Raw genomic sequence first — 144,179 nt, forward strand, 5'->3', positions numbered from 1 at the left:
GCTTCTCTTCTGGCAAGGCTGGCACACAACTTCAATCTAAGACATCTCCTGGATGGGTCAACAGGGAGCTGATGTTGATGACTTCTTCTGGCGGCGACTGAGATGGCAAGACGCGGTCGAACTCTTCTTCAAGCTGGACTGGCTCTTCTAGTTCCTCAGAGGGCGGCGGTGCTGGTGGGGTGCTTGCAGCTTCTTCCTTGACCTCAAGGGATGGTGCTAGAATCTTCTTCATGGTGAGGGGCTCATGCAACTCCGGCGGGGGATCTTGGGAGGACTCGGGGTGCTCTTGCTTATCCATAGCCTTAGGGGAGACTGGAATTCCTTCCAAGACTATGGCTCCTTCCGAGAGTTCCCAAGCCTTCTTTTCTCCTCTGGTAGAGACCGGGTGACCTTCAAGAATCTGGGGGTCTTCAGCTTTGATTGGTTGAACAGGGTTGGATGGAGCGGGCTCTTGGATCCGCAGGGCTCTACATTGGTTATGGGTTACCAAGTAGGCCTCCATCAACTTCTGGACGTGCTCATCCTTGGCTTGCTTCAGGGCTTCAACAACAATGACTTCACGACTCTCCAAGGCAGTTGCACGGGCTTGAGCTGTGGTGAGATCCACATGCAGCTGACGGTTGCGCTTCTCTGCATCTTCTGCTCGGGCAATCATCTGACGGTGGTGCCGAGCCAAGAAATCATACTGTGCATCAAGGGTGAGCAGGTATGCAGTGAGGTACACGACTGTGGGGTCATCCTCAAGCAGTTGCTGCCCTTCCAATGCACGCATCCTGGCCATCCAAGCGGGACGGTCTCTCTGAAAGGGCGGAAAGAATCTGAGCGGTGTGTCGGCCACTTCTTCTTCATAGATCTGACACAGGGTCCTCAATGCGTTGCGAGCGACGACTTGGCAGGTGTCTTTGAATCTGTGCCCACCAGCAGTGACACTCCATTCCACATGGTGTGGACTGGATCCAATGTATACAGTCACGACACACTTCTCTGTGTCATGCTCGACGAACTCACGACCATCATACTCTGGCTGGCTCCTGATTCCGAGGCGGACTGTGCATGCTCTCAGCAACTTGGGAAAACCATCTTCATTCTGGCAGAAGCTGGTTTGGCACTGAACCTCCATCTGACTTCTGAGAGAAGGAAAGGGGGAAAACATTTTTGAAATGAAGGGATGAGAGCAAGAATTTTCTTAAGAAAATAGTTTTGACTCAAAAACTTTTGATCAGGCTAAGGGTTACGTCCTGCGGCCAACCTAACAGCTCTGATACCACCTGAAGCGTCCCCAATCCTCTGGGACTCAAATGTGATACAATTACTAGTCCCAGGAGGCTAGTAAACACATTTATACATCAGATGATTCAGATCTGCTTAAACGAGACAAACCTATAAAGGTGGCGATCAACTTTAAGAGTTGGTCCACAACTCAGGACATATCATCAGAGTGGGGCTGAAGCAGCCCGATATACGCAGTGAAGCAATTCAGCGGTCCAACAGCCACAGGCAAGGTTGGGAACAGTCGTAACTCTTACCCGATCTCCTTTTTCTGAAAAACAACAAATAAGCAAGGGTGAGTACAAACGTACTCAGCAGCCCACCTTCACCCGCGGAATGGGGAAATCAGATATAATGCATGGAATATGTAGAGCTCAGGATATTTGCAGAAACAGCAATATTTTATGCAGGGTTGTTTTGAAAAACATTTTGTATTTTGCAAAGTGCATCCTCTCCAAAAGGAGCAGGAAGTTTTTCAGTATTATAACAAAATCCCCTGGACTAAACCATCCAGGTATCTCAGCAGTTTCCCACTGGTTTTCATTTTCAAAAACAGCTACTGGACTTCCCGTCCACCATAGCTCACGGCTCAACCGCCGGACCTTTTAAAAACCACTTTTCAAAAGCATCTCTTTTTTTGGAAAACAAAACATTAATTGCCATACCATACCAGACTCGTCCATTCCTGTGGACACAGACTATTCGAATAGGTTTTCAAACTCTGCGCAGAGGTGTACACTTTACCCACTAGTCCGGCTCTGCGATCCCATGATCAATGAGACCCGAATCCGACTCTCTTTCTTTCCCCGCACGTCCTAACCTTAACGGTTATCCGGAAGGAGTCAGGCCACCACCATGTTCAAACCGGACAAAACTTTCCCCCTCCTTATCCTCCCGGTGCTCCCCAGCCTTCATAACCCTGGGGTTGGACCGTACGAGTTCAGATTGAGTGACTGCCCACACAGTCTCGAGTGGTTGTACTATTAAAGAGTACAGGTAGTGAAGATGACAAACCGGTCCTTATATGAGGGGACAATCCTTCTGCTCACGCCTAAACCAGCTGAGCCAACACCTTAGGCCCTCCCCTAAACCAGGGAGTCCCTGATTATCCCTACTCAAAGGTGATAAGGGTGAAAACCCTTCATCATACACATTTTGAAAAACATTTTCTTTTGAAAACTCACACCTTTCCTCAAATCATTTGGAACACATATATCAGGGATTGATTGCGGCAAGCGGCTGGGTGGCCATAATAACTTGTCTAAAAATCATATCATGCATAAAATAACAGGCTGATGGTTGTGGTTGAAAAATCATAGGTAATTTATGCATCAAAGGGATCCAGTGAGCTTGCCGTGCTTATTCGGCGAAGGGGGAAGGGGAGCTCGCGGAACTGGCTTCTGGCTCCACCGCCTAGCGTAGACTTGCAGATCTGGCCTCCACGAGACGGCACGAACGCTCCGATAACTATGCAACATGAACAAGCAAACATACAAACCAGCAAGTATACCAACAAATATTTAGTATAGTGGTCAGAAAAGCGATATATGGATGGGTAGAGTCTTGAGTAGAATCTATGTCATGTGGTGTTGTGATATTACTGGTGGTGAAGCGGAGGTGCTTACCATGAGGGTGGACTGGAGGCAAAGCGACACTATGCGTGTAGCCGGCAGAGCGGAGTAACTGAGTGGGTGGGGTGTTTGCCTTGGCTGAGGGTGTTGAGTGTGTGTGGAGAGGGAGAGGGTAGCTGGGTGTATTTATAGCTGAGTGTAGGTGGTGTAGCACAGTGAAGTTCACTGTTGGTGAGAATAGTGACGAATGAATCGTCTGACTTGGTATGAACAGGAGAGTTATAGGCAGAATATGGGACGAGAGTATTTTGGGAGTCTTCTGAAACCTGAACCATGCTTAAGGGATGACATGGTTGGATAGGGAATAATTTGATAAGAATTTAGAAACAAGAATTATTGGAATCTGAGTTTGGAAGCCTGGTTCAAAGGAATCTCAAAGTTAAGCATGCTCAACTTGGAGAAACCTAGGATGGGTGACCAGATGGGAAGTTCCCTACTGGAAGGAAAATCACAGTCACCGGAGTCCGTATGACTGGAATATGGGTCTGGCTGGTATTAAGTGGACTGGACAGCATGATGGATGAGTAGTTGAAATTTGGGGCGATCAGATGATCGATGAATAGTAACGATGATTAGTAACGATGAATAGTGACGATGGAAAAGTAATTATAGATATCATCGATGAATAGTAACGATAATGAATAGTAATGATAAATAGTAACGATGATGAATAGTGTATGTGAATAGTAACGATGAATAGTAACGGTGAATAGTAATGGTGAATAGTGACAGTGAATAGTCGTATGAACGAACGATGAACGATGAATAGGAACTATGAACGAACGGACGAACGATCGAATGATCGGACGAACGAACGATCGGAATTTCGGCAGCATAACGGCAGGAAAAGATTATTTGGACGAACGAACGGACGAACGATCGAATGATCGGACGAACGAACGATCGGAATTTCGGCAGCATAACGGCAGGACAAAGATTATCTGGAAGAACGATGAATAGGGACTATGAACGAACGATGAACGATGAATAGGGAACTATGAACGAACGATGAACGATCGAATGATCGAACAATCGAACGATCGGAATTTCGGCAGCATAACGGTAGGAAAAAGATTATTTGGACGAACGAACGGACGAACGATCGAACGAACGGACGAACGAACCATGAACGATCGGACGAACGATCGAACGATCGGACGAACGAACGAACAAACTAAGAACAGGGGGACGAACGATCGAAGAACGATCGAACGATCCTTGTGCTAGTGTGTGCTTGTGTGGAACATGGAGTGGGTGTGTGGGGGGGGAGAGAGTTGCCATGAAATGGCTTGGGGTGGGATGAGAGGAGGCCCTTGCCCCTCTATTTATAGCCATGGTGGGGGGATTAGGGGGAGGGATGAGAGGATTAGTGGGAGGATGAGAGGATTAGTGGGAGATTAGCATGTATTTGTCTTGTATAAGTGAGATTTGCTTGTAGAGCTCACCGTATGACACTGGAGGCATACGTATACGTATGAGCATGAGGAAAGTTATGAAGAAAATATTTATAGGGACTTGAAAAATGATTCTGAAGGTATTTCTCAGGAGGAAAATATCTGGAGATATATCGGTGGAATATTTGGGCAGTATTTCTGGAAAGAACTTGAAGAGGATCACTAGGGAAATATCTGGGCAGTATTTCTGTAAACAATTTGAGGGGGATCACTGAGGAAATATTTGTAGGGTATTTTGAGGAGGATTTTAGAGAGAATATAGACCACTATACTTTATTTGTTGATATCAACTCGCAAACAAACATTTTGAAATGAAATTTGAAATTCATTTTGAATTTAGGGCGAGTTTGAGAAAATTTCAGAATTTGAATTTTTGGGATGCTACACAGCTGGTATCGGAGCAGGATTAAGTATATACGGTCACATACGTATTTTCAAAACAAAAGTTTTGTTTTTAGAAAACCTATTTTCAACTAAACACATTGTTTGGCTTTGAAAAACAGTTTTGAAAAAAAACTATAATGCTAGTGACATCCTCTGTTAAGCCCTAAACTAAGGACTATCAGGTGGCTTATTTGAAAACCACTAACCCACAACCGGGTGGGTATTGCATACATGTGTATTGTTATTTTTAAGGCCATTCAATTTTGAATGGATCGACGCTCAAGGTAAGGTGAGATGTGAGAGCATGACCGAACAAACGTCGGTCTAGGGAAGAGTGTAAAAAGCGCTTGATTATATACATGTTCCACATATGTATATATGAAGGCTGCGATGTGGAGTATTATTTTTCTGGGAATTCAGTACCCCATGGATGTGTATGGGTATACAAACATGGGAATATTGAGAAGTGTAATGTACTTGTAACGACGCACCTACGCTCAGGTAAGAAGGTGAGTTACCATAATGAGCTGCCCTATGGTTAAAGTGTGGCAGCAGCGCCTATGCGTGGCTCGGTGCTTAATGATGAGCTAGCCTCCATATAGAAATATATGGAGTATAAACTGTGATAAACTGTCATGTGTGAATTGCATCATGGGAAATTGGGCTGCGATGGATTTTTTTTTTTTGCAGGTACACTAACCTCGAAAATGTATGTGTAGTTGACGACTAGCAAAATACCGTGAGAGCTATACGCATGCCACCGATATAGAACGCTATTGCCACATTATGTTGGCAAAATCAGTGAGGACGCATAGGACGAGCATGCATCCTGATTGTTGCATCGTGTTTGTCACCTATACACCCAAGATGCTTCTCTTATCTTTATTCCAGTAACCATCGATTGTAGATAATGTGGGGTAATGCTGAATTATGAACTTCGATGAAATAGGTATCCTCCATTCTTTAGGTGACCTCTTAGGGTGCTTTATGTGATTGCTCTTGTGCTTGATGTGTCGATAGAAGGTTAGTGACTTGTTTGCCTAAATCTAGAATTAGGCCATGTTCTTAGTTGGTGAACCGAGACCCAAATTTGAATTTACCATTATCCCTCCATGACCAAACACATCAAAATAAATGCCTAGATAATTTACTTGTTGGACATAAATTGTACCTAGGCTTAAACCAAGAATCTCGAGTCATGTCCCCATCCTAAACCATATCCTTAATCAGTTGGCGCAAGCTGATGTCTCTATTCCAGTTTGCCTGTTCTTAGGGATCGACGTGTTGTTTTACCAACCTAATTTAGGAAAGAGATGTCCGACCATTTTCTTGAGTTTGATGCCTTTGGTTTCCTCATACCTATCGAAGGCATACCAACTTAATCCTTGACTCTTGTAATCTCTGCGATGGGCATAGAAATATGCTTGGGCTCAATTAACAGTCTCCCGTCGTACTCTTTTCATCAACAAGTTTAGGTTATGGCCATGCCTTGTTCATTTCCTTGGGCCATAATCTATTTGGCTCTCTACTTGTAACCATTCTTACAGGTGGAGTATCTCTTTGTATATTGTCACCCTTGCCTAATCCATTGGTGTCGCGCGAGATTTCTTATTGGTTACGTCTGGTAATGGCGTTGTGACTAAAACCGATGGTGCCACGACGAAACCGAGGGCCTCCTGTGGGTATACACACAAGGTTGTGCTGCTCGGCACGCGCTGGTATCACGGTTAGTAGTTGTAATCCATTATGAGACTATATCAATGTGTTATCTTGGCACAATCTAGTTTTACCACGTGAGATTCTCTATTGGTGCCAGTTCGGTAGTGGTGTCATGATTAATGACTTATGGTGCCGCAACGAAACTGAGAGCCTCCTATGAATGCGCACATAGGACTGTGCCACTCATCGGATGCTGGTATCAAGGTCTCTGGTCATGATCCATTGTGGAACTACACTGATGTGTGATCTTCCGTGGAGTCCTCCCTTGAAACAATTTCTATGTTGTTTGTCAAGTGATCAAGCAACATCTATCATCTCTGTTGGATCAAAAGGGCATACCACTTTCATGTGTGATCTCTTATCTCTTGACTTTGATGGTGACTTCACACATACAAGTTCCCTTTACATCCTTTGTGTAAAGGTGAAGCCTTGGAGCTTTTTAGTGTTGCAAGACAACCAATTAGTTCCCAAAATGGAGATTTGTTTCCCCTGCTGCTGAAATGCAAGAATTTGTTCATTCGCTCTCTTATTTAATCCATGTATTCCCTAACCAAGTCGATTCATCTTGTATAGAAGAAACGGATGAACAACGTGACCAAATGGATTTCTACCCAAGTGCATGATTTCCTGTTAGCAAATGTGAACTCTCAACCCTTGGATTACCAATGGTACTGAGAGGACTTGCTCAATGTCAAAAGTAGTTTAACAAGTTGGTTTTACTAACTTGTAACTGCTTTGTGAACGAAGGTCGAGTTTAGAGATCGTTTCATCGAGTTATCTAAACTCGCTATGGTCCAAACCATCCTAAGGAAGTACTTTCAAGAATCGAGATTAAGTCGGCCAGTAACCACCTAAACATCGCTCTAGTCATGCCTCGATCGTCTCACGTGTGCTTTTCCAGCATGTGTGATCAAGTAGATCCATGATTAGTGCTTGATAAAATGGATTGGTTGCGAAGGCAGCATTTACAGATCCCTCTGCTGGTAATTTTTTTCAAGTCTTTATCATTTTTCTTGGACTTGGATTCTCTGGCTAACACGAGTTAACTGTGATGTTATTCGACATCCACACTCGTCTCGTGTGCTATGAACTTACCGTGACCACTTGTTGGTAAATCTCTTTCTGTGTGTTTTACCCAAGAGGTTGCATCTGATTCTGTTTGTGTAAAGTTGCATATCTACCACTCGCTCAACAGACTCAGATATTACAGTGTCATCAGAAAAAGTAAACTGCACACATGGAACCTTATGTGTACTTCTGGCAGACATCGTCTCTATTGGTGGACATTTCTAAATTAGCCTAAGGCGACACATGTTATGTCCACTAGAGGAACGACATTTTGAGACACTCGACTTTGTTTGGAATTGTCTCATGATTATCGCTGATATGGACATGGGTTACATGCTTCTCTACTCTTAGAAGTCTTTCGTTTTGAATCTCGGGACGAGATTCTTTTAAGGGGGGAGGGCTGTAACACCCCAGGTGTTTATTTTCCGCTCAACAACGAGTTCGGATTTAAGCACGCAATATCAGTGGATAAAACGGATTTTAAATTTTAATCATCGTCGCTTATCGCGATTTTAATATCGCATCGGTGTCGTTTGTCGCGAGTGCGACATCGTTTTTATTTTTTTATCTGTCCGGGCTCTTCCTAAATTTTCGTAATGTTCGGAACCTAGCTGTTCCGAAAATCGGTGCGTCCGATGAGTATTTAAAATCCATCGCTCGCGCGAACACGAATTCGGAAGCCCGAACTCACTCGAATGATCTTATTCCGAGCAAAATAATTTGAACTTGACGACTAAAATGTTCAGGGTAAAATAATCCGAATCGCGCATTGTCTGAGAAAGATCGTGCGCGGGGATATGATCTAATTTGTTCTTTAGCCCGCAATGTAGGATAACCAAATCAACTGTGTTTTGGTGACGGATAAGTTTTTATCTGATTTCAATTAAATGTAACACCGATTAAAACATTGTAACTAAAATCATTTTTAATTTTAGTCCTCTTACATCTTTCCAAATTCTAGTCCCAATCTCCAGCTGATAATTGTATTTTTATTCAAATTTTCGAGTAAAAGAAAACGAAGGAAGAAAATATCTGCAACCGCTCTTCTCTCTAATTTTATCCATCGCTTTCCCCTTCCATATCTGAAGTCACTAGCCTGGATATTTTCTCCACGTAGTTCTCCTCTTCCTCACGTCTCCTTCTCTCTTATCCATTGGACGCTAGCTCGCTGGAAAATCTCACGCACGTCTCTCCTCCAGCCTTACCCAGCGACCAGCATTTCTTCCATCCATCAGCATCCAAAGGCAGCCGGCAGCCGGCTGTGCTCGTCGGACCCTCCGAGCACCTCTGTGCCCGACGACCTGACCAAGCTCGTCTCCAGCTTGCGTCCATCCTGTGCTCAGTTTCCATCCACTAGCACCGTGTCTCTGGTCCTGCTCGTCGTGGACATCGTCGGCTCTAGTTCCTTGCTCGAGCTCGCCCTTTGCGCAGACCGCGTCTCCCCTCACCTTGCCGCGGTCGGGCTGGCCGTCGTCGTCAGCTTGTGTCCATGCCGACGAATTTGTCGAACTGCTCACTGCATCTCTTTAATCTCGTCGCCTGATTTTTCTGTACCGCGCCGCGCAACCCCTAGAAATAAAAATCACGCCGCCGAGCGCTCCTATCCTTATCCCGCCACCGCCCTTGGTCTCCTACAAATCTCCAGCGCGCAGGTTTCTTCTCCACGCACGCCCGGCAGCAAGCCGCAGCCGAGCAGCTCCTTCCCATCTCCCCTCTGCTCGCTGGCTGAATCCCCAGCCGCTCGGCTCTGCTTTTCTCCCATGGCGCGGGGTTCCCTGCAGGCTGCTCGCGGTATCCATCTCCTCTGCTCCTGCTCGTCCGTCCCTGAGCTCCTGTGGCCATGGGCGCGGCAATAGAGCTGGGCGAGCTCGGAGGGGAAGCCACGGCACAAGAAATCCGATCAGGCGCGGCCGAACAGAGGTGCCGCGGCACCTCTGTTCGGCCGCGCCTGATCGGATTTCTTGTGCCGTGGCTTCCCCTCCGAGCTCGCCCAGCTCTATTGCCGCGCCCATGGCCGGCGCTCCCTGCTTGGTTCCGTCTGTCGCGCCGTCGTCTTACTGCTCGCCTTTGCGTCGCGCGCATAGCGTTCTGTTGTTCTTGCACGCGCGAAGCTCTTTGCTCGTCAACGCTTCAGCCTGGATTTCGCTTTGTCGCCCAGCTCGGCTCTACATGACTACATCTCCCATGACTGTCTACTCTAGCTCACCGTAGTTCCTGCGCGCGTCGAGTTTTCTCTACTCTAGCTCGCCGTAGTTCCTGCGCGCGTCGAGTTTTCGTGTGGAGCTCTCTGCTCACGCGCAACTCGCTCTTTCTTTGTTGCCGCGCACACGAATTTTATCTGCTCGTCACAGCGTGTCGAGTTCCCACGCCATCATCGCTTCTGTCGCAAGCTCGTTGGTCACAGTTGTCTTGACCGCGTTAACTCGCGACTGTGGTCGTGTTCATCGAATTCGCCAACGCTTTGTTGCCGATTTGACTGTCGTCGCTTCGCGTGTTGTCGAGTCGTCGTTTTTCCTGTCTTGTGCTCGCACGGTTTCCTGCTCGCCAGCGTGCCCTCTCGGCTCGCTCGGCTTTAATTTCCAATCACGTCGTCGATCTCGTCGTTTGCCGTCGAGTTGTCAAACACGTCATCTCCGGCTCGATCCCCACCTCACCAGCTTACCCCAGACTTCAATCGAAGGTCATCGTCGCTCGTGCGTCCCCAAGAAAACCCAAGAATCGGGTGAAGACGAAGTTAGCAGCGCAATATTCCCTAAGCGCTCGACAAATTGCGTGGATCGAAAAATCACTGCCGATCTCACGGATTCGTGTCAGCTGTTGAAACGGTAAGCTGATGAATTGTTTAGAATAGTTTAGTAAGCTGATGAATTGTTTAGAATAGTTCGATCGTTGAATAAGTTAATGTGTTAGTGCGAGGCTCATTAGGGTGCTCGATAAATTGCGTAAGTCACGAAACTCTCGTCGACTTCGCAGTTCTTGCGATTATCGAGCCAGGTTCAGTTATAGCGAGTTATTTCGCTATTCCGGTCACTTAGCTGAATTAGTGGACCGAGTAGAATTTTAGTAGGCATATGTGTTGATAAAATATTTTAATCACTTATAAAGATGTAGTATAATTTATAAGGCAAGGGATTAGTTCAGAATTTAATTAATTAACTGATAAGTTGTGATTAGGCTAATTATATTTCTTGTGTATAGTTTGTTGTTCGTGATGTTTGCGTTAGGTTCGAGAAGCGTAATCATAGCGCGTAGTCGCATATTAATAACTAGTGTTTCCGTACAAAATTGTACAACGCCTCGCCACTAGGTGTTTAATACGCTATCGTATAGCACTATTTAGATTTGTGCTATTCTTGTTTATATGCATTCATGTGCATCGTGCATCTCAATTAGGTACGATAATTGATCGCGTGATGCGGAAGACAAGCCAAGTCGACCCCAAGCGCGGGCTAATCCGCAGGATGATGCTGATGGACAAACCTGAAAATGGTCGCCAAGTGGACGTCGTCTAACAACACTAACCTAGTGTTACCCAGGCAAGCCCCGGTGCATTTGCCACCTCCCTTGATGTTTTTAAAATCTTTCTCACTTGATTGCTGCATTAGGTGACAGGAGTTGATTGATTAAACAATTCCTGCATTACCTTCCTTGATCTTGATTACCCTCCTTGAAAACCCGTTTTTACAAAAAGGTTTTACTATGCTTAGTATTGCTTAGAAAAACAAAAGGATTTGTTTTAGAAAAGATGTTTGGCAAAGTGGGAGGGTTGTTTTCAAAAATAAAACTTGATGGTGAATCCATCATGGATATGATGGATTCAACATCGGAAAAGATGTACCTCTGCCAGGTACCAAGTTTTTGGGTTAAAAGATTAAGCTAAGACCGGGCGGGTGACTTGCACGGGAAAGGAGTCTCAGTGTAGTGTCTCCGTCTGAGTCGATTAAGGACCTTGTCGATGTAGGCTTGATGATCGAGGACCCTTTAACTGGTCACATGCCTCGTCATGGGTAAGCCTTGCCTCGGGCAGACTAAGGCCAGAATAAGATAACACGAAATGGGCGTGGAGCGGTGGCGAGAGTAGCGTGTACCCTCCGTGGCAAGAGGCTGGACGGTGGTGTAACTGTGCTCTCGGTTTGCGTGAACCTGATCTGGTCTTAAGAACCCCGGTGGCGGGTTGACATATGCAAGGGTTAAGTGCTACATATGTCGTGTGATTGGAGATCCTCAGCTGAGTATAATCGATTCGGATCGCCGTACCTTCGCGGTTATGAAGACTTGGTCATTGCCCTACACGTAGCATTCCACTAAAGATGATGGGTTTTTGTTAAGAAATTGGCTAGTGCAGGACCAGTGATTGAACTAGGGTAGAAAGAACTCTAGTTACAGGTAATTCTACTTAACTTGACAAATAAAACTGGATTTTAAGGATCCACTTTAGTAAGCATTTCTGCAAAACAGAGTCTTTGATTATTGAAAAGCCTTACCTTGACTCCCATATAACCAGCATACCCTTGAGAGTCTTTTCTTTAGTCGGGTAAGACTTGCTGAGTAATTCCATACTCAGGGTTTTATTCCCTGTTGTTTTTCAGGTTCTAACTTTGTGCTGTTGTTGATGGTGTTAAGTGCCGGTGGGCTCGGCCTTCTTATAAGTCTAAGTAACCCTTCTATACTTCTTATTGAGGATGATCCCTTGAGCTAGCATATATATTTCAAACTTATACTTTTGTAATCACTCCGATAAACTAATGTAAAATTTTTGTAACCTGTAAAATTTGGTAGTAAGATTTCCGCTGCAACAATATTGGTGTGTGTGATTTGTGTTACTTAATCTCGCGGTTCTGGTTGTAAGTGGTTTATCCGATGTCCTTGGGGCAATCGGACAGATCCTGTTAAGTTATCTGGTGCACATGCACAGCCGTCTGAGGTCTTTGGGACAAGGATAGGTGCATGTGGGCCTAATAACTTGGGAGGTTCTGCCACAGGTCGGGGTTACTCCGGTGAGCAATCCCGACCGTGAGGAGGCGGAATCCGGTGCACCGAGGCCAGCACAAGCTTCGGTGAGGGGTGAGGGACGCCTAGGGCCAAGGCACGGGCACGGGGCGGGGCTGAATCGGTCGGACACCGAGCGGGCGCGGCAAACCAGCGCGATAGAGCTCCAGCGAACACAAATTCACCGTAGAGGGAAAAGAATCGGGGCAGGAAGGGCACGGGGATGGTTCCTTACCTTAGGAGTGTGCTCGGGGATGCTTGACACGATGCTAGGAGCTCCGGGCAGACGACGCGGTGGCGCGCTTCTCCGGCGAGCTTGAGCGGCGGCGGCTAAGCGCGAGAGAGGTTGAGAGTGGGTGAAATTAGGAAGGGGAGGGAGAGCGGGTGTAGGCGGGGCTCAAAAGGGAGCTGGGGGCGTGGGTAGGCAACGTGGTCGGCTTCCTCGGCGTGAGTGCGTGTGCGGGTCAGCAGCGGTTGCGGGGAAGATGAGACTGACAAGGCGGGCCCACAGAGTAGAGGCACGAGCACGTGTGAGGAGGAAATGATTCAGCGCTGATGGGCTGGGCCCACTGCACAGAGGGAGAGCGGGGGCGTGCGCGCGAGGGTGAGCGGCACCAATAGGTCGGGCCCACCTGGCAGATGGAGAGAGAGGGCAGGTGCGTAGGCTGGGCTGCTTTTCTATTTTCTTTTTATTCTGAATTTCTAGTTCCTTTTATTTTTATTTTCTCTATTGAATTCAAATCCAACGAAACCACAAATTCAAATTTGAATATTTCAAACATGTGCATCAACCAAAAACAAAGTTTAAGCTCAGCATGATGCAACAATTCATGTCTCCCCTAGGTTTGAATATAGTAAAGAAAAAAATACATCTCCCAAATATATAACCAAAACTCTATTAGAAAGGAAGAAATAGGAAATCTACGGAGATGAGAAAAGTGGTAACACCTGAATTTGGTAGATATTAGAGAAGAAATTTTATACCCCCAAATTCAGGGTGTTACATAGGCTCTATAATCATAGCGTGTATAGATGCATGAATAAATAAGGTGAGCCTATGAGCTATGCGTTTCTTCCACTCCTGATACATGCCAATCAAGTGTTTCTTTGAAACAACCTTCACTGGCATGCTTTGAGGAGCTTGCATAGCCCTTCTGAGGTTTTGCCTTTGCCTTTGCCTTTGCCATAGCCATTGCTACTCTACTGCCATTTTGTGGTGGCTTCGTAAAAATTCCCCCTCTCATCCCCTGATTATTACAGTGCCCATGACCCCTTTCTCTGGAGGGACCTTTCTTCCTTTAAGACTAGAAGTTGGCGTGTGCTTTATGCATGACCGCGTGCCGAATGGATGCTTCTAGTAGTTCTGCATCAGAAGCTCATTCTGAGCCTTAGCACCAAGCAACATGTTGACGAGGTCACATTATTTGTGTACTTGTTGCTACAGTACTGCTGTTGGAGCACCATATTGGAGGGGTAGAAGGTTTGGAGAGTTTTCTCGATCATCTCTAAGTCTATGGCTATCTGGCCACAGAAATGTAGCTGAGCGACAATGCGATGGATGACAGTGTTGTAAGCCTCAACTGCATTGAAGTCGAGAGTGGCCCATTCATGTTGCGCCCGCGGGAGCATCACATGCTTCTCCACACTGAAACACTCACATAGCTCTGTCCACAATATCATATGGTCTTTCACCTCTGGATACTCCATCTTCAGGCCTGGATGGATGTGGTGCCCGACGAAGATCGTAATTTTTGCTTTCTCATGAAGTTTCAGGCAAGTGTCATTCGGGCCCTACCAGAAGATCTCCTTTCCTAGCTATATCGCCTCTAGGTGAAACTTGCAGTCGTTAGTCTAGGTCGGTTAGTTCTTGCCATTGAGGACAAGCTCCACGAATCAATTCTGTTGTCTTCAACCATAGTCCGTCACACAAAATTAACTTTAGGTTAATTAGGCGTGCTAATTATCAATAATAGAAATTTAAATAGATAAATTGCATGACCCACGGGAGCCGGTCCAGGGCGTGCTGACGAGGCGTGGCTGAAGCATATGCCGACGAGCTGCGCCCCAGCTGGCCGAGCAAGCGCGACCCAGTGCGGGGTGGCGCCGTGGGCTGACGCAGCGTGAACCATCTCAGCTCGAGATGGCGTGACCAGCAGCAGGGCATGGGTGCGTGGGTCAGTGTGACATCAAGGCGCAGAGTTGGGGGCGCCGACATAGTGTACGACTAGAAGCCGGCATGACCGATCTATTCATGAACGCAACGTGTGGGCCACCGGTGGGGTGGGTGTGTAGTGCACGCGACTGGCGCACGAGCCTCGCCATCGGGGTGATTCGTACGACCCGCGGTTAGTAGGACATCGATGGCTTTTTAAGTAAAAGTAATAGATTGGATATATTAAGCAGGTCAAATCATCAGGATTTAACATGCTAGTGTATACATAAATCAATCTACAATATGTATCTGACAGTAAGAAATCACTCTACAATATGTATCTGACCGCGAGAAAACAATCTAGTTTGAACAAAATCTACTAAACAATTGTCTAGAGCGGTCAAAAACGACATACCGTGCTTCTTTATTCAGCGAACGGAAACGAAGCCTATCATGTAAGACAATTAGGCAAGGCGGGAGGACTTGCTGTGGTGCAATTTCCAAATTCAGACCTTGAACCCTCTCCTCAGCAATGGAGGGCTTATTCTCTTTTTGTCGAGGCAGAAGCACAAAAAACTATTTCCTTGTTATATAGAAGACTAGAGCTTCTCGTTTGATATTAGCCCACATAAGATTTTTTGATAGTATAAGGCCATCTCCAACTGATCCCCTATTGTATCCTCTATTTTATTCCTATATTAAACGCAACTCTGTAAATAATATCATCTAAAATTCTGTGTTACCTATTTTATTGGATAAGTGAGTCTAATATTTTGATCCAAACAGCGCTTAATCTCTTCCCTTGCTGTAAGTTCTCGACAGATTTAGCTGGGTTAAAATTCAGACTCAAAGACATATAAATTGATGGGCTGGTGTTATTTCCACGTGGGGGTGGACCCCTCACGGGCCGGGCCGCATTCTTGGCCAACCATGGGCTATCCGCAACATTGCAGACTCCGGAATCCGGATTGGCCGAATGGGCCCGGCAGCCGAAAATGAAAAAGGAAAGGATCGACCCTCTAGCGCGATCGATCCCCGTGCGCTGGGGCCCAAATTAGGAGAACCTCAGTACCCCACGTGATCCACGGTCCGCCCGCCGCGCAAGCTGGGCCACGGGCTCGCGGGCGGGCATGCGCCGGTTCCGCGAGCGACCACCCCGCCATCCGCGGAGCCTGCCCTGCGCTGCCCACCGCTCCTCCGCCTACTCCGGCCTCAGCTAATAACGATGGGTGGTGGGAGCCGAGCCCTTTCCCTCTCCTCCCTCTGCGCCACCACCCTCGCCGCCGCCAAGCCCCCACAGCACCCCGTCCCCTTCGCCCCGGCTCACCGCGCGCTCCCCCACCGCCTCGCCGCCGCCATGTCCTCCTCTTCCTCCCCGACCCCCGCCGCATCGGTGGACGCCGGTGCCCCGGCCCCTTCGGCGTCCAACGCCATCGACTTCCTCACGCTCTGCTACCGCCTCAAGGTGAGCGACTGAGCGCCCCTGTTTAGTCGCTTCGCATTTCCACGGGCCGGCTTGGTTGAGATGGATGGAAATGTGACGCGATGGATGAGATTGTGGATGTAATTGCAGACGACCAAGAGGGCGGGGTGGGTGAAGCGCGGGGTGCAGGCGCCCGAGTCGGTGGCCGACCACATGTACCGGATGGGCGTCATGGCGCTCGTCGCGGCCGATCTACCCGGCGTCAACCGCGACAGGTGATCCTGACAGTTTCGCTCTCAAGTCTAGCTCGGCAGTATTTAGCCTTCTTACGGTTCCGTTTTCATACACTGTTTATTTATCCCTTCAATTACAGGTGTGTCAAGATGGCGATTGTGCACGACATTGCAGAAGGTATGGTCTCAAAAGACTTCCGTCTAGACGGCTTCACTGAAGTTTTGGGGCTTTGTGTGAGATGAGGGATGCAATTTTGTGAATATGCGAGCCTATTACTACCTGAGATGTTGGTAGATGGTAACTAGACCACTGGACTGGAGACCTGTAGTAGGAATGTAGGATGTGTGTTCAAGTACTTGTGCCAATTAGTTGGTTCTTTGACCTCTGCTAGCCAAAGTGTAAAACTTTAAACTATGTGCACATTTTCCTATTTTCATTCAGAAGCATGCTCAGCTTAGAAATGAACACATGATTTTGCCCTCCGCTCATATGGACTCTTGCTGCTGTTCCTAAGCCAGCTTGCCTGTTTCTGGAACTAACTGCCTATGAGGATGTGGGTTCAGTTGACTCATTTCAATTGTTTTTTCTTTTGGTACTCCAGCAATTGTTGGTGACATCACCCCTTCTGATAATGTACCCAAGGAAGAGAAGAACCGCAGGGAGAAAGAAGCATTGGACCATATGTGCGAGCTGCTTGGTGGTGGTTCAAGAGGTGAATACTGAAACTTGCAATTGTGATACATTAGCATTTTATGCTGTAGTTAATTAGGCATCTTATGCCTCAAATTGTCTTTTCATGATTTAGTTATATATGAAATGAATGTGGTGCTATTGCACACTGGCATCATCTTTCTAGATTACTCAATAGTCTAGACTTAATGATCCCATTATGTGTGCATAGTACCATAGTTTCAAGGAAAAAAGAACAATATGTGGATGCCAATGAATTTTGTGAATACAATACTATAGTACTTGCAGGTCATATACATATTTTATTTTACCCTTGAAAAGCTATTCATCTGTTATTATTATTTCTTAGATGGTCATTTTTCCATCCGATACTTTTCACTTCCATCAGGGAAGCAGATCATAACCTGGCAATTATTTTGTAGAAATCCAGCGGGCAGCTTTTGTTCTTATTTTTTGATACATAGTTTAAATAAGTATTGGATAATTCTTAGAGTATTCACATCCCTTAGTTAGGTGTCAAGGAAACTCTTGGTAACTTAAAATCACTCAGATTATTTCCAGAGAAACTGTTATTTATACTTCTCTTTTTCTTTTTATAAGGTGTATTAGTGTTTGAGAATTTCATTCAAAGATATGCTTTATCCAATAATTTCCCTTGCAATATATGAACTCAATATATTATCAATTACTACAAAAGCAATGTCTCACTAAAATGCATGTGAAATATGAATCTATAGATTTATCTTTGTGCAATAAATATACAAATATTTTGACTAGTTTCATTGACTTTTTTGAATCCTTACGCCCTACATTTTGAAATGGAGGTTGAAAAGATAAGGGATGTTTTTGTAGAAGCCAAAACCGAAGAGTTTATATTCAGCAAATGTTGATGACTATGAGTTTTGGAATTTGAACATGATATTGTAATTGATGGTGATAATATTATTCCATCTCTAATGATTTTCTACCTTGAAGCATTATGGATCGTAAATTATTTATGCTCAAATGGCTATCATAGCATCCAACATTTTTTCCCTAAGAGTTTCACAACATAGAATTCTAGTATTCTGGTTGTGTTCTCATTATTCATATCATTAATCGTTAAAAAATATTGGAGAGATCCAGCATCCCTTACATGTGAAGTGAACCTTTTAGAACTAAATAAAGTATCTTAGCAGCCTTTTGGAAACAGTTTTTCATGCAGGATAAAAGGATGTTCTCTGTACAGGCGAGACTAAAGAGTTCATGTGATCTTTGACATGGTATATATAATAAATACTTGCCTTTATCTGCATGCTGTTGTCTTGCAGCACAAGAAATTCGTGAACTTTGGATGGAGTATGAGGAGAATGCGTCTTTGGAAGCGAAGGTTGTCAAAGATTTTGACAAGGTACAGTTTCATATTTCAATCCATCAAGTTGGTGGCATGATTGCAACGTCTGTCTGAAGCTATCAGATGGTAGTTCTTGTGATCATTCAATAGGCAATGCATATAACTGGCAGGATATTTAACTAATGTAGGCAATCATTATGATTTATGGCCCTAACCCATATGGCTCCACTTCTTCCTTTTCCTTTGCATGCTGTAATCCTTTGTTGCACTGTTATATTTCCAGGTTGAGATGATACTTCAAGCTCTGGAGTATGAAAAGGGTGAGTTCATACTGGTGCTTGAATATTTGAACTAACATTTCCCATGCACAGTAGCTATAAAGTACAAACCACAACTATTTAAATGCATTCATCAAATATTCTTGTTGTAATAACCAAATAAATGTATATAGTAAAATCAGCTCACATTTCACATTTCAAATACAGCACATCTTTTTCTTTGCATCATTTGTGCTTATATTGGGTAGGCCTGGTGTAGTGGTGAGGGCAGTCTCACTAAGTCACTATGTTGCCAGTTCGAAACAGCCTCTCTGCATTTGCAGGGGAGGCTTGTCTCGATTTATCCCATCTCAAGACCCCACTCATGTGGCAGCCTCCGCCCTAGATCTGCCCATCTGTGCTTACACCATTATTTAATTTGCTCCACGGCCTTCTGGGTGTGAGAAGTGATACATATGATCAATGTACTATCACTTAACACCTGGTGAACTCCTTGTTGATAGATGGGGTTAACAGTATCACACTTACGCCTATGTATTTTAAAATTTTCAGAGCAAGGACGGGACCTTGAAGAATTCTTCCAATCAACAGCAGGTGTGATTTTTCTCTTTCTGTTATGCTCTTCTCAATTTTCATGAGTATCCAGTACATAAATCTTGCTCTTCTCAATTTTCATGACAATCCAGTACATAAATCTTGCTCTTCTCAATTTTCATGAGCATCCTGTACATAAATTTGAACAGTTCATTTAAGCTGAGAAGGATGTTGCCATTTTTTTGGTCTTACACTTAAAAATGTTTTCCTGAGATAATATAAACATTCATCAGCAATTCAGAACATATTAGTGCCTGAATGATTATTGCTAATTGAAAACTGGACACTACCACCTATAATGGTTTTCTTTACCATGAACTGATACATGCCTATGCCTTTTATGGTTTTCTTTTATCACGTGCTTATGTTTGATCTCATTTTTACATTGTATTAGACCGTGTCCAGCAGTTCACCCACCCAAAACACTGTTTTGCACTTAGATTGCACTATTCGCAGAGTGGAATTTGAATATGGGGATGGTAAACTTAGCCTAGGCTATTAGCATTAGAGTCATTGTGTAACAAAACCATATCCCCGCACCTAATTCCCATGCAGGCAAATTTCAGACAGACTTGGGAAAAGCATGGGCAGCGGAGATTGCATCGAGAAGAAAAACAAAGTGATCAAACGATGCTCATTTTACCACGTCGGTTCCAAGACAACTTGCTGGCACAGCATTTCTGTTGAACTTTGCTTTTACTAGATGATACTTCGAGGTGGCATTGAGACGTAGGGTTGCCTTGGGAATGTGAACTTCACCACATTTCTTGGTCCTGCCCTGACCCTGAGGCATATTGGGCTTGCGATACCAGGGCTCTAGATAAGTAAGATAACCCACTTTGGGTATTGGTTGTAGATGCTCCTGCCAAGGGCAGTTAGCTGGATCCAACGGGAAGGTTCAGCACCAGCTGGTGGTGATGTAAAATCCTTCACTTCATGAATTACTGTACCATTACCGTTTCTCTTGTTAATCCAGCCTCACGGTTTCGGCCTTTTTTAATGTAATTCTATTGTTTTCAAGTATAATGAGCCTGAATATTTGCTATATCCATTTTGGTTGTTGATGATGACCTGAAGTGCATTCATATTTTCATAGTACGTATAATGCTGAAGCCTAGAAGCTGACCACTGATAGTTCCGGTGTAGCGTCGGATCGCATGTATTAGGGTCTGTTCGTTTTATTTTGAATCCACGTGGATTAGACGGAATTGAGTGAGTTTTGAAAGGATCACGATGCCCAAGAGGAGGGTGAATTGGACTTTTCTAAAAATCAACACTAATTAAAATCTAAGCAAGAGTCCAACTTCACCCCGATAACTATCACTAAGAGAATAATAATAGAAATACAACAATGTTAAGACAATATTTCAAATACTTGCTAAACAAATACACAATGTAAAATGTTTTAATTAAGTGCGGAATGTAAAGCAAGGTTTAGAAGACTCCAATTTTTCTCGAGGTATCGAAGAGTCGGCACTCTCCTCTAGTCCTCGTTGGAGCACCCTCGCAAGGGTATCACTCCCCCTTGGTCCTCGCAAGAACCAAGTGCTCACAACGAGATGATCCTTTGCCACTCCAGCGCAGTGGATCCCTCACGACCGCTTACAAACTTGAGTCGGGTCACCAACAAGATCTCCACGGTGATCACCGAGCTCCCAACGCCACCAAGCCGTCTAGGTGATGACGATCACCAAGAGTAACAAGCCATAGACTTTCACTTGACCAAGAGAAGCCTAATGCATGCGGTGTATGCTCTAGGTGGCTCTCGCTAGCGCTAATAAGGTCCAAATGCGGGATTAAGATTCTCAAATAACCTCACTAGGCTTTGTGGTGCTTGCAATGCTCTACCAATGTGTAGGAGTAAATGTGGGTAGCAAGACCATCAATATAGTGGGTGGAGGGGGTATAAATAGCCCTCACCCACCAACTAGCCATTACCAGGAATCTGCTGCACATGGGCGCACCGGACAGTCCGGTGCGCCAACGGTGCGCCAACGGTCGACTCCAATGGCTAGTTCTGACAGCTAGCCGTTGGGCAGATGGCACACCGGACAGTCCACTAAAATTCAACTCGCGAACAACGCGCTCTCAGGTTTCTGTGCGCAGGGAACCCTCTTCCTTGGGCCAGGCTGGCCCCACTGGCAGAGGGTGCACCGGACAGTCCGGTGCACACCGGACAGTCCGGTGCCCCAAAGCCAGAAACCCTAGTTTCTGTTTTGTGCTGTTTTTTCAATTCGGTTTTCGTTCTAACTTGTGAGTATGTTCTAGAGTGGCACCTAGCACTATATGTGAGTGTGAATATGCACCAACACTACACTAGAACTCTCTTGGTCAAACTACTCATCGACAACCCCTCTTTATAGTACGACTAAAACAAAATAAAAGACCTAACTATATCACGAGTGTCCGCAACTCCTTGACACTCGGAATACGAAGACCTTCACTTTTTGTTTTGTCGCTTTAGCCGTCGCTTCAAGTTCTTATCTCCGAGATTGTTTTCACCGTTGTAGTACATCTACATGTAATGCGACCTAACTTACCATTTGCCTCTGCAAAACACATGTTAGTCACATATAAAATTACATTGTCATTAATCACTAAAACCAACCAGGGGCCTAGATGCTTTCAATCTCCCCCTTTTTGGTGATTGATGACAACCTACAAGATTGTGAGAGTAGTTTGTTTTGAAATTTCTGTCAATAGAGAAGATGGTTAGTTATACTCAAAAATTTTTGACAGAAAGAGTGTGTAACATAATAATAAGAGTGAGTGCATACACATTGTAAGTTTCTTGTTCATATAAAAGTGAAATCAAATCGATGAACAAGAACTAGAGACTGGTGATAACATATAAGGTGAAAACACAATACACACACAGTCAACATAAGCATCGAGAGCATATAATAGAGTTTGTGAGCCAAAATCGTCATACAAAAGTGGATCTAGTACAGAGAGTATCAAGCACATATATTACATCAAAATGACTCTATACTAACTCCCTAACTCCCCCTAGCTCTCACAACTCTCATATCTCTCCCCCTTTGGCGTCAAACACCAAAAGGAAACCTGAACCTACAGACCAGAAGAGGAAGGAGGTGGCTGGGGCGCATCCGATCACGATCGTGGCAGAAGAGCAAACGCCAGCTGAGGGTCAGAGTCAGCCTCGGATCCAGGATCTACCGTAGAAGCTGGAGCTAGTACTGACTCGGATGGAGGCTGTGCTGCAGGAGCTACCGAAGCTGAAGAGGTCACAGACACCGCCACAACAGCAGTGGTAACAGCAGGAGCTGGTGGCACTGGCGGCTGAGCGCTGATGGAGCTGATGACCGGCGACGAGAAAACCAGGGTGACCGGCAGGAGCGGAGAGGAAGAAGGACCAAATGAAGGTAGAGGGGGTCCTGCCTGAAGGGCTAGCACAACAGCGGCCTGAAGATCTAGAGGGGGTGCAGACTGAACAGGAGGAATCTGAGCACCGGTATGCTGAAGTATGTGAGTCATGAAGGCCCGGTTCTCAGCCTTGTCTGCCAAAAGCTGCTGCTGCAGAGTGTCCTGTCTGTCCTGAATAGTCTAAAACATCGATAGCATTCTCTCGGACATCTGCTGTTGCACCGCTGCCAGATGAGCCTGCTGCTGAGTAAGAGTCTGGAGGATCGCAGCCAGAGCAGGGTCAATGGCAGGAGGAACAGCAGGGGCAGCACGAGAACTCCGGGCCTCATGGTCATGTGAGCGTGGAGGCACAGGAGGCAGAGGCGGAATCCCAAAATCATCATCATCATCATCATCATCATCGTCAGGAACTGCTGCGCCCTAAGTCTCAAACTGATGGAAACTTGTATCCTCTGCCTGAATGTCTGTCACTGGATCAGGTACTGGTACTGGATCCTCAGGGGCTGGATGGTAGGAGCCAAATAGGAGGCGTGAGGCCTCAAGGGTGCCCTGGAACTATGGTGGTCGGATCAGCTGTGCGAAGATGTGGCAGAGATAATGAGCATTTGGCAGCTGTCGCCGAGCACGAAGACCATCCAATACCGTGTCCTCGATCTCACAAATAAGGAAGTCAACAACATCAAACTCTGAATGAAAGATCAGGGCACCGAGGAGCCAAAGCTGAATATGAGTGGTAGCCTCTCTATAACCCATCCACGACAGAAGCGTCCGTCTCATGAGCTGATATAAGTACTTGGCTACTGTAGTGAAATCTGCCGGAGAACGTCGCGACCCATCTGAGAAGGGCGGTCGGAACAAAGCCGCGATGTGAGCTGTAGCTGGAGCAACTCCGTCGTGAGGGCGACGAGGAGGATCAGAGGTACCATAGCACAAGCTATGAAGACAAGTCGATGACTCATTGAATCCAAACAGCTGGCGAATCTAGCTAGCATGAAGTGTAACATCCTCTCGCTCAAAGCGGAACCTCATCCACTGGTGATCGGGGTCGATCCATACTGACGCATTGAACACACGGACCCACTCCTCAACATATCTGCCGCTGGTAGTCAGAAGAGTGAGAAGTCCCAGCAAATATGTGAGATGCACCTCAGAGTCTGCACCAGCGGCTAGCAGAAACACAGGAAGACCCAATAGCCGGTGCGCTCGCAGAGCAATCTGGGCTGACATATGTGCTCTGAAGAAATACTCCTAGATCCTGGTGCTGAAAAGATCTGCCGCTGCAGGGTCTCTCTGAGCTGGTAGCCAAGTCTCCACGGGTACGTGTCTGAACCAACGTACCCGGGCCGCTATAGCACGCTGAAGATCAATCAATCGAGGACCGGCAGCCAGTGGTCGCACCTCGGTCTCATCTCGCTCCCGGAAGCGGGCAAGTGGGATAGGTGGGCGGAAAAGGAAGCGGGAGGAGGAGTAGTGGAAGCTGGAGTGGTGTAGATGATATGTATGGCTGAGGTGGTGGATGGCGCAGGAGTGACTGGAGCGGGCGAAGTGGGTGGTGGAGTGGTAGCAGTGGCGGGAGTAGAAGGTGCGGAGGAGCGAGGCCAAGAGGCGAGTCAACGAACTCGGTAAGCAATCTGATCTAATGATATCTGCAGCTGACCACCTCTCTCTGCCTGCTCAGCGGCTGCTGCTGCTGCTAGAGCTGCTCGGGCTGCTCTATCCAAACGCTGCTTCTTGCGACCTTCTTGCTGCTCCAAGTAGACAGTCTTCCCCTTGACCTACCGGAAGGGGCGAGGAGGGTTTTCATCGTCTCCTCCCCCTAGCGTGGACACATTCTTCGTGCGCACCATCCTGACCTGAAGACAGAGAGAAACTGAGCACGAGAAGAGAGCATAGGAAATGATAATGACTGCGGTGACAAATACCTAGAAACCTCACGAGAGAGGAAGAATCTAGGTAGGACAGGAGATGAACTCACGAGCAGGCGAGGTCACTGAAATACATACACAGAGTGTTATGACACAGAAATCGAGTGATTTGGCGATTGAGAGGTCAAACGGCGTGAAAACAGAGTTTGAATGACGAATAGTGCCATAGGAGGTTTGAAATTGGAAATGAGGCATGAAATGACTTTGAATTGAGCCGATACTTCACGAATAGGTTTATATGGGTAAATATGAGTGAAGTGTGCGCTTGGTTTGATTTTTGGCGAAGAAAATGGAATTTGGGCACTCGGCTCGGAATCAATCGCTATAAAGGGGAATTTGTGTAAAATTGAAGCCTGGGATATCAGATTGGCGTGAGATTTTGCGAATATGTTACTGGAGGTATCGTGAAGGTGCCTGAAAAATTTGGGATTGATTGGAGCATTTTTGGCTGGTTTGGGCATTTCACCGAGCACGCGGCGTGCGAGATTCTAGGTTTTCGGTGAAACACCATTTTAGGTGGAGAAACCCTCCCTAAGGAGCTAGGAACCTGCATGGGGAAGCATAAAGGAACAATGGTACACATACATGCACAGGGATTCACAAATTGGCTCAGTTTTGGTTGGAGGATCAAAAGGGGTGGAAAACAAGCTCACTGACCACAGAGAAGGGAAGAGGGAGGAAAGGAGAGCCAAGGGAGGAAAGGAGAGCCAGGCTACTCACTAGAGAAGGGAAGAGGAGCAGAGCCTGAGCACGGGCAGGAGCACCACGTCGGAGATCGCCGGCGATGAGCAGAGTGGCGCTTGAACGCCAGGGACTGAGAAGAGCCAGAGAGCAGAGAGGGGAATGGGGACCTCTGGCTCGGTCTCAGACTGGAGGTCCTTTTTTAAAACGTGTTATGGCCGCATCAGACAGTCTATAGTGCCTGTCCAGTGCACACCGGACAACACATAGTAGCCGTCCGGTGAACCACCGGACAACACACAGGGGAAAGTGGATCTGCGCGCGCGGCCAGTGCATCGGACAGTGCACAGTGCACCGGACTGTCCGGTGAGCCTAGGCAGAGGTGATTTTGAAAATTTTCAAATTTTTCGATCTAAATTTTAACCAAACCAAATCCCAACTTATAATCATACAAAAGAACACCTATTGGGATAGGTATTGGCCCCCTCATATATTTTCCCATAATTTTCAAAAATATTTTGCCATAGGCTAGTCAATTTTTAGAGAAAATAGTCAAATGGTGAGATTTGCATTTTAGCTTTGAACTAGGGGTTTTCATGAATAATTTGAGTTTTGAATACTCCCCCCCTAAGTGTAGTACTACATGCATATCTCAAGAACCAACAATGGCATAGTAAATAAGAATTTAAGTACTAAAAGCTTAAAGCTAAGACTTGTCAAGTTTGAGCCCGAGTTAAGCTTTTTTCACTCGCTTTGTTGGCGGTTATCTTAACTAGGTTAGACAAGCCCTAGATGCAATACAAGAAATTTAAATATGCAATGCAGGCTTGACAACACTATTTTGAGATCTTTAAATAAAATTTCTGAGATCAAGTATGTTTAATTCATTTCTCAACATGCAAAAGCGGGTTTTATCAAGAGGCTTAGTGAAAATATCCTCTAATTGATCTTCCGACCTCACTTCTTCTAAAATAATGTCTCCTTTAGCAATATGATCTCTAAGGAAGTGATGACGAATATCAATGTGCTTGGTGCGAGAGTGTTGTACAAGATTATTAGCAATTTTAACAGCACTCTCATTGTCACACAACAAAGGTACCTTTTCTAGAACTACACCATAGTCTAGAAGAGTTTGTTTCATATATAAAATCTGTGTGCAACAAGCACCAGCGGCAATGTATTCCGCTTCGGCGGTTGACAAGGCAACACTATTTTTCTTTTTGGATGTCCATAATAGTAGTGATCTCCCAAGCAAATTACACCCCTAGAAGTACTTTTTCTATCAATTTTGCAACCGGCATAATCCGAATCGGAATAGCCAATTAAATCAAAAGTAGCTCCTTTGGGATACCAAAGGCCAACACTTGGGGTGTGCTTGAGATACCTAAGAATTCTTTTAAGAGCGCAAATATGAGCTTTCTTAGGATTTGATTGAAATCTAGCACACATGCATACACTAAACATGATATCGGGCCTAGATGCAATAAGATACAATAAACTACCAATCATAGAACGGTAGAGAGTTACCATCTTTTCAACAAGTGATCTCCATGTTGAACCTTTTCAACAAGTCTTTGGTATACTTCTCTTGTGAGAGGAAGTTACCATCTTTCATTTGCTTCACTTGAAAGCCGAGGAAATACATCAGCTCACCAATCATTGACATCTCGAACTCCTTCGACATCAACTCACCAAATTCCTTGCAATGATAGCGATTTATCGAGCCAAAGATTATGTCATCAACATATACTTGACAAATGAAAATATCACCGTTATGTTTCTTTGTGAATAGAGTTGTGTCGACGGTCTTGATCTTGAAGCCCTTTTTGATGAGGAAGTCGCGAAGACGCTCATACCAAGCCCTTGGAGCTTGCTTTAACCCATATAGCGCCTTGGACAACCTATAAGCATGGTTAGGATATCTAGGGTCTTCAAACCCGGGTGGTTGCTCAACATATACAAGTTCATTTATGAAGCCATTTAAAAATGCACTTTTTACATCCATTTGATAAAGCTTTTTATCATAGCATGATGCATATGCGAGTAGGATACAGATGGCTTCAAGTCGAGCAACCGGTGCAAAGGTCTCTCCAAAATCTAAACCTTCAACTTGAGAGAAGCCCTTTGCAACAAGTCTTGCCTTGTTCCTCACAATCACGCCTTGATCATCTTGTTTGTTTCTGAATAACCACTTTGTTCCAATGATCCTTGCATCTTGTGGAGGCTTCTCCAGGGTCCAAACTTGGTTACGGGTGAAGTTGTTTAGTTGTTCATGCATGGCATTCACCCAGTCCGGATCCTGTAGCGCCTCATCTATACAGTAGGCTCAACACAAGAAACAAAGGAGTGATGTTCAATAAAAGAAGCATGTTTATGTGATCGAGTAATAACCCCTTGTGAAGGACTTCCAATGATTTGATCTTGTGGGTGTGCTTGAAGCAGTGATGAGTTTCTCCTATCAACCACTTAGGAAGAAGATCCTGGAGCATCAACATCTTCGGCTTGTATCCTTGCTTGTTCATGAGAGACAAATGTATCTTCATTTGCATGCCTCTCATCTTTTTCATCATCTTGTGGTACACTTGATGAAGAAGGCCTATTAATGTTTTGCACCTCTTCTTCATCTTCTTTTGGTTTGATAGCTCCAATTGGCATGTTCTTCATGGCTTCCTTAAGTGGCTCATCACCTACATCATCAAGATTTTCAAGTGCTCCTTGGGAGCCATTAGTCTCATCAAACTCCACATCATATGTTTATTCTACCACGCCAGTGGCATGATTGAATACTCGATATGCTTTGGACTTTAATGAATAACCCAGAAGAAAACCAATATCACAACGTCTTTGAAACTTCCCTAGGTGATGGCGTTTCTTGTAAATGTAGCATTTGCATCCAAACACCCAAAAGAATGAGACGTCTGGCTTTTTCCCATTTAGCAGTTCATAGAGAGTCTTCGCAAGTAGCCAGTGAGGAAATAGCCTGTTTGATGCATAACATGCAGTGTTGATAGCTTCGGCCCAAAACCTCTCCGGTGTGTTATACTCATCAATCATTGTCCTTGCAAGTGTGATCAAGGTCCTATTTTTCCTTTCAACAACTCCATTTTGTTGAGGTGTATATGTTGCTGATACTTCATGCTTGATCCCAATCTCATCACAGTATTCATGAATGTTGGTGTTGTCAAATTCTTTTCCATTATCACTTCTAATCTTCTTGATCTTGTAATCAAATTCATTTTGAGCTTTCTTGGCAAACTTCTTGAATATAGATGCAACTTCAGATTTATCATGGAGAAAAACACCCAAGTGTATCTTGAGAAATCATCAACTATCACCAGACAGTAGAGGTTGCCACCAGCACTTGCATAAGTTGTTGGTCCAAATAGATCCATGTGAAGTAGTTCCAGTGGCCTTGATGTTGACATGAAAGCTTTTGTAGGATGTGTGTTAGCAACTTGCTTTCCAGCTTGATAAGCACTACAAGGCTTGTCCTTTTCAAATATAACATCCTTTAGTCCTCTAACCATGTCCTTCTTTAATACTTTCTTCAGTGTGCTCATTCCAACATGTGCAAGCCTTCTATGCCATAGTCATCCAAGAGATGCTTTGGTAAAGAGGCAAGTTCTTAAGTCTGCATCTTCAGAGGTGAAATCCACTAAGTAGAGATTGTTGTATCTAAATCCTTTGAGCACCATTTATTCATCATCCATTTTTGATACAATAACCTCTGTTGGAGTGAATAAGCATTGAAGTCCAAGAACACAGAGTTGACCCACTGATAATAAGTTGAATCTTAAAGGTGCAACCAAGAGAACATTTGAAATTGATAGATCATTTGAAATTGCCACCTTGCCAAGTCCTTGAACTTTTCCCTTTGAATTGTCCCCAAATGTGATTTTGTCTTGTCCATCAACATTATCATCAAGTGAGGTGAACATCCGTGGGTTGCCTATCATATGTTATGTGCATCCACTATCAATAACCCAATGGCTCCCACCGGTCTTGTAGTTCACCTACATCCACAGACAAATCAAGCCTAAGTTTTGAGGGCCCTATATTGCATAGGACCAGTGACTTTCTCAATCAAGGACTTTGCAACCCAAATTTGTCTAGGTCTACTCTTGCTTGGTGGACCTAGGAATGTAACTTCGACTTTTCCATTTGCTACTTCTTAAAACATAATGAGCATTGAAGGCAAATGGTCTTGAGTGCTTTGGCAGGGGAGTTGGTGGTTTGGCTTTGCAGTTGTGGGAAAAATGACCTTCTTTTCCACACTCAAAGCATTTGATATGCTTATGAGTCTGATTTGGCTTGTATTGAGTTGTAGCTTTCTTTTGCACAAAGGAGTTATATCCAATACCACTCTTGTTGTTTTTCATGACAGTGTTCATGAGCAATTCATTTTAGAGGTATTGGCCCTTGTTGAACTTTTGCACACTTGTTGCAAGATGTTCATTTTCACGCTTAAGTTTCTTGACCTCATTTTAAGCCTTTCTTTATCCACTGCCAACTCATTGTTGAAGTCATTGTTCTCAATGGCAACCTTTCCTCTAGTAGTTGCATCAGTCAAGTATCTCTTCAATTTTTGGTTGTCTAATGTCAAGACTTCAACTTTTTCAGTCAATTCATCATGTAGACTAGTTTGATCACCTTGACTCAAATCATCACATGAGGTTGCTACATCAATATTAACAACAGGGTTAATAGCCTCATGTGTATTGCAAGATAAAAGTTCATTTTCAACAAGAAGATTATCATGATCAAATTTAATCTTAGTATAGTCTTCCTTATTTTTTACTAGTCTATCTTTCAACTCCCTATTAGCTTCATTTAACTTGTCACATTTATCCTTAGCATCTTTTAGGGAGGATGTAAGCTCATTTACAGTGGATGACATAGTTTTGTTTTCTTCTTTCATTTCATTACTAGCTTTCATAACTATGTCATATTTAGCATTTAAAAATTCATTTTCATCTTTCAACTTATCACATTTAGCTTTTGACTTCCTAATGAGTTGAGTGTATTCATTAAGCAAGTCAACTAGTTCATCATAGGAAGGTGAAGCAAATTCTTCATCACTATCACTATCACTATCATCAATAATATCATTATCATTTTGTACTTTTCGTTCACCTCTAGCCATGAGGCATAGGTGAGAAGTCGATGATGGAGATGGTGGTGGTGAAGAGAAGTCCCCAGCGATGGCGGTAACTTTTTCATCATTTTCTTCTTCACTTGAAGAAGATCCACTTGACGACTCAATGTCAGTGAGCCAATCACCAACAATGTATGCCTTTACATTTTTCTTTTTGTGGAACCTCTTATGCTTTCCATCCTTCCTCTTGAAGAATCTCTTTTCATTTTTCTCATCATCACTGTCATCTTCTTTCTTGCCCTTGAACTTGTTCTTCTTGGACTTGTTACATTGATGAGCAAGATGACCAAGCTCTCCACAGTTGTAGCAATCCATTTAAGAAATGGGCTTTCTTTTGCTGGAAAAGAATTTCTTCTTTCTTGAGTCAAATTTGATGCCTTCTCTGTTGAGCTTCTTTAATATCTTGGTGGTCTTCCTCACCATCAAGGCAATGTTAGCATTAAGATCATCGTCACTTGAGGATTCCTCCTCAACTTGTACTTTAGCTTTTCCTTCTCTTTCTTGATTTTCTTTGAGAGCCAAATCCTTTCTCTTGTAAGATGACTCATCCTTGTCATTGATGTGCATGTACATCTCATGTGCATTGATCTTTCCCAAAATTTGTGTAGGAGTGACAACTGAAAGATCCATCTGATGCAGCACAGTGACAATGTGTCCATATTTATCAATTGGGAGGACACTGAGAATCTTCCTCACAACATCCGGTTGTGAAATTTGTGTAAGCCCCAAGCCATTTACTTCCTCTACAAGAATATTGAGACGTGAGTACATAGCATTGGCATTTTCATTAGCAAGCATTTCAAAAGAATTTAATTTTCTCATAGCAATGTGATATCTCTCCTCACGCTCAATTCTAGTTCCTTCATGTAGAGCACATATGTCCATCCACAAATCATGACAATTTTTATGGTTTCTAACTCTATTAAACACATCTTTGCAAAGGCCTCTAAAAAGGGTGTTTTTGGCCTTAGCATTCCATTTCTCATAGTTCAACTCTTCACCTACAAGATTTGTGGGATCTCTAGGTTCGGGGAATCTTTGTGTGGCGGCTTTGTAGACACCAATGTCTATAGCCTCTAAATATGCTTCCATACGAATTTTCCAATATGGAAAATCGTCACCATAAAAAACGGGAGAAGGTCCATCCCCACCGGACATCGTTACTCTAGCGGTTAAGCTAATCTAAGAGCAACAAGGCTCTTATACCAATTGAAAGGATCACGATGCCCAAGAGGGGGGGTTGAATTGGGCTTTTCTAAAAATCAACACTAACTAAAATCTAAGCAAGAGCCCAACTTCACCCCGACAACTAGCACTAAGAGAATAATACTAGAAATACAACAATGCTAAGATAATACTTCAAATACTTGCTAAACAAATACACAATGTAAAATACTTGAATTAAGTGCGGAATGTAAAGCAAGGTTTAGAAGACTCCTCCAATTTTTCTAGAGGTATCAAAGAGTCGGCACTCTCCCCTAGTCCTCGTTGGAGCACCTGCGTAAGGGTATCGCTCTCCCTTGGTCATCGCAAGAACCAAGTGCTCACAACGAGATGATCCTTTGCCACTCCGGCGCGGTGGATCCCTCACGACCGCTTACAAACTTGAGTCGGGTCACCAACAAGATCTCCACGGTGATCACCGAGCTCCCAACGCCACCAAGCCGTCTAGGTGATGCCGATCACCAAGAGTAATAAGCCATAGACTTTCACTTGACCAAGAGAAGCCTAATGCATGCGGTGTGTGCTCTAGGTGGCTCTCGCTAGCGTTAATGAGGTCCAAATGCGGGATTAAGATTCTCAAGTCACCTCACTAGGCTTTGTGGTGCTTGCAATGCTCTACCAATGTGTAGGAGTAAATGTGGGCAGCAAGACCATCAATATGGTAGGTGGATGGGGTATAAATAGCCCTCACCCACCAACTAGCCATTACCAGGAATCTGCTGCGCATGGGCGCACCGGACAGTCCGGTGTGCCACCGGTGCGCCAACGGTCGACTCAAACGGCTAGTTCTGACAGCTAGCCGTTGGACAGATGGCATACCGGACAGTCCGATACGCTGTCCGGTGTGCCTCTAAAATTCAACTCACGAACAGCGCGCTCTCGGGTTTCTGCGCGCAGGGAACCCTCTTCCCTGGGCCAGGCTGGGCCCACTGGCAAAGGGTGCACCGGACAGTCCGGTGCCCCAAAGCCAGAAACCCTAGCTTCTGTTTTGTGCTGTTTTTTCAATTTGGTTTTTGTTCTAACTTGTGAGTATGTTCTAGAGTTACACCTAGCACTATATGTGAGTGTGAATATGCACCAACACTACACTAGAACTCTTTTGGTCAAACTACTTATCGACAACCCCTCTTTATAGTACGGCTAAAACAAAATAAAAGACCTAACTATATCACGAGTGTCCGCAACTCCTTGACACTCGGAATACGAAGACCTTCACTTTTTGTTTCGTCGCTTTAGCCGTTGCTTCAAGTTTTTATCTCCGGGATTGTTTTCACCATTGTAGTACATCTACCTGTAATGCGACCTAACTTACCATTTGCCTCTGCAAAACACATGTTAGTCACATATAAAATTACGTTGTCATTAATCACTAAAACCAACCAGGGGCCTAGATGCTTTCTAGTTTAAATCCCCAACAAGTCAAAATTCTTTCTATTTTTTTTTGCAAGTTCCAATTGACATCTGAAAGGTTGTAAGGTACACGTTTGGCTCTCATTGATAACGGGGGAAAGATACAGTGCAAACCACCATATAATGACCCACTTCTAATCGAATGGACCTGTAACGACGAAATACCCTGTGAGAACTATGGTTCACTCATGTTAATTCATTGAAATTGTTGTAGTGAATTGACATGGTTGGGAGCCTGCTTAGAGAGTATAGATTGTCACTTTTTTTTGGACCGCAACTTATTTTTAAAAGATATTGCGATCGCTTGTTTAGTAGCTGTTTCAGGCCCCAATGCAGTTTCTATCGTGATCCATTTAAGTCACTCAACATTCTCATACTTCTCATTTTGCATTAATTCATTCCAATCTCCACTACTATAAAATACTAGCTTCGATGGTCGTCATACGCCATGCACGAAGCATGTAGATCAATCCGCATACCAGTGGGCATCTATAGATAGGCTGTGAAAACCACCCAAATCCCTACTAGTGGACATTTTATCTATAGATGGACCGTGAGAAACCACACAAGTCTAACACGACAGGGAAGCCAAACGCAGCGCAGCGCTCCCACATAGAACCACCTCACTACCTAAAGGAGGACAAGCCATCGAGCAAGCTTTAAAAAAGTAGTCAGGCTTCTTTCAACTCATACCTTTCCTGATATTTTAGCTAAGATAAAAGCGTAATATTTGTTTTTATCAGTTTAGTATCTGATATATGGACCATATGTTCACTTTGATATTTGATATTATTTTTTTATTGGTATCAAATATGATTGTATGTCGTCGCAGCGCACATGTGTTGTACTAGTTATTTTATAAGATAATCAAGTATTTCTTAATCATTTAAGACATTTTGATGATTATTTAAAACATTCTATTTTTTTCTCAGTCATTCACTCGTTAGGTCATTCAGTACATATTATGTTAAATTAAGTCATTCTGTTACAATTCTAGTCATCACATGTCATTTAGTCATTTTATGACTTATTTAAAATATTTCATATTGTCAACAGTTGTTACAAGACTTTCTTACAAATATTTTAAGTCATCCAATAGTTTATTCATCCAGAGACTCATAATATGTTTTTAAGTCATTCCTTTCTATTAAATTGATGTAATTATTTTTATCACGATTGGACTTCTTTCTTTTATCACTTAGAAGCCGTGCGAGATGAAAGTCTCATGCACGGTTTTGCATGAGAGAAAGAAGCGAGGAATTCTCTTTTTGACTCTGACTCCCCCACTCCAATCGTTGCTTTTCTTTCTGTTACTTCGAAAGTAGTTGCTTCAGCTTTAGCCACGCGAATTCTCGATATTCCTTTTTATTTCTCATCAAACGAATGACATCTTCTTCTGGAAATCCTAGCTATTCTTAGCATGATATTGGAGAATCTCCTTGCTATTAGTCAAACAAGCATCTGATTGGAGCACAGGCGTGTGGGGGGAGGGATGCTCAATGGGTTATTGAGGTGTGATGGATAGAGCATCCGGTTAGAGCGCAGGGCACGCAGTGGATACTATTTGGCACCACGCTCAGCGAGTATGCGTGTATGCAGTCATGCAACCCGCATATATAGGCATAAAAAACCAAAATCCCTTTTTTTGTTATATTCGTGTTTATGAGATTTTCGAACAAAACTAGACACTCATGCTATATCTTTTTCAATTTTTTATTTAATCGCAATGTCCGACCCTAATAAATACAATGATTGGTCCTAATAAATACGATGACTGGCTCTAATAAAAAATACAATGACTTATCTTGATAGCTATAATGAGTGACCCTGATAAAATACAATGATTGAACCTAATAATACAATAACTAACCCTGATAAAAATATCCTGCTAAATACAATGACTGACCCTAATAAAAAAATACAATGACCGACCTTGATAACTATAATGAGTGACTCTGATATAAATACAATGACTGATCCTAATAATACAATGATTGACCTTAATAAATACATTGACTGACACTGATTAAAATATAATGATTGATCCTGATAACTACAATAACTGACCTTGATAAAATGTAGACCCTAATAGAAGAAGTACAATGACTGATCCTGATAAAATACAATGACTGGCCCTGGTAAAAAATAAAATGACCCTAATAATTACAATGAATGACCCTGATAAATACACGACTGATCCTAGTAACTATAATGATTGACCTTGATAAAAGTACAAGTGATTCACCTTGATAACTACAAATGATTGATCCTAATAACATAAAGATAAAGGAGAACAAATGAGAGGTTGGTTATGAAATAATTGGGGAAATTTGGGCTAGCCAGTTGCATGGGTCCGACCTAGTCACGAACCAGCCAGCCAGGCGCGTGGAATAACCACACAAAAAATAGGACGTGGGGATTCAAACCATGCTCTTTCGATACAAGCGAGCGTCTTCTACCACTATAACTTATGTCTGTTTATGTTATATAAAGGAGAGATATTGTATGTGTGCACACATATATACACACATACACTATAAAACTGATGTCAGCCATTCACATTTTGTTCAACCATCCATTATCTTTTGTTGAGCCATTTCTAATCAATACCACTTGTCGGGTATCATAATTAGGGGTACCCAGATTATGCCCCTAAAACACACTTAACCCTTAGACCACCTTCAAGACACATTCCCCGAGATCAAAGGATCATAAACCGCGCTTCGCCCGAGGCCCCGCTCAGGGGTCACCATAGGTCCGCTTCGCTCAAGCCTGCCCTCGGACATGGTGTGCTCTAGGGAGAATTCTCGTCCCGGCCGAGGCTCCATCTCCCAGAACAAAAGTCTTTGCCTCGCCCGAGCACATCTCGGGTAAGGAAGACAACCCCAATGCAAGACTCAACCAAAGTCTGCAGGGGGCAGGAGCATTCAATATGCATACCTACCCCACGTAGAGTTGCAGGTGAACAGGAGCAACAAGACCGCGGTCCTGTCAAGCTTCACCAACTACGATGACGCATGCGACCACTATTCCCACATGCCATCTGTCAACCCCTGATGGGACGTACAATACGACAAGAGTGCAGGATGGCTCTCGGACGTGAACTCTGCCTCGCTGAAGGCGACCTCGGCCTCGGGACAAACTTCGCCTCGCCTGAGCCCGGCCTCGTTTACCTGCTCCCCGCGAATACTGGAGCGGGCTCGGTCGTGACCTCGGGCGGACTTCTGCCTCGCCCGAGCCCGACTCTAGCCTCAATATCCACAACGGAAAGGCGCCCAACGTCACCATATACTGCAGAGCTGACATATTACTTAGGGACTTTTTGCCATACTCAGTACTGTGTCAACCACTACGGCATGGGCAACCCCCTTGTCAGGGGGGCTCGGGTACGTGACCAAGCGCTCAGCCCTTGCCTCGGCTCTCAGCAGAAATCAAGCGGGCACAAGTCACCAAACAAGTACAAGACCATGCTTCTTGAAGATCTTTGAGTGATTTCTGCAGATTTGAACTTTTTTCAACTTCAGCTTCGAGTTTTGTTTCGAAATCTTTCTTCTCTTGCTCAATGCTTTTTGACTTCATGGAAAGTTCACTATTCAGTCTGGCGATCTCGGCTTGAGCTTCTGCCAGTGAACCTTCCATTGTTTGAATTATGAAGTCTTTCTTTTCTAGGGCAGCTTCATGATCTTTAATCTTGTTCTCTAAGCCCTCAATTATAACTTCGTTTTTCTTGTCCTCGAGGTCTTGTTGCATCCTCAAGGTTTTGCTTAGTAGTAGGCTCTGACAAAATAACCTTCATCAGAAAACATCTTCATATCAAAACAATAAAAAGTTAAGGGAAGAATTTTACCTTAAAGTTAGAATAAAATAGGCTACCGACGATATGCTGTCGTCGGTATCTGCTGAGATCGGCTTCGAGTTTCGGAAAACCAACACTTTTCGATAAAGTCCTGACAACTTTCTCCCCAGTCCGGTCTCAAAGGCAACCTAAGCTCTCTTCGTCTATACCACCGAAGAGCAGTGCCCCTGGCTGGTACCCGCAAGATATAGCAAAGTCCCTCAGCTCTTCTTTTTTAGCCTTAGACAACTCTTGTCCAATTATGTTTTGAAAGTTGATATTTCTTTCTTCCGAAGCATCTTCGGCAAGCTCCTTCTCCTTTTCAGGCACTGTAGCCGGGGTTTCCTCAGCAGCTGCAGCAGTTTCTTCCTCAGCCATATTCAAAATTATTTCATCAATGTCAGTAAGCGTGTTTTCCAAATTTGTGGCTTCGGCTGCTGCAACTTCGGAAGTAGAAGCTTCGGCTGGAGCAGCTTTGGCTGCTGCTGTTTTTAGCACTGAGGCCGACGATGGTGTTTCTTCAATAGCCTCAATGATAGTAATAATCCTTCGCTTTTTTGGTTCAGCGGGCTTCTCGGCAACCGAAGGTTCCTTCTTCTTCTTCTGTAAAAGCTTCATCAGTTCCGGTCCCAGCGGGCTTAGCTTATTAGGTAGAGATTCGGTCATTACCTTTAAAATTTCTTCTGCGTCAGTGGCAGAAGGTGTTGAGGGAACTTCTTCTAAATCAGCTTTTGGCTTCGGAGCTGTAGCTTTTCTTTTCTTCGAAACGGCCACCTTCGGCTCAGGGCTGGATTTTTTTTCTTTTTTGCTAAATTTTCATCTTCTTTTATCATTCTGGCAGCTTGTCTTTGCATAACACTGACAGCTCTTTTTTGTTTTGGCCCTTCGGCACCTTTACTTAACCGTTCATAGTCTGGGTATTCAAATTTCAGAGTGTTCATTACTCGGTTTAGCCTTCGTTTCGGTCGGGTGCCGAAGGCTGCCGTCATCAATTGATCTTCTTTCTTCGTATAATTGCCCAATATTTCATTGCACATAACTTCGATCGTATCCAACCATTCTTGGCAGGGTTCTTTGAAGTGTTTCTTGAACTTAAAATGATAGGGCAGTCGAACAAGTTCATTCTTTTTCTTCTCTCCTTTAAGCTTCGGCATACTCCATTCCTTTAACGTTGGGAATACTCTATTGGCTAAGTATTCCTGAACCAAATCCCTAGTTCCGATATGCTCGGACACAACTCTAAATTCACCCACAACATCTGGGCATGATGATCCCAGCGTCATGCGACACTGGGGCCTAGTTAACCCGAAGGTTAGGCCCAGTGGGCTCTAAACTAGCTTCTCCTTCTTCTCATCAACCTTAACATAAAACCATTCAGTTTTCCAACCGGTTGTCCATTTGGTGCGGTAGCTAACCAACGGTGTCTTCATGTCTTTGCGGTAGGCAAAATTATAGCAGCCGAAGTTCTCGTGCAGTCCATCTTCTCTAGCCTTCGTCTGATAGTGAAGTTCGTGCACCCGGTAGAAGGCTTCGGCAAGCGGCTCCACTCCTTGGCTTCGAAGAGCCCAGATAAAGACGCTAAGCCTAACGATAGCGTTAGGAGTCAGCTGATGAAAATAAATTTCGAAATTTTCCAAAACATCCACAATCATCCCATGCAGAGGAAACCTCAGTCCTGCTTTAAAGAAACTTCTGAAAACTACCACCTCATCATTTTCTAGCTTCGGAGTGATTTATTCTCCGCCAAAACGAATTAGCTTCTTCTCGGCTTCCCCGAAGTAGCCTAGCTTCGTCATCATGGGCATATCGGCCTCAGAGACGGTAGACTTTCCAAATTCCAAGTGGCTGGGTTTAGATGGCATGACGAAATAATCTATCTCCTCTTCATCAGCCTCACCTTCTTCAATGTCAGCCTGCTCGGTTTCGGCAGCACGTGCACCTTCGTCAGAAACACCCTCTAGCACAACCAAGCCTGATTGTCTCATTACTTCGGAGATTGGGGCGGTCTCGGCAGCTTCGGCCTCCTCCCCGTCGCGTGTGACTCTAGCAGTTGAACGCACCCTGGCCATTTGATGCTGAATTTCTCGCGGTTTTGACAAAGTTGATTACTTTTTGATTTTGCCGAAGCTCCCTCTTTTGACGAAGCTAAAGAACAAGACGATGCTCTAATTGAGAATACGAAGAATAAGCTTCGGCTATGGTCAAATTTTTCAGCAGCACAACAATACGATAGTAATGAATGCTGTGGTAACTTCACACCTACCCGTCTGTTTATATAGTGCTACAGGTGGGAAGGTGAATCATCAAGCCACCTGCACCCGCCGAACAGTCGCTCGCATTCACTGAACGGTGGACCGCATGGCGCGAGAAGGAGAATCACCAGATCGTGCGTACCCGTCCTATGGTGGGACCACCTCGCACTAGGAATACTTAAATCGTTTCTCGACAACGAGCTCAGGGAAGGTGTTTTTCGGACCTTCGGCATTCCGAAGCCTAAAAGAATTTTTCACGGGTCGAGCTCGTTACAAAAAATGATCTGGCACCGTGAAGGGGCTACTGTTGGGGGTCTGTTTCGTCGCCGAAGGTCCTGTGAGAAAAAACACCTTCGGAAGGCCAGAACAGGAATGATGCCGAAGCTACCAATCAGAGAGCTTCGTAGCGTATTTCCAGATGCACCGACTTAAAGATGAAATGACGAATTGGCCCATGATAATCTATGTTATGATTGTAATCATTTGTAGAGGACATGAATGTAAATTTACACAGGCTGCGCCCTGTGCCTATAAATAGGTGAACAGTACCCTCGTACTGTTCACGCTTTCGCATCTTACTTTTATCTTTGCCTTCTATCAAGCTCAAGGTATAAATGTAATTTGATATTATTCTTATGTTCTTATGATTATTTAATAATAAATATTTATGTTAAGATGTTATATAATTGTTTATGTTGTCTTCCTATGTTTCATAAGCTTCATCCTTTGTTTATACATGTCATACTTATGAAGGTATGTCCTTCATAACCTTCGTCCGAAGATCGTTATCTCCTAAGGGAAATAATGCTTCGAAGGACGAAGGACATTAACATTTAACATTTTGTGTTGCCTTGTTCTTAACTCATAGCATTTGAGAACAAGTCCCCAACAATTATTATGATATCCTCGCCACTAACAAGTGAATTTTTGGGAGAAGGACTAAAATGCAGTCAACGATAATGTATAAGACTTTGGAGCAAAAACAAAGACAAGAGACATAAATATCCAATACAAAAGGAAACCAGAGAGGTAGTGGTATTTTTTTCTTTCTTGGTGGCTAAGCATCGCTCACCCTGTGATGCAAAAATCTACCAGAGACAAGTATAGCCAAGACCATCAAATAAAGAGACAATTTAGCAAACAATCCAAATCAAGATCAGTGTTTTTATGTAAAATAGAGCATTTTTATCATCTCCAATTGCATTGACAATTATAAATATGATGAAATTGAGAAATAGATAGGCTGAGTACCCTAGCTCAGCCTCATCTTTGGCAGAGGCATCACCATCAACATCTTCAAAGTCACAATCTTGGAAGAGTTTCTTTGCCCTTTTTTGGCAGGGGAAGGGTGGGTAAGTCCTATCAGTAGATTGCAATCAACAATAGGATAAGATCTCATATGTATTATGGAAACAAATAAGTAGATTTTTGCGTTACAAAGGTTACCTTTTTTATACCACTCTTCTGTGTCCCGGTTATAGAACCACCCCAGGTTCACACTAGCATCAAAGATCTGTAGCAACCCGCGATCAAGCACATAGATTACCATTATATTTTAGACATGGTGTCTCATGTTATTTTATTTTCAAGTACTATGTAAATTCAATGAAATGCTAAGATTAATATGGCAAGAACATTTGACAGAAATTAGCATCATACTGCTGGTGACATTGGAATGAGAGAATTTCCATCATCTCTTAGTATTAGCTAAAGGAATGAGTTCCAAGGCGAAAAGAGGCTTCAGTTAGAAGAAAAATTTACCTTAGGTATAAGGGCATCACCATCAGTTTTCTGTGTTTCTGTTGACCTCGCAAAGCAACTTGCAGAAACTGCACTCATGATGTGCAGATTCATATCATCTTCCACAGATTTAAGAATAAAATATGAGTGTACAAAAAATCAAATTGGTAGTCAAACATGCGAACTGTATTCTGTTGTTTGAGTGATTTCACAAATTACTGTCAAATGTGAGTTAGAATATACCTTAGAAGTGGTCCTGGCATTCCTGCTTTGTGGTGTCACTGTTGGTTCAGTGATTTTCATCAACATTTTGTTGTTGGTATTCTCGAAGCATGGCTAGCCTCTGAAGCTGGTAGTTAAGGCATCACTTTTTTGAAGAGTCCCTTGCATATTGCTTGTTGTAACTTGAGAGACCATGATCAGTGTTGATTGTGATCCTGCTGGTGACATTTCCATAATCTAGCTCAACCCCCTAGCTGATATAAAACAGATCAACCATAAATCAAATATAACATATTGCAACAAACAATTACACAATCATGATTTCTATAGCAGAATATTATATTGTGTTCATGAGTTGTAACTGTTAGATGAAGTTACGATATTCTAGAAGTTTCTTGTGCATGTAATCTTTAGCCAACCGAATCAATCTCCTATAGATAGAAAGGATATATTCTAGGCTGTGCATAGATAGAAACTCCAACAATAGATTGATTCGGTTACCTTATTGTATAAGTTGTTGCACCCAGCCTTGTGCCTATATAAACATGCAATCCTTGGCCACCTAGTGTGGTAGAACGCTTCAACTGTGACACCCCAGTGTCACGTAGGGTTTTTCCTAGAGTTGACTCCAACCATTATCACATGTGAACCAAAAAGAGGAATGAACATAAAAAAATTAAGAACAAGGTTTAAGTGAGTCTTTTTCATCTTAAGAAATTCTCCTTAATCATGCCATGCACCTCAAGGTAAGAAGAACTCTCAAACCCTAATTAATCCTAAGTGGACCATTTAAGCACATAAAGGGAATTTGGGAAAAGACTTGGGAAAATACAAAATTTTGGTAAGAACCAAATAACAAAGTTTTAGTGCACTAAATAACCAACAAAATATAGTAAGAAAGTTTTGCCATTTGAATTTTCCAAAATCCCAAATCAGCCCATGAACCAATGCCCTATGGGGAAATTCAGAAATTCAGAAAACTGAATTTCAAACCCTTTCCCAAAGTTCAGATGTGTTCCCTGTTTTCCAAAACTCGAATCCACAAAGTCCAAATATCAAAGTGGCGCCAAAATACCCTAGGAACACTTTGGAGAAGTTTGAGATCAAACCCGAATCGTTTGACACGACTTGACATAAGTTTTGTCTCGGTTTGGACAGTGCTAACAGAGCTATCTTCAGGCCATCATATCTTCTCACCTAGGCCATATCTTCACTCGGGACTCACACACGACAGGAAGACCTTGGCACGGTGAAGAGACGCTACACAGGATCCTTGGCAAGATATGCACGTTTTGGTCGGCCAACAGGCGTTTGAACTCGGGCAGAATCACACTTCCACGTGTTCGATCGCGTGCTCAAGCGCTTGGCCGCGCACTGGCTGCCCTCTGATCGCGCGCCATGCACGGTCGGCTTCTGTCCCCCGCGCCTGCACTCAGCCATGCCTGAGGGCGCCTATAAGTACCCTGGATGCACAATGGTCTGCCCTTCACTCCGCCTCACGCCTCGAGCAAGAACTCCAACTCCGCGAGCTCTCCCCCGCCCGCCATCACCGCCCGAGCCTCGGCCACCGCGGCCAGCTCCCTCCAGCCACTTCCAAGCTGCACCAGTCACTCGGTTAGCTTCGCCAGTGGCCCGTGAAGCTTTCCAAGTCCTCGGACCCAACAGAGTTTCACCAGAGACCCAGGATCGACCTCGCTGGACTTCGGTCACCCGCAGCCGCGCGTAGACCGAGCAATCCGGTGATTCATTCTCAAATTCCTCGCGCGCATGTCTTCCTTGACCTCTGGTGAAGCTCCCTAACCTGTTCAATTGGACTATCGCGCCGTGAGCAGGCCGGATCCCTCGCCGCCGACGAGCTCCCCGCCTGTGCACGTGGACCAACCTACTCCGACCACCACCGCCGACGATCCGCACCTCGACGTGATCGCCAGAGACCCCGGACCTCACCCGACCCCTCACCGGAGCAACCTCGCCGCCGGTAAGCCCCTCCGCCCTTTTCTTCCACTGCGGTCACTATTCCATTAGGGGAAGGATCGCGGGTTCGATTTCGCAAAACCCTAGGGGTTTTCTGCAGAGTCATAGACTCAGATAAATAGTGAACCAAGGACCTGTCTGTAATACACTTAAAACCTTTCGCCAGGGACCCCAGTGCAAAACCCTTTTTCCTTTATCCATTTCTGTTTATTCTTTTTAAATTCAGTAAAGGACTTAGGAAATTTGTATCTTGAGAAATATTCAACCAAATTTAGTCAAACCAATTTTACTAGATTCAAAATATTATGAACTATCACATAAAAATATTGAACCCTGTGCTTTCTGTTTTAAATTTTGGAGTTTAGAATTAATTAAAGAAACTGACCAAACCTTATTAAAATGAAGAAAATTAGTTATGCTTCTGTGCTGAACTTAAGAAAATTTGTAGAAGTTCAAACCCCACTTAGACACTGTTTAAAAATATTGAGCACCCTAGTATTGAAGATTTAAACAGGGTTATCTATTAAAAGCCATAATTGTCCAAAACTTAGGAAAATAAGAAAGGTACTAGAAAATAATGAACAGTGGATGCAAATATTTTTCCTAGCCCACTTAAGTAATGAAGAACCTAGAAAAAATAAAAGGAACACTAGTCCAGAGCAAATTCAAGGTGAAATGTTTTATTAGGCACTAATAAAGCTAGAAGGGCAATTATTAGAAATATGAGAACAATTTCAAAATTGGTAAGAAAAATTCAGTAGACTTGTAACCACTAGGACACCACTACAAAAATGATAAATACCTAGCCCATCATTTTAAGTGGGTTGAACAAATAAAACTTGATATTGAGCCATATTCCAATTAAATCATAAGCAAGCCAAAAAGTGTGCAACAATGGGCGAATAAATTTTTACTAGATTATTAATGGAATAGATCACCAGAGCAAAATGCAAAACCTATTCAAACTACAAAGTAATACCCATTGCCCCTACTTCATGAAAAAGGCCATTTAATTCAAGAAATTCCTACCACCCTTCCCTTAAGAAAAAGGTTACCAAATTTTAGAATGATTGCTCTTGCGCAAAGAAGAAGATAGGAAAAATTGGAAATCTGTTGTTTGATATTTTTCAAGTATAGTGGTAGTAGAAAGCACCCCTTTGGCTAGAAACTTTAGAAAATCATAATAAAATAACTAATAAATATTAGTGGCTGAAAATTTGTACAAAATCATGTTATAACATCTAAATGCCAGCAAAAATAAGTCTTAAAGAATAACCCACTGTTAAAAGAGAGTTGTAGTTCAAAACATCCCCTTTGCCCTAACACTTGCTAATTTTGTACAGAGAGAACCCCTCACTTTTTAAGCCCCAAATTTTGAGACAGAAAATTATACACCAGTAAGAAGCTACTGTAATGTTTGCAGAATTTCTGGAAATTTATTAAGCTATCTTGTAGTTCAAACCCACCTTAAAAGCATAAAAGGAATAAAGAAGGGAGGAATTAGAAAGATTAATAAGTATTACCCCAACATGGCAGCTAAGAATCTTGTTAAAATATCCATAAGATATAAAGAAGAAAATCAGTAGAACACTAAAAATGGGTTAACCATTCAGTAATCAACTTGACCCTAAGTTGGTGAGTGTACCACCAAAAATCTCCAGTAGTGAGAATGAGGTCTACCCTATTAAATTGATCATCCTCCATCAAATTTTAATTGCTAAATTAAATATCATGCCATGCATATATCTTACTCATTGCATTCATTAGATTGCAACCTCGCTGATGGAGAGTACGTGCTCATCCCTGAGCAAGGAGCTGTCCACGAGGAAGACCAGGAGCAAGCTCCCGAGACTGCCATCGAGGATCTCCCCGCAGCCCCATCATTTGGAGGCAAGCCCCGGTTTTATGCATAACCAATTTATATATGCTACTTTACTACACTTAGTGTTTGTAGGCTTGTAATGTGCACTTAAGTGTAGGAGTTGCTTGAAACCCTTAGTTGCATGAACTCAGGATTCCTTTTTGAGATGGATACTAGTATGCTAGGTCGAGTAGCTGCTTTACTAATTAGGATCTCGGTAGAAGTCGAGTGATTTTTCTAGCAATCGCGCGAGGTCAGGAATTGATTGTATTCATCTTGATAATGGGATCTATGATGGTCTATGGTCTTGGATCCAGGGTGGATGCCTTGTCCATGAGACAGGAAAATGAATTAAGGATTAATGTGTGGATACCTGAGTCAAGCGTTTGAACGTACTAAACACATGTCGGGAAATATGGTAACCGGTAAACCTAGTACCTGATTGAAGCTGGGCGCGGACTTTTCTCCTCACTCGTCCTGAGACTGGGTCTCCTATGCTAGCTTTGGTGGGTACAAGTGCGGTCACTGCACGGCGGCAGCCCGGGTCAGTGGAGCATTGTATGCCAAGGCGGTGAGCCCTGGCCGCGAAAGGGGAATCGATGGGGACGGAGTGCCCTGACATGTCGTGTGTTTAGGTTTACCTTGCAAGGTTAATACTCGATTTGAATCGTCTGCTTCTCGCAGCTAATGAGACTGCTTGACCCCTTGTACTACATTGAGTAAGAAGTGAAATGAGGATTACATGAGATAACTTGTTGATTGTATTAAATGATTGTTACCATGTATGCTTAGAAAGAGCAAACTTAGCTACAATAATGATACTAGAAATGGAAAAGATAAAGTTGACCTTAGATACAACTAGTGCTTTTGGCAAACCAAACCCCTCAACCAAACAGCTACATGGTCTAGAGGTAGAAGAGTAGATTCCTCACACCGGGTAAGTCTAGCTGAGTATTAGTATACTTAGCCTTGCTTGTGGCATAATTTTTGCAGGTACGCTCTAGGATATGGTTGACGGTGTAACTTGGCCTACAACCCTGTCACCGGGTTGGACGGTCGAGTGGGATGCTGCTCCGGCAGGAGAGGAGCAGGAGAAGTAGTGGGCCAGGCCTTGCCCTATTCCTCGCTTTTGACGACATCGATTATCCGCTGCAGTTTATTTTGTGAACTTTTCTCAGCTACTTGAAAAACTCTGATTTATGTAATAACTCCAGTACTTTAATTTGAGGTTTTCCTGTTTTATTGTATTTCTTCTGTGACTCACCTTCGAGTGAGCTTGTGGTATTTGATCCTGGATAAGTGGCTTTATTAGACTAGATCTGAGGGACTGATGGCTTATTCCGATTTAAGTGCATTGCGGCCTTTAAGGCGTGACTTGGGCACTTAAACTGGAATAATCCGGGCGGTTCTGCCACATCAACCATTCCAATCTACATGGTACCATAGCCAGGTCCTCTACAACACATCCATCATGGCGAGTAGATTCTCAAATTCCACCACCATCCCCTCCTCCTTCTCGATCCCGGTCACCGAAAAACTCACCAAAACCAACTACCGCCTATGGAGTGCCCAAATCCTACCGCCCATCCAATCTGCACAGCTCTACGGTCTGCTCATCGGCAAAGAAAAGATGCTGGTTAAGACTGTCTCTGTGATGACTAACGACGCCTATATGGAGACGCCCAATCCCGAGTACATCAACTGGGTGACTCACGATCAAGCGCTGCTGGGATATATCCTCTCCTCTCTGATGCGTGAGGTCTTGATGGGTGTCACGACAGCCACGACCTCGGCCGACGTCTGGAGCTCCCTCGCGGCTATGTACGGATCTTGCACACGTGCGCGTTCTGTCAACACGCGCATTGCGCTCGCCACCACGAAGAAAGGCACGACCACAATGGCCGGATTCTAATCCAAGATGAAGAGTTATGCCGATGAGATGTCGGCGTCCGGCCAACCTCTGGGCGATGAGGAGTTCGTCGCCTATGTCCTCACCGACCTTGATGAAGAAATCTACAACCCGCTTGTGTCGTCCATCGTCACTTGCGTCGAGCCAATCTCCTCTGCCAAGTTATACTCGCAGATGCTCAGCTATGAGCTTCGGCTTGCGAAGCAGTCCGGCGGCAGGTACGCTGCTCATGGATCAGCCAATACGGCTACTCGTGGCCGTGGTGGCTCCTGGCATGATGGTTCTCCAAAATCACGGTCGCGGACGCTCGCGCGGAAATGGCCATGGCTATCCTTCGTCGTCTTCGCGCGGCAACTACAGCAACAACAACTACTTCAGGCGCAGTTCCGGTCCACCGACAGATCAATCCGGTGGCCAGTCTTGTCCACGCTGCTAGGTCTACCTTAAAGTCGGTCACAGAGCTAATATCTGTTGGTACCGCTTTTATGAAGAATTCACTCCTGATGATCGGGTTGCGGCCATGGCATCATCCTCCACTGCTGCTGATCCAAACTGGTACCTTGACTTCGGTGTGACTGATCACATCACCGACGAGCTGGAAAAGCTAACAGCATGATCGTTACAATGGCAATGATCAGATTCGGGCGGCTAATGGTGCAGGTATGGAGATTACTCACATTGGTTATTCTGTTTTGCCCACTTCCTTCCGCCCTCTGCACCTAAATCATGTCCTTCGTGTCCCTCATACCCATAAAAATCTTGTTTCCATTCATCGTTTCAATCTTGATAATAACACCTTTATTGAGTTCCATCCGTTCTTTTTCTTGATTAAGGATCAGGCCACGAGGCAAGTGCTGGTGCGCGGACCATGTAGGGGTGGCCTCTACCCATTGACATCTCTTGCACACCTACCCAGAAGCACGACCTTGCCGCAATAAAGCCATCCTATGAGCGTTGGCATTGCAGATTAGGTCATCCATCGCGTGATATTGTCGCTCGTGTCATTAGAAATAATAATTTAGTGTGTTCAGGCTTAGATTCCTCGGAGTATGTTTGTGATGCCTGCCTTCGTGCTAAGGCCCATCAGTTGCCTTATCCTAAGTCGACCAGTCAGTCTGCTGCTCCTTTAGATCTGGTGTTTTTCGATGTCTGGGGACCCGCCATTGATTCTTTTTGTAATAAAAGGTATTATGTCAGCTTCATTGATGATTATAGTAAATTTACTTGGATCTATCTTCTTCGCCATAAGTCTGAGGTGTTTCAGTTCTTCAAAGAATTTCAAAGCCTTGTTGAGCGCTTGCTCAATAGAAAAATCATTGCTATGCAAACCGATTGGGGTGGCGAATATGAGCGGCTTAATTCCTTTTTTCGTATCGTTGGCATCACTCATCTTGTGTCCTGCCCCTATGCTCATCAGCAGAATGGGGTCGTCGAGCGTAAGCACATGCACATTGTTGAGATGGGCCTCTCTTTACTCGCTAATGCGTCTATACCGCTCAAGTTTTGGGACCAAGCGTTCCTCACCTCAACACATCTTATCAATAGAACTCCTACTAAGCTTCTTGATTATGACACATCGCTCCACCGTCTCTTAGGTGCTACCCCAGATTACTCTAATCTACGCGTCTTTGGCTATGCATGTTAGCCAAATTTGCGGCCATACAACACCCATAAACTCTAGTTTCGGTCCATTTGGTGTGCTTTTCTAGTCTATAGCAACCTTCACAAGGGTTACAAGTGTCTTGACATCTCAACGGGCCGTGTTTATATTTCACATGATGTTGTTTTTGATGAGACGCTTTTCCCTTTGCTGCTCTCCATCCCACAGTCGGTGCTCGATATACCTCTGACGTGCTTCTTCTACCCGATCCTAATAATTCTCGGGCCAACTCAGATGATCTTGTGACTAATTCTCCTGCTGAATCCAGCATGCTTGCTCCGATTTTGTGGCCTAACCAGCTTTTGCAGCCACCAATGATCCCTGCTGCAAATTCTGTCCCGGCTGGTGGCCTCAATCCCGGTGCTGATCTGTTGCTAGGCTCCACGCCACACCCCTCCGACGCGGCTACAGGTGCGCCCAGCAACGCGGTGCTTCCCACCACCACGGCCGCATCAATAGCAGCAGCCACTTCGGGATTGCCTCGTGCCGACTCTGGCGCGGCTGGTCCCTCTCTCACTGACAGCCATCTGCCCTCGCCATCAGCCTCGTGTCCTATTCCGCTTCCTGCTAGGCGCACTCGGCTACAGAGTGGTATTGTGAAGCCCAGAAAGTTTACAGATGGCACGATCAGGTATGGAAATTTGGCAATTTGTGAAGAACCCTCCAGCTTGTCTGTTGCATTGTTTGACCCAAACTGGAAAAGCTGCCATGGACCTAGAATTTTCTGCCCTTATGCGGAATAAAACATGGCACTTGGTTCCTCCCGCACCTGACAGAAATTTGATTGATTGCAAGTGGGTTTATAAACTCAAGAGAAAAGCTGATGAGTCTATTGACCATCATAAAGCTCGATTGGTGGCTAAAGGTTTTAAACAGCGCTACGACATTGACTATGATGACACTTTTAGCCTAGTAGTTAAATTTGCTACTGTCCGCCTTATTTTGTCTCTTGCTGTCTCTCAGGGTTGGAGCCTCTGCCAACTGGATGTGCAGAACGCGTTTCTTCATGGTGTTCTAGAGGAAGATGTGTGTCGGCACCCTAAAACTAGGGTACCCCTTACTACTGTATAAAGACGCAGTACCCACACGACTATCTTTAGTCGCGTGGTAAATAAGCTGTATGTGGGACCAGACCATGACTCGCCCTAGCCTCGGGCGACTACTCTGGGCCAGCAACAGCACCTGACCCCACCACATGGGCGGGTTCGGGGCCGCCATGTGTCCAGAGAAAGTGATGTACTCCAAGGCATCAACAGTGAGTCCGGACCCCATGGGAGAGTGCCGGACCAGTGCCAGACCCCTGTATATACGGTCCAGGCCTCCAAGTTTGGTCCAGGACCTCCACGTGTACAAACCGGACCCCTAGGATGGGATCCGAACCCCCCGTATGGGTCTGGGCCACCCATAGTGGGGTCCCAGGGTTCTAGGACAGAACATACCCGGGCCTTGATTAGGACCCAGGTGGGGGTCCGGAGCCGACACGTGTCTAGACCTGGTCTGGTGGGATCCGGACCTATCCGCATACACTCCTTCTCCCTGCTCAGGCGGAGACCCGATGCTGCCACGTGGCATACTGCGCGCGGCATAAACCAACGGGTGGAACCTGGCATGATGCCTCTGGGCTACGCGTGCCTTCGCATTCATTACGGAGAAGATGTGCGCCTGTCCATTCCACTGACAGGCGGCATGCTCAGTCCACGATACGTGGGCCATGCAGTTACTCACACGTTACCATATCGAGGGCAATGACTCACCATTACTCGTATGTTTCCAAGAAAAGGGTTACTGTCTATCAATGCTGCATGGACTGCAGCCATCATGACTCCCGCTGATTACTCATGTGTTACTCTGTCAGCATTAGTTATTCACATAATGTATTTCTTCCATTATGCTCCTGGGCCCACATGTCGGGGCTCAGCATCCTTGTATGTGCCTCCCTTAAACTATAAAAGGGAAGGCACACAACGTTACAAGGGACACGCTGTACACACTCAATACAACATACACACAGTGGAGGTAGTGTATTACGCTCCGGCGGCCTGAACCACTATAATCCCTCGTGTCCTCTTGTGTTCATCCCGAATTCACCAAACAGGCAACCGCTTAGGCCCCCTCCTCATCTTAGGATTAGGGCGGGTGCATTCCGCCACCCGGCCGGAGGATTTTCCCTTCGACATTTGGTGCTCCAGGTAGGGGGCTTTGGCTTTAGGTTTTTGCCTGTTTTCTTGCTCGACACGATGGTTCAGATCGTCGAGCACCGTGGCTTGTCTCCCGAGGACTTCTTGATGGAGGAAGGGGCATTATCTTCCATGCCACGAGGCTCCAACCGCGCTGTGCCTGGTGCTGCTGCTATGCACGCTGCGCAGCAACACACGCCCGCACAGACCTCTAGGACTCCGTCGAGGGCTACCTATGGTGGGCCATTGTCTGCAGCCAGGGAGTTGCTGCGTAACCCACCAAGTTCCACGGCCTCCCCGGGGGCCATGAGGCAGTGGCGTGAAGATGTCGACCGTCTCCTCGGCATGGCCCATCCTAGCTCGGCCAGGTCCAGGCCTCGATCATTCCGGCATCAGCGCGAGGCGTCAACGTCTGTGCATTCACCCTCAGTGAGGGGGCACAGACTAACGACCTGCGAGCAGAACTCAACCACAGGCGTGCAGGCGAGGATGCTCGAATCTCTCTGGAGAGGGCGCGTGAGCGCCGGCAAAACTTCGAGGGTCGCAACCTCGACCAAGACTTCACTGCAAGGGACGCCCGAATCCAGATGGGTGTCCCATTGGTCGGCGTGGGCTGCGCCGCACTAGCAGATCATCTCCGCGCGGCGACTTGGCCACCCATGTTCCGGCCACACCTGCCGGAGAAGTACGATGGGACATCGAACCTGTCGAAATTCCTGTAGGTCTATGTCACCGCCATTACGGCAGCTGGTGGGAACACTGCTGTAATGGTAAGCTATTTCCATGTAGCCTTGAATGTGCCGGCACAGACCTGGCTCATGAACCTCACCCCGGGGTCGATCTACTCCTGGGAAGAGCTCTGTGCACGGTTCACAATGAACTTCGCCAGTGCTTATCAGTAGCATGGCGTGGAGGCTCATCTCCATGCAGTGAGGCAGGAACCCGAGGAGACTCTCCGGGCTTTCATCTCCCGCTTCACCAAGGTACAGGGGACTATACCTCGCATCTCCGATGCCTCCATTATCACTGCTTTCCAACAGGGGGTGCGTGATAAGAAGATGTTGGAGAAATTGGCGACGCATGACGTGGAAACCGTCACTACGCTCTTCACTCTGGCCGACAAATGTGCCAGAGCTACTGAGGGCCGTGCATGGCACTCGACGCTGCAAACCAGAGTCACCCAAATGGGTGGCTCAGGTGCTGCCACCCAGGGTGGTGGCAAGAAAAAGAAGAAGCACCGTGTCACGATAGGCCGTAGTCTGGTGCTCCAGTTGCTGTAGCTACGGCTGGGGACCGGGACGAGCGCGGCAAGCATCCACGGCAACAGGGAAGTGACATTGGGTCATGCCCTGTCCACCCCAACAGTCGCCACAGTGCCTCAGAATGACGAGAGATCCTGAAGCTCGTGAAGCGCATCAGTGAGCGGCGCGAGCATGCCTCCAGGGATGGCTCGCCGCCTCGGCGCCGGCCTGGCAAGGAGAAGGTCGACGAAGGTGACCTGGCCACGGGAGAATGGGACCTCGAGAATTAGGCCCCCGAGCAAGTCCTCAAGGATATCCTCACTGGAGACTCCGACTCCGGTGATGACAACGACCGCCGCAAGAAGCTGTACGTAATGTATGGTGGAAGCTGGGAGCTCACCTCCCGTAGGAACGTGAAGTCCCTGCGCCGCGAGGTCCTTTTGGCGACCCCAGGGGTCCCGAAGGCAGCCCCACATCAGCGGTGGCGGAGCACCACTATCTCCTTCGGGGCACCCGACTGCCCCGAAAACATGGCAGGGGCTGGTATACTACCACTCATCACTGCCCCTGTCATCGCCAACATGAAGTTGCATCATGTGCTGATTGATGGTGGGGTTGGGCTCAACGTCATCAGCCACGCTGCGTTCAAGCAGCTGCAGATCCCAGGATCCCGACTAGGACCCTCTCGCACGTTCTCTGGAGTGGGCCCTAAACCGGTGTATCCCCTTGGGAGCATCACACTCCTGGTTACATTCGGGACTGAGGATAACTTCCACACTAAGAATGTCTAGTTCGATGTTGCGGAGGTTAACCTCCCTTTCAATGCCATCATTGGCAGGCCGGCCCTGTACCGGTTCATGTCCATTGCCCATTACAGGTACTTGGTCCTCAAGATGCCATCCCCTGCTGGGGTCCTCACCATGCGGGGCGACCGTCCCGCTGCGCTTGCAGCTATCGAGAAGTTGCATGCCCTAGCGGCAGAAGCTGCTCGCCCGGATGACGAGGGGAGGGACCCCTCGACTTCCTGTACCAAGATGCCTGCTAAGGTGCCTAAGGTGCAACCATCTGGGGCAGACGGCGTCCCTGTCAAGACCATCCGGCTCAACGGGGATTCCTCCCAGACCACTCGCATCACGGGCGATCTGGAGGAGAAATAGGAAATCGCGCTCATCGCCTTCCTCCAGGCAAATGCCAATGTATTCGCATGGGAACTATCGCAGATGCCTGGGATCCCTAGGGAGGTGATCGAGCAACATCTGAAGATCCACCCTGACGCCAAACCGGTGAGTCAGAAGCCTCAAAGACAGTCCATCGAGCGGCAGGATTTCATCCGTAAGGAGGTCCGGAAGCTGCTGGACGCTGGTTTCATCGAAGAGGTCCATCACCCAGTATGGCTGGCCAATCTAGTCATCGTCCCCAAGGCTAACGGGAAGCTTTGGATGTGCATCGACTACACCAGCCTCAATAAGGCCTGTCCCAAGGACCCATATCCACTTCCACGAATAGATCAAATCGTGGATTCTACCTCTGGGTGCAACCTCCTATCCTTCCTGGATGCTTACTCTAGTTTCCATCAGATCGAGATGTCTAGGCAAGATAGGAAGCATACCGCTTTTGTAACTGTGGATGGACTTTACTGTTATGTTGTAATGCCTTACAGTCTGAAAAACGCCTTGCCAACATTTGTACGGGCGATGAGTAATACTTTTGGTGACTTGATTAGGGACAGGGTAGAGGTATACGTCGATGACATCGTAGTCAAGACTAAGGGAGGGTCGACCCTAGTGGAAGACTTAACCCTAGTCTTTGACAAGCTGCAGGCAACACGCATGAAGCTGAACCCGGACAAGTGCGTCTTTGGTGTCTCTGCAGGGAAGTTGCTAGGATTCCTGGTTTCACACCGGGGCATTGAAGCAAACCCAGAGAAGATCAAAGCAATAGAGACAATGAGGCCTCCGGCCTGAATCAAAGACGTCCAGAAGCTTACGGGGTCACTGGCCGCCCTTAGTCGCTTCATCTCAAGACTGGTTGAGAGGGCACTACCCTTCTTCAAGCTATTGCGGAAGTCCGACCCATTCTCTTGGACCAAAGAGACAGAACAAGCCTTTCAAGAGTTGAAGCAGCACCATGTGTCCCTATCAATACTGGTAGCTCCAGAGCCAGGAGAGCCATTATACTAGTACATTGCAGCGGCTACAGAGGCGGTGAGCATGGTGCTGGTCGTCGAAAGTACGACACAACATCCCTAGGGGAGTCATAAAGTTCCCCTAGGAGAAGGTGGTGGTCTGACCACCACGATGTTGACAGAAGGCCAGGAGTTTGAGGACTCGGGACTGAATGCAGGGGTCCGAACCATCCAGAAGCCGGTCTACTACGTCAGCGAGGTCCTCCATGAGGCAAAAGCCAGGTACCTTGAGACGCACAAGCTTATCTATGCTATACTTGTTGTGTCCAGGAAATTGCGCCACTATTTTTAGGCACACAGAGTTGTGGTGGTGACCTCCTTCCCGTTAAGGGCCATTCTCCACAACTCAAACGCCACAGGCAACATCGCCAAGTGGGCCACGGAGCTTGCTGAGTTCCAACTGGAGTTCCAGCCCCGCCACGCTGTCAAGAGCCAGGTCCTGGCTGACTTCATCGTGGAGTGGACCCCTTCCCCGAGCGCTCCTGGGGGTCCAGATCCCGATTCGGACACCACACCTGCGGAGCCAAGGGCTTCGGTCTTCACTGAGCCCCACTGGATGCTTTTCTTCGACGGATCCGCCTGCCAGCAGGGTGGCAGTGCTGGAGTTGTGACACCCCAGGTGTCAGTTTCGTGTTACGTCGCGAGATTTATCCTAATCTCGGATGCTCAGTAAAAATTTCTATTTCTCGCTCGCGTATGTCCCTGATTATCCAGATTATTCATTCATGTTTCACCGAATTCGGAGTTACTCAGTCTCATAGAAGGCCAATTTTGGAGCCTGTTAAAACTTTTATCCTTGGCACAAATGCGAACTCAAAAATCATTCTCGAATTATAAACCTCATCTGAAGCTCAATAAATCAAACTCTCGACGGCTGTTATTTGATCTGTGTCCGAATCCAATTTCTCGATGTTCGATCGATGTCCAACTATTTTAATCCGAGTCCATACTCACAAACGAAATAATCAATATGTCGTCCTCTGATCAAATCTTACTCGACTCAGCTTAGCATCTCTGTATCCAATCCGATTTCAAAATCAACATCGGCAACGATTTTTATATATCACGATTCGCTTTCTCCGACTAAAAATCCAAAACCGATCAAATCTCAGGACGGTTTATTTTCGATTTACGCGTAGGGAATTATTTTCAAGCAAAATCTAAACAGACTCTCGGCTGAGTTAATCGCGCAACCTTCCGTTCGTCCGAACTCTTTTCGCTCTGTTTCTCAGTAGCGACGAATTCCGCAGGAACATTTTTAGTCCGGAAATTATTTAGCGCGACCCAATTTAGTGTTTTGGGCCAAATCCAGTCCAGCCCGTTTGGCCCATAAGAAACCCTACCCTAATTTCTCCTCTATAAATATGGGCTTCCCTACCTTGCATTCTGAAAATTTTCCATTTCCACCCCAGCCGCCAACACCCTTCTCTTCCTCCTCTACCATTTTCCAGCCATGGGCTCCTTCAAGCACGTAGAGCTGGAGCTCCTTCCCCAGCGCGCAGGGGCTTCCATGGCCGGGCGTTCCTTCCCTCCAGCGCGTCGAAGCTCTTCTCGTAGCGTCCTCTGCCTTTCTTCTTCCCCGCTTCACGGCAGCAAGGCCACCAGCAGGCTCCCTGCTCCCCGCGCCCCCAGCCATGGCATCCTTCACTCCCCTACTGTTTTTCTCCCAGGGCGCAGCAGCAAATCCATGCAGCGGCTCCATGGCCGAGCACCCTGCCCGGTGCTCCAGCCGGCCTCCTCTGCCCCTGCCATTTTCCATAGGAGTCGAGCTCCTACCTGCAGCAGGCGCCCCCTGCTCTTTCCTGTCCGCGACCAGGGAGCTTCAGCTGGCGTGAAACTTCACTTGCGCACGGCGGCCAGCACCCTCTCCTTGGGCTCCAACAGCTTGGATGCCGAACCCCTTTCTTCCTTCCCCTGGCCGAGCTCGAGCTTCCCATGGAGCCATTCCTCCCTCTCTCTGTTGTACATAGTGCCAAGCAGCAACTCCATTTTCCCTGGCCGCGCCCAAGGTCGGTGACCAGCCTCCCCTTCCCTGTTCTTGCCGTGGCCGAGCCACCACTTCCCCAGCCGTAGCCCTCTCCCCCTCCATTGTTTCAGCGCCTGAAACAAACACCTGGCCGCCATCCACACTTGTGCTCGATGAAATGTGCAGCAGCCCCGACGGCTCCGCGTGCTGCCGGCTTGCTGTTTTGTTGCGTAGTGAGCAGCACGCCGTGATGCCGCCGTGTGTTCGCTGTTTTTGCGCAGCCCCAAACGTCGTCGTCGTTCACCCCGGTGAGACCGCGACGCTCCTTGTTTGATTCCGCATCGATGTTATTTTCCTATGATTAATTATGTATGTGTGTTGCTTTGTTTTATTTTTGTGGAGGAGAGAACCCCGTGTTTTGCGAGGAGAAAGCAAGTCGCTTAACGCTCGTTGGATGTTTGGAGCGATGCACGAATCGGAATCACCGTCATTCTTGCAAACATCATTTGGGTTTGTTTATGGTGAGCCGATGCATGTCGCTCTCGATCGACTCGATTAATCATTTTGTATGGATGTGTGTAAAATGTTCGATTATGCGCATTGGTAGGATCACGTTTGCGATTGGAGAACAAGAGGTTAATTGATGTGCACGATTTGTAGTTGTCTAATTATGTTTTGGTCGATGATGTGCATGTGGTTATATGTGTGTAACTGTATAATTTTATAAATGGACGCGTGTAGGGAAGAAATTGAAATAGAAAAGAACTCGAGTATTTTTATTTTGATAGGAAAATATGCGATGCGTTGTTTGATGCGAAAACTAAGTTACAAAATGTGGATTTTGTTTTGGGAAATGCATCGATGTGTTTATGTGAAAAGTGTATTTGTTTTAAGCAATGTGATGGGATTCATAATTTTAGAGGGGATATATTTATTGATGTGACGAGTAGTTTAGAGAATGCTAGTTTGCGTAGAGGATGTATCGTTAAGACATGAGTGTCAGAGTCCATTTATACTAGTGGTCGCGCCACATGGATTGAAGTGTCTCGAGTGCACGCCATAATATGGTTGTATGCGAGACAGGGTTATGCGTACGATGAGTTTAGTAAAAATTCCATCGGTGTCAGTTGTGTTAAGTTGAAGTTTATTTGTGCGTATAAAGTAGTAAGGTATTTAATGCTTACGACTCTTAATCGATGGTAGAAATTGTCTTGACTTAAATAGAGAGGTGGTGACATGCCAGAGTAGTCATCGCTTTCTCTATATTTATAGGTCAAGTCATGACGATGCGTATTATGCGTTCGTTAAAATTATGTTTCGTATATAGTGTATGATTGTGCTCACGATTTCGAGTAGACACTTCAAATAAGTCAAGTAGCTTTGTAATGCAAGATGTGTGATGAAGTTAGTTTGTTTTAGGATATGTGTTGAAATGCTCCATTCCTGTGATAGACATGTAGGGTTATTTCAAAACGGGTCGATGTGTGTGATGATGATATTCATGATTTAAGTAGATGTCCTGAAATTATGTGGCGAAGCTTAGGTTAAGTTGCAAGCGATGTGGAAATGTTTTCGTAAAGATATATGTGGAATGTGAACGAGTCATTCAATGTATTCGGTATGTCGTGTAGTGGTGGTATGAAAAATGAGTTAGGAATCGATCGGCTAAATGCCAAGTTCGGTTAGAGTTATTTTGATAGTTGGGATTGTGGGGTGAAGTGATGGCATGACTACGTAGCTGTTGGACACCAAAATGAGCGGACGGTCCGGCCCATGGGCCCGGACGGTCCGCGTGTCCCGAGATTAGATTAACTCGGATGTTTATCCTTATCTCGTGCGTGGTTATCCATCTAATCACGTGGGAGTTTGTTGGCTATCTCTTAGGAAAAGGTCCAGACCTCCTCCCCTATAAATATAAAGGGGTACGGCCGATTGAGAACCCCCGAACACATTCCAATCGAACCAATTACCTTATTTACTTTTCCTGCCCTAGGAGTAGATGTAGCATAGTTCTAGTTGTAGTCTTCCACATATCCACCTCCACCCCTATTCGACTCTACGTCGTCTAGATCCGTCTTGGGTGGCCTGCCGATCCCAAGACGACCCTAGGATCTCACCCCTCCCGGGGGGCAAGATCTAGTTGTCCATCCAAGACTTCTTCCTCGATTTGATCTCTTAATTCCTAGGCGACTCCACGTCGTCTGGGGACGCCCCGGGTGACCTGTCGACCCGGAGCACCTTAAGATCTTTCCCCCCAGGGGACGAGATCTAGATTCCAGCAAGGAGTAGGAAGACGACCCTGTCGCCAGGTCGCGGACCGTCCGGCCCAGAGCTGCGGACCGTCCGGTGTGACGCAGGGAAGACACCACTCCTGCGCCCAGGTCGCGGACCGTCCGGCCCAAGGCTGCGGATCGTCCGGCCCAAGGCTGCAGACCGTCCGCGCCTGACCAGAGGGCACCGCCACGGTTCTTGTTGAGTGTTTGGCGCTCCAAAAAGGCGTCAACATACTTTTTGGCGACTCCGCTGGGGAAGAAGTTGCAGATCTACAAAATCAGGCTTACATGGCCGATTCTAAAGATCTCAACAGTGCTTCTCCAAACAGCAACACAAGGCTGACTAATTTATCGGCCGCTGAGCATAAAAAATTAGAAGATGACATGAAGAAAATAGACGAGGAGGCCCACCGACAAAAGGATCAGGTGCTCAAGGTGGCGGACAAGTGGTACCTCTCGCACTTCAAGGTAGACTGCCACCAGAAGACCGTCCAAGAGAGGGAGATAAACGCCGAGTATATGTTAGCCGTGCTGCAACAGCTCCCCACAATAGGTGATGCCAGGTCAGCCGATGATATTCCATCTATTAAAATTTCTTTTGATAATCGGATTAAAAGTATCACGGAGGATATAGAGAGGATGACACATGCATTAGGAAAAACTCACATGCCTAATTTTTTATCACATAAATTAGGCGATGAAACAATTGCGCCAAACACATCGGCGGCAAATGGGTTTCCCCAGCCATATTCTGGTATGCCGATGGACTCATATCTAGGACGACCGTCATCACCATCTTTGCTAAATGGTGAGTCAACCCTGGGCACAGCCGGACCGTCCGCACACAATTGCGGACCGTCCGGCCCTCTGTCGGACCGTCCGGCACCCTACGCCGGACAGTCTGGAGTTACACAGAGCCCACCACAAGGGTCACAGGTGTTGCCTGACGTGACCGGACTGTCCGAGGATAGTACCGGACCGTCCGATCCACCCGCAGACCGTCCGACTGTGCAAGTCGGACCGTCCGGGGCACCAGAAGTCACCTGTGATCCACCTAGTGCGGAAGGCCGACATAAATATAATCGGCCACCCAAGCCCCAAGAACTAAAAAAGTCACATGTCCCTGAGCTTGTTTGGCCCACTAAGGCCAAACCTTCTGTTCGCTCTTACCCGCACTCGAAACAAAAGGAAAAGGTTAAGTTCACATTTAATATTACTAAATGTGATAAAATATTTGATGAGTTGCTTAAACATGGTAATATTAAATTGTCACATGTAATTCCTCCGGTTGAACAATTAAAAGGGCGTGTTTATTGCAAATGGCATGGCTCCTTTCTCCATAACACCAATGATTGTGCCGTCTTCCGTCGGCAAATACAATCGGCTATAAACGAAGGCCGGTTGAGGTTTCAAAAAGAGGTGAAAATTGACAGGCCACCTGTTCCTGTCACCACATTAGAGCCCATGAGCAAAAAGGCCATAATTCGGCCTTGTGCGGCCGATAAAAGTAAAAATAAAAATATCGTCATTGGTGATCCTCGCACACCAAATATGTCACGCAGAATGGTTACTCTGAAGGCTCCGGACAAAAGAAAGACCGGAGGCACCGGGGGCAAGCACGATCGGACACCCGATCACGGTCGCCTGTCATGCGTACGCCGGACGATCCGGGTACTAAGGCCGAACAGTCCGAGACAGGCGCGGACAGTCCGGCTATGATGGCCGGACGGTCCGCAGATGGTCAGAAGCAGCAACCTCAGACCATCGGACCACAACGTTCCAACACAAGTGTTAGGAAACAAAACACTACTAAGACGTCTGGACGACTCAGTAGAGTCGGCCCTACTTTTGGTCAGTTGCTTGCCAAATATATGAAGAAGGCCGTTCCACACAACCGGCCAATAAAACAAACAAAGTCAATAGGGCGATCTGTGCGAAAGCAAAAGCCGACTAAACGGACCCAAAGGGTAGCACAACCAATATCGCCTTATCATCCTCCTCCAGGGATAGCATGGTGCGTCCCATTCTATCCATCGCCGATGTGTTGTCCTACTCATGTGTGGGGTGGTACGGCGATGAATTTGTATTACTGGCCCAATCCGTTTGCTTATTTGGGCTGGGGGGCACCACAAGTTTTTGCCTATTGACAGGTTGATCAGATAGACATGGCTGAAGAGGATGCGATCCGAAACGGCCTCTGTGCATTAAAGTCCCATCAAGTATTTATATTATCTGATCGCAAGAGCCGATGACTTGCATCGAGCTGAGTCCTTACTTCGGAAAAAAAAAACCTCATGAGGTCAATTGTTTCCGAAGTTTTCGCTAATGCTTTTGGTTCGCCATGCTCCACCAAAAGGCAGGGGGGCATATGTTGGACACCAAAATGAGCGGACGGTCCGGCCCATGGGCCCGGACGGTCCGCGTGTCCCGAGATTAGATTAACTCGGATGTTTATCCTTATCTCGTGCGTGGTTATCCATCTAATCACGTGGGAGTTTGTTGGCTATCTCTTAGGAAAAGGTCCAGACCTCCTCCCCTATAAATATAAAGGGGTACGGCCGATTGAGAACCCCCGAACACATTCCAATCGAACCAATTACCTTATTTACTTTTCCTGCCCTAGGAGTAGATGTAGCATAGTTCTAGTTGTAGTCTTCCACATATCCACCTCCACCCCTATTCAACTCTACGTCGTCTAGATCCGTCTTGGGTGGCCTGCCGATCCCAAGACGACCCTAGGATCTCACCCCTCCCGGGGGGCAAGATCTAGTTGTCCATCCAAGACTTCTTCCTCGATTTGATCTCTTAATTCCTAGGCGACTCCACGTCGTCTGGGGACGCCCCGGGTGACCTGTCGACCCGGAGCACCTTAAGATCTTTCCCCCCAGGGGACGAGATCTAGATTCCAGCAAGGAGTAGGAAGACGACCCTGTCGCCAGGTCGCGGACCGTCCGGCCCAGAGCTGCGGACCGTCCGGTGTGACGCAGGGAAGACACCGCTCCTGCGCCCAGGTCGCGGACCGTCCGGCCCAAGGCTGCGGACCGTCCGGCCCAAGGCTGCGGACCGTCCGCGCCTGACCAGAGGGCACCGCCACGGTTCTTGTTGAGTGTTTGGCGCTCCAAAAAGGCGTCAACATACTTTTTGGCGACTCCGCTGGGGAAGAAGTTGCAGATCTACAAAATCAGGCTTACATGGCCGATTCTAAAGATCTCAACAGTGCTTCTCCAAACAGCAACACAAGGCTGACTAATTTATCGGCCGCTGAGCATAAAAAATTAGAAGATGACATGAAGAAAATAGACGAGGAGGCCCACCGACAAAAGGATCAGGTGCTCAAGGTGGCGGACAAGTGGTACCTCTCGCACTTCAAGGTAGACTGCCACCAGAAGACCGTCCAAGAGAGGGAGATAAACGCCGAGTATATGTTAGCCGTGCTGCAACAGCTCCCCACAATAGGTGATGCCAGGTCAGCCGATGATATTCCATCTATTAAAATTTCTTTTGATAATCGGATTAAAAGTATCACGGAGGATATAGAGAGGATGACACATGCATTAGGAAAAACTCACATGCCTAATTTTTTATCACATAAATTAGGCGATGAAACAATTGCGCCAAACACATCGGCGGCAAATGGGTTTCCCCAGCCATATTCTGGTATGCCGATGGACTCATATCTAGGACGACCGTCATCACCATCTTTGCTAAATGGTGAGTCAACCCTGGGCACAGCCGGACCGTCCGCACACAATTGCGGACCGTCCGGCCCTCTGTCGGACCGTCCGGCACCCTACGCCGGACAGTCTGGAGTTACACAGAGCCCACCACAAGGGTCACAGGTGTTGCTTGACGTGACCGGACTGTCCGAGGATAGTACCGGACCGTCCGATCCACCCGCAGACCGTCCGACTGTGCAAGTCGGACCGTCCGGGGCACCAGAAGTCACCTGTGATCCACCTAGTGCGGAAGGCCGACATAAATATAATCGGCCACCCAAGCCCCAAGAACTAAAAAAGTCACATGTCCCTGAGCTTGTTTGGCCCACTAAGGCCAAACCTTCTGTTCGCTCTTACCCGCACTCGAAACAAAAGGAAAAGGTTAAGTTCACATTTAATATTACTAAATGTGATAAAATATTTGATGAGTTGCTTAAACATGGTAATATTAAATTGTCACATGTAATTCCTCCGGTTGAACAATTAAAAGGGCGTGTTTATTGCAAATGGCATGGCTCCTTTCTCCATAACACCAATGATTGTGCCGTCTTCCGTCGGCAAATACAATCGGCTATAAACGAAGGCCGGTTGAGGTTTCAAAAAGAGGTGAAAATTGACAGGCCACCTGTTCCTGTCACCACATTAGAGCCCATGAGCAAAAAGGCCATAATTCGGCCTTGTGCGGCCGATAAAAGTAAAAATAAAAATATCGTCATTGGTGATCCTCGCACACCAAATATGTCACGCAGAATGGTTACTCTGAAGGCTCCGGACAAAAGAAAGACCGGAGGCACCGGGGGGCAAGCACGATCGGACACCCGATCACGGTCGCCTGTCATGCGTACGCCGGACGATCCGGGTACTAAGGCCGAACAGTCCGAGACAGGCGCGGACAGTCCGGCTATGATGGCCGGACGGTCCGCAGATGGTCAGAAGCAGCAACCTCAGACCATCGGACCACAACGTTCCAACACAAGTGTTAGGAAACAAAACACTACTAAGACGTCTGGACGACTCAGTAGAGTCGGCCCTACTTTTGGTCAGTTGCTTGCCAAATATATGAAGAAGGCCGTTCCACACAACCGGCCAATAAAACAAACAAAGTCAATAGGGCGATCTGTGCGAAAGCAAAAGCCGACTAAACGGACCCAAAGGGTAGCACAACCAATATCGCCTTATCATCCTCCTCCAGGGATAGCATGGTGCGTCCCATTCTATCCATCGCCGATGTGTTGTCCTACTCATGTGTGGGGTGGTACGGCGATGAATTTGTATTACTGGCCCAATCCGTTTGCTTATTTGGGCTGGGGGGCACCACAAGTTTTTGCCTATTGACAGGTTGATCAGATAGACATGGCTGAAGAGGATGCGATCCGAAACGGCCTCTGTGCATTAAAGTCCCATCAAGTATTTATATTATCTGATCGCAAGAGCCGATGACTTGCATCGAGCTGAGTCCTTACTTCGGAAAAAAAAACCTCATGAGGTCAATTGTTTCCGAAGTTTTCGCTAATGCTTTTGGTTCGCCATGCTCCACCAAAAGGCAGGGGGGCATATGTTGGACACCAAAATGAGCGGACGGTCCGGCCCATGGGCCCGGACGGTCCGCGTGTCCCGAGATTAGATTAACTCGGATGTTTATCCTTATCTCGTGCGTGGTTATCCATCTAATCACGTGGGAGTTTGTTGGCTATCTCTTAGGAAAAGGTCCAGACCTCCTCCCCTATAAATATAAAGGGGTACGGCCGATTGAGAACCCCCGAACACATTCCAATCGAACCAATTACCTTATTTACTTTTCCTGCCCTAGGAGTAGATGTAGCATAGTTCTAGTTGTAGTCTTCCACATATCCACCTCCACCCCTATTCGACTCTACGTCGTCTAGATCCGTCTTGGGTGGCCTGCCGATCCCAAGACGACCCTAGGATCTCACCCCTCCCGGGGGGCAAGATCTAGTTGTCCATCCAAGACTTCTTCCTCGATTTGATCTCTTAATTCCTAGGCGACTCCACGTCGTCTGGGGACGCCCCGGGTGACCTGTCGACCCGGAGCACCTTAAGATCTTTCCCCCCAGGGGACGAGATCTAGATTCCAGCAAGGAGTAGGAAGACGACCCTGTCGCCAGGTCGCGGACCGTCCGGCCCAGAGCTGCGGACCGTCCGGTGTGACGCAGGGAAGACACCGCTCCTGCGCCCAGGTCGCGGACCGTCCGACCCAAGGCTGCGGACCGTCCGGCCCAAGGCTGCGGACCGTCCGCGCCTGACCAGAGGGCACCGCCACGGTTCTTGTTGAGTGTTTGGCGCTCCAAAAAGGCGTCAACAGTAGCCGTCACATCATCTATTGTGTGGCTATGCTTAAGTGTGCCTTGATATAATTTAGAATAAGTCGAGTCTCTAGAACGCGGCAATTTTTAAAAGTAAACAGAAGCTGAATTTATTGATTGCTGTTTTGGGCTGCACGCACTGTTTTAGTTGTGCTGTTTGTTTGATAAACCAAATCATGTTTTCTGTAGAAAAGTCATATAGAAGAGTTGTAGATGACATGATTATCTTGCTTGTACTAAAATTTGACAGCCATAAACCTGATTGTTTAGGAGTTGTGCTTTTCACAAGCCCAGCACCTGAATCTGTCAAATTTCTGAACATATTTCAGAAATTGCAATGGTTGCTTAAGTTAATGTTGAAATTAGTTATTGGTGGTCACAAGAAAGTTGTAGATAACTTTATTATCGTACTTGTGTTAAAATTTGACAGGCATAAGTCTAATTGTTTAGGAGTTATGTTTTTTACAAATTCAGTAACTGAATCTGTCCACTTTCTGTACAGATTTCAGAAGCTGCATTGTTTGCTTAAGTTAATGTTAGAATCAGCCCTTGTAGATTATAAGAAAGTTGTAGAGGCTTTTCTTATCTTGCTTGTGTTAAAATTTCATAACTATAGGCCTGACGGTTTAAGAGTTATGAATTTTACAAACTGGTTGCTGTGTTCTGTCCACCGTCAGAACAGATTTCGAAAACTGTAATATTTGATTTAGTTAAACCTGGAATCACTTCTTGGTGATTATGAAAGTTGTGTAGTACTTTTGCTAAGATTTTCAAAAAGTCTTAGATCACTCTTTTTGGTGGTCTGAAGATTAAGTTACATGTGTTTGAAGTGTGAAGACTGAATCTGTCCAGTTTTGGACAGCACAGCCTTCATAGTATATTTTAACCTTGATACATGCTAAACCAGCCTGGGATGTTTATAAATAATTTGTAGAACATTTAATTAGCTTTCCAGAAAGTCTAGGATCAATTTGTTTGGATGTCTGAATCTTCAGTTATGAATTTTTAAAATCACAAGTCTGAATCTGTCCAAATCTGGACAGAGCTGTTGTGATTGCACTTTTTGACCTTGCTAAGTGTTTAATCATGCTGTGATGAAAATACCAAAATTGTAGAGCACTTTCTAAACTTTCCAGAAAGTTTTAGTTTGCTATTTTTGGATTAATATTTGAAAAGTTATTATTAAAACAAGTAACTGCTGTGCTGCTGTCCAAAAAATCTGCACGTGCTCAAATGAATATTTAGTTCACCATTTTGGCTAAAAACGCTTAGTTAGCACTTAACGGACATAGACTTGTGATGGCTAAACTTAGGTTAACATGTGTTCCATGATTAATGTGCTTGCTTGCTATAGTTGATTGTGATAGAGGAGTCCATCGACATTGATGCATCGGTCCTTTATTAAACTTGTGTTTGTGATGCTTTTGTGTGATCAATAGAAGAACTAATGAAAAGCCGTAGCAACTAAATAAATGCTTGTACATATGATATCGTGTTGCGTTGGTTAATTGTAGGTAGTGATCATTGTCTTTCCAGTGGTAGTGTTTACGTGTGCCCAATGACACATAAATAACTAGTGTTTGCGTATAGTTGTTGCAGTGTCTTACTAATTAATGTTTAGTTCGCCACTGTGTCTTGGTATATCTTATGTTACTTTTATTATATTCATACATATGCATCTTGCACCTCATATAGGACCGAGAGATGATGATCGAGCCAGTGATGTGGTGCCAACCACAAGATGCCGTTGATGGACGACCTAAAGAATGGACTTAACCAGTGGATGCTCGCCAAGCGAGTACCTCCCCCAGCAAACACTACCTAAGTGTTAAATTAAAGGCAAGCCCCGGTTTTATGCATAACTGTTATATATATGCTATTTTACTGCACTTAATGTTTGTAGGCTTGTACCATGCACTTAAGTGTAGGAGTTGAATGAAACCCTAGTTGCATGAACTCAGGATTCCCTTTGAGATGGATACTAGTATGCTAGGTTGAGTAGCTGCTTTGCTAATTAGGGATCTCGGTAGAAGTCGAGTGATTTTTCTAGCACTCGCGCGAGGTCAGGAATTGGTTGTATCCACTTTGATAACATAATGGTGATGGTCTGTGGACACGGGTCCATGGGGACGCGTGGTCTACGAGATGAAATTGGAATAAGGATTAACGTGCGGATACCTGTGTCAAGCGTTTGAACGTACTAAACACATGCCGAGAAATATGGTAAATCGGTAAGCCTAGTACCTGAGTGAACCTGCCCGCAGATTGCCCTCCTCAGGCGACCTGAGACGTGGTCTCCCATTCCGGTTATGGTGGGTACAAGTGCGGTCACTGCACGACGGCAGTCGGGGTCAGTGAGGCATTGTACGCCAAGGCGGTGAGCCCCTTTCTGTTGCCAGGGAATCGATGGGGACGGTTGATGTGTGTGGGGACGGAGTGCCCCTACATGTCGTGTGTTTAGGTTTACCTTGCAAGGTTTAAAAACTTGATTCGAATCGTCTGCTTCTCGCAGCTAATGAGACTTCTTGATCCATTGTACTGCATTGAGTAATAAGTGGAAATGAGGTGATTGGCAAAAGATGTTGTTTGATAAAAATTCTTGATATCATGTATGATTAGCTAGGTACACATCTAGTCAAAAAGGATCATACTAAAACTTGAAAAGCTAAAACTTGATTTTAGACTCAGCTAGTGCTTTTGGCAAACCAAACCCCTCAGCCAAACAGCTGCATGTCTAGAGGTAGAGAAGTAGACTCCTCACACCGGGTAAGTCTAGTTGAGTAATGTATACTCAGCCTTGCTTGTGGCATAATTTTTGCAGATATTCATTAGGATGATTGGTTGATGGTGTGACTTGGCCTCCATCCCTACCACCGGGATAGATGGTCGAGTGGGTTACTGCTTCCGCAAGAGAGGACCAGGAGGAGTAGAGTGGCCAGGCTTCGCCATGTTACTCGGTTCTTCTCCGTTAGTTATTTCTGCTGCATTAAAATTTATGGTTATTATTTCTGAAACTCCGATAATGTAATCACTAATGATACTTATTAAATTTGTGGTATTATGTTTTATTGTATTTCTCTGTGTCTCACCTTCGAGTGAGCTAGTGGTATTCGATCCTGGATAAGTGGCTTTATCGGACTAGATCCGAGGGACTGACGGTTTATTCCTATTTAAGTGTGGTCTAGCCTCTAAGGCGGGACTTGGGCACTTAAGTTTGAATAATTCGGGCGGTTCCGCCACAGCTGGTATCGGAGCGAATACCATCACAGAGAAGTCAATAAGTCATGATTACCAACCTTTTCTAAAAGTAAAACTTGCTAGAAACCAATGTTGGATAGATGTCAGGACGATAAGGATAGACTTAGGACGTGAAGCCTTAGGAAATAGATGGGTAGCTAGGTGGCTATTTATATAGGCCATAAAGGCTACTACTACTATTAATAAGGATGCTGTAGAAGCAACCGAAAAAGTAGTTAGGTCTGAGAAGACGACTAGAATGAGCATGCATCATGATTGTCGCATTATAATTGTCTTTTGTGCACCAACATGCTTCTCTCACCTTTATTCAAATAATAAAAAAAATTGTGAATAATGTGCTGTATTGCTAGGAACTGCAAAAAAAATGTCTTATCTTGTGTGTCATGATAGTCTTTACTAGGTTATGTTATGTGCTTCTCTTGTCTTGCTATCTAGGTAGTATTGTAATTGTTCAACCCTTTTTGCAAAACATTTTGTTGCTTGTTCTGTTCATAAAAAGACTCCTCCAAACAACCTTGAGTTTAGCAAGTGAACCCGCTTTTAAAAAAATGCTTGTGTTGGCGTTTTCTAGCCCTTGTGGGTTTTACCCTTGAAGTTACACCTGCACAGCTTGTAGATTCCCATAGCTTGACTCCTAGATCGACCAAAGCTTCCTTGTGCACTGGTTACGTCAAAAAAAATTTGTTGTTTGGTGTCTAGTTGCGCAAACCCTATCAAGGCCATGTTTCTTTCCATAAATTCCTTGCCCCTAAAACTTCATAGCATTCCTGTTGATCATCCAGCTGATCTTGTTGCCTACCTCTCCTTTCGCATGGATCTAGTGATCTTTTTCCTTGTGAATCATGTTGTGACCTTATCATCCGAATCTCTGATCTTTCATGATTCTGCCCTATTATCTTGTTATCTACTATAACCCGTTCTCAAGTATCGAATGTTGATCTACCTAAGTCTCTCAATTCTGGTCATTCTCATACTCGTTCTCTGAGGATCATGACGATGTTTATCAACTTTATCTCTAAACAGTGTATCCATTTGGTTCAAGGGATGTTGTTGTCATCTTGTGGTTCTCTCATGTCTCTACAAGTTCATCAACATGATCTCTGGAGTGCTTCCTTCTCATATCAAATCTCGTACTAATCGCTGGCCTGCTAATCCCCGTGATGATCATAAAATAACTCTATGAGTTGAAGAAAATTCTCATGTGATGATCTTTTGCCAATAATCTCTGCTTCAACTCTGATCACATTCTTATTTTCTGAGCCATACTCTCATGGGCTCCAACTATCAGTGCTATGTGAATTTCTTATTGGTTGCGTTTGGTAATGATGTCATGACTAACGACTGATGGTGCCGCGACGAAACCGAGAGCCTACTATGGTGCACACATGGTTGAGCTGCTCGGCACGCGCTAGTATCGCGGTTAATAGTCGTGATCCATTACGAGACTATACTGATGTGCTATTTTTTTGTGGACACTCTCAGAATGATCGCTGCATTTTGTCTCGATATGTCGCGATATTCTAACCAAATCTGTCTCCAGTATCTTGTCAGATACCCTCTCATGAATTTGCATCTATCTTCAGTCTGGGAGTTACATGCTTCTCCACCCATAAATATCCTCATTCGAATCTCGGGACGAGATTCTTTTTAAGGGGGGAAGGCTGTGACACCCCAGGTGTCAGTTTCGTGTTACGTCGCGAGATTTATCCTAATCTCGGATGCTCAGTAAAAATTTCTATTTCTCGCTCGCGTATGTCCCTGATTATCCAGATTATTCATTCACGTTTCACCGAATTCGGAGTTACTCAGTCTCACAGAAGGCCAATTTTGGAGCCTGTTAAAACTTTTATCGTCGGCACAAATGCGAACTCAAAAATCATTCTCGAATTATAAACCTCATCTGAAGCTCATTAAATCAAACTCTCGACGACTGTTATTTGATCTGTGTCCGAATCCAATTTCTCGATGTTCGATCGATGTCCAACTATTTTAATCCGAGTCCATACTCACAAACGAAATAATCAATATGTCGTCCTCTAATCAAATCTTACTCGACTCAGCTTAGCATCTCTGTATCCAATCCGATTTCAAAATCAACATCGGCAACGATTTTTATATATCACGATTCGCTTTCTCCGACTAAAAATCCAAAACCGATCAAATCTCAGGACGATTTATTTTCGATTTACGCGTAGGGAATTATTTTCAAGCGAAATCTAAACAGACTCTCGGCCGAGTTAATCGCGCAACCTTCCGTTCGTCCGAACTCTTTTCGCTCTGTTTCTCAGTAGCGACGAATTCCGCAGGAACATTTTTAGTCCGGAAAATATTTAGCGCGACCCAATTTAGTGTTTTGGGCCAAATCCAGTCCAGCCCATTCGGCCCATAAGAAACCCTACCCTAATTTCTCCTCTATAAATATGGGCTTCCCTCCCTTGCATTCTGAAAATTTTCCATTTCCACCCCAGCCGCCAACACCCTTCTCTTCCTCCTCTACCATTTTCCAGCCGTGGGCTCCTTCAAGCACGTAGAGCTGGAGCTCCTTCCCCAGCGCGCAGGGGCTTCCATGGCCGGGCGTTCCTTCCCTCCAGCGCGCCGAAGCTCTTCCCGTGGCGTCCTCTGCCTTTCTTCTTCCCTGCTTCACAGCAGCAAGGCCACCAGCAGGCTCCCTGCTCCCCGCGCCCCCAGCCATGGCATCCTTCACTCCCCTACTGTTTTTCTCCCAGGGCGCAGCAGCAAATCCCATGCAGCGGCTCCATGGCCGAGCGCCCTGCCCGGTGCTCCAGCCGGCCTCCTCTGCCCCTGCCATTTTCCACAGGAGCCGAGCTCCTACCTGCAGCAGGCGCCCCCTGCTCTTTCCTATCCGCGACCAGGGAGCTTCAGCTGGCGTGAAACTTCACTTGCGCACGGCGGCCAGCACCCTCTCCTTGGGCTCCAACAGCTTGGATGCCGAACCCCTTTCTTCCTTCCCCTGGCCGAGCTCGAGCTTCCCATGGCGCCATTCCTCCCTCTCTCTGTTGTACATAGCGCCAAGCAGCAACTCCATTTTCCCTGCCCGCGCCCAAGGTCGGCGACCAGCCTCCCCTTCCCTGTTCTTGCTGTGGCCGAGCCACCACTTCCCCAGCCGTAGCCCTCTCCCCCTCCATTGTTTCAGCGCCTGAAACAAACACCTGGCCGCCATCCACACTTGTGCTCGATGAAATGTGCAGCAGCCCCGACGGCTCCGCGCGCTGACGGCTTGCTGTTTTGTTGCGCAGTGAGCAGCACGCCGTGATGCCGCCGTGTGTTCGCTGTTTTTGCGCAGCCCCAAACGTCGTCGTCGTTCACCCCGGTGAGACCGCGACGCTCCTTGTTCGATTCCGCATCGATGTTATTTTCCTATGATTAATTATGTATGTGTGTTGCTTTGTTTTATTTTTGTGGAGGAGAGAACCCCGTGTTTTGCGAGGAGAAAGCAAGTCGCTTAACGCTCGTCGGATGTTTGGAGCGATGCACGAATCGGAATCACCGTCATTCTTGCAAACATCGTTTGGGTTTGTTTATGGTGAGCCGATGCATGTCGCTCTCGATCGACTCGATTAATCATTTTGTATGGATGTGTGTAAAATGTTCGATTATGCGCATTGGTAGGATCATGTTTGCGATTGGAGAACAAGAGGTTAATTGATGTGCGCGATTTGTAGTTGTCTAATTATGTTTTGGTCGATGATGTGCATGTGGTTATATGTGTGTAAAAGTATAATTTTATAAATGGACGCGTGTAGGGAAGAAAATGAAATACAAAAGAACTCGAGTATTTTTATTTTGATAGGAAAATATGCGATGCGTTGTTTGATGCGAAAACTAAGTTACAAAATGTGGATTTTGTTTTGGAAAATGCATCGATGTGTTTATGTGAAAAGTGTATTTGTTTTAAGCAATGTGATGGGATTCGTAATTTTAGAGGGGATATATTTATTGATGTGACGAGTAGTTTAGAGAATGCTAGTTTGCGTAGAGGATGTATCGTTAAGACATGAGTGTCGGAGTCCATTTATACTAGTGGTCGCGCCACATGGATTGAAGTGTCTCGAGTGCACGCCATAATATGGTTGTATGCGAGACAGGGTTATGCGTACGATGAGTTTAGTAAAAATTCCATCGGTGTCAGTTGTGTTAAGTTGAAGTTTATTTGTGCGTATAAAGTAGTAAGGTATTTAATGCTTACGACTCTTAATCGATGGTAGAAATTGTCTTGACTTAAATAGAGAGGTGGTGACATGCCAGAGTAGTCATCGCTTTCTCTATATTTATAGGTCAAGTCATGACGATGCGTATTATGCGTTCGTTAAAATTATGTTTCGTATATAGTGTATGATTGTGCTCACGATTTCGAGTAGACACTTCAAATAAGTCAAGTAGCTTTGTAATGCAAGATGTGTGATGAAGTTAGTTTGTTTTAGGATATGTGTTGAAATGCTCCATTCCTGTGATAGACATGTAGGGTTATTTCAAAACGGGTCGATGTGTGTGATGATGATATTCATGATTTAAGTAGATGTCCTGAAATTATGTGGCGAAGCTTAGGTTAAGTTGCAAGCGATGTGGAAATGTTTTCGTAAAGATATATGTGGAATGTGAACGAGTCATTCAATGTATTCGGTATGTCATGTAGTGGTGGTATGAAAAATGGGTTAGGAATCGATCGGCTAAATGCCAAGTTCGGTTAGAGTTATTGTCGGCGTTTCGAGACCGGGGGGTCCCTCAGGTCGACGAGTGAGTGCCGCGTGCGCCAGCCCAGATGGGTCGAGCGCGTGGGCGAGCGCGAAGGGGGGAAAGGAGCGAGGCGGCCGGAGACCGGCGTGAGAGAGGTGGGAATCCCGCGGCCTTCGTGTTCGTCCCGCGCCCAGGTCGGGTGCGCTTGCAGTAGGGGGTTACAAGCGTCCACACGGGTGAGGGAAGCGAGCGGCCCCAAGAGAGCGCCTGTCCCGTCCTCGTCCCGCGCGGCCAACCCTCTCTAAGAGGACCCTGGTCCTTCCTTTTATAGACGCAAGGAGAGGATCCAGGTGTACAATGGGGGTGTAGCAGAGTGCTACGTGTCTAGCGAGGGAGAGCTAGTGCCCTGAGTACATGCCAATGTGGCAGCCGAAGAGATCTTGGAACCCAGCTAGTGTGATGTCGTGGCCGTCGGAGGAGCGGCGGAGCCTGGCGGAGGGACAGCTGTCGGAGCGGTTGTGTCCTTGCTGACGTCCTCCTGCTTCCGTAAGAGAGCTGAGAGCTGCCGTCGTCACAGGGCATGCGGGGCGCCATCATTGCCTATCTGGTGGAGACAGCCAGATGGGACACCGGTCTTGTTCTCTACGGCCCGAGTCAGCTCGGGGTAGGGTGATGATGGCGCTTCCTGTTGACGTGGCTGGCCTGCGCCCTAGGTTGGGCGACGTGGAGGCTCCTCCGAAGCCGAGGTCGAGTCTGTCTTCCATGGCCGAGGACGAGTCCGAGCCCCTGGGTCGGGCGAGGCGGAGGTCGTCGGCAGAGGCCAGGGCGGTGTCCGAGCCCTGGGGTCGGGCGAAGCGGAGTTCGTCGTCTTCTGGGGCTGAGCCCGAGCCCGAGCCCTGGGGTCGGGCGAAGCGGAGTTCGTCGTCTTCCGGGTCTTAGCCCGAGTCCGAGCCCTGGGTCGGTTGGAGCGGAGTTCGCCGTCTTCCGGGTCTTAGCCCGAGTCCGAGCCCTGGGTCGGACGGAGCGGAGTTCGCCGTCTTCCGGGTCTTAGCCCGAGTCCGAGCCCTGGGTCGGGCGGAGCGGAGTTCGCCGTCTTCCGGGGCTGAGCCCGAGTCCGAGCCCTGGGTCGGGCGGAGCGGAGTTCGCCGTCTTCCGGGGCTGAGCCCGAGTCCGAGCCCTGGGTCGGGCGGAGCTTCCTATGGCGCCTTTGGCAGGGCCTGGCTTCCTGTCAGTATCTCTCTGTCAAGTGGCACTGCAGTCGAAGTGGCGCAGGCGGCGCTGTCCTTCTGTCAGACCGGTCAGTGGAGCGGCGAAGTGACGGCGGTCACTTCGGCTCTGCCGGAGGGCGCGCGTCAGGATAAAGGTGTCAGGTCACGTTTGCGTTAAATGCTCCTGCGACTTGGTCGGTCGGTGCGGCGATTTAGTCAGGGTTGCTTCTTAGCGAAGGCAGGGCCTCGGGCGAGCCGAAGATGTGTCCGCCGTTAGAGGGGGGCCTCAGGCGAGACGGAAATCCTCCGGGGTCGGCTGCCCTTGTCCGAGGCTAGGCTCGGGCGAGGCGTGATCGAGTCGCTCGAATGGACTGATCCCTGACTTAATCGCACCCATCAGGCCTTTGCAGCTTTATGCTGATGGGGGTTACCAGCTGAGAATTAGGAGTCTTGAGGGTACCCCTAATTATGGTCCCCGACAGTAGCCCCCGAGCCTCGAAGGGAGTGTTAGCACTCGCTTGGAGGCTTTCGTCGCACTTTTTTGCAAGGGGACCAGCCTTTCTCGGTTGCATTTTGTTCCGGTGGGTGCGCGCGAGCGCACCCGCCGGGTGTAGCCCCCGAGGCCTCGGAGGAGTGGTTTCACTCCTTCGAGGTCTTAATGCCTTGCGTAATGCTTCGGCTGGTCTGGTTGTTCCCTCATGCGAGCTGGCCGTAGCCCGGGTGTACGGTCGGGGCCCAAGTTCTCGGGCTGGTATGTTGACGCTGTCAACGGTTTGGCCGGAGCCGGGTTTGCGAGAGCAGCCCCTGAGCCTCTGCACAGGGCAAGAGGGCGATCAGGGACAGACTCGGCTTTTTTACATATGCCCCTGCGTCGCCTTTCCGCAAGGAGGACTAGGGGGAGGGCGCCATGTTACCCTCGATGGGCGCCGAACATGGTGTCTCCGGTGAGCTGCAAGCAGGTAATCCGAGTGGACGTCCGTGCCCCGTTCGTTAGGGGTCGGCTAGGGGCCCAGAGGCACGCCCAAAAGTACCTGCGGGTGATCTGCCGGACCCGGTCCCCTGGCGACGGGGTCCGAGGGCTCGATGCCTCCCTCCGATGGGATTCCATTACAAGATCGCTCCCGCTGGTCTCGGAAATGTCCTAGGGTACCTCAGGAGCGCAGCCCGAGCCTTGGTTATGTATCGAACGTACCCCTGGTCATCCCTCGCTCGGCGTCTGAGGCGGCTGTGAACCCTTCGGGGGCCAGCCTTCGAACCCCTGATCAGTAATGGGCACGGAGCCCGAGTAGCCTGAGGCGACCGTGGAACCCTTCGGGGGGCCGGCCTTCGAACCTCTGACCAGTAGTGGGTGTAGGGCCCACGCGATCTGAGGCGGCTGTTGAACCCTTCGGGGGGCCAGCCTTCGAACCTCTGATCAGTAAGGAGGCTCGGAGCCTGGTTCCTTCACGGGGAAGGATCCCTTTCGGGGTATCCCCCTTTCCCGGTCCCTGTCGCAAGAGATAGAGAAAGAGGAAAAAGGGAAAAGGATACGAAACCGAACGACGCGGCGTACCTTTTTTGGCGCGGTTATTTCGGCGAAGGCGAAGTGTCGCCCGCTGCTCCTGCCAGAAGCGCCGCCTGTCCAGCCGCGGAGTTAATGCGACGAGGCGAGTAGTTGGCGGGGCAGCCGTTGCGCGTGCGCGAGCCGTTCGAGGAACGGATCACGGGCGCGTTGTCTTCACGCCGTGAGAGGGGGTTCTCTTGCTGCCCCCGGATGGGACGTGAGCTTGGCTGACGACGTGACCGCTGCTCCCACGCGCCTGCCACCGTCATTACTGCCGGCCCACTTTTGGCCGTGTTGACCGCCGCGTCAGGCTGGCGCTGCTGGGTCGCACGCTGGGTCGCCTCGAGTCGCGGTATTGGTTCCGCAATCGAGGAGGCGCGGTGGTGGCGCAAGTGGCGGTGCAGTTGCTTGCATGTCGTCGTAGTCAGAGCGGGCGGCGGCGAGCCGCTCGTCAGTCTTCTGTTGCTCCGTAGGCCCACCCCTATCGAGTGGGGCTGTTCGTACCTGCGGAGGGGGGAACCGGAGTTCCGTTTGTAATGGCACTTCGAATGCCGGTGTTTTTGTTCATTGCGGCTTTCGGGGCCTGAACATGTATGTAATTCCGGCACGGAGCCGTGTTTTTCCTCATTTTTGAGCGCTAAGACTCGTCTGTTGATTATCTGAACCGCTTCACCAAGCATGAGTCGCCCCGTGTCAAGGTGACGAGTGAGGTATCCGTATCCCGGAGGCGTAGGAGTCCCTCGGCTCGGTCGGCCTTGCTGTCCGAGGCTCCTCTAGCTTAGTTAAAGGGACCCCTCGGCCGCTCTTCGACGAGCCGAGGCCAGGGGTAGCGATATCAGTGTGAACAGAGGCGGAGTTGGCTCGAAAATGAAACCTGGTTGGTCGGAGCCTAGCCGGGTTGTCCGTTGGCGGGACCGACGTCGGGGCTGATCAGCCGAGGCCTCAGGTCGGGCTGGCGCCCTTGGGAGATGGTCGGCCGAGGCCCCAGGGGTAACCGGCCGAGCCGCCTGCTCGGGCCGGATTCCCGGAGAAGTCCCTGGCAGCGATTGCCCGGGCGTGGTGATGACATCGTCCTTCGGAGCGGAGATCCTCGGACCGCGTCGCCGTCCGAGGCTAGGTCGGGCCTCGCTGAAGGTGTCATCGATGCCGAGGGTGTTGCTGCCCCCTTCCAGCGTCAAGACCCGAGCCTGTAGGGTCAGATTGTCTTGTAGCGTGTGCCTTCTGCAGCCGCCGAGGCCAGAATACACGCCCTCGCTGTGTTGTAAAGCTGCGTCTCCTTTCCTCTTGTTTCGAGTATCTTGACTTTTTTGTCGGTAACAGGGATGTTTGTGTGAGTGGGAGTTGCTTCTCGCGGAAGGTGATGAGTGAGGTATCCGTATCCCGGAGGCGTGGAAGTCCCTCGGCTCGGTCGGCCTTGCCGCTTACACGTACTTTCACTCGTCCATGAGGCCCTGCCACCGACTCAGTCGAGAAGGCTCGAAGGATTGCTTCGGCAGAAGAACTTCCGAACATGAAGACTTGTTCGGTCCGCGGAATCACTTTATCCGAACGCGAGTTACTTATCGCAGAAGGTGATGAGTGAGGTATCCGTATCCCGGAGGCGTAGGAGTCCCTCGGCTCGGTCCGCCTTGACTGCTTACGTGTACTCCGTCGTTTTCAGGATCCACTTTTCGAAGTAGTCAAAAAGCACGAAAGATATTCTGGCAGAAGAGACCTTTTTTCGAGGAAAATTTCGACGCAGAGGGGGTTCCCCCCCTTTTAGCCCCCGAGGGAGGGTCGGGCTTTGCCGAGGCGAGGCCGACCCTTCCTTGATGACTAAACTTTGCGTGGGTGCGAGGTATATGAACGACCTGAAAACATCTTAAGGGTAGAAGCGACGTAGCTGTTGGATGTTCCAAGCGTTGCCGTAGACCTCGCCTTGACTGTTGGCCAGCTTGTACGTTCCGGGCTTCAGAACTTTGGCGATGACGAATGGCCCCTCCCAGGGGGGCGTGAGCTTGTGCCTCCCTCGGGCGTCTTGCCGCAGCCGAAGCACCAGGTCGCCCACCTGGAGGTCTCGGGGTCGGACCCCTCGGGCGTGGTAGCGCCGCAGGGACTGCTGATACCGCGCCGAGTGTAGTAAGGCCTTGTCCCGAGCCTCTTCCAGCTGGTCCAGCGAGTCTTCTCGGCTAGCTTGGTTGCTTTGATCGTCGTAGGCCCTCGTCCTCGGGGAGCCGTATTCTAGGTCAGTGGGCAAGACGGCCTCAGCCCCGTAGACCAGGAAGAACGGCGTGAAACCCGTGGCCCGGCTCGGCGTCGTCCTCAGGCTCCAGACCACCGAGGGGAGTTCCTTCATCCATCGCTTGCCGAACTTGTTGAGGTCGTTGTAAATCCGAGGCTTGAGCCCTTGTAGAATCATGCCGCTGGCACACTCTACTTGCCCATTCGACATGGGATGAGCTACGGCGGCCCAGTCCACCCGGATGTGGTGATCCTCGCAGAAGTCCAAGAATTTTCTGCCGGTGAACTGGGTGCCGTTGTCGGTGATGATGGAGTTCAGGACCCCGAAGCGATGGATGATGTTGGTGAAGAACGTCACCGCCTGCTCGGACCTGATGCTGTTCAGAGGTCGGACCTCGACCCACTTGGAGAATTTGTCGATGGCGACCAGCAGGTGCGTGTAGCCCCCGGGCGCCTTCTGCAAAGGGCCGACGAGGTCCAGACCCCACACAGCGAAGGGCCAGGTGATGGGTATTGTCTGCAGAGCCTGAGCGGGCAGGTGGGTCTACTTTGCATAGAATTGACACCCTTCGCAGGTGCGGACAATTCTAGTGGCGTCAGCCACCGCCGTTGGCCAGTAGAAGCCTTGCCGGAAAGCATTCCCAACGAGGGCTCGAGGCGCTGCGTGATGGCCGCAAGCCCCCGAGTGTATCTCTTGCAGGAGTTCCTGACCTTCGGCGATGGAGATGCATCGCTGGAGGATGCCCGAGGGATTGCGGTGGTAGAGCTCCTGCTCATCGCCCAGCAAGACGAACGACTTGGCGCGTCGCGCTATCCGTCGAGCCTCGGCTCGGTCGAGGGGTAGCTCTCCTTGGCGGAGATATTGCAGGTACGGGGTCTGCCAATTTCGATCAGGCATGGCCCCACTTCGCTCCTCCTCGATGCGCGATGCCTCGCCCTCGGAGACCGAGGGTACCTCGGGTTGAGCTGAGGGTGCCTCGGGCCGTGCCGAGCGTACCTCGGGCTGGTCCGAGGGCGCCTCGGGCTCGGGAGGGTCATCGATCTTGACGGAGGGCTAATGCAGATCCCGGGAGAAGACGTCCGGGGAACCGTTGTTCGCCCCGAGGCTATTTTTGCCAGCTCGTCTGCAGTCTCGTTGTAGCGCCGAGCGATGTGATTAAGCTCGAGCCCGTAGAACTTGTCTTCCAGGCGCCGAACCTCATCGCAATAGGCCTCCATCTTCGAGTCGCGATAGTGGGAGTTCTTCATGACTTGGTCGATGACGAGCTGCGAGTCGCCGCGAGCGTCGAGGCGTCGGACCCCTAGCTCGATGGCGATTCGCAATCCGTTGGTCAGAGCTTCGTACTCAGCCACATTGTTCGACGCCGGGAAATGGAGGCGTAGCACATAGCGTAGGTGTTTCCCGAGGGGTGAGACGAAGAGTAGGCCCGCGCCGGCTCCTGTCTTCATCAATGACCCGTCGAAAAACATGGTCCAGAGCTCCGGTTGGATCGGAGCCGTCGGTAGCTGGGTGTCGACCCATTCGGCTACGAAGTCCGCCAAGACCTGGGACTTGATGGCCTTCCGAGGCGCGAACGAGATGGTCTCGCCCATGATTTCCACCGCCCACTTCGCAATCCTGCCCGAGGCCTCTCGGCACTGGATGATCTCCCCCAGGGGGAAGGATGACACCACAGTTACCGGGTGAGACTCAAAGTAGTGTCGCAACTTCCGCCTCGTCAGGATCACTGCATACAGCAGCTTCTGAACTTGTGGGTAGCGGATCTTGGTTTCGGACAGTACCTCACTGACGAAGTAAACTAGCCTCTGAATGGGCAATGCATGCCCCTCTTCTTGCCTCTCGACCACAATCGCGGCGCTAACCACCTGAGTGGTCGCGGCGACGTAGACCAAGAGGGCTTTTTCTCCATCAGCTGGGGGCACCAAGATAGGCACCTTGGTGAGGAGCGCCTTCAGGTCTACGAGAGCTTCCTCGGCCTCAGGGGTCCAAGTGAAGCACTCGGCCTTCCTTAAGAGGCGGTACAGAGGCAGGCCTCTTTCGCCGAGGCGTGAGATGAAGCGGCTCAGGGCCGCGAGACATCCCATGACCCTCTGTACACCTTTTAAGTCCTTGATGGGCCCCATGCTGGTGATGGCTGCGATCTTCTCCAGGTTGGCTTCGATGCCCCGCTCGGAGACGATGAACCCCAAGAGCATGCCCCGGGGCACCCCGAAGACACACTTCTCGGGATTGAGCTTGACGCCTTTTGCCTTGAGACACCGGAATGTCACTTCAAGGTCGGAGAGGAGGTCGGAAGCTTTCCTTGTCTTGACTATGATGTCATCGACGTAGGCCTCGACCGTGCGACCGATGTGTTCGCCGAACACATGGTTCATGCACCGCTGGTACGTCGCACCCGCATTCCTCAAACCGAACGGCATGGTGACATAGCAGTACATGCCGAAGGGCGTGATGAAAGAAGTCGCGAGCTGGTCGGACTCTTTCATCCTGATTTGATGATACCCTGAGTAGGCATCGAGGAAAGACAGGGTTTCGCACCCAGCAGTGGAATCCACGATTTGATCGATGCGAGGCAGAGGGTAAGGAACCTTCGGACATGCTTTGTTGAGACCAGTGTAGTCTACACACATCCGCCATTTCCCCCCTTTCTTTCTCACAAGCACAGGGTTGGCGAGCCATTCGGGATGGAATACCTCTTTGATGAACCCGGCTGCCATTAGCTTGTGGATCTCCTCGCCTATCGCTCTGCGCTTCTCCTCGTCGAATCGGCGCAGAGGCTGCTTGACCGGTCGGGCTCCGGCCCGAATATCCAGCGAGTGCTCGGCGACATCCCTCGGTATGCTAGGCATGTCTGAGGGACTCCACGCGAAGACGTCGGCGTTCGCGCGGAGAAAGTCGACGAGCACTGCTTCCTATTTGGGCTCGAGCCCGGAACCGATCCGGATCTGCTTGGAGGCGTCGCCACTGGGGTCGAGGGGGACGGCCTTAGCCGTCTCCACTGGCTCGAAGTTGCCGGCATGACGCTTCACGTCTGGCACCTCTTTGGAGAGGCTCTCCAGGTCGGCGATGAGGGCCTCGGACTCGGCGAGGGCCTCGGCGTACTCCACGCACTCCACGTCGCATTCGAACGCGTGTTTGTACGTGGGGCCGACGGTGATGACCCCGTTGGGGCCCGGCATCTTGAGCTTCAGGTAGGTGTAGTTGGGGACGGCCATGAACTTCGCGTAGCATGGCCTCCCCAGCACCGCGTGGTAGGTTCCTCGGAACCCGACCACCTCGAACGTCAGAGTCTCCCTTCCGAAGTTGGAGGGTGTTCCGAAACAGACAGGGAGGTCGAGTCGTCCGAGGGGCTGGACGCGCTTCCCGGGAATGATCCCGTGGAAGGGCGCAGCGCCTGCTCGGACGGAGGACAGATCGACGCGCAGGAGCCCGAGGGTCTCGGCGTTGATGATGTTGAGGCTGCTGCCCCCGTCCATAAGGACCTTGGTGAGCCTGACGTCACCGATGACAGGGTCGACGACGAGTGGGTATTTCCCCGGGCTCGGCACGTGGTCGGGGTGATCAGCTTGGTCGAAGGTGATGGGCTTGTCGGACCAGTCTAGGTAGGCTGGCGCCGCCACCTTCACCGAGCAGACCTCCCGGCGCTCTTGCTTGCGATGCTGAGCCGAGGCATTCGCCACATGCCCGCCGTAGATCATGAAGCAGTCGCGGACCTCGTGGAACTCTCCTACTTGGTGATCTTCCTTCTTGTCGTCGTCGCGGGCCCTGCCACCCTCCGCGGGTGGCCCGGCCCTGTGGAAGTGGCGCCGAAGCATGACGCACTCCTCAAGGGTGTGCTTGACGGGCCCCTGATGATAGGGGCACGGCTCCTTGAGCATCTTGTCAAAGAGGTTGGCACCTCCGGGGGGCTTTCGAGGGTTCTTGTACTCGGCGGCGGCGACAAGGTCCGCGTCGGCGGCGTCGCGTTTCGCTTACGACTTCTTCTTGCCTTTCTTCTTGGCGCCGCACGGAGTAGACGCCTCGGGAGCATCTTCCGACGGGCGGCCCTGGGGCTGCTTGTCCTTTCGGAAGATAGCCTCGACCGCCTCCTGGCCAGAGGCGAACTTGGTGGCGATGTCCATCAGCTCGCTCGCCCTGGTGGGGGTCTTGCGACCCAACTTGCTCACCAGGTCGCGGCAGGTGGTGCCGGCAAGGAACGCGCCGATGACATCTGAGTCGGTGATGTTGGGCAGCTCGGTGCGCTGCTTCGAGAATCGCCGGATGTAGTCCCGAAGAGACTCTCCCGGCTGCTGTCAGCAGCTTCGGAGGTCCCAGGAATTCCCAGGGCGCACATACGTGCCCTGGAAATTTCCGGCGAAGGCTTGGACCAGGTCATCCCAGTTGGAGATCTGCCCCGGAGGCAGGTGCTCCAACCAGGCGCGAGCGGTGTCGGAGAGGAACAGGGGGAGGTTGCGGATGATGAGGTTGTCGTCGTCTGTTCCACCCAGTTGGCAGGCCAGGCGGTAGTCCGCGAGCCACAAATCCGGCCTCGTTTCCCCCGAGTACTTTGTGATAGTAGTCGGGGGTCGGAACCGGGTCGGGAACGGTGCCCGCCGGATGGCCCGGCTGAAGGCCTGCGGACCGGGTGGTTCGGGCGAGGGACTCCGATCCTCCCCGCTGTCGTAGCGTCCCCCACGCCTGGGGTGATAGCCTCAGCGCACCCTCTCGTCGAGGTGGGCTCGACGGTCGCAGTGATGGCGCTCGTTGCCGAGGTGGCCCGGGGCCGCAGGCGCGGTGTTGCGCGTGCGCCCGGTGTAGACCGAGGCTTCCCGCATGAATCGGGAAGTCGCGGCATGAGGTTCCGAGGGGTATCCTTGCCTTCGGGAGGCAGTGCTCTCGGCCCGTCGGACCGTGGCGCCTTCCAGGAGATTTTTGAGCTCTCCCTAGATTCGCCGACCCTCGGTGGTGGATGGCTCCGGCATCGCGCGGAGGAGCATCGCTGCTGCGACCAGGTTCTGACCGACCCCACTGGATGCAGGTGGTGGCCTGACCCTGACGACATCGGCGACGCGGTGCTGGAGACCCTGGGGCAGGTGACGTATTTCTCCGGCCGGGGGTTGGCCCGCCCATGCCTGCCCGACGTCCCGGCGGATCGGCTCAAGCGCTCCTGCTCCCTCGTCGATCCTGGCCTGCGCCCCGCGGACTTGCTCGAGCTGTGGGTCGTAACCCCCCGCCGGAACAGGGACCACAACTAGCTCCCGCGGGATGTCAGCGCGAGGCACCGGCCCAGGGGGAGCACCGTCCTCCGGCATGCCGAGATGATTGCCTTCGGAGGGACCCCCTAGATCGACGTGGAAACATTCGCGGCTTGGGCCGCAGTCCTCGTCGTCGAGGCTGCGGCTACCGTCGGAACAGTCGGAGAGGCAGTAGTCACATGCGGTCATGAAGTTCCGCATGGCACTAGGGTTGCCAAATCCAGAGAAATCCCAACAGATGTTGGGGTCGTCATCTTCCTCGGACCCAGAGGGCCCGTAGGTCGAGACGTCCGTCAGCCGGTCCCAAGGCGACCGCAAGCGAAACCCCAGAGGGTTTGTACTCGCCTCTACAAGGGCGCCCGCCAAAGCAAGATTGCTAGACGGGTTGAGGCTGAGTACAAATGACGTAGGATGGGAATCGGTTGGTACCTTTTGGTCGTCGAGCGGCGATGAAGTCACGTCGAGGACTGACCGCATCGTCGCCTCAGGTACGAGGGCGATGTCCTGCAAGCTTTTCGCAAGCGCGCTGGCGTCGTCCACTTGCTCGGGATTGGCGTGTCGCGGGGAGACGGCGCTCGCCTTTGTCTCAAACGCGAGGTCGACGCCCAACGCGCCCCCCGTTGGGGTGCTAGGGACGTCGACTCGCTCGACAGCCGACGAGGCGCGGCCTCCTGCTTGGCCTTTGTTGCCCCGCCTCCTCCTCCGTTGGCGGGGGAGAGGACGGGGCGAGCTCGAATGTTGTTCTTCCGCCACGCGGGGAAGACGTCGTCGATTCCGCCGCCGGCGGGCGGGCTGTCGGCCGCCATCGTCGTTGTCGCGCGGCGGTGGAAGGAGTATCATGTCGTAGCTGCCGTCGAGGGACATGAACTCAAGACTCCCGAAACGGAGCACCGTCCCGGGTTGGAGAGGTTGTTGGAGACTGCCCATCTGGAGCTCGACGGGAAGCTGTTCGTCAACACGCAGCAGGCCCCTACCTGGCGCGCCAACTGTAGGCGTTTCGAGACCGGGGGGTCCCTCAGGCCGACGAGTGAGTGCCGCGTGCCCCAGCCCAGATGGGTCGAGCGCGTGGGCAAGCGTGAAGGGGGGAAAGGAGCGAGGCGGCCGGAGACCGGCGTGAGAGAGGTGGGAATCACGCGGCCTTCGTGTTCGTCCCGCGCCCAGGTCGGGTGCGCTTGCAGTAGGGGGTTACAAGTGTCCACGCGGGTGAGGGAAGCGAGCGGCCCCAAGAGAGCGCCTGTCCCGTCCTCGTCCCGCGCGGCCAACCCTCTCTAAGAGGGCCCTGGTCCTTCCTTTTATAGACGCAAGGAGAGGATCCATGTGTACAATGGGGGTGTAGCAGAGTGCTACGTGTCTAGCGAGGGAGAGCTAGTGCCCTGAGTACATGCCAATGTGGCAGCCGGAGAGATCTTGGAACCCAGCTAGTGTGATGTCGTGGCCGTCGGAGGAGCGGCGGAGCCTGGCGGAGGGACAGCTGTCGGAGCGGTTGTGTCCTTGCCGACGTCCTCCTGCTTCCGTAAGAGAGCTGAGAGCTGCCGTCGTCACAGGGCATGCGGGGCGCCATCATTGCCTATCTGGTGGAGACAGCCAGATGGGACACCGGTCTTGTTCTCTGCGGCCCGAGTCAGCTCGGGGTAGGGTGATGATGGCGCTTCCTGTTGACGTGGCTGGCCTGCGCCCTAGGTTGGGCGACGTGGAGGCTCCTCCGAAGCCGAGGTCGAGTCTGTCTTCCATGGCCGAGGCCGAGTCCGAGCCCCTGGGTCGGGCAAGGCGGAGGTCGTCGGCAAAGGCCAGGGCGGTGTCCGAGCCCTGGGGTCGGGCGAAGCGGAGTTCGTCGTCTTCTGGGGCTGAGCTCGAGCCCGAGCCCTGGGGTCGGGCGAAGCGGAGTTCGTCGTCTTCCGGGTCTTAGCCCGAGTCCGAGCCCTGGGTCGGGCGGAGCGGAGTTCGCCGTCTTCCGGGTCTTAGCCCGAGTCCGAGCCCTGGGTCGGGCAGAGCGGAGTTCGCCGTCTTCCGGGTCTTAGCCCGAGTCCGAGCCCTGGGTCGGGCGGAGCGGAGTTCGCCGTCTTCCGGGGCTGAGCCCGAGTCCGAGCCCTGGGTCGGGCGGAGCGGAGTTCGCCGTCTTCCGGGGCTGAGCCCGAGTCCGAGCCCTGGGTCGGGCGGAGCTTCCTATGGCGCCTTTGGCAGGGCCTGGCTTCCTGTCAATATCACTCTGTCAAGTGGCACTGCAGTCGAAGTGGCGCAGGCGGCGCTGTCCTTCTGTCAGACCGGTCAGTGGAGCGGCGAAGTGACGGCGGTCACTTCGGCTCTGCCGGAGGGCGCGCGTCAGGATAAAGGTGTCAGGCCACCTTTGCGTTAAATGCTCCTGCGACTTGGTCGGTCGGTGCGGCGATTTAGTCAGGGTTGCTTCTTAGCGAAGGCAGGGCCTCGGGCGAGCCGAAGATGTGTCCGCCGTTAGAGGGGGGCCTCGGGCGAGACGGAAATCCTCTGGGGTCGGCTGCCCTTGTCCGAGGCTAGGCTCGGGCGAGGCGTGATCGAGTCGCTCGAATGGACTGATCCCTGACTTAATCGCACCTATCAGGCCTTTGCAGCTTTATGCTGGTGGGGGTTACCAGCTGAGAATTAGGAGTCTTGAGGGTACCCCTAATTATGGTCTCCGACAGTTATTTTGATAGTTGGGATTGTGGGGTGAAGTGATGGCATGACTACGTAGCCGTCACGTCATCTATTGCGTGGCTATGCTTAAGCGTGCCTTGATATAATTTAGAATAAGTCGAGTCTCTAGAACGCGGCAATTTTTAAAAGTAAATAGAAGCTGAATTTATTGATTGCTGTTTTGGGCTGCACGCACTGTTTTAGTTGTGCTGTTTGTTTGATAAACCAAATCATGTTTTCTATAGAAAAGTCATATAGAAGAGTTGTAGATGACATGATTATCTTGCTTGTACTAAAATTTGACAGCCATAAACCTGATTGTTTAGGAGTTGTGCTTTTCACAAGCCCAGCACCTGAATCTGTCAAATTTCTGAACATATTTCAGAAATTGCAATGATTGCTTAAGTTAATGTTGAAATTAGTTATTGGTGGTCACAAAAAAGTTGTAGATAACTTTATTATCGTACTTGTGTTAAAATTTGACAGGCATAAGTCTGATTGTTTAGGAGTTATGTTTTTTACAAATTCAGTAACTGAATCTGTCCACTTTCTGTACAGATTTCAAAAGCTGCATTGTTTGCTTAAGTTAATGTTAGAATCAGCCCTTGTCAATTATAAGAAAGTTGTAGAGGCTTTTCTTGTCTTGCTTGTGTTAAAATTTCATAACTATAGGCCTGACGGTTTAAGAGTTATGAATTTTACAAACTGGTTGCTGTGTTCTGTCCACCGTCAGAACAGATTTCGAAAACTGTAATATTTGATTTAGTTAAACCTGGAATCACTTCTTGGTGATTATAAAAGTTGTGTAGTACTTTTGCTAAGCTTTTCAAAAAGTCTTAGATCACTCTTTTTGGTGGTCTGAAGATTAAGTTACATGTGTTTGAAGTGTGAAGACTGAATCTGTCCAGTTTTGGACAGCACAGCCTTCATAGTATATTTTAACCTTGATACATGCTAAACCAGCCTGGGATGTTTATAAATAATTTGTAGAACATTTAATTAGCTTTCCAGAAAGTCTAGGATCAATTTGTTTGGATGTCTGAATCTTCAGTTATGAATTTTTAAAATCACAAGTCTGAATCTGTCCAAATCTGGACAGAGCTGCTGTGATTGCACTTTTTGACCTTGCTAAGTGTTTAATCATGCTGTGATGAAAATACCAAAATTGTAGAGCACTTTCTAAACTTTCCAGAAAGTTTTAGTTTGCTATTTTTGGATTAATATTTTAAAAGTTATGATTAAAACAAGTAGCTGCTGTGCTGCTGTCCTAAAAATCTGCACGTGCTCAAATGAATATTTAGTTCACCATTTTGGCTAAAAACGCTTAGTTAGCACTTAACGGACATAGACTTGTGATGGCTAAACTTAGGTTAACATGTGTTCCATAATTAATGTGTTTGCTTGCTGTAGTTGATTGTGATAGAGGAGTCCATCGACATTGATGCATCGGTCCTTTATTAAACTTGTGTTTGTGATGCTTTTGTGTGATCAATATAAGAACTAATGAAAAGCCGTAGCAACTAAATAAATGCTTGTACATATGATATCGTGTTGCGTTGGTTAATTGTAGGTAGTGATCATTGTCTTTCCAGTGGTAGTGTTTACGTGTGCCCAATGACACATAAATAACTAGTGTTTGCGTATAGTTGTTGCAGTGTCTTACTAATTAATGTTTAGTTCGCCACTGTGTCTTGGTATATCTTATGTTACTTTTATTATATTCATACATATGCATCTTGCACCTCATATAGGACCGAGAGATGATGATCGAGCCAGTGATGTGGTGCCAACCACAAGATGCCGTTGATGGACGACCTGAAGAATGGACTTAACCAGTGGATGCTCACCAAGCGAGTACCTCCCCCAGCAAACACTACCTAAGTGTTAAATTAAAGGCAAGCCCCGGTTTTATGCATAACCATTATATATATGCTATTTTACTGCACTTAATGTTTGTAGGCTTGTACCGTGCACTTAAGTGTAGGAGTTGAATGAAACCCTAGTTGCATGAACTCAGGATTCCCTTTGAGATGGATACTAGTATGCTAGGTCGAGTAGCTGCTTTGCTAATTAGGGATCTCGGTAGAAGTCGAGTGATTTTTCTAGCACTCGCGCGAGGTCAGGAATTGGTTGTATCCACTTTGATAACATAATGGTGATGGTCTGTGGACACGGGTCCATGGGGACGCGTGGTCTACGAGATGAAATTGGAATAAGGATTAACGTGCGGATACCTGTGTCAAGCGTTTGAACGTACTAAACACATGTCGAGAAATATGGTAAATCGGTAAGCCTAGTACCTGAGTGAACCTTCCCGCAGATTGCCCTCCTCACGCGACCTGAGACGTGGTCTCCCATTCCGGTTATGGTGGGTACAAGTGCGGTCACTGCACGACGGCAGTCGGGGTCAATGAGGCATTGTACGCCAAGGCGGTGAGCCCCTTTCTGTTGCCAGGGAATCGATGGGGACGGTTGATGTGTGTGGGGACGGAGTGCCCCTACATGTCGTGTGTTTAGGTTTACCTTGCAAGGTTTAAAAACTCGATTCGAATCGTCTGCTTCTCGCAGCTAATGAGACTGCTTGATCCATTGTACTGCATTGAGTAATAAGTGGAAATGAGGTGATTGGCAAAAGATGTTGTTTGATAAAATGCTTGATATCATTTATGATTAGCTAGGTACACATCTAGTCAAAAAGGATCATACTAAAACTTGAAAAGCTAAAACTTGATTTTAGACTCAGCTAGTGCTTTTGGCAAACCAAACCCCTCAGCCAAACAACTGCATGTCTAGAGGTAGAGGAGTAGACTCCTCACACCGGGTAAGTCTAGCTGAGTATTAGTATACTCAGCCTTGCTTGTGGCATAATTTTTGCAGGTATTCATTAGGATGATTGGTTGATGGTGTGACTTGGCCTCCATCCCTGCCACCGGGATAGATGGTCGAGTGGGTTACTGCTTCCGCAAGAGAGGACCGGAGGAGTAGCGTGGCCAGGCTTCGCCATGTTACTCGGTTCTTCTCCGTTAGTTATTTCCGCTGCATTAAAATTTTTGGTTATTATTTCTGAAACTCCGATAATGTAATCACTAATGATACTTATTAAATTTGTGGTATTATGTTTTATTGTATTTCTCTGTGTCTCGCCTTCGAGTGAGCTAGTGGTATTCGATCCTGGATAAGTGGCTTTATCGGACTAGATCCGAGGGACTGACGGTTTATTCCTATTTAAGTGTGGTCTAGCCTCTAAGGCGGGACTTGGGCACTTAAGTTTGAATAATTCGGGCGGTTCCGCCACAGGAGTGGTCCTCATCGACCCAAGCGGAGATCAAGTGAAGTACATGGTGCACCTTGAGTTCAAGGCCACCAACAACATGGCAGAGTATGAAGCACTGATCTTCGGCTTGTCTGCAGCCCTATCCTTAGGGATCCGCCAGCTCCTCGTGAAGGGGGACTCCCAGCTGATTATCAAGCAGGTTCGCGGAGAATGTAGCTGCAACGAGCCCAGGCTCGCAACTTATCTCCTCCACGTAAGGAAGCTAGAAAAGGACTTCATTGCCCTGGAACTGCAACATGTTCCTCGGGCTAACCACTCAGCGGCACATGAACTCTCCACGAGGGCATAAACTTGGGAACCCATGCCCGAGGGCGTCTTCGAAAGATGGCTGCTGTGACCTATCGCCCAGCCCGCCGAACCGGGTGAAGGGGGCGAGACTAGCACCTCGAAGCTAGCGGTCCCGGTGGTGATCCATCTGCACAACCCACCAAGGATTGTGTGTGCTACAGAGGGTCCTGCCAACCTCTTAGCGCCACAGCCAGTAGCTCAGAGTGGTCCCGATGCATGGATCTCTGAGATCCGAGACTACCTGAAAGAAAATATCCTTCATGAAGATCATGTGTCCGCAGAGCGCATAGTGCGGTTGGCTAAACGATACACGGTGGTAGAAGGGGATCTATACCGCTGTGGCGCCAACGACATTCTCATGCGGTGCATCACCCAGGAGGAGGGCCATGAGCTACTCTCGGAGATCCATGGAGGAGAGTGCGGAAGTCATTCAACATCCCACACACTGGTTGGTAAGGCCTTCTGGCATGGCTTCTACTGGCCAACTGCTCTCTAGGATGCAGCCGAGTTGGTGAAGTCCTGCGAAGCATGTCAGTTTCATGCAAAGCAGACACACACACACACCAGCTCAGGCTCTGCAAATGATTCCACCCTCTTGGCCATTCGCCGTATGGGGGGTGGATATCCTGGGACCATTTCCTAGGGCTGTCGGCGGGTACCGTTTTCTCTTTGTCGCCATCTACAAATTCATAAAGTGGTCGGAGGCCACCCCTATGGTCAGTATCACCCAAGGTGCTGCTGTTGCCTTCCTCAATTCGATTGTATGCAGATTTGGGGTCCCAAGCCATATCATTACGGACAATGGGACCCAGTTCAAAAGTCGACTCTTCCAAGAGTATTGCGAGGGCATTGGCACCCAGCTCTGCTTTACATCTGTGTCTCATCCCAGGAGCAACGACCAGGCTGAGAGGGCAAACACAGAAATCCTTAGGGGACTCAAGGCACACACCTACGACTGCTTAAAAAAGCATGGTGCCAATTGGGCCAATGAGCTTCCGTCCGTACTATGGGGGAACCGGACCACACCCAGCCGAGCTACCGGGGAGACCCCGTTCTTCTTGGTCTACGGGGCCGAAGCCTGCCTTCTCCCGGAAATCATTATGGGCTCCCCATGAGTCCAGTCTTTCGATGAGTCTATGCAGGAATAGCTACGACGTGAGGACATGGACTTCATCGACGAACGCAGATGGCAAGCGGTGATCCGAAATGCACGGTACAACCAAGCGCTCAGGCGCTACCACCAACGGTTTGTGCATAGTAGGGAGCTCAGGGTCGGGGACCTAGTCCTAAGGCGAGTACTGAACCGAGAAGGGCTCCACAAACTCTCCCCCAGTTGGGAAGGACCCTTCAAGGTGACAGAAATATGCCGACCATGGTGTGTCCGCCTTGCCACAACAGAAGGAGTGCCTCTTCCCAATCCCTGGAATATAGAGCATCTCTGTAAGTTCTATCCATAATAGCAAAACTGGGGGGTTGAGTTTTCTTCCTTTGTAACTAGGTTACGCATATGTGTATGTCAATTCGGTGAGGCCCGCCCTCGTAAGCCCATCTGTTGGTCTACACCCATGTATATCGAGTTATAAGGAAAGGATTTACCCCCTAGATGTGATTTTGTGATGGTTTTATTCTACTTCGGTTTACATGCATTATTTTTTATCTAACCCACCCATATAGTTTCCCACCCTTGTTGGTATGATGACATCCGAATTGAGTAGACAGGCTTGCAGTTCAAGACCCCTTTACTGCTACAGGGGGTCCGGCAAACTGCGGACCAGTTCTAGAGAATGGGCGCTAGCCTCCTGGAGGGGTCCGGAGTTGTGTAGCCGCTTAGCATGGTTCCGTACCCTAAGCCTGCATGCTCCACCACTCTATAACGGGTGCCCTAGTATTTGGAACTGTGATCCTATGGGTCCAGGCATACGGCTTGGCTTCCCAGGCTAAATCCTGCAGGTCCTGTTGCATAAATCAAAGGATGGCAGATACCAGACGATGGATCCTATGGTGTGCTCCTAACACTTTAAAGCCGAAGCTGTGTACAAGTCCAGGTCCCAGTCCAGTAGTAGGTAGTCTCAAACTGTAGAGACTACCTCCTAGGGGCCGGACCACCAATTTTATCTTTGGTATACTGGTATCCAGCCTCGACACGTCGAGCCTACCTCCCAGGGGGCCAAGTACCAAGGGGAAGTTGATGACACTACACATAACAAGGACAAATAACATACAAATAAGTTTAAGTTCCAATGCTACCTCATTAGCGGTTCTTATAATATCTTACAAAATCAAAAGTTATTACAACCGCTTCCCAGTGGAACCCTTGCTTTGTCTCTATAGGTCGTCAGCAGGATCGTGCTGGAAGCGCTCGGCCACCAGCTCCACGGCGTCTTGTACACTCTCCCAGGCGGCGTCTTCTATGGCGGCTACCGGACCAGCGATCACTAGCGCCAAGGATATGGTGGGGTCGTGACTCCGGAAGCATGTTAGGACTTATTCAACCACTGCCCGACAGAGCTTGCTGCCCTCTGCCTCTAGGCGGGCCCCGAGGATCTGATCCAGGCGACGGAGGCGATCGGCGGTAGAGTCCAGCACCGGGAGCGCATCAGAGATCGACGCTGGTAGCTCCGACATTGGGATGGGGCTCATCCCTAGTGGCACTAGTGCCGTGCTTGCCTCGCCGGCCCACGCGACAATACACTGGACCTCGACGCGGTGCTCCGCTTGGAGATCTTCAAGGGCCTTCCTGGTGGCCTCCATCGCTTGGGGACCCGGTGCCGCCTGCGCTGCATTGAACTAGCGGATCTGCTCCTCCAGCTTCCTCTCTTTCTCCTCTGCCTCGAGCTTGTGCTTGGCCAGCAACTCGCCTCGCCGGGTGAGCATTTCTTCCCTGAAGCTGAGATCCGTCTCTTGCCTGGCGAGGTCCGTCTCCCACCGGTCCAAGGACTGCTCCTTCGCCTTAAGATTTTCCTCGGCGAGGGTGGCATTGCTAGCCTTGCCCTCGAGCTCCTGCTACCACTTTTGCAGCCTCTCCACGACCCTGACCTGCTGGGCCCGCTGGGCTTCCAGAGTCTGGTCCAGGGCACTCAGCTTGGCCTGGTACTCTGTTGTGAGGGTCTCCCGCTGGGTCACGACCTCCTCCTTCCTGGTCACCTTCTTCTCCCTCCGGGACGCCTCCAGCTCCCTGGCGCACACCCTCTGGAGGTCCCTCTTGTACTCCTTATGGTCCTGCTCGAGTTGGGACCGCTCGGAGATGAATTGTTGGGACGCCGTTCTGGTGCGCTCCTCCAGTTGGGTGCGCCAGTCACTTAGGCGCTGGTGCTCAGCCTCAAGCGCCTCCCACTCCCGCAAGATTGCTGCCCCAGTGTCACTAAGGACCTAGTGGGCACGAGACATTATGCGAGGGAGGGGGACTGGCGCCGCTTCTTGCTCGGCACCCGACCGGAGTCGCCGCCCAAACACCACCTCCATCTCCTCCGGAGCAGGCGGGGGGTTGGAGCTGGACATGCCTACTGCGTCACCCCCAGTGTCGAGAGCGGGCGCGGATCCCCCAGCTGGGACCTCCTTCGCCACTGCGACGCCGCCTGACGCTGCCACCGGACCCCCGGCTGGGGCATGAGAAGCCGCTGGTGCTGTCTTGGCAGCAGCTGGGGGTGGGCCGCCGGCACCACTCTCAGCAGGTTCCTGCTGTTGAGAGCCAGACCCGTCGGTGGGCCTGGTATCTGGTGGAGGAGGCATGACCTTGGGAGCGGCGAAGGAAGAAGCCCTAGCGAACAGATGATGGGTTAAAACTGGTCGGCATGATGATTAGACTCATGGAAAAGGGGCTACGCTTACTTGGGGCCCTAGACTTTCTAGTGACCCTGGAAGCGGGGCGATCACCGCTCCTGCTGTTGCTATCGCTGTTGCTGTTGCTGTTGCTGCTGCTGGTGCCCCTGGGGGTGAGGACTGACGCGCCTCTGCGCGCCGTGGGCCTGGGAGCTAGCTTCCTCGGCCCCACCTGCAGCCCTCTGACGCTTCTGGGGGGGGCTCCGAAATGAGCGACCCATCAGCGCGACATGGCCTGCGTTGCCTCTCCTCCTCCGACCCCCTCGGAGCTACCTGGGGCGGAGGCACTGCTCGCAGCCCCTTTGCCTTTGTCCAAGGGGCTAGGGGCCACGGCGGGGTTGGTGCTGGGAGCCGCACCAGTGGGCTGGGAACCTCCAATCGGTGCATTAGAAATCTGGATCCCACGGAGGGGGTCCCGGCCACCGGTCTAGCGAACCGCCATGCCGCTCTCGTCGAGGGTCGGCAACGTGGCCAAGATCACCATCCTCAGGCCTGGATCGTCGCAGAGCGCAGGGATGTTCTGGGGGAGTATCAGGGACTCAGGGACAAAAGTTTCCCCAATAATCCCTCCCATCAGGACTGCTAGCTCGTCCCAGGACAGAACGGTGCCCGGCCTGCGTTGGATCCTATCGATGTCGTTTGGGCCGGTGAACCAACAGCACATACGCGGTCTCCTCTGCAGCGGCGCGATCCGGTGCTTCAGGAGATCGCCGACCACGTGCATTGATGGCAGGCCGCCCGTAGCCAAGCCCTTGATTCTGTCCAATACAGGCAGGAACTCTAGCAAGAGGGACGGCTTAGTCCTCCACTGCTTGCGGTCGAGCGCTGGCCCATCGCTCGGCAGGACGAGGCGGTCGTTGGCCTCGGCGCTGGCAATCACCCAATCGTTGCGCCAGTTTTCCCACCTCGCACCGCCAAAGGTGGGGATGTATACGACGGCTGGATCTGGCCTCGTCTGGAAGTAGTAGGCACCGATGTGGTCCCTAGTCTTCCCGAACTTGACCAGCACGAAGAAGCAGCGGAAGAGGGAAGTACAGGGGGCCACACCTACGAACATCTCACAGAGGTGGACGAAGATGGCTGCCTGGAGGACGGAGTGGGGTGTGAGGTGTTGAAGCTGAAGCCCAAACTCCTCCAGCAGCAGCAAGAAGAAGGGCGAGATCGGCAACGCCAACCCGTAGAAGATGTAGGAGGTGAACAGCACGAACTCCCCGGCGGTGAGATCGCCATGAGGGACGGCGCCGGCGCGGATTCTTCCGGCGAGCCCTGGCGCGCTCCATCCAAGCAGGCCGCGCACCAGGTTGAGCGCCTCCTTAGACTGAAAGCAGTCAGGATGACCAAGCGAGGCCATGGCGTGTGCGGCGGCGCGAGCGTGGAACAGAGGAGCACGAAGGCAAAGGGGTGCAGGCGATTGGGAGAGAATGCGAAAAGGTAACTGCTGCACGCGGGGTGAATCCTTTTTCAAGGAAACCTGAGTCCTTGTTCAGGGAAACCCTTCCGTGCGCCCTTGAATTGCCACAGGAAATCTCGCCCGATGCGCACATAGGACCCAGGCAGCCCACTCTATGACACGGTGGCCCGGGTCCACAAGTCATACAGATTGTGTGCTGGATTTCGAGTGCGGAAAGAGCGAATCGCCATGCGAACTGCCGCGCACGATAGCGCACCTCCTCGGGGCCGCTGCAGAAGACAAAAGGTTATGCAGCGGCAACGAGGCGTCCCACGCGTGGCCCGACGAAACCACCAGGCATGGGGCCATGGGTCAGTCAGCTGCAGAGACAGATATGGCAGTTGACGTGACTGAAGGCGGATTGACAGCGGGCGTGTCTGCAGACGCGCTAAAACGGCATGCCAATCACCGATCAGGTCACGTTGAAGCAAAGTACAAGCTTTGGCCCCACATGCAGGCTCGCATCCTCCCCTAAGGTGGGTCCGGGGGCCACTTTCGGCACCCTGAAACAAGGGTACCCCTTACTACTGTATAAATACGCAGTACCCACGCGACTATCTTTAGTCGCGTGGTAAAAGAGCTGTATGTGGGACCAAACCATGACTCGCCCTAGCCTCGGGCGACTACTCTAGGCCAGCAACAGCACCTGACCCCACCACATGGGCGGGTCCGGGGCCGCCATGTGTCCAGAGAAAGTGATGTACTCCAAGGCATCAATAGTGAGTCCGGACCCCCATAGGAGAGTGCCGAACCCATGCCAGACCCCTGTATATACGGTCCAGGCCTCCAAGTTTGGTCATGCGTTACTCTGTCAGCATTAGTTATTTACATAATCTATTTCTTCCATTATGCTCCTAGGCCCGCATGTCGAGGCTCAGCATCCTTGTATGTGCCTCCTGTGACACCCCAGTGTCACCTAGGGTTTCTCTTAAAAAGCCAAACCAAGGACCATTATTTTATGTGAACCAAAGTAAGCATGAGCATCAAAATAACTTAAGTAAGAAAGAATTCACCAAGTATATGCTTAAAAGTGTCATGATCAAGACAATTGAGTCTCTTAAAGGATAAGAATGTGCAACCCTAATTAAGAACCCTAAGTGAACCCCATGAACAAAATTCAAGAAAATAAGCAAAAGGGAATGAAAAGTTTAAAATTTTGAGTTGAGCCAATTATATAAGTTAAAGTATATTTGATAAGCAACAAGATAGATTGAGAAAGCTTAGCCAAAATAATTCAAGAAAACCCCCAAATCAAGCTTCTTTTGTTGGGACTCATTGGGAATTCTGAATTTCAGAATTCTGAAATTCAGACCTTGAGCCAAAGATCAGGGATGTTCACCTTGATCCCTAACTCGAATCCTAATGGCCCCATTGACAAAATTGTGTCTAACTAACCCCTCTGTCTTGTGCCAGAAGATGGCATTGGGACGCGAGCCCTAGACACGACAAAACTTGGGATTTGCCTCGGGTTTGGGCAGGGAGACAGACCAGATTTCCTGGCTCCATATCTCTGCAACCAGTAGGCAAAATCCTATGACCTCCACACAAGAATGGTAGCTTGTAGGGAGGAGAAGAGGTTTTGTGCACTGACCAAGGCGAGAGCAGGCTCGGATGAGCGACCACACGCGCCAGAGCTTGGGCAGAACGCACGGGCACACGTGTTCGACCCTGGTCGGCACGCCAGAGCTCGCCCAACCCGCGCGCGCGCTCGCCCCGGCGTCCGGTCAAGTCCGCCGCGCGCCCACGCCCTCGGCCGTGCCCGCCCGCGCCTATAAAGCCTCCCCGGGCGCACCTCTCTTCGCCCCGCACTCACCCTCACCGGCCAGCCACTGTTCCTTAGCTCCGGCGAGCTCATTTCCGCCCGCCATTGCCGCCAGAACTACGGCCGCCGTGGCCAGCCCACTCCAGCCACCCTCCAGCCCAACCAGTGCTTCGGCTAGCTCCGCCAGTAGCCCGTGAAGCTTGCCAAGCCCTCGGACCCGACCGGACTTCACCGGAGGCCCGAGATCAACCTCACCGGACTTCGGTCTTCCGCCGCCGCGCGTGGACCAAGCTATCCAGTGAGTCTCCGCCCGATTCCTTTCGCTCATGTCTTCTCTGGCATCCCGTGGACCTCCCTGACCTATTTGATTGAACTATCTCGCCGCGACCAGGCCGGTCTCCTCGCCGCCGACGAGCATCCCCGCCTGCGCGCGTGGACCGACCGACTCCGGCCATCTCCGACGGTGTTCCGCACACCGTTGTGATCCCCGCGACCTCCCCTTCACCCTCGGCCACTTCACCGGAACAGTCTCGCCGCCGGTAAGCCCCTCCGCCCTTTTCTTCGCCGCGGCTACTGTTTAAGGTAGAAGAAGGACCTCGGGTTAGGTTCTGTAGAACCCGAGGGGTTTTTCGTAATGTCAGCGACTCATGAGAATAGTAACCTAAGGACTGAATTGCGAGGAAAACTTAGAAAACCGCCAGGGACCCCAGTGCAAAGTGGATTTCCATTTAATCAATTTTGTTATTTCTTTTTAAAATGACCAGAGAACTTAGAAAATCCATAACTTGATGAAATCTTAATGAAAAGCTGTCAAACCAATTTTGCTAGCTCTGGAATTTTATGACCTATCATTTAAAAATAGTGAACCATATGCTTTCTGTTCTAAATTTTAGAGTTTAAAATTAAAAACAGAAACCCCCTAAACCTTGTTTAATTAAGGAAAATTAGTTTTTCTTTTGTGCTGAGCTTAAGAAAATTTGTAGATGCTTATACCTTAATTAGACACTGTTTAAAAATAGTAGGAGCCCTAGCATTAGAGATTATGATGTAGTTATTCATTTAAAGCCATTTTGTCCAAAACTTAGAGAAAATCAGAAAGGCCTTAGAGATTAATGAACAGTGATTAGTAATATTTTTCCTAGATTACTTATGCAGCAGAGAACCTAGGAAAAATGCAGAGACCATTAATTTGGACCAGTTTCTAATTAAGATGCTTTAATTAGCATTATGTAGACTGAAAATCAATTATTAGAATTGCAAAACTATAACCAAAGTGGTTAACAAAAATCCAGTGAACTTATAACCACCAGAGCCCCACTACAAAAATACAGAGCACCCCAGCCTAACTTTTTAAGTAGGGAAAATAAATACAGAATGATAATAAGGCATTTTCCCACTAAATCATGAGCAACCCCAAATAATGTGATAATGGGCAACCAAAATTTTGCTAAGTCCATGATGAGATAAACCACCAGAGAAAAATACAAACCCATGAAAAAGAAGTGAACCCATGCCTTTTGCTAGTAATTTGTGAGGAAGGCCATTTAGCTCAAATAATGCAAACCACCCCTTCCCTTAGGCAAAAGGAAGCCAAACTCCAGAATGATTGCTCTTGCACAAAATACTAGCTAAGAAAAATAAGAACTCTGTTGTTTGATGTTTTTCAAGTATAGTGGTAGTAGAAAGCACCCCTTTGGCTAGAAACCTTAAGAAAATCTTAGGGAAAGAATTAAAGGGTATTAATGACTAGAAATTTGTATCAAGTCATGTTATAACACCTAAAAGCCAGCAAAAATAAGTTTTTGAGAATTACCCACTATTAAATAATAGTTGTAGTTCAAAGTACCCCTTCTGCCCTAAAATTTGGTAATTTTGTCCAGAGAAAACCATTCACTTTCTGAACCCCAAATTTTGAGACAGAGAACCATACACCAGTAACAAGCCACTGTAATTTTTGCAGAATTTTTGGAATTTTATAAAAGCAACTTGTAGTTCAAACCTACTCCAAAACATTAAAGAGAATAAAAGAAAAGAGAAGAAGAAATAAACCTCATCCCAATAAGACTAACCCAATTTACCAAGTATACCACTAAAGGGTTTTACATAAGTAAAGTTAACTGGTTTTAAATCAAAAGATCATACATCTTTAAAGTTATAAATTCTAAAGCACATATCATATCATGCATATATCTTACGCATTGCATTCATTAGATTGTAATCTTGCCGACGGAGAGTACGTGCTCATCCCTGAGCAAGGACCTATCCAAGAGGAGGACCAGGAGCAGGCTTCAGAGGCTGCTATTGAGGATCTCCCCGCAGCCCCAGCAATTGAAGGCAAGCCCCGGTTTTATGCATAACCATGTTATTATATGCTACTTTACTACACTTAATGCTTGTAGGATTGCAATGTGCACTTAAGTGTAGGAGTTGCTTGAAACCTCTAGTTGCATGAACTTAGGATTCCTTTTTGAGATGAATACTAGTATGCTAGGTCGAGTAGCTGCTTGCTAATCAGGATCTCGGTAGAAGTCGAGTGATTTTTCTAGCACTCGCGCGAGGTCAGGAATTGATTGTATTCATCTTGATAATGGGGTATATGTTAGTCCGTGGACTTGGGTCCAGGGAGGATGCCATGTCCATGAGACGGGAAAAATGAATTAAGGATTAATGTGTGGATACCTGAGTCAAGCTTTTGAACGTACTAAGCACATGCCGGGAAAAATGGTAACCGGTAAACCTAGTACCTGAGTGAAGCCGGGCGCGGACTTTATCCCTCATGCGACCTGAGACAGGGTCTCCCATGCTAGCTATGGTGGGTACAAGTGCGGCCACTGCATGACGGCAGTCGGGGTCAGTGGAGCATTGTATGCCAAGGCGGTGAGGCCTGGACGCGAACGGGGAATCGATGGGGACGGTTGTCATGTGTGGGGTCGGAGTACCCTGACATGCCGTGTGTTTAGGTTTACCTTGCAAGGTTTAAAAACTCGATTCGAATCGTCTGCTTCTCGCAGCTAATGAGACTGCTTGATTCCTTGTACTGCATCGAGTAAGAAGTGAAATGTGGATTATATGAGATAACTTGTTGACTGAACTAATTGATTGTTACCATGTATGCTTAGAAGGAGCAAATCTAGCTAAGTTAATGATGGTAGAATTTGAAAAGCTAAAAGTTGATTTTAGAAACAGCTAGTGCTTTTGGCAAACCAAACCCCTCAGCCAAACAGCTGCATAGTCTAGAGGTAGAGGAGTAGACTCCTCACACCGGTTAAGTCTAGCTGAGTATTAGTATACTCAGCCTTGCTTGTGGCACCATTTTTGCAGGTACCATGCAGGATGTAGTTGATGGTGTGACTTGGCCTACCACCCTGCCACCGGGTTGGACGGTCGAGTGGGATGTTGCTCCGGCAGGAGAGGAGCATGAGGAGTAGTGGGCTAGGCCTTGCCCATTTCCTCATTACCGACGACATCGATTATCCGCTGCACTTTAATTTATGAACTTTATTCGCTACTCAAAAACTCCGATTTATGTAATAACTCAGTACTTAATTTGAGGTTTCCTGTTTTATTGTATTTCTTCTGTGACTCACCTTCGAGTGAGATTGTGGGATTTGATCCTGGTTAAGTGGCTTCATCAGACTAGATCTGAGGGACTGACGGGTTATTCCGATTTAAGTGTGTTACGGCCCCTGAGGCGTGACTTAGGCACTTAAGCTGGAATAATTCGGGCGGTTCTGCCACAGCTGGTATCAGAGCAAATTCCACCACAGAGAAGGGCAATAAACCATGAATACCAATTTTCAAAATCTAAAACCTGCCTAGAAGCTACTACGGATCGTCAGGACTAGACCGCTAGACCTAGGACGAAAGGCCTTAGGCATAGAGGGAGAAATAGGTGGCTAACTAATTAGGCCCTGTGGGCCAATACTTATATTTTAGGATGCCCTAAAAAGGCACCCTATTTTCCTTTTGAGAGGCAACGTTTCTTTCCGCATGCATGCATTATAAAACATAAAGAGGAATTAAAATTGAGCTAACCCCCTTTTCTTCGAAATCATCCGGGCTCTCTTTTTCTTTTTCCTTCCACCATAATCTTTATCTTTGATTCCCTTCCGCAGATGAATTCACCCACCCCCGCCAGTGGAGGAGACTCTCGTTTCAGTTCTGACTTCCTTTCTCGCGATGGCTTCCCTTCCATTTTGTGGGAAGTGCTTAATTCCGCCGGTTACCCTACGCCCCCTTTGTACACGGTGCAGTTGTATGAGGAGCATCGGGTACCTCGTTGTCGGGTCTGGCTAACTTTGGAGGCTCATCCCCTTCAGCCGGGTTGGCGTTCTCTTGACTCTGAGACGATTGGACTCAGGACGGACGACACCGTTGAGGCAGCAGCCATGAAGACTCTGACGACTTTTTGTGGCTACCATCCCCTGGAGATGGTGATGCACCCCTTGGGACTCTTCCCCGCTGAGAAGAAGGATGATCCCATGTGGTGTAACCGCGTGAGCCATGTGAAGGATGTGTGGGCAATGTATCCTGACTTGGTTGGGAGGGTCACTGTTCAGTGCATGAGTGCGCTGTACCGCCTTCAGGCCCTTCAGAGCGATGCTATGACACTTCTTGCCAATACCGCTCAGGCAGCCAAGCTCACCCTCGACAGTCGGGAAGATTTTGTGGTCGACCTATCCACAGAGTTGGTGGAAAAGGATCTGCAGGTGGAGAGGCTGAACCAGCGTATTACCACCCTGGAGCAGCAAGTGGAGATCCGAGATAACACTATTGATGTCTTGGAGAACCAGCTTCACGACGTGCAGAGGGAACTCGAGGAAGCAAATGACCACTTGGACATGCACCACCTGGAGATGGAGGCCAATGAAGCAGGAAGCGAGGGAGAAGAGGCTCCCGAGGAGCTAGGACCAGCCCCTGGTGCCAATGGGACTACCTCCGCGATACCTCCTTCACCCGTATCCAGTGTCGCTTCCACCGCTCAGGGTTAAGCAGTCGCTTTGACATTTTTAGGCGGATAGAAACCTATGCGAGCTTAGTGGTATCACATTTTGGACTAGGCTTGTGGGTACCTTCCCCTGATTAATGTAACCCTGTAAACTTTTGATATCTGTGGGATCCTTGTCACCATGTTATCTTCATTCGAACCTAATATTATGATTATGGCATTTTCCTTCCATATGAGATGATATCTTGTCGTTCGGAAATGTGAATTGGGATAACAATGGCGACAATCTCTGTTTTCAGATGGCAGCGAGGCAGCGTCGCGGGCAAAATGAGCAAGCTCCCCCGCCACCTCCTCCAGCTCCCACAGTGCAGGAGCTGATGGCCCAGCAGAATGAGATTCTGCGACAGCTCTTGCAGCGCCAGCCCCACCCTCAGCATCCTGGTGGAGGCCAGCATCAGCGACCTCCGGCTATGGCAACATACCAGGAGTTTCTGAGCACGCAGCCGCCCTTGTTCACCAAGGCAGAGGATCCATTGGACGCCGACGTGTGGCTTCGCGTCGTCGAGTCCAAGTTTCCCCTCCTCACAGGAGACTGCCCTGATGAGGCCAAGGCTCGCTTCGCCGCACAGCAGCTTCGCGGCCCTGCTCGGACTTGGTGGGATCACTTCCGTGCTATGCTCCCCGGTGATCGTGAAGTATCTTGGGAGGAATTCAAGACTGCCTTCAGAGGGCACCACATTCCAGCTGGCATTCTTGATCGGAAGTTGAACGAATTCCTGGCCCTCAATCAAGGAACCCGCACGGTACTGCAGTATGCGCAAGCCTTCAACGACTTATGCCAGTATGCAGGGTATCATGCTGATTCTGATGAAAAGAAGAGGGATCGCTTCCGCAGGGGTCTCAATACCAAGCTGCGGGAACGACTCAACACTGTCCGGGCCGATAGCTTCAATGAGTTGGTCAACATGGCCATCTCTCAGGAGGATTGCATTGTTGCTCACCGGGCAGAGAAGAAGAGAAAGGCACCAATGGCAGCACCATCCGCTCAGGCTCAGAGGTTCCGGATTGTTTCTCACAATCAGAGCAGGGGTTTTCAGCAGCAGGCAGGCAGATGGGTGATCAGGCCACCTCAGCAGCAGCAGCAGCCGGCACCCAACCGCTATCCAGCTCCCGCCCCAAGAAACAATCAGCCTCCGCAGCAGCAGCAGTTCCGCCAGGGCAATGGGAACAAGTGTTTCACTTGTGGCAATGTGGGCCACTATGCCAAGAATTGTCCCAGGAACCAGCAGAGGCAGATGCCAGCACCAAATCAAGACAAGGGAAGAAAGCAGAAGGTACAAGTCAGGCAAGGGAAGCTCAACTTCACTGCTCTAGAGGAAGTGCCAGAAGGAGCTCCCATCATGACCGGTACCTTTTCAGTTTATAATCAACCTGCTTTAATTCTGTTTGATTCTGGTGCATCTCATAGTTTCATTAGCCAAAAGTTCAGTGCTAATTGCAAACTTCCATTCTCTCACTCAAAAGGGTCATTCATGATAGTCACACCTGGGGGTAAAATTGCAACTAATCAATTAAACCAAAGTGTGCCTATTCAACTGGGAAGCCACATTATCAAAACCACTCTTCTTGTGTTGGGATTGGAAAATGTGGACATTATTCTAGGAGCAAATTGGATGACCTTGCACCAAGTTGTGCTCGACGTAGCCAGTCGTACCGTGGAAGTTAATTCTCCCTTCTGCGGGAATTTCACTTTGATTCTGCCTAGTCAGGGTTCTTCTCAGTCATGTGCTTTCTCTATGACGGAATTACCCCTGAAGAAGATCCCAGTGGTCTGTGAGTATGCAGATGTCTTTCCTGATGAATTGCCAAGAATGCCACTGGACCGGGATATTGAGTTCGCCATCGAGTTGCAACCGGGAACGGCCCCAATTTCCAAGAGGCCCTACCGAATGCCACCCGCTGAGTTGGCAGAGTTGAAGAAGCAGTTGCAAGAGTTGCTGGATAAGGGATTTATTCGCCCAAGCACTTCGCCTTGGGGCTGTCCAGCACTGTTTGTGAAGAAGAAGGATGAAAGCTTGAGGTTGTGTATAGATTACCGCCCTCTTAATGCGGTAACTATCAAGAACAAGTATCCTTTGCCTCGTATTGATGTTCTCTTTGACCAGTTGGTCGGGGCCAAGGTGTTTTCCAAGATAGACCTTCGCTCTGGCTACCATCAGATCAAAATACGAGCAAGTGATATTCCGAAGACGGCATTCTCAACCAGATATGGGCTATATGAATTCTTGGTGATGTCATTCGGGCTGACGAATGCACCAGCATATTTCATGTATCTGATGAATTCTGTTTTCATGCCAGAATTGGACAAGTTCGTGGTGGTTTTCATCGATGATATTCTGGTGTACTCAAGGAACGAAGAAGAACATGCCGGGCATTTGCATGTAGTACTTCAACGTCTGCGAGATCACCACCTTTATGCCAAGTTATCCAAATGTGATTTTTGGCTAAAGGAAATCAAATTCTTGGGTCACACTATCTCTCAGGCTGGAATAGCTGTTGATCCTGATAAAGTGCAAGAGGTGATGAACTGGAGGCCACCAACGACTGTTCGCCAGATTCGGAGTTTTCTGGGATTGGCTGGTTATTACCGAAGATTTATTCCGGACTTCTCTCGAATTGCGAAGCCTATTACTGAGTTGCTGAAGAAAGAAGTCAAATTTGTGTGGAGTCAGAAGTGCGAAGATGCCTTCCATGCATTAAGGCAGCATCTGACCACAGCACCAGTATTGGCGCAACCCGACAGCAGCAAGCCTTTTGATGTATATTGTGATGCCTCTGGCACCGGGCTAGGTTGTGTCTTGATGCAAGACAACCGAGTCATTGCTTATGCCTCAAGAGCACTCAGGCCTCATGAGCAAAATTATCCTACTCATGACCTTGAGTTAGCAGCAGTGGTTCATGCATTGAAGATGTGGAGGCACTATCTAATGGGAACCCACTGCAACATCTTCACTGATCATAAGAGCCTTAAGTACATTTTTACTCAGGCTGATCTCAACATGAGGCAGAGAAGATGGCTAGAGCTGATCAAGGATTATGACCTGGAGGTACATTATCACCCAGGGAAAGCTAATGTGGTAGCAGATGCCTTGAGTCGGAAGTTGCAGTGCAACTGTATTCTGATGGATTCTCGTGTTAACACCTTGTGTGATGAGTTGAGCAAGATGCAAATTGAAGTGATTCCTTCTGGTTCTTTGTCTCACATTGCTGTTGAGCCAGCCTTGCAAGACCAGATTATCATGGCCCAGCTCAGTGACAAGGGAGTGCAAATTATCAAGAAGAATCTCCATCAGAAGGTTGAGAAGTATAATTGTTTCCGCCAGGATGAGAAGGGTGTGTTATGGTTCAAAAGCAGATTGGTAATTCCTAAGGACCAGGATCTCAAGAAGAAAATTTTGGATGAGGCTCATCTCTCCAAATTCTCTATGCATCCGGGAAGCACCAAGATGTACCATGATTTGAAGCATAACAATCCCCACCCTTTTCCTATAAGTCTCACCCTTCGCTTCACCCTGGGAGGACTCTGGCCCGAATCTCGGGACGAGATTCCTTTAAGGGGGGAAGGCTGTGACACCCTAGTGTCACCTAGGGTTTCTCTTAAAAATGCCAAACCAAGAACCATTATTTTATGTGAACCAAAGTAAGCATGAGGATCAAATTAACTTAGGAATAAAGAATTCACCAAGCATATACTTAAAAGTATCATGATCAAAACAAATGGGTCTTTCAAAAAGGTAATAATGTTGCAACCCTAATAAAAACCCTAAGTGAGCCCCATGAGCAAAATTCAAGAAAATAAGGAAAAGGGTATGAAAAATTTAAAATTAAGACTTGAGCCAATTGTAAACATTGAAGTATACTTAATAAACAACAAGAAAGGTTGAGAAAGCTTAGCCAAAATAACTCAAATAAAACCCCAAATCAAGCTTCTCATGTGGGGACTTAATGGGAATTCTGAATTTCAGAATTCTGAAATTGAGACCTTGAGCCAAAGATCAGGGATGTTCACCTTGATCCCTAACTCGAATCCTAATGGCCCCATTAACAAAAATGTGCCTAATTAACCCCTCTATCATGTGCCAGGAGATGGCATTGGGACGCATGCCTCGGACACGTCAAACCAGAGATTTTCTCCCTGTGTGTGGCAGTGAGACAAACAGGATTTCTCCCCTCTCTATCTCTTAATCCAGTCAGCGAAACTTGCTAGCCTCCACACACAAACGACAAAGGGACCTGAGAGGAGGAGATCTTTCAACGGGATCGTGGCCTTAATCTCAAAGATTTGGGCCCAATCCGCGTTTGAACTTGACCTCTCTCTGCGCTGCCTCATGCTCGACGCTGTGCTAGGCGCCAGAGCGCGCACTGGCGTTCGCCGCGCACGCCCTGAGCGCTTGTCAGAGCTCCGCCCTCGGCCGTGCTCGCCCGCGCCTATAAAGCCTCCCCGGGCGCGCCTCACTTCACCCCGCGCTCACCTTCACCGGCCAGCCACCTCTCCTTAGCTCCGGCGAGCTCAATTCCGCCCGCCATTGCCACCAGAGCTTCGGCCGCCGTGGCCAGCCCACTCCAGCCACCCCCAAGTCGAGCCAGTGCTTCGGCTAGCTCCGCCAGTGGCCCGTGAAGCTTTCCAAGCCCTCGGACCAGGCCGGACTTCACTGGAGGCCCGAGATCGACCTCACCGGACTTCGGTCTTCCACCGCCGCGCGTGGACAGAGCTAACCGGTGAGTCTCCGTCCAATTCCTTGCACCCATATCTTCTCTGGCATCCCGTGAATCTCTCTGACCCGTCCAATTGAACTATCTCGCCGTGAGTAGGCCGGACTCCTCGCCGACGACGAGCATCCCCGCCTGCGCACGTGGACCGGCCGACTCCGGCCATCCCCGTCGGCGACCCGCACACCGTTGTGATCCCCGAGACCTCCCCTACGTCCTCTACCACTTCACTGGAGCCATCTCACCGCCGGTAAGCCCCTCCGCCATTTCTTCCGCCGCGGTTACTGTTTAAGTTAGGAGAAGGACCTCGGGTTAGGATTTGAAGAACCCGAGGGGTTTTCTGTAACGTCAGTGACCCATGTGAATAGTAGCCTAGGGACTGATCCGCGAAGAAAACTTAAAACACCCGCCAGGGACCCCAGTGCAAAGTAGTTTTCCATTTAATCAATTCTGTTAATCTTTTTAAATAACCAGAGAACTTAGAAAATCCATAACTTGATGAATTTTTAATCAAAAGTTGTCAAACTAATTTTGCTAGATCCTAAATATTATGAACAATCATTTAAAAATAATAAACCCTATGCTTTCTGTTCTAATTTTTAGAGTTTAAAATTAAAAACAGAAACTTACCAAACCTTGTTTAATTAAGGAAAATTAGTTTTTCTTATGTACTGAACCTAAGAAAATTTGTAGGTATTCAAACCTCGTTTAGACACTGTTTAAAAATAGTAGGAACCCCAGCATTGAAAAATATGATGTAGATATTCATTTAAAGCTATTTTGCCCAAAACTTAGGAAAAATCAGAAAAGCATTAGAAATTGATGAACAGTGATTAAAATTATTTTTCCTAGTTTGCTTAAGTAACAGAGAACCTAGGAAAAATAAAGAGATCATTAGTTCAGATTAGTTTTAAATTAAAATGTTTTATTTAGCCTTGTTTGAACTGAAAATCAATTATTAGAATTACAAAACTATACCCAAAATGGATAATAAACATCCAATGGACTTACAACCACCAGAGCCCCACTACAAAAATAAAGAACACCTCAGCCCAACATTTTAAGTAAGGAAAATAAATGTAAAATGATAATGAGGCATTTTTCAATTAAATCATGAACAGCCCCTAATAATGTAATAATGGGAAACCAAAAATTGACTAAGACCATAATGAGATAAACCACCAGAGAAAAATGCAAACCCATGAAAAAAAGCAAACTCTTACCTATTGCTAATGAATTATGAGAAAAGCCACTTAATCCAAATAATGCATACCACCCCTTCCCTTAAGCAAAAAGATGCCAAACTTTAGAATGATTGCTCTTGCGCAAAACAAAAGCTAAGAAAAATAAGAACTCTGTTGTTTGATATTTTTCAAATATAGTGGTAGTAGAAAGCACCAATTTGGCTAGAAACTGGAGAAAACCATAGTAAAATAACTAAAAAGTATTAATGACTAGAAATTTGTATCAAGTCATGTTATAACACCTAAAAGCCAGAAAAAAATAAGTTTTAGGAAATTATCCACTGTTAAATAATAGTTGTAGTTCAAAGCACCCCTTCTGCCCTAAAATTTGGTATTTTTGTCCAGAGAAAACTATTCACTTTCTGATCCCCAAATTTTGAGACAGAGAAACATACACCAGTACCAAGCCACTGTAATGTTTGCAGAATTTTTGGAATTTTATAAAAGCAACTTGTAGTTCAAACCAACTCCAACACATTTAAGAGAATAAAAGAAAAGGAAAGAAGAAATAAACCACACCTCAATAAGTCTATCTAGAGTACTTACCAATTCTCACTAAGGTTTAAAAAGGAATTCAGTGGAACCCCAAAAAAATAAACCTACCACTTACCTTAGATAAAGTTGACCCAATTTACCAAGTATACCACCCAAAAGTCTTACATAAGTAAAGTTAACCTTGTTTAACTCAAGTAGATCATACTCCGTCAAAAGTTGTAATTTCTAAAAGTACATATCTTATCATTCATGTATCTTACGCATTGCATTCATTAGATTGTAATCTTGCCGACGGAGAGTACATGCTCATCCCCGAGCAAGGACCTGTCCAAGAGGAGGACCAGGAGCAGGCTTCCGAGGCTGCTATTGAGGATCTCCCCGCAGCCCCAACGATTGAAGGCAAGCCCCGGTTTATATGCATAACCATATTATTATATGCTACTTTACTACACTTAATGCTTGTAGGATTGTAATGTGCACTTAAGTGTAGGAATTGCTTGAAACCTCTAGTTGCATGAACTTAGGATTCCTTTTTGAGATGAATACTAGTATGCTAGGTCGAGTAGCTGCTTGCTAATCAGGATCTCGGTAGAAGTCGAGTGATTTTTCTAGCACTCGCGCGAGGTCAGGAATTGATTGTATTCATCTTGATAACAGGATATATGTTAGTCTATGGACTTGGATCCAGGGAGGATGCCTTGTCCATGAGACGGGAAAAAGAATTAAGGATTAATGTGTGGATACCTGAGTCAAGCTTTTGAACGTACTAAGCACATGCCGGGAAAAATGGTAACCGGTAAACCTAGTACCTGATTGAAGCCGGGCACGGACTTTGTCCCTCATGTGACCTGAGACTGGGTCTCCCATGCTAGCTATGGTGGGTACAAGTGCGGTCACTGCACGGCGGCAGCCGGGGTCAGTGGAGCATTGTATGCCAAGGCGGTGAGGCCTGGACGCGAACGGGGAATCGATGGGGACGGTTTACATGTGTGGGGTCGGAGTACCCTGACATGTCGTCTGTTTAGGTTTACCTTGCAAGGTTAAAACTCGATTCGAATCATCTGCTTCTCGCAGCTAATGAGACTGCTTGACCCCTTATACTGCATCGAGTAAAAAGTGAAATGAGGTTACATGAGATAACTTGTTGTTTGAACTAAATGCTTGTCACCATGTATGCTTAGAAGGAGCAAATCTAGCTAAGATAATGAGAATAGAATTTGAAAAGCTAAAAGTGGATTTTAGAAAGAGCTAGTGCTTTTGGCAAACCAAACCCCTCAGCCAAACAGCTGCATAGTCTAGAGGTAGAGGAGTAGACTCCTCACACCGGTTAAGTCTAGCTGAGTATTAGTATACTCAGCCTTGCTTGTGGCATAATTTTTTGCAGGTACCATTCAGGAAATGGTTGATGGTGTGACTTGGCCTACCACGCTGCCACCGGGTTGGACGGTCGAGTGGGATGTTGCTCCGACAGGAGAGGAGCACGAGGAGTAGTGGGCTAGGCCTTGCCCAATTCCTCGATACCGACGACATCGATTACCCGCTGCACTTTATTTTGTGAACTCTTACCTTGCTACTCAAAAACTCCGATCTATGTAATAACTCAGTACTTAATTTGAGGTTTCCTGTTTTATTGTATTTCTTCTGTGACTCACCTTCGAGTGAGATTGTGGAATTTGATCCTGGATAAGTGGCTCTATCAGACGAGATCTGAGGGACTGACGGGTTATTCCGATTTAAGTGTGTTACGGCCCCTGAGGCGTGACTTAGGCACTTAAGCTGGAATAATTCAGGCGGTTCTGCCACAGGCATGAATTGGTTGGCTCGACAGAAAGCAACCCTCAACACTGATTAGAGAACCATCAGGTTGAGTCATAATCAAGAGGAAATTCTTTTGTCTATCCCCATTCCAACCAAAACTACTGGCAGAGTTTATGGAGCCATTATACCGGAGATCAAGGATATTCCGGTAGTATGTGAGCTCCCAGATGTCTTTCAGAAGATTTGCCTAGATTGCCACCTGAAAGAGATGTAGAGTTTGTAATTGAGTTGAAGCCTGGTACGACTCCCATTTCTAGAAGATCGTACCGAATGCCTCCAAATGAGCTGGCAGAACTGAAGATTCAATTACAAGATCTACTAGAGAAAGGATTCATCCGGCCAAGCTCGTCGCCAAGGGGTTGTCCAGCCATATTCGTTAAGAAGAAGGATCAAACTTTACGGATGTGTGTGGATTATCGACCCCTGAATGAGGTCACTATCAAGAACAAGTACCCTCTTCCACGGATTGACATTTTATTTGATCAACTGACTGGAGCGAGGGTATTCTCCAAGATTGATCTCAGATCAGGCTATCATCAGATCTATATTAGGCCCGAGGATATACCAAAAACCACATTCACTACGCGGTATGGATTATTTGAATACCTGGTAATGTCTTTCGGACTGACAAATGCTCCTGCCCACTTCACTTATCTGATGAACTCGGTATTCATGCCCGAGTTGGACAAGTTTGTGGTGGTCTTCATAGATGATATTTTAATATATTCCAAGAATGAAGAGGAGCATGCCCAACACTTACGGATCGAGTTAACGCGCTTGAGAGAACATCAGTTATATGCCAAGTTCAGTAAATGCGCGTTTTGGCTGGAAGAAATCCAATTTCTGGGACATGTACTGTCTGCCAAGGGGATTGCGGTGGATCCCAGCAAAGTCAAGGACATTTTGGAGTGGAAACCCCCGACCACTGTTCATCAAGTCCGAAGTTTCCTTGGACTGGCTGGTTATTACGCCGATTTATACCAAATTTTTCCAAGCTTGTGAAGCCAATCACAAGTCTATTGAAGAATGATACTAAATTCAATTGGTCTTCAAAATGTAATGAAGCTTTAGAACAATTGAAGGTATTATTAACCACTGCTCCAGTATTGGCTCAACCGGATATTAATAAGCCCTTTGATGTGTATTGTGACGCATCAGGCAGTGGTCTCGGCTGCGTATTAATGCAGGAAGGCCGAGTAATAGCGTATGCTTCAAGGCAGTTGTGCCGGCATGAGGAGCATTATCCCACTCATGATCTGGAGCTAGCTGCAGTGGTTCATGCCCTGAAGATCTGGCGTCATTATCTACTGGGTAATATCTGTCACATTTATACAGATCATAAAAGTTTGAAGTATATCTTTACCCAGTCAGAGCTCAATATGAGACAAAGGCGATGGCTTGAGCTTATTAAGGACTATGAATTGGAAATTCATTATCACCCGGGCAAGGCCAATGTAGTGGCAGATGCACTTAGCCGTAAGGTTTCCTGTCACTGTCTTATGGTGAAGACCTCTGACAATACACTATGCCAGGAGATGGAGATGTTAAACCTGGGAATGATCCAACAAGGAGCCCTAAGTCAACTAAAGCTTGAGTCAGTCCTTTTACAAAGGATAATTGACGCACAGAAAAATGATGAGGGTATGAAACATATACGTGAGAAGATAAGGGCTGGAAAAGCCAAATGTTTCAAAGAAGACGATCAAGGTGTTGTATGGTTCAACAACCACATAGTTGTGCCGAAGAATGAAGAGCTCCGCCAGCAAATTTTGGATGAAGCACATCTTAGTCGCTATTCTATTCATCCTGGAAGCACTAAGATGTATCAAGATCTGAAACAGCATTATTGGTGGACAAAGATGAAAATTGAAATTGCACGCTATGTGGCTAGATGTGACACTTGCAGACGTGTCAAGGCCATACATATGAAGGCTGCAGGTCCATTACAATCTTTACCTACCCCAACATGGAAATGGGAAGATATAAGCATGGACTTCATTGTGGGATTACCCAGGACTACAAAAGGGTATGATTCTATCTGGGTTATAATTGATCGGCTTACGAAAATTGCTCATTTTCTACCAGTCAAGACAGATCACCCGGTTACTGTCTATGCCCAATTGTACATTGCTTGTATTCTTAGTCTGCATGGTGTTCCAAAGACTATAGTGTCGGATCGTGGACCTTAATTTGTACCCAAGTTTTGGGAAGCACTTCACAAATCCTTGGGTACTAAGTTGCTCCATAGTTCGGCCTATCATCCTCAAACCAGTGGGCAGACTGAGAGGGTGAACCAAATACTTGAAGATGTGCTGCAGGCATGTGTTCTGGAATTCCCACAGAAATGGGACGAATGTTTGCCGTTAGCGGAATTCTCATATAATAATAGCTATCAAGAAAGCATTAAGATGGCACCCTTTGAAGCTTTATATGGACGACGATGTCGTACTCCGCTAAATTGGTCTGAACCTGGTGAAAGGTACTTCTTCAGGCCCGATATGGTGAAAGAGACCGAAGAAAAGGTTCAGAGAATAATTCATAATTTGAAGAAGGCTCAAGCTCGTCAAAAGAGTTATGCAGACAAACGGCGAATGCCCTTATATTTTCTTGAGGGAGACTATGTCTACCTAAAGGTTTCGCCAATGAAGGGCGTATCGCGTTTCGGGGTTAAAGGAAAGCTTGCACCACGATATATTGGTCCTTTCCTCATTCTTGAAAGATATGGGCCAGTGGCATATCGAATTCAACTACCCGAAACCTTGTCTACTGTACATAATGTGTTCCACGTGTCTCAATCGAACCATTGAAGTGACAGATGTTGTCCTTGAACCAGACTTGACATATTTTGAGCATCCCATTCGAGTCTTGGATCAAAAGGACAGGGTTACCCGGAGAAAAACTCTCAAGTTTTATAAGATACAGTGGAACCAACATTCCGAAGATGAGGCTACTTGGGAAACTCAAGACTTCTTAGATAAGAATTTCCCAGGCTTTTTAGCCTCCTGTAATTTGTAAAGTAATAAAGGAGTGAGTCCCAAACCACGCTTGCCTTGTACCAAAAATAAGGAAATAAAAGTATGTCGCGTTTCCTTTTCCATTACCTACCCCAGGACTTTTAATCTCGGGACGAGATTCTTTTATGGGGGGAAGGATGTAACACCCCTGGTGTTACTGTTACTAAAACTTGAGCATAACATCATGAGCATCAGCATTTCATATGTTTGACACACCTAGAGTGCATTTACTAGGTAAAAATTTCAAACAAGTTGTATGGTTATAGCATTTTGCAAATAAGACCCTAGTATAGGGAACTTAACCCTAAAGGGGATCCTTAAGGGTAAAACAAGAGCCAAATAGAGAAAACCCCAAAGATTAAGTGAAATAGCCATAAAATATTACTAAGAATGGACCTATATTACATTTACACCCCTAAGACACCAGAAACCCTAATTGAGACCCTAGAAAACCCTAAATCCAAACCTTAGGGGGTTAAGTGCAAAATTAGTCCCCTTTTGGACTAAAGTGCAAAAACCATGTTAATAAAGCATCTTAAGTACTATGGTTCCCAATCATGAGGGTTTGCAATCCAAAACTTGAGATTTGGACTTAAGTGCAAAAGAGCCACACTTGACCCTTTTGGTTAAGTCTGAGTTTCCGTGTGGTTGACTCAACTTTGGAGCTCTATATCTTCCAAATTATTGAGAATTTACCCTAGGTCACCACATCAAATGTGTAAACCTAACAAAGGAGAACAACTTTGCTTAAGAAGGAAAGCCTAGTTGTTATGAAGAAATTGGATATAGGTAGACCCAAAGTCGGGCTGTCAGGTCAAATTAAGTCTGAATTTTTAGACTGACAGTGCACTGCAGGAACTTTGGGCACAAATTCAAACATTATTTAGTAGGAATTTGGCTAGGGCTGCTATGGCAAAATTGTAGCTGGTTTGTAGCTCTCCAACTTTGTTGCAGGACTTTAGGAAGGTTGCCATGGAAATTTGAGAGAAAATTGTGCCCAAAATTGGCTGTCAGGTGCACTGATGGGAGCTCGCGATGGTACATTAACCTGAATTGGATCAGGCTGCCAGCGCAGAGCTCTCACCACCGACGATCGATCTTCACCGCGATTCGCGCCACCGCCGTTGCGATTCACGCTGCCGATGACCCGATAAGGCTGCGAGGTAAAAGCTATGCGCCTGGAGATGACTCCGGTGACTCACCGCCGTACCCCTCGTGCTTTGCGGCTTGGGCAGATAAGCTCGCCGGCAACAGTCGTCTTCTGGTCTTGTGCCACGTACCTAAACACCTCTGTTGCGTCGCCGTGACTCTCTATGGCCTCTTATCGTCGCCGGTGAAGTCGCCACGACGGTAGACACGAATCCACTGCGCCGGAATTCTTTTTCTCCTCCGGTCGCCAGCGCTGCTCGACCGAATTGATCACCACCACTCAAGTATCCTATAAATTGAAGCCTCAGCATGTTCCGCTAGGTAATCGTGCGTCCAGTGAACCAACTCGTAGCTCCGATCGTTCCCCACAGCTCCCCAATTTGGGATTTCCCCCAAATTGGTTGAAGAACGCCGCGAAATCAAGCTCGCCGTGGCCAGCGCTCCTCGGGTCAGTATCTATCAAATTACTCCCTGTTCTAGCTTGATTGTAGCCTCCTATTGCTCTCAGTGCCAACCAATTGAAATTCGGCTGAAGCCTTTCACCGGAACACGCGCCTGCTCTGTAGAACGCCGCTATGCCACCCTCACCGTCGACCCGCTCTTCGGTTCTTATTCTGCCCAAACCAATGTGTGTACATAACCCCTGGTGAACCCGCGAACCCTTCCCCAGCCTCAATTTGGTCATCCCCGCCGTCGTTTGGCTGGAACGCGTTCATCCCTATAACCATCCGCCCTGTCACCGTGGACTGATTGATTCAATGCCCCCTTGATGAAATTGATGGAGGGGAAGTGTGCGGTAGGAGTCTAATTCGGTCTCTGTCGCTCAGGAGCTCCTGCCATGGCGGTATCCGGCCGGAACAGGCTCATCGGAGATCAGCCGAGCACTGTTTGCCGTCGGGGACCCCATCCTGCGAAGAATTAGAAGTACGAGGACTTTTCTACAAACCGTTAGTGACTAAAAGAAATAGTAATCGAACCCGTTCCCAGTTAGCCAAAACACCGAGGGCCTTTCTGCAAAGTCTCCACCGCGGGCGCTGGCGCGCGTGCGTTTCTGCCCGGACTTGGGCCCTTCTGGGCTAGATTCGGTCCAATAACTGTTGCAAGTTTTCCTTTTTCTTTTTCTTCCAGAGCCAAATAAATTCTAGGAAATTGTAGAAAAATCCTAAAAATATAAGACCAATTTTGTTAGATTCCTAATTTTTCATAGAATTTAATAAAAATAGTTTTATGATTTTTAGGACAAATAGGGAATTTTGGGTTATTTAAAATAGCCTAAGCATTGCTTCTGGATTTTTATAAAATAGATAATAATTCCAAAAATGCCCAAACTTTTTAATTGAACTCTAAGAATTATTTAGAAGCCTTGGGTAGAATTTAGTTTGATTTGGACCCTGTTTGATACTAGATCCCAAAACCCTACCCCCTGCTCTTTGAACTTCACTAAGGACTCCGGAAACCCTAAGTTCTCGAAGTTCCATGAAGGAAAGTTGTATTCAAGACTTTAGATAATAAACTATTATTATCTTTGCACTCTCATGAGCATTACATGGCATTCATTCTTATATATACCTATATGGTTATATTTAGAAAACGAGGAAGAAGTTGAGATAGAAGAAGAGAAGACTGCACCACCACCACCTGCGGAACATCAGGCAGGGAATTGTTTTTACTTTGACATCTGCGGATCCGAGCCTGACTCACCTATAAACGAAGGCAAGCCCCGGTGCATTTGCCACCTCCTTGTGTTTTTAAAATCTTTTTCACTTGCTTGATGCATTAGGTGATAGGAGTTGATTGCTAAAACAATTCCTACATTGCTTCCTTGAATTTGATTACCTTCCTTGATCACCCGTTTTACAAAATATTTTTGATGCTTAGCCTTGCCTTGGAAAAAATGTTTTGTTTTTACAAAAGATGATGTGGCAAAAGTGGGTGGGATGTTTTCGAAAATAAAACTTGATGGTGGATCCATCATGGCCGTGATGGGTTCAACATCGGAGAAGATGTACCTCTGCCAGGTACCAAACTTTGGGTTTGAAATGATTAAGCTGAGACCGGGCGGATGACTTGCACGAGAAAGGAGTCTCGGTGTAGTGTCTCCGTTTGAGTTGATTAAGGATCGTCTCGATGTAGGCCTGCTGACCGAGGACCCTTTAACTGGTCACATGCCTCATCATGGGTAAGCTTTGCCTCGGGCAGACTAAGGCCAGAATAAGATAACACGCAATGGGCGTGGAGCGGTGGTGAGATTAGCGTGTACCCTCCATGGCAAGAGGCTGGACGGTGGTGTATCTGTGCTCTCGGTTGACGTGAACCTGATCTGGTCTTAAGAACCCCGGTGGCGGGTTGACATATGCAAGGGTTAAGTGCTACATATGTCGTGTGATCGGAGATCCTCAGCTGAGTATAATCGATTCGGATCGCCGTACCTTCACGGTTATGAAGACTTGGTCACTGACTTATACGTAGAACTCCAGTAAAGATGAAGGGTTTGTTAAGAAATTGGCTAGTGCAGGTCAAGTGATTGGACTAGGGTAGAAAGAACTCTAGTTGCAGGTAATTTTACTTAACTTGACAAATAAAACTGGATTTTTAAGGATCCACTTTTAGTAAGCATTTCTGCAAAATAGAGTCTTTGATTATTGAGAAGCCTTACCTTGACTCCCTTATAACCAGCATACCCTTGAGAGTCTTTTCTTTAGTCAGGTAAGACTTGCTGAGTAATTCCATACTCAGGGTTTTATTCCCCGTTGTTTTTAGGTGAGGAAGCGACAAACTTTTGTTGCTTCTATTCTAAGGTGGTACCGAAGGAAGAACACCAGGAATGAAGTTGCGGGAGGAAAGGATCCTCCATAAGAACTTTTGTTTAAAACTTTATGGGAGGAGTTTTTGCCTCCCTTGGTGTGTAATAATATTACTCTGCACTCATAGGATATATTCTGGTCTGTAAATATTCAACTCTATCTTACTTTTACAATAAAGGTAAGTTTATGTAATTGCTTCCGCATTCTCGTAACTCCGATGCTTGTAATGTCTGCGTGACGGGTGAAACGCTCTTGGGAAAGGTAAGAAAAACAGATACCGAACTTGTCAAGTGATTCAGGGGCACCTACAGGGTTGTCTGAGGTTCGTTGGACAAAGACAACTGTAGGTGGGCCTAATTACTTGGGAGGTTCCGTCACATATATGTATGGCATGATATGCAATTTAGTAACTAAAATTTTATGGTGAAAGATTAATTAAAAGGAAATAGAGCTAAGTCTTGCTTTTAGAGATTTATGGTGTATACTTAGTAAGTTAGGGTCAAGTTTGATTTTGAAGGGTCAGATTGTTTTTAATGTTCCACTGATTTTCCTTTTTATATCTTAGTGATAATTTTAACAAGATTCTTAGCTGCAATTATCGGGGTGATACTTATTAATCTTTCTAATCCATCTTTTCTTTTCTGTTTCTTTTATGCCTTTAAGGTGGGTTTGAACTACAAGATAGTTTTACATATTTCCAAAAATTCTGTAAAAATTACAGTGGCTTCTCACAGGTGTATAACTCTCTGTCTCAAAATTTGGGGCTTAAAAAGTAAGGGGTTCTCTCTGCACAAAATTATCAAATATCAGGGCAGAGGGGGGTGTTTTGAACTACAACTTCCTTTTAACAGTCGGTTATTCTCTAAGACTTATTTTTTCTGGCATTTAGGTGTAATAATATGACTTTGTACAAATTTTCAGTCACTAATACGTATTAGTTATTTTGCTATGATTTTATAAATTCCTAGCCAAAGGGGTGCTTTCTACTACCACTATACTTGAAAAATATCAAACAACAGATTTCTAAATTTTCCTATCTTCTTCTTTGTGCAAGAGCAAACATTCTAGAATTTGGTAACTTTTTCTTAAGGGAAAGGGTGGTAAGAATTTCTTGAATTAAATGGCCTTTTTCATAAGGTAGGGGCAATAGGTGTTATTTTTTAGTTTTGAATAGGTTTTGCATTTTTCTCTGGTGGCCTACTTCATTAATAATCTGTTAAAAATTTATTTGTCCATTGTTGCACAATTTTTGGCTTTCTTATAATTTAATTGGAACATGGCTAAAAATCAAGTTTTAATTGATCAACCCACTTATGATGATGGGATGGGGTGTTTATTATTTTTGTAGGGGTGTTCTAGTAGTTAGGAGTCTACTGATTTTTTTCACCCTTATTGAAATGATCCTTATATTTTTAATGATGGTTTTTCTAGATTTATTAGTGCCTAATAAATAATTAACCTTGAATTTGTTTTGGACTAGGGTCCTATGTATTTTTCCTAGGTTTTTCATTACTTAAGTGGGCTAGAAAAAATATATACATCCTCTATTCATTAATTTTTATTTCCTTTCCTAATTTCCTAAGTTTTTGGAAGATGTAGTGTTTAATAGATAACTTTGTGCTAATCTGGTATACTAGGGTGCTTAACATTTTTAAACAGTGCCTAAGTTGGGTTTGGACCTCTACAAATTTTCTTAAGTTCAGTACAGAAGCATAACTATTTTTCCTTATTTCAATAAGGTTTGGGCAGTTTCCTTATTTAATTCTAAATTCTAAAAATCAATACAGAAACCATGGGGTTCGGCATTTTTATTCGATAGTTCATAATATTCTGAATCCAGTAGAATTGGTTTGACTAAGTTTGGTTAAATATTTCTCAATATATGAATTTCTTAAGTTCTCTGCCTATTTAAATAGAATAAACAGAAATGGTTAAAGGAAAAAGGTTTTGCATCGGGGTCCCTGGCGAAAGTTTCTAAGTTTCATTGCAGACGGGTCCTCGGGTTACTATTCACATGAGTCTATGACTATGTAGAAAACCCCCTAGGGTTCTGCTAAATCCAACCCGCGATCCTTCCCTCAAATAAACAGTAACTGCGGCGGAGTAAAGGGTGGAGGGGCTTACCGGCGGAGAGACTACTCCGGTGAGGTGGACGAGGGTGTAGGGGAGGTCTTGACGGTCACGCCGATGTGCGGATCGTCTCCGGGGATGGTCGGAGTAGGTCGGTCCGCGCGCGCAGGGCGGCGAGGACTCCGGCCTATCCAGGGCGGTAGGGGTCAATCAATTTGGTCAGTGAGCTTCACTAGATGCTAGGGAAGACGTAGGCGCGAGGAATTGGAAAATGGCTTACCAGTTAGTTGTGGCCACGCGCGACGACGGGGATTACAACTCCGGCGAGGGTGGAACGGCTTCTCCGGTGAAGTAGCACCCGTTTTCTTGCTTCAGGGAGCTCTATGGGGCTCTAGGGAAGCTAACCAAGGCACGAGATTGAGTGGGGATGGCCGGGAGTGGACTGGCCACGGCAGCCGAGCGCTCGGGTGGCTTGGCGAGCGGCGCAGAGCTCACCGGAGCAAGTGCTGGGCTTGAGAGGTTAAGTGAGGTGCGGAGGGAGTACGACCGAGGCTTGCCTGCTCTTATAGACACAGCGCAGTGCACGGGCGGGCGTAGACCGGCGTGGGAGCGAGGGCGTGCACGGCTGGGCCCGGGTGCGTGAACTGGCATGAACCGGGCGTGTTAGCCACGATCGAACACGTGGCGCCATTGATTCTGCCCAAGTTCTAACGCTGATAGGGCACAAATCTTTGCGAATTTGGGCAAGATCGCTGCGTAAGATTTGTTCTCCTGATTACGCTCTGTCGTTTGCGCGTGGAGCCGAGCGATTTCGAGTCAAGGGCAGAGAGTTGTCACCTCGCGAATGTGACAGTGTCACAAGGCTGAGTTCCGAGGCAAATCCCTGCCAAGATCATGTCAAACGGTCGAGTTTTGCTCCCAAATTTTTCCAGGGCGTGTTCAAGGTAGTTTGGTGCTACTTTTATACTTGGACTTATTTGATTCAAGTTTTGAAAAAACAGAGAACGCAGAAGATCTTTGGAAAGGGGCTGAAATTCATATTTCTGAATTTCTGAATTTTCCCATAGGGTATTAGTTCATGGGCTGATTTGGGGATTTTGGAAAAATTCAAATGACCAATCTTCCTTACTACATTTTGTAGGTTATTTAGTGCACTAAAACTTTGTTAATTGGTTCATATCAAAATTTTGCATGTTTCCAAAGTCTTTTCTCAAATTCCCTTTATGTGCTTAAATGGCCCATTGGAAGGTGTTAGGGTTTTAGGTGTTTTTCTCCCCTGAGGTGTATGATATGCTTAGAGTGTGGTTTATGAGATGGAAAAGACTTAACTTAAGTTTTATTTTCTTAAGTATGATGTCTCTTGCTCAATTGAAGTCACATATGATAATGGTCACAAGTTGGGGCACTGGGGCAAACCCTAAGTAACACTAGGGTGTTATAGTTCTTGGTGTTATGGGGTCGAAAATTTTGTTTTTCGCTAGCGTAGCCTCCCCATAATCCTACAGTGGTATCAAAGCCAGTGTCAGTACCCTGAAACTAGGGTACCCCTTACTACAGTATGAAGACGCAGTACCCACGCGACAATCTTTAGTCGCGTGGTAAAGGAGCTGTGCGTGGGGCCAGGTCGTGACTCGCCCCAACCTCGGGTGACTACTCTGGGCCAGCAACATCATCCGACCCCACCACGTGGGCGGCTTCGGGGCCGCCACGTGGCTAGAGAAGGTGATGTACTCCAAAGCATCGACAGTGAGTCCGGACCCCCATGAGAGAGTGTCGGACCCCCAGATATACGGTCCGGACCTCCAGGTTGGTCCAGGACCCCCACGTGTCCGGACTACCCACAGTGGGGTCCCAAGACCCTACTTAAGGCCCAGGCGGAGGTCTGGAGCTGACACATGTCTAGACCTGCTCTGGAGCGCTCCGGACCTATCCGCATACAGTCATGCTCGCCGCTTAGGTGGAGCCCCGATGATGCCATGTGGCATACTGCGCGTGGCAGAAGCCAACGGACGGAACCCGGAGTGACGCCTCTGGGCTACGCGCGCCTTCATGACGGATAAAATGTGCACCTGTTCATTCCACTGACAAGCGGCGTGCTCAGTCCGCGATATGTGGGCCGCGCAGTTACTCACCATTACTCCCGCATTACTCGTACGGTAACTTCCTATCAATGCAGCATGGATTGCGGACATCAAGACTCCTGGTGATCGCTTAGGCATTACAAGCATCAGTTACTCCCATAATGTATTCTTTCCATTATGTCCCTGAGCTCACATGTCAGGGCTCAACATACTTGTATGTGCCTCCCTTAAACTATAAAAGGGAAGCCACACAACATTACAGGACAGGTTTTTTACACACTCTCAATACAACATACACACAGTGGAGGTAGGGTATTACGCTCTGGCGGTCTGAACCACTCTAAACCCTCATGTCCTCGTGTTCTTCCACCTTCCAACAGAGAGGCAAACCGCTTAGGCCCCTCCTCATCTTAGGATTTAGGGCGGGTGCGTTCCGCCACCCGGCCAGTGGAATTCTTCCCACCGACATTTGGCGCGCCAGGTAGGGGGCTTTGCTTTAGGTTGTTCGCCTGCCTTCTTGCTTGACACCATGGTTCCAATCGTCAAGCACCGTGACTTCATTCCTGAGGACTTCCCGATGGAGGAAGAAGCAGCATCCTCCATGCCACGAAGCTCCAACCGCCCTGCCACCGGTGCTGCTGCTGTGCACGCTGCGCAGCAGCACACGCATGTGCAGACGTCCCGAGCGTCAAGGGCTGCGCCTGGGGCCTTATCTGCAACCAGGGAGTTGCTGCGCAACCCCCAAGTTCCACGGCCTCGCCGGGGGCCATGAGGCAGTGGTGTGAGGATGTCGACCGTCTTCTCGGCATGGCACATTCTATCTCGGCCAGACCTAGGCCTCGGTCATTCCGGCATCAACGTGAGGCGTCGGCATCTGTGCACTCACCCTTAGTGAGGGGTGCATGGACTATAGACCTACGAGCAGAACTCAACCGCAGGCGTGCAGGCCAGGATGTCAGAATCTCTCTGGAGAGGGATGATGACCTACGAGCAAAGCTCAACCGCCGGCGTGTGAGTGAGGATGCTTGGATCTCTCTGGAGAGAGCGCGTGAGCGCCGGCGAAATTTCGAGGGTCGCAACCTCGACCAGGACTTCGGTCCAGTTTCACCACAAACACCAAGGGATGCCCGAATCCATATGGGCGTCCCAATGGTCGGTGTTGGCTGCGTTGCACTTGCGGATCATCTTCGCGTGGCGACTTGGCCACCCAAGTTCCGGCCACACCTGCCGGAGAAGTACGATGGGACATCAAACTCGTTGGAATTCATGCAAGTCTACGTCACTGCTATTACGACAGCTGGTGGAAACACTGTCGTGATGACGAGCTACTTCCATGTAGCCTTGACCGGGTCGGCCCGGACCTGGCTCATGAACCTCACCTCGGGGTTGGTATACTCCTGGGAAGAGCTCTGTGCGCGGTTCATAGCAAACTTCGCTAGTGCTTACCAGCAGCATGGCGTGGAGGCTCACCTCCATGCAGTGAGGCAAGAACCCGGAGAGACTCTCTGGCTTTCATCTCCCATTTCACCAAGGTACGGGGGACCATACCTCGCATCTCCGATGCTTCTATTATCACTGCTTTTCTGATAGAGGGTACGCAATAATAAGATGTTGGAGAAGCTGGCGACGCACGACGTGGAGACCGTCACCATGCTCTTCACTCTGGCCGACAAGTGTGCCAGAGCTACTGAGGGCCGTGCATGACACTCGGTGCCACAAAATGGAGTTACCCGGACAGGTGGCTCAGGTGCTACCGCCCAAGGCGGTGGCAAAAAGAAGAAGAAGAACCGCGGCCACGATAGGCTGCAATCTGGTGCTCCGGTCGCCGTAGCTACGACTGGGGGCCGGGATGAGCGCGACAAGCGCCCCCGGCAACAGGGAAGTGACAGTGGGTCGTGCCCTGTCCACCCCAACGCTCGCCATAGCGCCTCGTAGTGCCAGGAGATCCAGAAGCTCACGAAGCACATTAGCGAGCGGCGCAAGCAAGCCTCCAGCGATGGCTCGCCACCTCGTCGCCGGCCTGGCAAGGAGAAGGTCGACGAAGGGGACCTGGCCGCAGGCGAACGGGACCTCGGGTATCAGAGCCCTGAGCAGGTCCTCAAGGACATCATCACTGGAGACTTTGACTCTAGTGATGACGACGACCGCCGCAAGAAGCTGTACGTTATGTACGGCGGAAGCTGGGAGCTCACCTCCCGTAGGAACGTGAAGTCCCTACGCCGCGAGGTCCTTTCGGCGACCCTAGGGGTCCCGAAGGCAGCTCCCCATCAGCGGTGGCGGAGCACCACAATCTCCTTCGGGGCATCTGACTGTCCCGAAAACATGGCAGGGGCTGGTATACTATCGCTCATCACCGCCCCTGTCATCACCAACGTGCGGCTGCACCATGTTTTGATTGACGGTGGGGCTGGACTCAACGTCATCAGTCATGCTGCATTCAAGCAGCTGCAGATCCCATGGTCCTGACTAGGACCCTCTCGCCCGTTCTCTGGAGTGGGCCCCCAGCCGGTGTATCCCCTCGGGAGCATCGCACTCCCGGTTACATTCGGGACCGAGGAGAACTTCCGTACTCAGAACGTCCAATTCGATGTTGCGAAGGTTAACCTCCCATTTAATGCCATCATTGGCAGGCTGGCCCTGTACTGGTTCATGGCCATTGCCCATTACGGGTATATGGTCCTCAAGATGCCATCCCCGACTGGGGTCCTCACCGTGCGAGGCGACCGCCCTGCTGCACTCGCCGCTATCGAGAAGCTGCACGCCCTAGCGGCAAAAGCTGCTCGCCTGGATGAAGTGGGGAGGGACCCCTTGACTTCCTGTACTAAGACGCCTGCCAAGGTGCCTAAGGTTCAGCCATCGGGGGCAGACAGCGTCCTCACCAAGACCATCTCGCTCAGCGCGGATTCCCCCCAGACCACTCGCATCATGGGTGATCTGGAGGAAAAATAGGAACTCGCGCTCATCGCCTTCCTCTAGGCAAATGCCGACATGTTCGCATGGGAACCGTCGCAGATGCCTGGGATCCCCAGGGAGGTGATCGAGCACCATCTGAAGATCCACCCTGACGCCAAGCCGGTGAGTCAGAAGCCTCGGAGACAGTCTGTTGAGTGGCAGGACTTCATCTGTAAGGAGGTCCGGAAGCTATTGGACGTTGGCTTCATCGAAGAAGTCCATCACCCAGTATGGCTGGCCAACCCAGTCATCATCCCCAAGGCGAACGGGAAGCTCCGAATGTGCATCGACTACACCAGCCTCAATAAGGCCTGTCCCAAGGACCCGTATCCACTTCCACGAATAGATCAAATCATGGATTCCATCTCCGAGTGCGACCTCCTGTCTTTTCTAGATGCTTACTCTGGTTTCCATCAAATCCAGATGTCTAGAAAGGATAGGAAACATACTGCTTTTGTAACAGTGGATGGGCTTTACTGTTATGTTGTAATGCCTTACGGTCTGAAAAACGCCTTGCCAACATTTGTACGGGCGATGAGTAAGACTTTTGGGGACCTGATTAGGGACAGAGTAGAGGTATACGTCGATGACATGGTGGTCAAGACTAAGAGAGGGTCGACCTTAGTGGAAGACTTAACCCTGGTCTTCGACAGGATGCGGGCAACCCGCACAAAGCTGAAACCGGACAAGTGCGTCTTTGGTGTCTCTGCAGGGAAGTTGCTGGGGTTCCTGGTTTCACACCGGGGCATTGAAGAAAACCCAGAGAAGATAAGGGAAATTGAGGCAATGAGGCCTCCGGTCCGCATCAAGGATGTCCAGAAGCTTGCGGGATCCCTAGCCGCTCTTAGCCGCTTCATCTCAAGACTGGCTGAAAGGGCACTACCTTTCTTCAAGCTGATGCAGAAGTCTGGTCCATTCTCTTGGACCGAAGAGGTCGAACGAGCCTTTCAAGAGGTAAAGTAGCACCTTGTGTCCCTGCCAATTCTGGTGGCTCCAGAGCCAGGGGAGCCATTGTACCTATACATTGCAGCAGCTTCCAAGGCGGTGAGCATGGTGCTGGTCGCCGAGAGGGCGGCACAACAACCCTAGGGGAGTCAACAGGTTTCCCCAGGAGAAGGTGGTGGTCCGACCACCACAGTGCTGACGGAAGGCCAGGAGGCAGAGGACTCAGGACCAATCACATGGGTCCGAACCATCCAGAAGCCGGTCTACTACGTCAGTGGAGTCCTCCATGAGGCAAAGGCTAGGTACCTTGAGACGCACAAGCTTCTCTATGCTATACTTGTTGCGTCCAGGAAGTTGCGCTACTACTTTGAGGCGCACAGGGTTGTGGTGGTGACCTCCTACCCGTTAAAGGCCATTCTCCACAACTCTAACGCCACAGGCAACATTGCCAAGTGGGCCACGGAGCTTGCTGAGTTCCAATTGGAGTTCTAGGCCCGCCACACTGTCAAGAGTCAGGTCCTGGCGGACTTCATCGTGGAGTGGACCCCTCCCCCGAGCGCTCCTGGGGGTTCGGATCCCGATTCAGACCCCAAACTTGCAGAGCCCAGGGCTCCGATCTTCACCGAGCCCCACTGGACGCTCTACTTCGATGGATTCACCCGCCAACAGGCTGGCGGCACTAGAGTGGTCCTCATCGACCCAAGCGGAGATCAAGTGAAGTACATGGTGCACCTTGAGTTCAAGGCCACCAACAACATGGCGGAGTATGAAGCACTGATCTTCGGCTTGTCAGCGGCCCTATCCCTAGGGATCTGCCAGCTCCTCGTGAAGGGGGACTCCCAGCTGATCATCAAGTAGGTCCGCGGGGAATGTAGCTGCAATGAGCCTAGGCTCGCAGCTTACCTCCTCCACGTTAGGAAGCTGGAAAAGGACTTCACTGCTCTGGAATTGCAACATGTTCCTCAGGCTCACAACTCAGCGGTAGATGAACTCTCCACGAGGGCATCAACTTGGGCACCCGTGCCTAAGGGCGTCTTCAAAAGACGGCTGCTGAGACCTACCGCCCAGCCTGCCGATCTGGGTGAAGGGGCGAGACTAGCACCTCGAAGCTAGCGGTCCCGGTGGTGTTCCATCCGCAGGATCCACCAAGGCTTGTGTGTGCTACAGCGGGTCCTGCAAACCTTGTAGCGCCACAGCCAGTGTCTTAGAGTGGTCCCGATGCATGGATCTCCGAGATCCGGGACTACCTGAAAGAAAACATCCTTCCTGAAGACCATGTGGCCGCAAAGCACATAGTGTGGTTGGCTAAGTGATACGCGGTGGTAGAAGGGGATCTATACCGCCGTGGCGCCAACGGCATTCTCATGCGGTGCATTACCCAGGAGGAGGGTCGTGAACAACTCACAGAGATCCATGGAGGAGAGTGCGGAAGTCATTCAGCATCCCGCACACTGGTTGGTAAGGCCTTTCGGCATGGCTTCTACTGGCCAACTGCTCTCCAGGATGCAGCTGAGATGGTAAAGTCCTATGAAGCATGTCAGTTCCATGCAAAGCAGATACACACACTGGCTCATACTCTGCAAATGATTCCACCCTTCTGGCCATTCGCCGTATGGGGGGTGGATATCCTGGGGCCATTCCCCAGGGCCGTCGGCGGGTACTGTTTCCTCTTTGTTGCCATCGACAAGTTCACAAAGTGGCCAAAGGCTACCCCTGTGGTTAACATCACCCAAGGTGCTGTTGTTGCTTTCCTCAAGTCAATTATCTGCAAATTTGGGGTCCCAAGCCGTATCATTATGGACAACGGGACCCAGTTCAGAAGTTGGCTCTTCCAAGAGTATTGCGAGGGCATCGGCACTCAGCTTTGCTTTGCGTCTGTGGCTCATCCTAGGAGCAACGGCCAAGCTGAGAGGGCAAATGCAGAAATCCTCAGGGGACTCAAGACACGCACCTATGACTGCTTAAAAAAGAATGGTGCAAATTGGGTCAACGAACTTCCGTCGGTACTATGGGGGAACCGGACCACACCTAGCCGAGCTACCGGGGAGACCCCGTTCTTCCTGGTCTACGGGGCCGAAGCCTGTCTTCCCCCGAAAATCCTTATGGGCTCCCCATAGGTCGAGTCTTTCGATGAGTCTATGCAGGAACAGCTATGGCGTGAGGACGTGAACTTCATCGACGAATGCAGATGGCAAGCGGCGATCCAAAATGCACGGTACAACCAAGCGCTCAGGCGCTACCAAAGGCGGTTCGTGCATAGTAGGGAGCTCAGGGTCGGGGACCTAGTCCTGAGGCGAGTACTGAACCGAGAAGGGCTCCACAAACTCTCCCCCAGTTGGGAAGGACCTTTCAAGGTGACGGAAGTATGCCGAACCGGGTGTGTTTGCCTTGCCACAACTAAAGGAGTGCCTCTTCCCAATCCCTGGAACATAGAGCATCTCTGTAAGTTCTACCCATAGAAGCAAAACTGGGGGGTTGAGTTTTCTTCCTTTGTAACTGGGTTGTGCATATGTGTACGTCAATCCGGTGAGGTCCACCCTCGTAAGCCCGACCTGTTGGTCTGCACCCATGTATATCAAGTTGTAAGGAATGAATTTACCCCCCAGAGGAGCTTTTGTGATGTTTTATTCTACTTCAGTTTACGAACATTATTTTTTATCTAACCCACCCATATAGTTCCCACCCTTGCTGGTATGATGACATCCAAATTGAGTAAGCCAGGAATGCAGTTCAGGACCCCTCTCCTGCTACAGCGGGTCCGACAACCTGCGGGTCCGGTTCTAAAGAATGGGCGCTTGTTTCCTGGAGTGGTCCGGAGTTGTCTAGCCGCTTAGCCTTGTTCCGTACCCTAAGCCTGTGCCTCCACCACTCTGCAATGGGTACCTTAGTATTTGGAGTTGTGATCCTATGGGTCCGAGCATAAGGCTTGGCTTCCCAGGCTAAATCCTGCAGGTCCTGTTGCATGAATCAAAGGATGGCAGATACCAGACGATGGGACCTATGGGTGTGCTACTAACACTTCAAAGCCGAAGTTGTGTACAGGTCCGGGTCCCAATCCAGACAGAGGTAGTCTCAAACCGTAGAGACTACCCCCTAGGGACTGGGCAACTAATTTTCCCTTAGGTATACTGGTATCCAACCTCGACACGTCGAGCCTACATACCAGGGGGCCAAGTACCAGGGAGAAGTTGGTAACGCTACACACAATAAGGACAAATAGCATACAGATAAGTGATGTCTGATTAATAGTTCTCAAAAGTATCTTACAAAGCCAAAAATTATTACAAGCTGCTCCCCAGCGGAACCCTTGCCCTGTTTTTGCAGATCTAGCTACTCATCTTCTGCAGGATCCCGCTGGAAGCATTCGGCCACCAGTTCCACGGCGTCTAGTACACCCTCCTGAGCGGCATCTTTAGTGACGACCACTAGACCAGCGATCACCGGCTCCAAGGACATGGCCGGGTCGTGGCTCCGGAAGCACGTCAACACGTAATCCACCACCGCCTGGCAGAGCCTGCTGCCCTCAGCCTCCAGGCGGGCACCAAGGATCTGATCTAGGAGACGGAGGCGTTCGGCGGTGGAGTCCAGCACCGAAAGGGCATCGGAGATCGACCCTGGCAGCTCCAACACCGGGTTGGGACTCATCCCTAGCGGCAGCAGTGCCGTGCTCGCCTCGCCGGCCCATGCGGCGATGCGCTGGACCCCGGCGCGATGCTCCGCCTGGAGATCTTCAAGTGCCTTCTTCGTCGCTTCCACCGCCTGGGGGCCCGGTGCCACCTGCGCCGCCTAGAACTACCGGATCCGCTCTTCCAGCTTTTTCTCCTTCTCCTCCGCCTCGAGCTCGTGCTCGGCCAGCATCTCGCCCCGCCGGGTGAGCATCTCTTCCCGGAAGGTGAGATCTGCCTCCCACCTGGAGAGATCCGTCTCCCGCCTGGCGAGGTCCGTCTCCCACCTGTATAGGGACTGCTCCTTTGCCTTGAGCTTCTCCTCGACGAGGGCGGCGTCGCTGGCCTTGCCCTCGAGCTCTTGCTACAACTTTTACAGCCTCTCCACAGCCTTGGTCTGCTGGATCCACTGCTCTTCCAGGGTCTGGTCCAGGGCACTCAGCTTGGCCCGGAACTTGGTTGCGAGGGCCTCCCGCTGGGACACGACCTCCTCCCTCTTGGCCAACTTCTTCTCCCTCTGGGCCGCCTCCAACTCTCTGGCGCACACCTTCTAGAGGTCCTTCTTGTACTCCTTACGATCTCGCTCAAGTTGGGACCGCTCGGAGATGAATTAGCAGGACGCCGTCCTAGTGCGCTCCTCTAGCTGGGTGCGCCAGTCGCTGAGGCGCTGGTGCTCAGCCTCAAGCGCCTCCCACTCCCGCAAAATTGTTACCCTAGTGTCACTAAGGACCTGGTGGGTGCGGGACAGCATGCGGGGGAGGGGGATTGGCGCAGCTTCTTCCTCGGCACCTGACCGAAGTCGTCGCCCAAACACCACCTCCATCTCCTCCAGTGCAGGCGGGGGGTTGGAGCTGGACGCGCCTCCGGTGTCACCCCCAACATCGGGAGTGGGCGCGATGTTGGAGGCATGCGTGGATCCCCCAGCAGGGACCTCCTCTGTTGCTGCGACGCCGCATGATGCTGGCGCCACTGCCACCGGACCCCAGGCTGGGGCATGAGAAGCCACTGGCACTGTCTTAGCAGCGGCTGGAGGTGGACAGCCGACACCACTCCCAACAGAGTCCTGCTGCTGAGAGCTGGACCCATCGGTGGGCCTGGTTCCTGACGGAGGGGGTGTGGCCTTAGGAGCGGTGGAGGAGGAAGCCCTGGCGAGCAGACGATGGGTTAAGACCTGTCTACATGATTATTAGACGCATGGAAAAAGGGCTACACTTACTTGGGGCCCTGGACCTTCCAGCGACCCTGGAAGCGGGGAGACCTCTGCTGTTGTTGTTGCTGCTGCTGTGGTTGTTGTTGCTGCTGCTGCTGTTGTTGTTGCTGCTGCTGCCCCTGGGGGAGATCACCCCCAGATGATGGTAGTGGTGGCGACGGGACCGATGGTGGTGGCGGTGGTGGTGGCAGCGGGCCCGGTGGTGGTGGTGGCGGCGGGCTGACGCTTCTCTACGCGTCGTGGGGCTGGGAGCTCGCCTCCTCGGCCCCGCCTGCGGTCCGCTGGCGCTTCTGGGAAGGCTCCGAAATGAGCGACCCATCAGCACGATGCAACCAGCGTCGTCTCTCCTCCTCCGACCCCCTGGAGCTACCTGGGGCGGGGGTACCGGCGGAGGCGCTGCTTGCAGCACCTTTACCCTTGTCCAAGGGGCGGGGGGCCACGGCGGGGGCGCTAGGAGCCACGGCGGGGGCGCTGGGAGCCACGCTGGCAGGCTGGGGGCCTCCAGCTGGCGCATTAGAGATCTGGATCCCGCGGTGGAGTCCCGGCCACCGATCTGACGAACCGCCACGCCGCTCTCGTCGAGGGTCGGCAGCGTGGCCAAGATCGCCGTCCTGAACCCTGGGTCGTCGCAGAGCGCAGGAATGCCCTAGGGGAGGATCAGGGACAAAGGACTCACTAGTAATCCCCTTCACCAGGAGTTCTAGCTCCTCCCAGGACAGGTCGGTACTTGGCCCATGCTGGATCCGGTTGATGTCGTTGGGGCCGGTGAACCAGCAACACAGGCACACCCTCCTCTGCAGCGGCGCGATCTGCCGCTTCAGGAAGTCGCCGACCATGTGCATCGACGTTAGACCACCGATTGCCAAGGTCTTGATCCTGTCCAGTACGGGCAGGAACTCCGGCACCAGGGACGGCTTGGTCCTCTAGTGCTTGCGGTCGAGGGCTAGTCCGTTGCTCGACAGCGCGAGGCGGTCGTTGGCCTCGACGCTAGCGATCACCCAGTCGCCGCGCCAGTTTTCCCACCTTGCGCCGCCGAAGGTGGAGATGTAGGCTACGGTCGAATCCGGCCTCGTCTGAAAATAGTAGGCACCAAGATGGTCCCTAGCCTTCCGAGACTTGACCAGCACGAAGAAATGGTAGAAGAGGGAAGTACAGGGGGCCACCCCCACGAACATCTCGTAGAGGTGGACGAAGATGGCCGCTTGGTGGATGCAGTGGGGCGTAAGGTGCTGAAGCTGGAGCCTGAACTCCTCCAACAACAGGAGATTGGTAGCGCCCACCCACAGGAGAGGTAGGAGACGAACAACACGAACTCCCCGGCGGCGAGACCGCCGAGGGGAGCAGCGCCGGCGCGGATCCTTCCGGCGAGCCCCGATGTGCTCCATCCATGCAGGTTGTGCACCAGGTTGAGCGCTCCCTCAGACTGGAAACGCTCAGGATGGCCAAGCGAAGTCATCGCTGGTGCGGCGGCGCGAGCACAGAACAAAGGAACACGAAGGCAAAGGGGCACAGAGGAGCACGAAGGCAGAGAGGCGCAAGCGATTGGAAGAGAATGCGAAAAGGTAACTGCTGCTCACGGGGTGAATTCCTTTTTCAAGGAAACCAGAGTCCTTGTTAGGGAAACCCTTTCGCGCGCCCCTCAATCGCCGTAGAAAATCTCGCCTGATGCGCACCAAGGTAACCCAGTCTATGACACCGGGGCCCGGGTCCACAAGTCATACGGATTGTGCGCTGAACTTTGGGTGCGGAAAAAGCGAAACGCCGCGCGCGCCTGTAGAGCGAACTGCCGCACGCGCCCATGGTACGCCTCCTTGGAGCCGATGCAGAAGACAAACCCAGTCTATGACACGGGGGCCCGGGTCCACGAGTCATGCAGCGTGGGTGCCAGTTTTCGGGTGCGGGAACCGCCGCACGCGGTAGCGCGCCTCTTCATCTCTGACGCAAGAGAGAACAGCCCAGTCTATGACACGGGGGCCCAGGCCCACATGTCATACTCCTTGGGTGCTAAATCTCGGGTGCGGAAAGAGCGAACCGCCGCACACGCCGGTAGTGCGCCTCCTCGGGGCCGCGGCAGAACACAGAAGGTAAGTTTTTAACTAATGCAGCGATATCGAGGCGCCTCACGCGTGGCCCGACGAAACCACCAGGTGTGGGTGCCGCGGACCAGTCAGCCGTGAGAACAAATATGGCAGTTGGCGTGACCGAAGGCAGATTGACGGTAAGTACGTCAGCAGACGCACGGAAGCGGCGCGCCAATCACCAATCAGGCCATGTTGAGGCGAAGTACAAGCTATGGCCCCACCTATAGGCTCGCATCCTCCCCTGAGGTGGTGAGCCCAGGGGCCACTATCGGTACCCTGAAACTAGGGTACCCCTTACTACAGTATGAAGACGCAGTACCCACGCGGCTATCTTTAGTCGCGTGGTAAAGGAGCTGTGCGTGGGGCCAGGTCGTGACTCGCCCAGCCTCGGGTCACTACTCTGGGCCAGCAACAGCATCCGACCCCACCACGTGGGCGGCTCCGGGGCCGCCACGTGGCCAGAGAAGGTGATGTACTCCAAAGCATCGACAGTGAGTCCGGACCCCCATGGGAGACTGCCGGACCCCCGGATATATGGTCCAGACCTCCAGGTTGGTCCAGGAACCCCACGTGTCTGGACCGCCCACAGTGGGGTCCCAAGACCTTACTTAAGGCCCAGGCAGAGGTCCAGAGCTGACACGTGTCTAGACCTGCTCTGGAGCGCTCCGGACCTATCCGCATACACTGCTGCTCCCCGCTCAGGTGGAGCCCCGATGCTGTCACGTGGCATACTACGTGCGGCAGAAGCCAACGGGCGGAACTCGGCGTGACGCCTCTAGGCTACACGCGCCTTCATGACGGATAAAACGTGCGCCTGTTCATTCCATTGACAGACGACGTGCTCAGTCCGCGATACATGGGCCACGCAGTTACTCACCATTACTCTCGCATTACTCGTACGGTAACTGCCCATCAATGCAACATGGATTGCGGACATCAAGACTCCCGGTGATCGCTCAGGCGTTACTAGCATTAGTTACTCCCATAATGTATTCTTTCTATTATGTCCCTAGGCTCACATGTTGGGGCTCAACATCCTTGTATATGCCTCCCTTAAACTATAAAAGGGAAGGCACACAACGTTACAGGACATGTTTTTTACACACTCTCAATACAACATACACACAGTGGAGGTAGGGTATTATGCTCCGGCAGCCTGAACCACTCTAAACCCTCGTGTCCTCGTGTTCTTCCACCTTCCAACAGACAGGAAAATCGCTTAGGCCCCTCCTCATCTTAGGATTTAGGGCGGGTGCGTTTCGCCACCCGGCCGGTGGAATTCTTCCCACCGACAGCCAGGTTATGCGTATTTTTAGGTCTGGATCTAGGTTCATGAGATGGATCTACTTGATGCATGGTGTGATTAGATCATTTGGTTCTAAGGGGTTGGAGTAGATTACATCTTATATGACTAAAGAGATTAGTTCGTCCTTCTCTGTTATGTGTGCGACTTGCCCCTACCAGCTGGAATCACCATCGGGGCTAACTGCATACACAACCAGCAGATTGACGTAATAGATCGACGTCATGAGTGTAATCTCCTTCGGGTCGAAAGTCTCGGATTTGGGTTGATTTGATCAATCGCATGAGGTTTTCAGTGGAATTTCCATACATACGATGCATGGAATCCAGTGAGGTTTTCGGGACCACCGTGGCTATCTGTTGTAGTGGCGAACATATAGAAACGTGTTTGTCTAACCTATTTTTGTAGGACATCTTGTGATCGGTATGGCTATTGTGTGTATATGATGCATATTAATGAATTGTTCATGACCTGCGTGTCATGACCAAAGCAATACGGTTGGAGCCATATGTATTGTCCAAATTTAATGTAATGACCTACATGCCTTCATGTGATGATCCAAAGCGTATATGTAATTTGTTTACCACCATGTGATATCAAGCCATACTGAATCACAACTATTGTGTGAATGCCATTCTTAATGTTCTACTTGTTCATGTTGCATATATGTCATTGCGTGCGATGAAATAAGTAGTACGATCCCTCATAAATGTTTAAGCTTAAATGCCTCTCCAAACCTTGCACTATCATAAGTCTTGTACAATTGGTGGTGGGTCTATGAAATTAGGGTGCCACCAGTTTTCCTTGACTAGATAGGTTTATATCAGATACGAATTGCAGAAAGGGTTGGTTAACTTAAACAAAGTTAGCTTAATGATTAAGGACTTTGGGGCATAAGGTTGGGAGCCAAGACATAGAGATGTCACCCAAAAACAGAAGTCATATATATGATATGATTAGGAAGGATTTGCTTACCGATCTACCTTGTCTTCTAGCGGTGATGCTAAAGCTCACTAGTAGACTTGTTAGTTGCGAGTTCTGAATCACTAAGTATCAACCGAGGGATATTGATTTTAGTGGGAGTAGACTCTATTAAATGTTTAATATGATTTACTCTATCATGGATATTTTTGTCTTAGTATTTTGCATTATTTTGTTGTAGATAAATGGCACCTAGCACACCAACATTTACTTTGCGATCAATTCTTGAAAAGGATAAATTAAATGGAACAAACTATACGGATTGGATCCGTAACCTGAGAATTGTTCTCATGGCTGAAAAAAAGGAAGACGTTCTAGACACCCCAATGCCAGGGGATCCTGGTGAAGATGCAACTGCTGCAGCTAAAACCGCTTACAAGAAGGCAATGGATGCTAATCTTGAAGTGAGTTGCTTGATGCTTGCTTGCATGGAGCTTGAGCTGCAGGTGCAGTTTGAGACAAACCATGAGGGGCACGATATGATCGTGGCACTCAAGGATATGTTCCAGACTCAGGCTAGGACTGAAAGGTTCAATGTGTCCAAAGTCTTTCTGGAATGCAAGCTAGCAGAAGGCGCAGTAGTTGGGCCACATGTAATCAAGATGGTTGGTTACAGTCAAAGGTTGGAATCTAGGCTTCCCAATAAGCCAAGAGTTGGCCACTGACTTCATTTTGGCATCTCTTCCGCCCAGCTATGGAAACTTCATTACGAACTACCATATGCATGGGGCAGAGAAGGGCCTCAATGAACTATGTGGCATGCTGAAAACAACAGAGGGTGACATAAAGAAAAGCGTTAGTAGCAGCGGCCATGTGATGGCGGTACAAAACAAAGCCAACTTTAACAAGGGTAAATCTCAAAAGAAGGGCAAGGCAAAGGATACAATATCCAAGCCAAACCAAAAGCCCAAGGCTGGACCAGCTGCTGATGCAGAGTGCTTTTATTGCAAAGAACTTGGTCACTGGAAGAGGAATTGCAAGCAATACTTGGCCTCTATTAAGGATCACAGCGGTAAGGGTACAGCCGCAGCAGGTACACTTGCTATTCACATTACAGAAAATTTTCTCACTGATTCTTATATTAATTCTTGGGTATTTGATACCGGATCGGTTGCCCATATTTGCAATTCGATGTAGGGAATGATAAGAAGTACAAGCGTGAAAAGAGAAGTCGATTTCCGGGTAGGCAATAATGCATTAGTTGTTGCGTTGACTGTCGGGACGATGCAACTCCACCTCCCATCAGGATTTATTTTGGAGTTAAATAATTGTTATCTAGTTCCTAGTATGAGTCGAAACATTATGTCTCCTTCATGTTTGATGAAGGATGGTTATTCATTTGCGAGTGAAAACAATGGTTGTGTGATCTCTAAGAATAGCATGTTTGTGGCTTTTGCATCCATTATGAATGGGTTCATTTTAAATCTTGATGATGCATCTATCTGTAATATTAGTGCTAAAAGGCCTCGGCCTAATGATTTAAGTCCTACCTACATATGGCATTATCGTTTGGGTCATATAAGTGAGAATCGCATGAAGAAGCTTCATTCTGATGGGCTTTTAACTTCATTTGATTTTGAATCATACGAGACATGTGAAGCATGCTTACTTGGCAAGATGACCAAGGCACCCTTCACGGGTTTACCTAAGAGGGCATTAGATTTGTTGGAACTCATACATACTAATGTGTGCAGACCAATGAGTACGACAACTAGGGGAGGATTCCAATACTTCATAACCTTCACTGATGATTTTAGTAGATATGAGTATGTCTACTTAATGAAACACAAGTCTAAATCTTTAGAAAAGTTCAAAGAGTTTAAGGAGGAAGTGGAAAATCAGCGTGGCAAGAAAATTAAAGCACTGCGGTCTGATCGTGGAGGTGAATATTTGATCAATGAGTTTAGCAATTATCTAAAGAATTCTAGAATTGTTCCGCATCTTACGCCGCCTGGAACGCATCAGAGGAATGGCGTGTCTGAGCGACGTAATCGGGCTTTATTGGATATGGTTCGATCAATGATGAGCCAGTCGAACCTACCTTTGTCGTTTTGGGGATACGCTCTAGAAACAGCCGCTTTCACACTAAATAGGGTACCGTCTAAGTCTGTAGTTAAGACACCATATGAGATGTGGACTGGGAAGACTCCCAGTTTGTCTTTTCTGAAGATTTGGGGTTGTGAGGTTTACGTCAAGCGACTTCAGTCGGATAAACTCACTCCAAAATCGGACAAGTGCATGTTCGTGGGATATCCAAAGGCAACTTTGGGATATTACTTTCACCACCGGTCAGAGGGCAAAGTGTTTGTTGCCCGAGATGGTGTGTTCTTAGAGAAATTTTTCTCAAAAGAGAGAAAAGTAAACAAAAGGTGTATCTTGAATAAGTTCAGGATGAGCCAGTGTCACATGATCCAACAAGTGATGCTAATATAGCAGAACAAGTTGAGACGTCTGTGGCAAGAGAAACACCACCACAACCACGAAGGTCAGCAAGGCTTCACGAAGCACGTAGAGAAGTGCTATTGTTGGGCAATGGGGAAGTGTTGTTGTTAGACAACAACGAACCTGCAACATATGCAGAAGCGATGATGGACCTAGATTCCGAGAAATGGCAAGTCGCCATGAGATCCGAGATAGATTCCATGGGAGAAAATCAAGTTTGGAACTTGGTGGACCCGCCTGATGGTGTTAGACCCATAGAGTGCAAATGGATCTATAAGAACAAGAAAGACATGGATGGAAATGTTAACATCTATAAGGCTCGACTTGTTGCAAAGGGTTTTCGACAAGTTCAAGGAGTTGACTATGATGAGACATTCTCGCTAGTAGCGATGCTTAAATTTCTTCGGATCATTCTAGCTATTGCCACATATTTCGATTATGAGATTTGGCAGATGGATGTCAAAACAGCTTTCCTTAATGGAAACCTTGATGAGGACATGTATATGATACAACCCGAGGGTTTTGTCGATTCGATCAATGCTGGAAAGATATGCAAACTTCAAAAATCCATTTATGGGTTGAAGCAAGTATCTTGGAGTTGGAACATTCGTTTTGATGAAGTGGTCAAAGGGTTTGGTTTTCATCAAAATGAAGAAGAAGCTTGTGTTTACAAGAAGGGAAGTGGGAGCGTTATTGTATTTCAGATCTTGTATGTGGATGACATATTATTGATTGGGAATGACATTCCTATGCTGGAGTTCGGTAAGGCTTCACTGAAAAAGAGTTTTTCTATGAAGGACTTAGGGGAAGCAGCACATATTTTGGGCATAAGGATCTATATTGATAGGTCAAAGAGGCTTATAGGATTAAAGTCAAGATACGTACATTAACAAGGTGTTGAAACGGTTCAACATGGAACAGTCCAAGAAAGGGTTCTTACCTATGTCACATGGTACACACCTTAGCCAGAAGCAATGTCCTGCGACGGAAAATGAGTGGGAGCGCATGAGTAAGGTACCATACGCCTCAGCAATTGGATCAATCATAAATGCCATGATAAGTACACGCCCAGATGTTTCAAACGCTATAAATGCTACGTGTAGGTACCAGGCTGATCTAGGTGAGGGTCACTGCATAGGGATAAAAGGCATTCTTAAGTACTTGAGAAGGACTAAAGATATGTTCCTAGTATATGGGGGTAAGGAGGAGCTCGTTGTAACTGGTTACACCTGTTGGGGACTTGTTCTCAAATGCTATGAGTTAAGAACAAGGCAACACAAATGTTAATGGTTAAAGGTCCTTCATCCTTCGAAGCATTATTTCCCTTAGGATATAATGATCTTCGGACGAAGGTCATGAAGGACATACCTTCATCATCACAGCATGTGTTAATGAAAGAAGAAGCATATGAAATATAAGAGACAACATGAATAATCATATGACATTATTAATATATCTTTTTTATATTAACATGGATAAACAGAAACAATATTGAATTACATTTGTACCTTCGGCTTGACAGAAGGTAAGAGCCCAAGCATGACGCACAAATGAATACAAGTCAGCGTGAACAGTACAGGGGTATTGTTCATCTATTTATAGGCACAGGGCGCAGCCTATGTAAATTTACGTTCATGCCCTTCATATTTACTATTGACTTATGGACAACCCAGCGGGGACTAGATGGCCTTTTCCCCTTTAAGTCTGTTCCTTTTTCCGCCATTTAGCCGAAGCTCCCTTGCGCGTAGCTTCGGAGCAACATCAACCTTCGTCTCGACCATGCTTTTCAAATCGTATATGCTTTTAACCCGAGTCTGAAGGTACCTATTCATATGTTACACTTGGAAAACATTGTTAAATCATGTTTTTGAGGACCTTCGGAAGATGAAGGCCCCCAACAGTAGCCCCTCGCAGTATTAATTTGTTAAGATAATGAATTCAAACTGCGACATGGACGAAGGCCTTAAGCCGAAGGTCCGAAATAATACTTTCCCTTTGCTAGAATAGCAACAGTCAATGACAGACGGGGCCCTCCAATTTGCAGTGCGCTGGGCGTATAAATAGGAACTCACACTAGCTGCATTTGATACGCTTCTTGTGACATTTGCATTATTATCTCAATCTTTTAGCTCTTGCTCACTAGCGCTTGCTAGACTTTCAAGCTCTCTGAGCTTCGATTTTGAAAAACGTGTTTTCACCATGTGTGGAGAAAAGATGGCTCAGGAAAAGAAGGTTGTTGCGGAAACGAAGCTGACCGAAGAAGCGAAGCTGTTTGAGGAGAAGAAGTATGTGGATCCTTATGTTGCTAGATTTGTTGAATCGATGGCAAAAACAAACATAGAGGAAATTACTAAAGAGATACTGGAAGGTTTGTCTGAAGATACAGGTGATAGCGATAGCTAGGATGCAGAAAGTGGGGATGAAGATTCTGAGGATCGGCCCTGGCGGCCAAGTCATTCAATCTTCAGAAAATCAACCATCAAACAGAGTCATCTTGAGAACATGAGAGGAAGGTACTTTCGGGACATGTCTATTGTAAGGGCTGGCGGAGACAACAACGTCCCCGCCCCTTAGGAAAACGAAGTTGTAATTTACCGAAGCTTCTTCAAAGCTGGACTTCGGTTCCCTTTGAGCAAGTTTGTAGTCGAAGTGCTGAAGACCTATCAAATCTTCCTTCATCAGATCACCCCCGAAGCCATAATAAGGATGGGGATTTTTGTCTAGGCAGTAAGGAGTCAAGGGCTAGAGCCTAGCGCGAAGTGCTTCTGCATTATGCACAAACTTCTATATGCGACGAAGGCCATGGGTAAAGAACAGTACCACAACAACTTCGGTTGTTATGGATTTATCGCTCGCCCCAACGCAATCCACCCGGTGCCAACATTTCGGAAGAGATGGCCCAGAGCTTGGATGGAAGAATGGTTTTATGTGAAGAATGATTTAAAAGCAAGGGAAGATATTAAAGAAGTCATTATGCGCCCTATCTGGTCCCGCTTCGGCCTCCGAAGGCCAAATGTAGAAATTGATGATTCCGTCGAAGCATGCCAGAGAGCCTTCAACACTGTTTGCTCCTTTATTGGCATAAGGGATTTAATTCAGGAGCACATAGCCTTCAAGGTATGGCCGCTTGTAGAAAGCTGGGAAATGTCGAAGGAGACCACCACCGACTCTAGCAAAGATGGTCTGGTTCGACTGAAGTATACCTTCAGATTCAGGGAGAAGTTTGATGAACCCAACGATGACTGGCTGAAATTTATCGAAGCTACAAGTGATGTATTGCTTGGAGCTTATTCCAAGGCCGAAGATAATGCTCTATCCGCAGCTTTCGGAAGACGGGGGAAGAAAAGCCTGAACAGGGTTTGTGATGCCATTGGCTTCATATACCCCGACTACCGCTATCCGTTGTGAGGACAGGGGAAAAAGAGGAAAACTGCTACTTCGGCCACCCCAGCAGAGCCTGTGCCGAAGGGCAAAAAGGTGAAGGTTCTTACCCACCGGTCGCGTTACATTGAACCGGCCGTGTTGCCTGAGTTTGGCGCAGGGTCCTCTGCAGCGGCCAAAACAATGCAAACTGCTTCGACTGCACATGGTGCTGAAGAACCAGCTACAATGCCGAAGATGCATGTAGCTGAGCCAGCCGAAGATAAGGCTGAAAAAGCTGAAGAGCCAAAGATTGACGAGATAACAAAAACACCAAAGATTCTGAGCCTTCCGATAGAGGCAGATCTGCCAAAGATACAAAAAACTTTTGCTGCCACTCCTAAGAGGAGAAGGATGGCAAATGTGCTGGATGTTGTGCTAGAAACGACGAAAGTTTTGAGTCCTGCTCTCGTAAAGAAAGTCGTTGCAACCGAAACTAAATCATAGGCCGAAACCGAAACTAGGCAAGCCGAAGCTGCACAAGTTCAGGCTAAAACCGAAGCTACGCAAATTCAAGCTAAAATCGAAGCTAGGCCTTCAGTGCTTATCGTGACAAAGCCTGCCGCATCTAAAGAAAAGACGACAGAACAAATTGCATCTGAAAAGGTCGAAACTTCTGCTCCCGAAGCTTCGGATAAGGACATTGACTATATCATTCATCATGCTTCGGGAAAAGAACTATACCAAGAAGAAAGGCTAGAAGCACGACACTATGCCCAAAAATTGAAATATCCGAAGGGAGCGTTAGTGTTCAACGGTAGTGGCGAAGAAGATTTTTTGTACTGTCTCCCAGATAACAAAGAGATATCCGTTTGCCGGGAGATAGGTAATAGCATCGGATTCCCGGAGCTAGAAGACAGTCTTTCGATTTTATCGAAGGACGAACTTGCTGACAACTTAGCATATAATAGCATAAAGGTATAAGAGTTACATTTGAATTTAAAAATGGGGTATTTTATTTGTCATACTTATTCTTTCCTCCACTTGCAGGGCTCGATTCTTAGTAATGCCCTCAGGGCTCAGAAATATAGAGGATGAAGTCTATACAATGGCCCTGAACAACCTTCGTTCAGAGGTAATTGAACTGAGAAACGAAGGTCTCAAGAAAGACAAAATCCTATAATCTCTGATTAACAAAGTCAAAGAAGATGAAGCTAGCTTCAAAACCCAGGCCGAAGCCCAAAAAACTGAAATTGAAGACCTTCGGAGGCAACTGGCCGAAGTTAAAGAAAAATGCGCACTCGCAGAAGCTAACCGGGAAATCAACGAATATTGGAAAAATCATTTAGAGAAAAACGTTGAAGAACTTCGCACATCCAAGGAAAGATGCTTTGAAAAATCCTTGGACTGTGTGAAAAAATAAAAACTAGTTTCACCAACGTGGGTGCCTATTCTACCAAAGAATACTTCATACGAGGCGACCCCGAAGGTGTTATTGAATGGATAAGTGGGGAGGCCGAGAGCTTTGAAGAAATCTTGAGTGATCGCGGGGATGTGTGTGCATTTTCCGGTGCGTGGGGGATTTCAACTATCTTGGAAAATGCGGGATGCGATCACATCAAGACCATGGCCCAGACCGAAGCTGCCTTCTCCGTAGATGTCACGAAGGATCCTTCAGCTGAACCAACCTTGATGGGCGGAAAATTCTATAATGATGTTTGGGTGAATGGTGGCTGAGAGATGGCTCATGAAATTATGAAGAAAAGTGAAAAAGACATCCATGACGCCTGAGCAGAAGCAAGGCGAGCTGAAGAAGTTGCAGAGCGTGAAAAACGTATAGGTAATGTCTTTTGATGTTCAGCTTCGGAATTTGTTTTTGTGGCTTCGGACTGATTAATTTTTTCCACTGTAGCTGAATTATCTCCGCCACCGAAACCGTTCGATCCCCTGGCTGAACCAGAAACGAAGGAAGCACTGGAGATTATTAATATGGTTGAATCTATTGTTGACGAAGTCGTCAATAAATTGCTAAATGAAGTTGCGGAGAAGATCCTGAAAGAAGACTAGCACTTATTGTAAAAACATTTTTAAATGGACAATGTAGCTTTATTGTAACAAGACTGTAATATTTGATGTGTATATCTTTGAATCTAATATGTAAATTATTTTGTAATTCACTTCTTTGTGATGCATGAAACTTTATATACATACCGTTTTTGAGCCTTCGACGAAAAAACACCTTCCCTTCTTTTCATGCTTCGTAAAGAAAAAGATCCATGCTTCGTGAAAATATCCATGCTTCGTAAAAGCATCCATGCTTTGTAAAAATATCCATGCTTCATAAAAATATCCATGCTTCGTAAACAAGGGATCCCTTCTTTTGTAACAGGGCTGATGAAACTGTATTTCTCATCTTACTTTATGCCTTAGCACATTTTCATTTTTACAAAGCATTCTCCGAAGATCGACTTCGTATTCAATTCGTGTCATTGGTGCGATATGATGTACGATGTGATGCTATGCGGGATGATGTGATGATATGATGCAAAAAATGATGCTAATGTCGAAGACACACACCCACACGCCCACACTGAAACACACAATCTCTGCGTCCCCTTAGGAACGACTGTAATCTCTTTGCCGTTTATTTTTCGGCTTCACAGTTTATTTTTCGATGTAAGTTCTGCATCCCCTTAGGAACATCTTTTGAACTTTTTCGCCTTCTATTTCGGCGGTATAAGTTCTGCATCCCCTTAGGAATGTCTTTTGAACTTTTTCGCCTTATATTTCGGCGGTATTTGGCTCTGCATTCCTTTTGGAACGACTTTTGAGCAGAAAACTTACACTGTGCTCCCTTAGGAACGACTTTTTTGTAATTTCGGCAGTTTTTAGCTCTGCATTCCTTTAGGAACGACTTTTAAGCTTCGGCAATTTTCGAGCTTCGTAAGTCTGTGGAGAAGATATATTCCATTCTAATAGAAGCAAAATTATTACAAGGAATTAAAACTAGATTTACATTACTTGTTCCTTATTGAAAATCAAAATGACATAGATCATAAAAGTATTTCAGAGCTAGGATATCGCTCAATAAATGTGCTTTGATTCTAGCACAGTACTGTTGACTTTGCGAGCTTCCGATTCCTCCCTAAATTCACGTTGCTGCTAGGAGTGCTGGCACCCTTCTGGCTGCTGGCCTTGGGAATAGGTCGGTTGCAGTGGTGGTGGGTGTGGGAGCTGTGGCTAGGAAGCATGTGAATGGCTAACCGAAGCAACAGAAGCAGCATGATGATTACATACATATTCTGGTATGTAGGGAGAGTGGCACGAAGTAGTGTGCAAGACCTGCTTCGGCTGATTCTGCCGAGCTTCGGCTTCTGCGATCTCCTTTTGCTTCTGAATGGTGATTTGGCACATTCTTGTAGTATGGCCCTTGTCCTCACAACAAAATAAGCAATAGATCTTCCTAGGCTGATCTCTAAATCTTCCTCCGAAGCCCCGGGCGCCTCTGCCCCTTGGAGCTGGCGGCCTGAAAGAGTTTTGCTATTGCCCCAAAGATTGTGAGGTGTACTATGACCTCTGAAGCTGGCTTCCTTTGTCGTCATTCTGACTGGAGTTGTGAATTGACCTGACGTGCCTCAGGTGGATTCTTCCACTGAAGCCCCTGGTCATCTCTGAGAATCTGTAAGCTTCCTCCCTTCTTTGGCAGAAGTCGTTGTCAGCGTGGATGTACTCATCCATCTTTTGAAGCAGCTTCTCTAGAGTCTATGGTGGCTTTCTGGCGAAGTATTGAGCCGTAGGTCCTGGCCGAAGACCCTTGATCATGGCCTCAATGACAATTTCATTGGGCACTGTGGCCCTTGTGCTCTGAGTCGCAAGAACCTTCGGATATACGCCTAAAGGTATTCCTCATGGTCTTGCGTGCACTGGAACAGGGCCTGAGCTGTGACTGGCTTCGTTTGAAAGCCTTGGAAACTGGTAACCAGCATGTCCTTGAGCTTCTGCCATGACGTGATTGTCCCTGGCCGAAGACAAGAATACCATGTGTGGGCTACGTTCCGGACTGCCATGACGAAGGACTTTGCCATGAGTGCGGTATTGCCCCCGTACGAAGATATAGTTGCTTCGTAGCTCATCAGAAACTGCTTTGGATCTGAGTGCCCATCATACATGGGGAGCTGAGGTGGCTTGTATGATGGGGGCCATGGGGTAGCCTGTTGTTCTGTTGCCAAGGGAGAAGCATCATCAAAAGTAAAGGTATCATGACTAAAATCATCATACCATCCATCTTTGTTGAATAAGCCCTCTTGACGAAGCTCCCTGTATTGGGGCCTTCGGTCTTGGTCATCTTGATCAAGATGACACACTTCCTCAGTAGCTTCATCGATCTTCCTTTGAAGATCGGCCAACCGAGTCATCTTCTCCTTTTTTCTTTGCACTTGTTGGTGGATGATTTCCATGTCCCTGATCTCCTCGTCCAACTCCTCCTCCTAGAATGTTGGACTGGTGGCCTTTCTCTTCTGGCTTCAAGCCTCTCGAAGAGAGACAGTCTCCTGGTTTGTGTCCAGTGGCTGCAATGCAGCAGCCCATGACGCTATTATCTTCTTCGGCAGCATGATGAAGGTCAGTGCTTTGCCGAAGGTTGTGGAGGTGAGTGCACCGGAGGTGGGCGCCAATGTTGGGGACTTGTTCTCAAATGCTATGAGTTAAGAACAAGGCAACACAAATGTTAATGGTTAAAGGTCCTTTGTCCTTGAAAGCATTATTTCCCTTAGGATATAATGATCTTTGGACGAAGGTCATGAAGGACATACCTTCTGTTGGGGACTTGTTCTCAAATGCTATGAATTAAGAACAAGGCAACACAAAATGTTAGATGTTAATGTCCTTTGTCCTTCGAAGCATTATTTCCCTTAGGATATAACGATCTTTGGACGAAGGTTATGAAAGGACATACCTTCATAATCATGGCATGTATAAACAGAGGATGAAGCTTTAGAAAAACAACATAAACCATTATATGACAACATAATATAAATGTTTATTATTAAACA

General features: G+C 48.1%; 1 protein-coding gene and 1 non-coding gene across 3 annotated transcripts; both read left to right on the forward strand.

Annotated features, from left to right (window-relative positions):
• Window positions 1-15,696: 15,696 nt before the first annotated feature.
• Window positions 15,697-20,285, forward strand: LOC100281836 (uncharacterized). Of its 2 annotated transcripts, none has more exons than XM_035968012.1 (8): window positions 15,697-16,131; window positions 16,240-16,364; window positions 16,463-16,500; window positions 16,925-17,035; window positions 18,324-18,403; window positions 18,630-18,666; window positions 19,177-19,218; window positions 19,785-20,285. In XM_035968012.1, the coding sequence occupies exons 1-8, from the start codon at window positions 15,892-15,894 to the stop codon at window positions 19,919-19,921; spliced, it is 810 nt and encodes a 269-aa protein (XP_035823905.1). In that variant the 5' UTR covers window positions 15,697-15,891; the 3' UTR covers window positions 19,922-20,285. The 2 variants fall into 2 exon arrangements, with proteins under 2 accessions (XP_035823905.1, NP_001148228.1); NM_001154756.2 differs by having other exon boundaries at window positions 15,828-16,131; window positions 19,774-20,267.
• A 26,556-nt stretch (window positions 20,286-46,841) lies between these two features.
• Window positions 46,842-46,983, forward strand: LOC111589422 (small nucleolar RNA Z247). Its single transcript, XR_004849846.1, has one exon. It is a non-coding gene; the product is annotated as a small nucleolar RNA Z247 (small nucleolar RNA).
• The last annotated feature ends 97,196 nt before the right edge of the window (window positions 46,984-144,179 follow it).

The sequence above is a fragment of the Zea mays genome, chromosome 5, assembly GCF_902167145.1.
Source record: "Zea mays cultivar B73 chromosome 5, Zm-B73-REFERENCE-NAM-5.0, whole genome shotgun sequence".
In the NCBI taxonomy this organism is placed as follows: domain Eukaryota; kingdom Viridiplantae; phylum Streptophyta; class Magnoliopsida; order Poales; family Poaceae; genus Zea; species Zea mays.

Excerpts from the sequence above, each read along its gene's own strand:
- LOC100281836 (XM_035968012.1), top strand. The coding sequence starts at position 15,892 with ATGGGTGGTGGGAGCCGAGCCCTTTCCCTCTCCTCCCTCTGCGCCACC. Across the intron at positions 16,365-16,462 it reads CCCGGCGTCAACCGCGACAG|GTGTGTCAAGATGGCGATTG; the intron begins GTGATCCTGACA and ends CTTCAATTACAG. Across the intron at positions 16,501-16,924 it reads TGTGCACGACATTGCAGAAG|CAATTGTTGGTGACATCACC; the intron begins GTATGGTCTCAA and ends TTGGTACTCCAG.